Genomic DNA, 144,179 nt, shown 5'->3' on the forward strand with positions numbered 1-144,179 from the left:
AGTATGCTCTTAGAAAAAGCGCTATTCCAGTGCGAAATGCGTCACAGGTACATCCTTGTGCCCCCATAATAAATAATTTTGAAGTTCATCTGCATAGCCACGGATTATTTATTTCTGGATCGTCTGTGCTCCGCTTCCCACCTCCCTCCCCCCCCCCCCCCCCCACGTGGACTCCTGTCTGCATGGAGAATTGATAAGGACCTCTATCCTGAAGTGAGGAGTCATGCACCTCCGAGAAACGATTTAGTAACACAGAAACCAGGAGACCCAAAACCTGCCAAAATATATCAGTAAGACTACAATGAAATTGCCTTTGTGAGTATGCATTGTGGGAAATAATTGGTAGGAGCGTGGGAATTGTTCTTTGTTTTCTATAAATGTAAGGACAATCCTTTTACCAGATGCAGACTTCACAAAGGGAGGAGCGCAGGTAATATGTACAGTATTTGTCTTCCATAAATGTTAGACCTACTCTTTTCCGTGCTGGATTCTCCATAAGGGCATTTAATTACAGGGTTTGTTTTCCATATCCTCAGCTCTGGGTTTATACCTAATGTAAGGTTACCTCCTGACTGCAGAGTATCAGGGACAGACCTGGATTAGGAGCCGGCAGATACAATGACACGTTAGCCTTGTCTCCTTTCTGCGTGGCGGTTAATGCTATTAAATGGCTCCTGCTGGCGCGTTGTATAATTCCCATTGCAATGTACCAGCGGGAGTAATAATGTCTGTTACTTCTGTATGTAATGTGGTATACTGACACAAAGGAGACACAAATACTTAAACAATCTGTCTGTGTGTTTCAGGTGCACAGGATAGTACAACAGCAGGTACGTTGTATATTACCTACACCCCAGTTTCCTACCCTGTGTTTCACACGTTATCATTTTTCTTCTCTCTCTTCTCTCTCTCTCAGTATTGTACCTCTCTCTCACACTATCTCTCTCAGTATTGTACATATCTCTCTCTCTCTCTCTCTCTCAGTATTGTACCTCTCTCTCTCCCTCTCTCAGTATGCATGTCTCTCTCAGTATTGAACCTCTCTCTCTCTCTTTATATCAGTATTGTACCTCTCTCTCTCTCTCTCTATCTCAGTATTGTACTTCTCTCTCTCTCTCTCTCTCTCTCAGTATTGTACCTCTCTCTCTCTCTCTCTCAGTATTGTACCTCTCTCTTTCTCTCTCTCTCTCTCTCAATATTGTACCTCTGTCTCTCTCTCTCTATCTCAATATTGTACCTCTCTCTCTCTCTCTCTCTCTCTCTCTCTCTCTCTCTCTCTCTCTCTCAGTATTATACCTCTCTCTCTCAGTATTGTACCTGTCTCTCTCTCTTTCTCAGTATTGGACCTTTCTCTCTCTCTCTCTCTCTCTCTCTCTCAGTATTTTACCTCTCTCTCTCTCTCTCTCTCTCTCTCTCTCTCTCTCTCAGTAATGTAGCTCTCTCTCTATCTCTCTCTCTCTCTCGGTATTGTACCTCTCTCTCTCTGTCTTTCTCTCTCTCTCTCTCAGTATTGTACCTCTCTCTCTCTCTCTCTCTCTCTCTCTCAGTATTTTACTTCTCTCTCTATCTCTCTCTCAGTATTGTACCTCTCTCTCTCAGTATTGAACCTCTCTCTCAGTATTGTACCGCTCTCTCTTTCTCTCTCTCTCTCTCTCTCTCTCTCTCTCTCTCTCTCTCTCTCTGTATTGTACCTCTCTCTCTCTCTCTCTCTCTCTCTCTCTCTCTATCTCTCTCTCAGTATTGTACCTCTCTCTCTCTATCTCAGTATTGCACCTCTCTCTCTCTCTCTCTCTCTCTCTCTCTCTCTCTCTCTGTCTCTCTCTCTCTCTCTCTCTCTCTCTCTCTCAGTATTGTACCTCTCTCTCTCCCTGTCTCTCAGTATTGTACCTCTCTTTCCCTGTCTCTCAGTATTGTACCTCTCTCCCTGTCTCTCAGTATTGTACCTCTCTCCCTCTCTCCTCTCTCTCATCTCTCTTGTCTCTCTCATCTCTCTCGTCTCTCTCATCTCTTTTGTCTCTCTCTCTGTATTGTCTCTCTCTGTAATGTCTCTCTCTCTCTGTAATGTCTCTCTCTCCCCTCCAGTTAATTAATGATGTGTTGCTTCCCAATTCCAAAACTGCCCCCTCCAGATACAACAACTCCAGCCGCTCCAACCACTCCAGCTGCTACAACCACTCCGCCCCCCACAACCACTCCGCCCCCCACAACCACTCCGCCCCCCACAACCACTCCGCCCCCCACAACCACTCCGCCCCCTACAACCACTCTGCCCCCCACAACCACTCCGCCCCCTACAACCACTCCGCCCCCCACAACCACTCCGCCCCCCACAACCACTCCGCCCCCTACAACCACTCCGCCCCCTACAACCACTCCGCCCCCTACAACCACTCTGCCCCCTACAACCACTCCGCCCCCCACAACCACTCCGCCCCCCACAACCACTCCGCCCCCCACAACCACTCCGCCCCCCACAACCACTCCGCCCCCTACAACCACTCCGCCCCCTACAACCACTCTGCCCCCTACAACCACTCTGCCCCCTACAACCACTCTGCCCCCTACAACCACTCCGCCCCCCACAACCACTCCGCCCCCCACAACCACTCCGCCCCCCACAACCACTCCGCCCCCCACAACCACTCCGCCCCCTACAACCACTCCGCCCCCAACTCCAGGAAGTTCCTCTACAGAGACGATAAGTAAGTCCAAAGCTTTGTTGAAATATATTCCTTGGGGTTCTTAAATGTCAGTCTTCCCTATCACCCAAATGTACTAATGGCAGTGACATATTTAAGGGTAAGCCCCGCTTAGGACAAAGCTATATTAATGTTTGTGGCATGTTTAAGGGTACATTTACCACCCTAGGGGCAAAGTGTACTAATGGCAGTGACATGGTTAAGGGGTCAGTCCCTCCTAGGGGCAAAGTGTACTAATGGCAGTGACATGGTTAAGGGGGCAGTCTCTCCTAGGGGCAAAGTATACTAATGGCAGTGACATGGTTAAGGGATCAGTCTCTCCTAAGGGCAAAGTGTACTAATGGCAGTGACATGGTTAAGGGATCAGTCCCTCCTAGGGGCAAAGTGTACTAATGGCAGTGACATGGTTAAGGGGTCAGTCCCACCTAGGGGCAAAGTGTACTAATGGCAGTGACATGGTTAAGGGATCAGTCTCTCCTAGGGGCAAAGTGTACTAATGGCAGTGACATGGTTAAGGGGTCAGTCCCACCTAGGGGCAAAGTGTACTAATGGCAGTGACATGGTTAAGGGGTCAGTCCCTCCTAGGAGCAAAGTGTACTAATGGCAGTGACATGGTTAAGGGGTCAGTCCCACCTAGGGGCAAAGTGTACTAATGGCAGTGACATGGTTAAGGGATCAGTCTCTCCTAGGGGCAAAGTGTACTAATGGCAGTGACATGGTTAAGGGATCAGTCCCTCCTAGGGGCAAAGTGTACTAATGGCAGTGACATGGTTAAGGGATCAGTCCCTCCTAGGGGCAAAGTGTACTAATGGCAGTGACATGGTTAAGTGGCCACTTATTCAATCGACTTGCAGTTACGGAGTCAAGAACTTGAAATGGATACCCATACTATACAGCAGACCTCCCATTCTAAGCGCTGGCTTTGGCACTCACCACGCCATCTTGTGCCTGAAAATCAGATAGCACAGTTCACATGTATTTCTATTACAGCAGGCAGGGAATAGCCTGCAAACTGGGGTTAAGAAGGCTGGGACAGGGCAAATACAGCAGTGCAGTACAAATACTTTTAACCCCTTCCTTCCCAATTTGAGTTGGGGTTAATCAGCCGGGTATAATACCTTTATTTAGGCCTTATTAACCCTCTCATCGCCACACTGACTGACTGACTGGGTGACTGACTGACTGGGTGACTGACTGACTGACTGGGTGACTGACTGACTGGGTGACTGGGTGACTGGGTGAATGGGTGGGTGACTGACTGGGTGGGTGACTGACTGACTGGGTGGGTGACTGACTGACTGACTGACTGGGGGGGTGACTGACTGACTGGGTGACTTACTGGGTGACTGACTGGGTGACTGACTGGGTGACTGACTGGGTGGGGGACTGACTGACTGGGTGACTGACTGACTGGGTGACTGACTGGGTGACTGACTGGGTGACTGACTGACTGACTGGGTAGGTGACTGACTGACTGGGTGGGTGAGATTGTTTTTTTTTCGAGCAGGGGAATTGTAAGAAGCCAGCATGCAAAATCCAATCGCCCGTGGCTATATGTATGTATATATATATTATCATTTTATCTGCAGCTGCAGCAGGAGGCGGCAGCACAGTGATACAGAGTACCACAAGCACAACTCAAGCATCGTCTGACATTTCAGCAGGTAAGAGAGATACTCATCATCATTATACAGCGTGACATGTTCATTATCAGTGTATAGATACTCTGCATCATTATACAGCGCGTCATGTTCATTATCAGTGTATAAATACTCTGCATCGTTATACAGCGCGGCATGTTCATTATTAGTGTTTAGATTCTCAGTTACATAGTTTAATAGCCCTAGTATGGGGTTACACAGTTACATACCCGTAGTAGATGAGGTTGAAAAAAGACGTACGTCAATCAAGTTAAATCTTTGTTAAATTAAAACTGCAGATACTTTATCCTATATCTATACTTACTTATTGGTCCAGAGGAAGGCAAACACAAGCCCCAGTGTCATATCATCCAATGATATCTCATAAGGGGAAAAATACATTCCTTCCTGACTCCAAGAATTGGCAATCGGATTACTCCCTGGATCAACATCCTTCCCATGTATACTTATTTGGTATATCCCTGTATACCTTTTAGTTTCTTAAAAGTTGTCCAACCTTTTTATTAACATATATTTATTTGAGTTTATATACTCAGCACCATTATAGAGCCAGCACATCATGCTCATTTTCAGTGTATAAAGATATTCAACATTATTATAGAGTGATGTACTTACTCTCTTGCTCTCTTACAGTGCCAATCTGGGGTATTATTCTTCTCGCACTGGTTGCTGCACTTGTTGCTGCCCTACTCCTGGTTGTGCTCTGCGCAGTGAGTATTTGCCCTATAAACATTACTAAACACCATATACAAGAGAATGTTTAATCTTCCACGTTATATCCCAACACAGATAACCTAACCATAACACATTAACCCTAATTACCTTACTGTCCCCTAAAACTGACCATAACACCCTATTCCAAACCCAACCCTATTACACTAATACTAACCAACTAGATCCAACACATAACACCAAACCTAACACTAACCCTAACCTTAAAAAAACCCATCCACTAATCCTTATACATTAGTCTAACACTAACTTTACACACTAAACATATACTGTATTACAACGCCAATGCTAACCCTAACCTTAATAAACACTGACACTAATCCTAACATTATTATCCTAACATGAAGCCAACTAGAGAATGACTCAACACTCAACATACAGTATTACAATATAGAAGTACACACTAAGGTTTAAAGGGTTGTGAACATACACAGTACAACAAGTTAACTCAAGGTTAACAAATAGAACCCAGTTAACTGCACTCAAAGAAATTAATACAGCTGTAATAGCCAATGTAATTAATACAACTGTAATAGCCAATGTAATTAATACAGCTGTAATAGCCAATGGCTATTACAGCTGTATTAATTACTTTAAGTGCAGCTAACTGGGTTCTATTTGTTAACCTTGAGTTAGCTTGTTGTATTGTGTATTACAGTATCCTAACATGAATAATTAATAATTAACCTACTATAAACCCGAAAACTAAACCAACAAATTAAACAGGTAACACTCAAACAATAAAAAATAAACCAAACATTAACCTTAAAATATATATATATAAAAACATCTAACTATAATATAGCAAAGCTAACCCTAACCTTAACAAAACTCCTTAAACTCATAGTTGTACATTAGCTCAGGGGTGCGCAATCTTTCCCTGCTGCGCCCCATGCCTGCTTCCCTCCCCCTCCCTAACGTGTCTCCGGCTCTCGGCGTCACGCGACGTCATGTTGCCCCACGGCGTCATTTGATGCTGCGTTGTTATGGCGACGCGTCGCCAAAGACAAGATAAGTGAAGTTGCAGAGGCCTCCCGCGATCCCCCGGCATTTATTTAAATGCCTTGGGGGAAGACTGAAGGGCGGCTGCTACCGCCGCGCCCCCCCCCTGAAAAATCTTGCGCACCCCCCCCCAGTTTGCGCACCCCTGCATTAGCCTAACTTGAACCCTAATACTAATTTTAAACCAACACACTAAGCATGTAATTCCATCACTAACCCTAACCCTAATAACCCTAACCCTAATAACCCTAACCCTAATAACCCTAACCCTAATAACCCTAACCCTAATAACCCTAACCCTAATAACCCTAACCTTAACCCTAACCCTAACCCTAATAACCCTAATAACCCTAACCCTAATAACCCTAACCCTAACCTTAACCCTAACCTTAACCCTAACCTTAACCCTAACCTTAACATAAACTCTGTCAAGAATCCTTACATAATTAGCCTAACATGAACCCTACGGCCAGGTCCATAGTGCCTTCGCCCATGCGGAGGCGTGCACGACCGTGACGTCACCCGCGTGAAGCGTTTTTCGGCCATGGTAGATGCACCGTCAATATGCGTGTCTAGGGGTGTGCCAGTGACGTCACGCTGCTGGTTTGCCCTCATTGGGCGAACCGCTCACATGACCCATCTGTCACGCCATGAAATCAGTTTTAACTGATTTTCCAGCGCAACGCACGTCCCCTCTTGCTGCCGCGCGCCCCTGCTACGTATGGGCGCAATCAGTGCCTACGGCAATCTGATTGCGCGGTCTGCGGCAGCATGGCCCCAGCCTAACTCTAACCCAACACAATAAACATATTACACTCACATATTACATATTACACTCATACAATAGACACCAAACCTAAGACTAACCTTAATATATAATAAACCCCAAACTCTAAACATAAGATAGCAGCGCTAACTCTAACAAAACCACGTACACTAATATTTGTACATTAGCCTAACATTACCCCTAACACTAACCCAAACCACTAAACATGTAACACCAACCCAAAGACTGAACCTAATCTTAGCAAAAGCTATTTTACCCATTTAAGTTTTTGCTAAGATTAGGGTCAGTCTTTGTGTTGGTGTTACATGCTTAGTGGTTTGGGTTAGAATTATTTAGGGATCATGTTAGGCTAAGGGTCATGTTAGGTAATGCTACACTAACCTACTGTAATTACCACTAACCCTATCCATCATACACTAACCTAATACATGAACCCAAATACTAATCCTATGTATTACTAATGTAACCCTGAGCTCTTTCCTCTGCAGGCACTGAAGTGTGGGGGAGATGGAATGTACAACGTAACCTACTGTCCTTCGAACTCCAATAATTTGGAAGGGAACATCTCTGGAAGACCCCACGCACACCATGATCCCGAGGGGTGTTCACGGCCGAGAGAAGACTGTAACAGGAGACCCTCGTCAACAAGAGAGCACTATGAGATGCGCCCAAGACCTAACCAATCGGGACAAAATCACCAATAAACCCCTCAGATATACTGTAGATCCTATATAGGATTGTCCTGTTTATGACTCAGCTAATATCCTACTCCTACTGAGAATATATAGAAAAAGAAGCCGAGGTGCCCTCTTGTGATGTATCAGCAAATATTAGAGTGAATAATAGTGATAGATAGTGAATAATGAATAAATAATCAATATATACTGTATAGTGCTCAATTTAAGTGAAAATAAATTTATAATATAAGTGATCCGCTGCTTGACCAATGAGGATCCTTAGGGAATGTTGATATCCTACTGAGAAAACCTAGACTAGGGGTTTAGCTAAAGCCCAGGCAGCCGGAGCAAAGCCCGGGGGCCCATGCTCTTGGGGGACATTTGGCCCGCTCAGGACATTTGTCCCAGCTGTCTAGCCAACAACCATAGAAGTCAGGGCCCCCTTCCTCCTTTGGCCCCCTTAACAGCAACTTGCCGGCTCGATCGGGAGCTGGAAGGCGGGTGGGATTGCAGAGAGCAGGCAGCAGAGACAAGGGGCGGGCCTGAGGCAGATGCTGTGTGTATGTGTGTGTCAGTTTGCTGTGTGTGTGTCAGTTTGCTGTGTGTGTGTGTGTGTGTGTGTGTGTGTGTGTGTGTGTGTGTGTGTGTGTGTGTGTGTGTGTGTGTGTGTGTGTGTGTGTGTGTGTGTGTGTGTGTGTGTGTGTGTCAGTTTGTAGTGTATGTGTGTGTCACGGGAGGACAGCACTTTTACCACCAAATTACCCGGATCCTTTGATTGAACAAATCAATAGATAAAATAAATTGCGATTTTTTTACAGAATGAACATACACAGCTTGATTTACAATTACAACGAAATATACACTTACTAGTTACGATGTTAAGTCTTGTTACAGGATGAATCTTTCACTGCATGATGAATCTCATTCCTGATGGGCTGCACAGGTTCTTATAGGGTTAACATTCCTTTGCCTAACTAGCGCAGCCTATCTTTTCCGTGGGAATATTTCCTTCCCCCTATCACGGAGTTGCCAATACTTTGTAAACCTGGCAGAGGGGCTTCTCAGTCTGCTCTGGGTATGTGCAAACTTTGCACCTTAGCCGCTTAGCATATGAGGCCGTCCCCTCTACCTGGTGCCATTCAGTCTGGCCAGAGCAGCCATTTGCCAGGAGGGCTTATTAAAATTCTCTTCCTTTCCCCCTCCCTGCTAACAAATGGTTTGACACCTCCATATCCTGGATTGCCTTTGAAACTGGCCAGGATGGCGTATTGAAGTTTCCTGCCTTTCCCCCTGCTTGCTAACAAATGGTGTAACGCCTCCATATCCTGGATTGCCTTTGAAGCTTAGAGGGCGGAGCATCCCCTCTGTTTACCATGTAAATGGATTTTTATCCACACTGAATGACTTCCTCTGAACATTACTTTAATAAAAAATATAAACCTTGGGGACTGTTAAAACCACTTTCTTTTCCACTTACACAGATAAACCTTGCCATATGATACACTTTAACTTAAAAACATATAACTGTAAATCAATTCCCTGCCCGGTCTTACTGTCCTGGTCTGTGCTGAAGCAGGGATATTTGGTGGTGAGCAGCAAACTGCTTTCTAGGGAGGATTTTATCCAGTGGTCTGTGTTCCTCATGTCCTCAGGAATCTGGGGGGATTCCTGAGTACATGTTTCGGGGTAACCCGCAACATTGGCCCCCTTCCATCCAAACACACCCTGACAAAATTTTACCATAAAATAACCCCTGAAGCTCACGCCCCGCACACCTCTCCGCTGCCCAGCACTCCTGGAACAGTAAAAATACACATACATCTTTATTACCAATGCAGTTACATGCCATGATTGGGTTGAAGAACTGACAATCACAGTTCTCCAATATGGCTCAGGCACACCCAGCCGGGCCAAATACCTTTATTAATGGCCTAGGTACCCCTTCACCATCACAGTGTGTGTGTGTGTGTGTGTGTGTGTGTGTGTGTGTGTGTGTGTGTGTGTGTGTGTGTGTGTGTATGTGTGTGTGTCAGTTTGCTGTGTGTGTGTGTTTCAGTCTCTCAGTGTGCTTCAGTGTGTCAGTATGCTGTGCCATTTGTGATTCAGTGTCGGTCACAGTCTGTCAGTGTGCTGTGTGTCTGTCAGTGTGCTGTGTGTACAGAGAGAGGCCTCAGCTCATCTTACAAATTAATGTTTTACGTACTAGAGGGGTGCTTAAGGGAATATGCACTATATATGTAGACAGAGAGACAAGAATCCCTGTTGCAAGCACTCCACCTCTACTAATATGTAAATAATAATAATGGAATATTTAATGTTCTCCATGGGCAAAAGAGAGAAAGCTAGAAGTCTAATATTAAAACCTAAAAGAGGCTCAATGCTTAATTGGGACCAGAAATGGTTCCGCAAAACTGTAAGAGAACCTCTAGTATATCACAGAGAATGTCAAATAGTTGCAATAGGGTTACTCAGGATTGGGAGAGGAGAGGGTCCAAGGGAAAGAGGTATAAGACAAGAAAGGGTCATGGCAAAATGAAGAGACAGGGAGATCTGGCGGTGGAGAGGGAGAAGCAGAGGCCGGAGGTGAAATCAGTATTAACCACCACAAATGAATTGCAAGGGGTCAACTAAACAACTAACGTTTTAACGTCTAATCAAATGAACGCCCCCAAAAAAGGTTTGTCTTTCACACCGTCATGTGACATGAATTTACTCAAATGGATAAAAAAAAAATATTTTTGGACGCAAATTGGCCCGGCATAAACTATACAAACGTAGAGAAAATATGCTCTCACCTCCAAATGCAACACCCACTGCTAGTATCCTGGAACAAGGGTCACGTGTGATGTGTGAATAGCTCCAGTTAGCTTTAACTCAGCCCCCTTTCCAAAGCACACCAAGTCCTGCTATATTTTCTTCACTTTATTGGAAAAGGATCAGTATATACAGGCACTTGTGGATGGTATGTTGTGATGAGAGAGTGCATCTCTATAGGTGCTTTGTAGTTAGGGGCAGGTAAAAAGGAAATGGCCTTGCCAAGGGGAATATAGCAGCAGTACTCACTCGGCCAGTGTCAGGGAGGAAAAGGAAGTGTGTACTGCTTGTCACACAGGAGTAAGGGTCAGGCTAAACTACCTGTGAAAACAGACAATGGAAAATTGAATAGTCCATTAACTTGGAGGACTGGAGATGTTGCTTGGGCAACCAACGCCTAGCAGACTGGAGAGAGAAAGGTATCTAAATGTATCAAATCCATCTGCACTAGGAGTGAAGCTGCAGGGAAAGCTGACATCCAAATACAGCTAGCAGGCAGAGCTCAAGAAAAAGGGGGGGGTTAAACAGAGGGGGCAAAAATGGATATTCCTGTTCCAGGACAACTAGTGATCTGGATCTAGCAAACCTGCAAGGTCTCATTTCGCTGTTAGAAGACAGTAAAAGAGAACCTGGGCATGGCCCTCTTACATCTCTTAGAGCCATAAGAGCCATTGTAAACCCTACATGAGTTCAAGTGCTAATATTGACTTTTTCCTCAAATTAGTGACTAAAGATCTTGAATCACTACAGAATAGAGGGTCATGTAGCAACATGAACTACGGGGAGACACACGCTCTAAAGGAATTATCTGACCCACAGGGAGTGATAATAAAAACCCTCAGACAACGGAGGGAATATTGTCTTCCTGGAGGAAAATGTGTGTGTGTACAAGAAAATCTAAGACTCCTAGTGGATAAAGACTGCTATGAAGTCTTAACCACTGACCCCACCCCAACATATTGTACAATGTTACGATCAATACTACAACAAGGTCAACATAATAAAGCAATATCACAAAAAGAATATGAATTCATTATGGTCAAAAATCTTAAGGTGGCAACGCCCTCCCCCCCCAAAAAAAACCACCTGGTAGACCAATAGTGTCAGGTATTGTGTCAATGAGCGAGCACGCAAGTATCTACCTTGACTCAATACTTAGACCTTTTATCACCAATGTACCATCTTATACAAAGGATATAACAGATATTCTAAGAAAAACTGGATGGAATATATGTATCACCAACTACTATACTAGCATCCTTGGATGTCGAGTCTTTGTATACATTGTGTAGCATATCCTCCAACCGCTACCTTTTTCCTCAGGTCCCTAACAGTATAAGTCCTGCTAGGGACAGGCACTGGAAAGGTTAATTCCCCTGTAGGCCTAGTTGCTATTGCAGCCTTGGATGCAGTAAGTGTATCCAAGGGAGGGCCTAGCAAAAACCAGAAAGTGTCAGCCTGGGGGAGTGTACTGGCTGGGTGACATGTGCAGATTTGACACCTGACAGTATCAGACCTGCCCTGTTATGAGGCAGGGTTACAAGCCCAACCCCAAGGTATATTAATTGGTACTCTTCTAAAAGTGGGTGTGTCTCTTTCCTCCCCCTGTGGAGTGAACAACAGCTACCCCGTGTCCCATAGGGGATGCAGGAGGAGCATCACAGAATGGAAGGCCTCAAGCCTTGCAAGCGTTCTTGCAGTGAAACAGAGGAAAGAATAGGACTGCAGTATGATCTGACAAAAGCAATAAACACCATTGAACCATATGCCGTGTGAATCACTGTCTTGGGACATAGAAAGGTGTCAGCATGGACCATCCTATCAAAGGATCCTCACTGACTGAAGGCGCTGCCAAATCTCACAGAGGGTGTTTAAAGGTGGTACACAAGTATACAACATGGAATAGGTTTAACATCAGTTAGACATTTTCAAAGGGCTAGAAGTGTTGACCTCACCAACATTAATTAATTTGTTGTAGATCTGTTACAGTATGTGTTAACCCCCAACTATTTCCTTTTTTTTTTGTAACTTATTTTTTATAATTTTTTTAAACATAGGGGGGGATACAGAAATAGAGAAAGGGGAGGGGGGGTAGGTACCACCAAATTAACACCGGTATAAAAAATACAAGAGTACAAAAACGCCATACAATCCCAACTCCACATATTACAAAGAATTACAAACTCTGAAAAAGGAGACCATAGGTGAAAATACAACCCCCAGTCTGCAGTGACTTAAAAATTCACCTGTTCCCCCTAGAGTTTCAGGGCTCCCAGACTTTTTGGGATTTTCTTGAATTATGTCTCACATACTATGCTGTTAATCTTTCCATAGTTTGCACCTCTTTTACTCTTGAGATGATTTCTCTCCTGGAGCGGGGTATGGTCTTTTTCCAGGCCCCTGCAATTGCACGTCTCGCCGCGGTCAGACTATGTAACAATAATTTAGAATTTTGTTTTCGTATAAATTATATAGCGGCTTACCGAGGACCATTATAATCGGGTCTAGGGGGGTTTCTTATCTCAAATCTTTCTTGCACCGACTTCTGCACTATTCCCCAGAATCTCTGCATTTTGGGGCAGAACCACCAGATATGGGCCATACCTCCAACGTCACCACACCCCCTCCAGCAGAGATTTCGTGGTCTCTGGATAAATCTGCCTCAACCTCTGAGGCGCCAGATACCACCTGAACATAACTTAATAAATATTCTTTTTAGATATTGTGCATAATGAAGTATCCTTTGCACTGATCAGGTTAGCTGGCCAATCCTCCCATGAAATCTCTACCTGAAAATCATGGGCCCATTGATCCGTAAACCGGTGTTTACAGGGAGCCTTAACTTCCCGAGAAATAAGAAATTGGTACAAAATTGAGATGGACCACACTGATAATTTCTATTTCTGCACAGTTCTTCGAATACAGTATATTCTGAGAAAGACCCACCTGGTGACAGCTGCCTAAGATAACGAGAAACTTGCAAAAATCTGAACACCTCGGCACCGGTGAAAAAGTATCTCAGGCAAAAATCGCTAAAATGTAGTCATTTACTTTTCCAAAGCATATCCCCCGCATTGCTAACATTTTTAACCTTCCATAAATCAAAGGTACATGTGGACCCACCAGGACCAAAATCAGGGTTGTCAAAAATAGGGGTGCATCTCGAAGGAGCGGAGGCTAATTGATAATAGATTTTGACCCTATGCCAAATCTTAATAGAAAATGTTATTACTGTCGAATAAAAAAAAGTCTGGTTCAGAGCATTTTGTTGGCTGGTTATTCCATAGGAGGGCCAGGAGGGGAGGGCCCTTGAGCGATTGCATATATTTTCTAAGTCTAATCACCGGTATTGACTTACTTGGGAATGCCATAAATCTATCTGTTTCAACTGGGAGGCTAAATAATATTTCCTAATATCCAGGCCCACCAGTCCCCCCTCTTTCTCTGGGTGCGAGCATAACTGATCTCGGTACTCTTTGTCTTTTGTTAACCCATATAAATTGCATAATTTTATTTTGTAAATCCCTTAGATATTTTATCGGAATAGCGACCGGGAGTGTCTGGAAACAGTTAAGCAGTTTCTGGAGAAAATTCACCTTGACTGATATGATACGGCCTATCCGGGAAACTTGGTGACCGTTCCAGATTAAAATATCCCGTTTTAATCTAGTGACAAGCTCTGGATAATTATATTTATATACAGATTGATAGTTTTTTGTGTGAATGATCCCTAGATAATTCAATCTTACCTTATTACAGTGGTAATTGAAATTGAATTGGATTATTTTTACCTCTGTGTCTGGTAAGGTTTAATGTAGATTTGCCTCTGATTTGGCCGAATGAATTTTATAACCTGAGAACAAGCTGAACCTAGAGAGCTCTTCTTGTAGAATGGGGAGAGAAGTCAGAGGGTTAGATATTGTCAGAATAATATCTTCGGCAAACAGAGATAATTTCAAATTTTCCTGGTCAATCTTGATACCCTGAACATTAAGATGTTTCCTAATTGTAATTGCAAGTGGCTCAATTGTTAACACTAAAAGCAGGGGCGATAATGGACAACCCTGCCTTGTGCCATTGCTAATCTTAACCCCTAGCATTTTTAGGGAAGCTGAATGGGCATCATATAAAGCTTGGACCCCTTCTAAAAATTGGCCAGAGAAGCCAAACCCCTGCATACAGTAGTTCTATCTATAAAATCTCAATTAATTCTGTTGAATGCTTTTTCGGCGTCTAAACTCAGTAACTTCGCTTTGGGTTTAGGGGACTGAACATAATCAATTATGTTGATAATCTTACGTGTATTGTCTGAAGCTTGATGCTTGCTTATAAAACCTACCTGATCATTGTGGATTAGCCTAGGGAAAAGTGGGTTCAATCTATTTGCCAGAATTTTACTATAAATCTTTAAATCTGTATTAAGCAGTGAAATTGGCCTGTAACTTGCACAACTCAATGGATCTTTTCCTTCCTTGGTTATTACTACTAAATTTGCTTTTGACATTTGCAGGGGAATCTGGGAACCCGATAGAAAACTATTAAACATATCTAAAAGATATGGTGCTAAAATTCCCCAATATTTTTATAGTATAGATTTGAGAAACCATCCAGGGTCTGGGGCTTTTGAGGGTTTCACACCATTAATAACGTCTTAATTCTGTGAAATGTATTTTAGCATTGAGTCCCTCCAATGATTCCGCAGACAACTTTGGGAGCTCGTATGCCTGTAAATAGCTATCTATTTCTTCTCTTGGGAATTTATTACAATTAGGATCTGATGAATTGAGGTTATACAAGTTATTATAATATTTAGAGAATTCCTCAGCAATTTGGAAAGGGATATGTGTGATTTCGCCGTTCCCTTGTCTAATCGCTGAGACATGCGATTTAGCTTTAACACCTCTTAACTTGCTAGCGAGAAGCTTATCTGCTTTATTTCTTTTATGATAAGTCTGGCTGGTCCATTGTAATGCTTTCTCTGTGTCCTCCAGTCTCAATTTATGTAATTCCTCTCTCGTCTGGTAATGAAGCTTGCATAACTTTGCGCAAGGGCGCGATTTATGTTCCTGTTCTAATTCAATTATTTTAGCTCTAAGTTTACCTTGTTTAAATTGTTTTGCTTTTTTCATATATGAAGCTATTGAGATAAATTGGCCTCTAATGGAGCCTTAATGAGCCTCCCAGAGGGTGGACGGGCTTTCGACTGAGCCTTTATTTGGAAATAATCTACCAAATCTGTTCCTCGATCCCCGTCTGGTTCAAAAGTGACTAATTTAAGTGCCACCGGAACACCTTAGGTCTCGGGAAAGGGGGTTTCAGAACCATTTCCACTGGAGCATGGTCAGACAATGATATAGGGCCTATTTTTGTCTGGGTGACCCGGTCCAAAAGATTCGCTGAGACAAATTATTTCTGGTGTATATATATCGTGCGGGGGAGAATAACATTTATAATCTCTTTGTTTTTTTTTTCTTCATACGCCAAGCGTCTTGGAATGTAAACTGAAGTCAGTGGCGGAGACTGGAGCGCAAGTAACTTCCCACGCCGGTCCTGTCCGTCACCGGAGCGGAGGCAGAGACTGTGGCGTGACTCATCGTTTTCCAGGGTTTCAGGAGATTTATCGTTTTTCAGGGTTTCAGGAGATTTACGTGGTAGATGTGTTTACCCTTCCTGGACCCTGGTTGAGAGATCTCATAGTTCCGCTCCTCTGTGCAGCAGAGAGCTTGGAAAGGACCCTGCCACTTCACTAGGAGTTTACTCTCTGAAGTCGGTAGTAGCAGCATCCCTTGGTCCCCAGGTTGGAAGACCCTTAGGCGAGCATTTGGTTACACTGACTCTCTTGATGTTCTTGAGCAGATTTAAGATTTTCCTTAGCAAACACACCGATCATGTCCAGGCAGCTTCTATGGTCAATGACATACTGAAGGGTATTCTTGGAGGGTGAGGGCTCCTCCTCCCAGGATTCCCGCAGTAGGTCTAGAATACCCCGGGATTGGCATCCATATAGGAGCTCAAACAAGGAGAAGCCTGTGGATGATTGGGGAACTTCTCGTTGCGCAAACAATAGGAAAGGAAGAAGTTCATCCCAGGCTCGCTTTTCAGTGTCCACAAACTTTCTAAGCATGGTTTTGTGAGCAACCTGTTTTGCAGTGTCTGATCTCAGAGGGAAGGCCTCAGGATATCTGATGGCATAATCTACAACCACTAGTTTGAATTTATGTCCCCTCACAGAGGGTTCTAAAGGTCCTATCAGATCTACACCAATCCTCTCGAATGGAACTGGTACCACGGGCAGAGGAACCAAGGGAGCCGGCTTCTGTCCCTTTTGGCTAGTTAATTGGCATTCAGGACATATCTCACATAGTTTCATGATGTCACCATGTATGACTGGCCAGTAAAACCGGACTGCGGTCCGTAGTCTTATCTCTGCCCAAATGACCACCCCATGGGAGAGTATGGGCTAGGGTAAACACTGTTTTAATCAAATCTTTAGGAACTAATATTTGTCGAATGATCTCCCTGTTTGTGTAACCTTATTCACATGATATAGGATATCATTCAATAGTTCGAAATGTGGAAACACCCTTACACCTTGTTCATTCACTATGTTACGGTTGACCAGTACCACCTTCTCATATTGTCTAGCCAGAGCTGGGTCTTCCCTCTACCTCTGACAGAAGTCAGGAAGAGCCAGGTCCGGCAAAATTCCCATATCTGTCTGTTCCCCCCCCTGGTCATCTTTGCCATGACTTGCAGTCTGTTGGGCTGACTAACGTTACCAAGAGTCCCAGCCTTTCTTAACCAGTCCTCTTGTTCCGCACATCTCTGTTTACGTGTCTTCGGGACGCGGTGTCTATGGGGAAAAATCTCTGGGGAAAAAGGGAACAAGTCTCAGGGTTCTCCGGAACTAGGGAAATAGGCCCTGTAGAAGTAGGGGCCAACAATGTTCCGAAGTGGGGCCAATCTCGGCCAAGTAGAATAGGAGCAGGTAGCCAGGGAGCAAATCCTACTACTGTAGCAGTCTAGCCTCCCGATCATTGATGCAGAGGAGGATGTTCGCCGTCGGGTATTTCTTTGTATCACCATGGATAAATTCGATATTCCATGGAGCGTCTAAGGATAGTCGGTTGTTGGGAATTAGGCCCACTAGGATCAGGGTTTTTACAGATCCCGAGTCCACCAGGGCTGTTACGGTTTTCCCCTCCAGAGATGCCAGGTCCAACCATGGATTGTGGTCCCCTCGGAGAGAAGCAGTGACAGTGGTTCTGCCATAGAAACAGTCCATATCATCATCTCCTGAGTCAGCAAACTCAGTCATCAGCGGGTGCTCTCGACGGGGTTCAGCGTTTGGACCTCTCCGCTGTGGGACGAGATCCATCCTTCTGTTTGGTGGTGGAATCCTATCCACCGGATTTGTGCCGGGAGTCCAGGCTCTCGGGGGATACCGTGAGTGGCGTCCTCCCCTTGGTGATCCAATGGTCTAAGGTCCGGGACGGGCATCTCTGCGCGAGTCTGTACCAGGACAAATCCGAGATGGGAAAGGGTCTTCTGACCGGGATGACTGGACCTCCCGAGCTGGCGGGTTGTAGACCCCTCGATTGTCTGCTCTCCTGCCTCTGGCATCACCGGACGCAACTAGTGTTTGCACGGACCGATCCCAGCTATCCTGTTGACTGTTGTCGCCAAGGAAGTTTTCCACCAAGCGGACCGCTGAATCCAGGGAAAATGCAGCATGTCTTTTTTTACCCAGGAGCGGGAGGAGGGGGGCAGTATCTGTATGAACTGCTCGAGCACAAACTGTTCAAGGATCTCTTCCTTGGTATGCTTCTCAGGTTGTATTCACCTGGTACATAAGTCTACTAAGTGGTGGGCTATGACACGGGGTCTGTCTCTGTTTGTGTATTTGACCGTCCAGAACCGCTGTCGGTAGGTCTCTGGGGTGAAGCCTAAGCGATCCAGAATAGCAGCCTTTAGTTTCTGGCCTCGTCTGCTGGAAGAGCCTGGTAGGCTGCCTGAGCTTCTCCTATGAGGAGTGGAGCCAGAGTCGTTACCCAGAGATCAACTGTCCAGCCGTGGGCCGTGGCTACCCTTTCAAAAGTGAGGAGGAATGCCTCTGGGTCTTCGGTTGGCTTCATTTTAGGCAGCATCACCGGTGGGTTATTTGGAATCTCTGGTCTGACTGGGGCTGGCCCTGTAGCCATCATTTGGAGGAGCTTCTCTGTTTGCGGAGCCTGCCTCTCCACTCGCTGGGCCTGGTTTTCTGCTTGTTGCTTAATCAGCCATTCTGTTTGCTGGGCCTGTTTCTTTGCTAGCTGGACCTGTTGCTCATCTTGCCGGGCCTGCATCTCATCTCGCTGGGTCTGTTGCTCCAGGAACTGAGAAAAAAGGTTCTCCAATTTTTTTTCTTTTAATTGTGTGGCCCTTCAGATACAGGGGCCATCCGAATTCCACTTCTAACACCACCTGTGGCAGGACGGCCCGTAGCCGAGGTTAGGCAATAGTCCACATGTGTAGTTTCAGGTTAAACAAATCTTGAGTGGCTTTATTTCTCCACAGTATAACTAAACATGTGGGCACACTGTTCCTTTAAGGCATAAACAAAACATAGCAAAATAAATCCTTCTCCACATTGGGAGAACTTACTAACACTGCAAGCCTATCTATCAGGCTGGCTGGCTAATCCATTTACCAAACCGTTAACCTATACCAAACAGTCAGGAAACAACAATATGAACAGTTCTTAATCTGGTTTAGAGATATAGCTGTGAATCCATCTGCATAGCAGCTTGTCTAGGATAGCTCTGAGACAGCCACCTGATTACCAGCAATTACTTCCTTATATCACATGCTGGTTGTCAGGTGTGTTGGCTCCCTTCTGATTACTCAACCATGGCTCCTGGGTTAACCCTCTGTGTGCTGGATGTCTCCCAGGCATAACTGTTAGTGGCTGACTTCACCCTGTCCCAGTCTCCTTTTGGCTTTATTTTTAATGGTGTAAGTCTTTACTTTTGGAGAGTGGGGTGTGTTTTTGTTTTTACATTTTCTCTATGTATTTATTTATTATTTTCCACTGTGTATTTATTACAGTATAGTATTTATATTTTGAGCAGTCTTTATTATTTTTTTGTTGCAGACTTTTGATGGGTGTAGTATCTTTGACAGGGGGCATGAAATAGGTATCCCAGGTATGAGTGTAGCTCCTGGGGTGAGACCGCTAGTTGTTCTGTGTGGTGACTGCCCTCCTAGCAAAATCAGGCTAGGATTCCCAGTGTAGAAAAGAGTTTTAGTGGTATAAGCGCTCAAGCACCGGATCCATAGATTGGTAATATATAGAAAAATAGCGCATAAACAGAGGCACAGGTTATGTGGCTAGTGGTATATATATATATAGAGTAAACCAATATGACTCTCAGGTGATAAGGGGTCCTAAACAGAGACAAAGTAACCCTGGAAGAAAATAGTTAGAGGTCTGAAACCCACTCCTCAAAACCTCATTGGGATAGTCCCAGGACCACTATTATACGGTACAATTAAATATTAATATACTCACATATTTGTAGTGCCTCTGTCCTGTGCCCCTAGATAGGCGTGCTGCTGGTAGTTGAATGAGACTAGTCCACAACAAGTAAACAGACAAACCTTAAATACATATTAAAAAGTAATCTGTTTTGCGCCAAAAAACGTAGCGATGTCATGGCATCAGGGCGTCCCGTGCGCACGCGATGACATCACACGGAACTGCGCATGCGCACAAAACAATGTCCCTGAGGGCAGCTTCAGGAACTCCGGATCTGCCCTCAGTGGAGCACAAAAGGCCCAATACGCACGCACGAGCAGGACCCGCCCCCCATAGACGTGACATCACCAGTTTCCACGGAAACGGACATAAACACCACTCATTCCATGACTGGATGCAAGTTCCAGCATAGAAAAAAACTTCAATGAATAAAAGAAAACTTTATCGAACATGTACAAAAACAAACTATTTCAGAGCCACAAAACATAATAAAAACAGGTATTGTAAAATAAACTCTACCTCCTCAGACACAGACATAAAACATCAAAGGAACTGCATTCATAATGTATAATACATAGAATGTAAGGAATATATAGAATATACACCTGCAGCAGCGATCCTGAATGCAGTCCGAATATATCCCTGATTATGGACAATACGAGTAGAAAGAGAATAAGATATCCTAAAGATGCATGGGACATATATAGAGAATGAACAACATTGTTCAGAACTACATTAAATACAGATGTACAGTATATAGACTAAAACTATGGAATGTTAAACTCGGAATTCAATTGATGAATTCCCGATTGATATGGTGATCTAAAGATATCCTTAAAGGTTCTGCCAAATTATATACAGAAATATATCCATGATGTGTATCAATACAAGGATAAAGTTCATTAAGATTAGCATTGATGTGACTGACACTAGAGTGTAATCTTATAATCTTACAATCCATCTGTATTCCTGTTTTTAAAGTTAATTCAAACGTAAGACCGATTGTTTCCAAATACATCCATGCAACAATTATGCAGTAATCAAAGATGGATTAAAATCTCTACGCAACATATTCTTCAAAATATCAATAGGATGATAAATCCACAGAGTGTATGAAGATCATAACACGGGGTTGCAAATTCCATGAATTACATGAATTCACGCCACTCATACAGTATAGAGCTAGATAATCCTCATTGTTGTACATCATAGATAGATTAAAATCAATTATCCCCGGTATCGCATGTATGCAAAAGGTCACGTCACCATCTGCTAAAACATGAATAACGATCGAAAAAGATATACTTCAAAAGTGTATGAAACCCCCCCAATTTTTTTTTTTAAACCAGTGTTAAGACCTGTGAATTAAGAATTGTAATCAGTGTTAGGACCTGTGAATTATGGTCATGCCTTGGAGGAGCTCACAGGCTCGCAATGCTTTGGCCAAAGTGTCAAACTAAATTACCCTTTTATTCAAGAGATATATAGGTATTTCACTGTGTATTTTTGCCATTGGGCATAGCACTGGGCTCTGTTTGTGTTTGTTTATAGTCTATATTGCCATGCCCAGTAGCACTTCTTTTTGACATTTACAGTATATATATATATATATATATATATATATATACTTCTTTTTGACATTTACAGTATATATATATATATATATATATATATATATATATATATATATATATATATATATATATATATATATATATATATATATATATATTTAGTGGTAACTTTTGGGGCTTAAATGAGCTTACTGGGTATCTGTGTGTTTGTTAACCAATATAAAATAAGGAAAGAGGATTTGTAAGTAGTGTTTCTATTTGACATTAAGAAACTATATAACTCCCCCATAATGTAAGGCCAATCTCGTTGAGAAAGTAACAACGAGTTTCCCCTCTGTCCCTATGAATTCAAATGCAGAAAACCAAAGTTGAGAAAGATCATCTTAAAAAAAATGACTCCAATTCCATTCTGCATTTAAACCCTCAGGGCCTTTAAAAAAATGTCAATAGAAAAAAACCTCCCTACGATCTAAAAGTTTTGTAATATCCCCTCCACGTTCTTTGCTTTCATTTCACAAAAACAATTGGAAAAATGATGTAATAGATTCCCTTTCTCCCCCCCAATACATATAAAAATACAATACCCGCCTAATACATATAAATAGAACCCCACTCCCCTAAAACATATAAAAAGACCCCGACAACCCCAATACATATAAAAAGACCCCCACTCTCCCTTATACATATTAAAAAGAACCCCAATCCCACGAATACATATAAAAGACCCCTCCCCAATACATATAAAAGACCCCTCCCCAATACTTATAAAAGACCCCTCCCCAATACATATAAAAGACCCCTCCCCAATAAATATAAAAGACCCCTCCCCAATACTTATAAAAGACCCCTCCCCAATACATATAAAAAGACCCCCACTCCGCCCAATACACGAGACCCCCACTCCCCCAATACATATAAAAGACTCCCACTCCCCCAATACATATATATATATATATATATATAAAAAAAACACTCCCATCCAATGCATATTAAAAAGACCTCCACACCCCCAATATATATTAAAAAGACCCCCTTCCAATACATATTAAAAAGAACCCCACTCCCCCAAAACATATTAAAAAGACCCCTACTCCCCCCTAAAATATACATTAAAAAAGACCCCCAATCCCTCAAAAACATATAAAAAGACCCCACTCCCCACCAATGCATATTAAAAATACCCCCACTCCCCCCTAATATATACATTAAAAAGACCCCCCACTCCCCCAAAACATATCAAAATACCCCAAGTCCACCCAATACATATAAAAAGACCCCCACTCCCCCAATACATATAAAAAGACCCCACTCCCGCTATTAAATATAAATTAACCCCACTCCCCCAATACATATAAAAAGACCCCCACTCCTCACAATACATATAAAAGACCCCCACTCCCCCATACATATAAAAAAAACAACCCCCCAATACATATAATAAGACCCCACTCCCCCAAAACATACAAAAAGACCCCCACTCCCCAATACATATAAAAAGACCCCCATTCCCCCCCAATATATATTAAAAAGAACACCAATCCCCTGAATATATATTAAAATTACCTCACTCCACCCAATACATATAAAAGAAACCCACTTCCCCAATACATATTAAAAGACCCCTACTCTCTCCAATACATTTTAATAAGACACCCACTCCCTCAATACATATTAAAAAGACCCCCACTCCCCACAGTACATATAAAAATACTACAACTACCCCAATACATATAAAAAGACCCACAATCCCCCAAAAAACATTTAAAAAGACCCCCACTCTCTCCCAATACATATAAAAAGACCCCCACTCCCCCAACCGGAATCTGAGGCCCAGATTACTTCTGGCGCGCTGACATCAGAGAGGCCCAGTCGCGTGCCGCAAGCGTTGGAAGCTCAGCGTGGGACACAGAGCGAGGAAGAGGGCAACAGCTGATGGAGAGCCGGTGCCCGGCCACGCCGGCAGCCGTGCCAGAGGTTGAGGAGAACTTGCAGCGCTGGCTTCCGGGACCCCCGCTGCCACAGCGCCCCCGCCTGTCGCCGGCCCTGGTTCTATGTGGTGACTCTACCTTCATAGCAAAGCTAGGCTTTTATTGCCAGTGTGTAATTTTGGTCAGCGACTCCAGGATTGGGTGGGCGGTTCCCCAGGAATAAGGGCATGGCACTTGGGGTGGGCCCCCTAGTGGTTCTGTGTGGTGACAACCCTCCTAGCAAAATCAGGCTAGGATTCCCAGTGTGTAGTCTGGGTCAGTTAACTCTGGATTGGGTGGGCAGTATCCCTGGAATAAGAGCATGGCTCTTGGGTTTGGTCCCCTAGTGGTTCTGGGGGCTGTCGCTGCCACCCTAGCAAAGTAAGGCTAGGAATTAAGGTGTTTTTGTGACACCTTTTTGCCCTAGCTTGAGCAGGGGTCACTCAAGGTCAGTAGAACCGAGGTGCTTTCCCAACGGGCGGAGTCTGGATAGACTCAGTATATCAGTGACCTGCTCTTTTGGGTATCGGCAGTGTGGCGCTCCAGCGTTACCAGAGCTCTCCGTGCCCATCACACAGAGACAAATACATGTAGGGCATATTGTATTGTATGTCTTTATTTATATAGCGCCATAAATATACATAGCGCTTCACAGTAGTAATACATGTTGTAATCATATAAATAACAAATAATATAAATAACAGATCATGGGAATAAGTGCTTCAGACATAAGAGTAACATTAAGGAAGAGGAGTGCCTGCTCCGAGGAGCTTACAGTCTAATTGGTAGGTAGGGAGAACGTACAGAGACAGTAGGAGGGAGTTCTGGTAAGTGCGTCTGCAGGGGGCCAAGCTTTATGTATCATGTGTCCAGGATTATCCACAGTGCTATTCATATGCTTCTTTAAGCAAGTGTGTCTTAAGGTGGGTCTTAAAGGTGGCTAGATAGGGTGCTAGTCGGGTATTGAGGGGAAGGGCATTCCAGAGGTGCGGGGCAGTCCGTGAGAAAGGTTTAAGATGGGAGAGGGCTTTAGATACAAAGGGGATAGAAAGAAGAGATCCTTGAGAAGACCGCAAGAGTCGGGATGGTGCATAACGAGAAATTAGGGCTGAGATGTAAGGAGGGGCAGAGGAGTGTAAAGCTTTAAAAGTGAGGAGGAGAATTGAGTGTGAGATGCGGGATTTGATCGGAAGCCAGGAGAGGGATTTCAGGAGGGGAGATGCTTAGGCAGATTTAGGAAAGAGTAGAGTGATTCTGGCAGCAGCGTTTAGTATAGATTGGAGGGGAGACAGGTGAGAGGCAGGAAGGCCGGACAGCAGGAGGTTGCAGTAATCGAGACGGGAGAGAATGAGGGCCTGAGTCAGAGTTTTAGCAGACGAGTAACAGAGGATATATGTATATGTAGTGGATCAATATACTGTAATAGTGTATGTTTTATATATGTATATGCCTCTCTCTATATATTAATATATATAGTAGAAGGGTGTTATAGTAAATGTTTACATGAATGAAGGAAGTGAAAGTCCTTAAAAATGCAATGCTGCGATGTTTGAATTTGCCGAAAACTTCAGTAATGCTTCAAAATTGGGGATATTAGTTAACTTTGACCAACAGGGTCAACATTTTTTTAGGGCCCTAAAATATTCTAGTCTGTGCATTAAAAATGGAGTTATGGATCTTCCGTAACTCCCATCCAGATCAGTGTGTGACATCACCAGGAGGCTGTGGAATGCGTTGGGGATGACGCGGCACCTCTCCTCTGCTGCGAATGAACCGTCACACCACAAATATAGTTCTATTATTGAGAACTGAAAACGGAGTGCTTAGTTATAAGGACCTAAAATATTCTAGCGTGTGCATTGAAAAGGGTGTTGTATGGACAAGATGTCATTTTGATTAATACCAGATAGAGTGTTTGTTATCATGGGTTAGTGCATATGTACCTGTAATTAGATGATGTTAAGAATCTGATGATTCATCTCCCTTCAGGTTGACGCAGAATTAGTTATGAATTGCATGAGTGGGGAAAACTCAGACGGAGGGTTAAAATGTTTTAACACGTTTGAAAGATGTATTCAACAAAAGTTTACTTAGCCAATCTGAAAATAATTATTAACTCCTTCACTGTTAGAGGGTGCAGCAATATATGCTCTCTCTATAATATATATATATATATATATATATATATATATATATATATATATATATATATATGCAAATACAACTGTATGCTCATCTGCATGTCTTAGGCAGGTCTGCAACCCCGCCTTTCCCCATTATCACCCAGCATACAGCACTTCCACTGCAGCAAGGGATTCTGGGAAATGACATGCAAATGAGCACACAGTGTCACTTTTGCCTAAGACATGCAGATGAGCATACAGTTGTATTTGCATATTTGCTTTCCTGTGGAGGGTTTTTGTCACTTTTTTTACTCACCATAACTTAACTCAGTATTGATATATATATATACTCTACTCATCTTTCTCTGTAAGATGCACAGCTATCTCTCACTCTGCTTCTCTCTCTCTTTCTGTGTAAGATGCACATCTATCTCTCCTATCTCTCTCTATAGTATGTACTGCATCTCCCGCTCTGCTCCTCTCTCTATGAAATGCACAGCTATCTATTCCTCTTCTCCTCTCTCTCTGCAAGATGCCCACCTGTCTCTTGCTCTCTTCCACTCTCCCTACAAGATGTCCAATTATCTCTGTCTGCTGCTCTCTCCATAAAACACAGCGTACACAGTAATACACAGCTGTCTCTAACTCTGCTCCTTCTTTCACTACACACACGGCTATCTCTCAAACCCATATTCTTGACTCAGTAAGCTTAGCTATCTCCCACGCACAAAAACTCCTAGGTCACCTCGGTTGACGTGAAAACGTGAATCCTGCACCAGGTTCTCTCTGTCATTCCTTTCTGGTATTAGAGATCTTAATCATGTTTAAACTATTTAGCTCGTTATCTACATGTTCCTGGCAGAGAAAGAAAACTGATTCAGAATGTCATAGGGTGTCACTTGTGTACAATGACAAGGGTAGGCTGTCCCTTCTCGATGACACCAATATATAAAACAAAACCTGAATTGATATCCCCATCACAACCTTGCGTTTGCATCTGGATCACTAACTTGGCCACTTGAAGGACTAACATCAAAGGACTTCAAGAGAAATTACTATGAGGGACTTAAAGTGGCTTCTCCTGGCCAAAATTCTCCTGCTCTCTGCTTTGTTCTTTGATAACACAGGTAAGTTTTGAAAATATTTCTAGATCTCATAAAGATTAACTTTTATATAGTAACATGTTCTAGAAAAGTCGTTTTCTCCATTAAAGTGGAGGAAAGAGAGTAGAGTATTTTTAATTCCGAGTTCTAGATAATGAGGTTTTGGAAACTCAGAAAGTAATTTAATACCAAGGTCTACGGAAGTTTTTTTTTTCAATAATTTAAATACAAGATAGTAATGTAATACCATGTTTTGGAATATCAACTTTTCTCATGAATTTGTAGAAAAGATACATTTATATTTATAATCTATTAACGGAGGTTTGTTTTATTTACCATTATTTGAAGCTAATAGTGTCATTTAATATCATGTCTAGAAAGTAAAGGATTCTCATTAAATTGAAGCTTAAACAAAAATGTAAGGGCAAGCTCAAGAAATGAAAATGTCTCTAAAATTGAAGCTGCGAAAGTAATCTCAGATCAAGCTCTAGAAACTAAGAAAATAACGTAATATACTGTACTGCTGCGGCCGAGTTTATTCGAGCATTTGCCCGTTCTCGGCCGCAGCAGTAACCTGGCGCGCGCCGGAGGGTGCCGGGCGCGCGCCGAAGCAGCGGAAGAGCGCCCTCCGATCGGGGCGCTCTCCCTCCCGCTGCCGGGTCCGCCGGGTCCCCCGGAACCCCCTGCCGCCGTCCCCCACATCGCGGGACACCAGGGCTCCCTCGGGGAGCCCTGGACGCGCGTGCAGGGGGCGCTGGCACCCGATGACGCGTGACCGCGCATCGGTGACGCGCGGCACACCGAGGGAGTGCGGCTAGCAAGCCGGGGCATCCCCCGGCTTGCGGAACTAGCCCTGCTCGGATTAAGTGTGTCGGTAGTGTATGTGTCTTGTGGTGTTAAATTATAACAAGATGTTAAGTAAGGACTAGGGAGTACCTGAAGTAGGTAGATAATTGTGCACAAGACAAGGTGGACCCTTATCATCTATCCTAAATTCAACATTACTTTTTTAGCTAATATATTTATCTTCTCTCCTTCTATTCTTTGATAGCAAATGTATTAACCAGACAGATGTTAAAAAAATAATAACTTTGGACACTCAAAAAAATATTGTATCAAGCCCTAGAAGTGTAGTTTTTCTAATAAAAAATGCCAGTTGTGAGTACATTTGCATGTCTCAGACTTGTCCGCAACCCTTTCTTTCCCCATTATTTCTTATATACAATGCTTCCAATGCAAACAGGGATTCTATGTACTGTAATTACATGGAAAATCTGTTTAATACGGCAGGCATAAGCTTATAGGAGTACATGATAAAATGGACAAAAAGCAAAGGGTGACACAACGTGAATGCTCATTTGCATGTCATTACCCAGAATCCATGGCTGCATTGGAATGCATTGTAACATATGCTAAGATATAATGGGGAAAGACAGAGTTGAAGACATGTCTGAGACGTGCAAATGTGCCCACAAGTGGAACTATTATTTGTTGTACACATTTCGGTGGAGGATTTAGGTCACATTTTTTCTCACCATAACTTGTTTTGTGTCTAGTTTTTCTAATTGAATTAGAAACTAAGAGAGTTATTTGTTACTCAGCTCTAAGAAGGGGGTTTTCTCACTAACGTGAAGCTTAGAGAGAAATTTAACACAAATGGCTTGTGGTGTCAAATTCTAATAAGAAGTTAGGAATGATTTAACATAATAAATCATTACACACACAACAATGGAGATATTTCTCCTCGAAATGAAAATTCTTCTAACTCAATTGAAAATGAGAGTCATTTAGTATCAAATTATGGAACATTTTCTCTGGAAAATAAACTTTAGAGTTATTCATTAAATTGAACCTTAGAGTTGTTACAGTGAGTTAGGTAGATGATGTGTATGATAGAGCCTTACATGCAAGACAAGGTAATCCCTTATCTCCCATTTATAAATTCATGGTTGCTTTTCTCAGCTATCTTCAGCTCTTTCCTAGAAAAAACATGTTTTGACATTTTTTTAAATGGGATTTACCAAAATGGACTTTGTAATTCAAAGTGATCTTCTTATTCAGTATCAACTCACACAATCCTGTTTTTTTTTTAATCTAACGTAGAGTTACCTCCCAAATGTTTATTATCAGGGAAAGGCTCAGACAGTTTTGGGTTTATATCTGTGGCAGGGTGACCTCCTGAATGCAGAATATCAGGGACAGTCCTGGATTAGGAGCCAGTAGATACAGTAGAATGACACATTAGCCGTGTCTCCTTTCTGTGTGGCGGCTAATGCTATTACTGTAAATGGCTACTGCTGACATGATGTGTAATTCCCATTGCAATGTACCAGAGGGAGTAATAATGTCTGTTACTTCTGTATGTACTGTGGTATTCGGACACAAAGGAGACACAAATACTTAAACAATTTGTCTGTGTGTTTCAGGTGCACAGAGTAGTACAACAGCAGGTACGTCGTCTATTACCTACACCCAGTATCCCCCCCCCCTGTGTTTCACACGTCGTTATCAGTCTCTTCTCTTAGTTTTGGATCCCCCTCTCTTCTCTCACTATTTTCTCTCTCTTTACTGTTGCTCTCTGTCATCTCTCCCGCTCTCCCTCCCTTTCTCACCCTCCCTCCCTCTCTCACTCACTCACTCTCCTACTGCAGCACCCAGCAGGTACGTGGTATATTCACTATGCCCCAGTATCCCCCCCCCTGCGTTTCACACGTCGCTATAAGTCTCTTCTCTTAGAATTGGCTCCCTCCCTCCTCTATCTCATCTTTCTTTAAAACTCTTTTGTTTCCCCCATTTTTCTCTACCTCTGTACAGCTTTCTTCTTTATGTCTATATCTCCCTCTTTTTCCTTTCTCTCTCTCCATGTATATTTCTATATATTCTACAACTTTCTCTACTATTCTCTATGTCTCATTTTTTCTCTTTCCCTCTCTTGTTCTCTCTGTCTCTCTCTCTAGTTATACTGTACAGTATATAACTTTGGGTGTTAATTCAAATGTTTGTTTTTACAGATACATCTACTACTACAGCACCCACTACAGATACATCAACTACTACAGCACTCACTACAGATACATCTACTACTGCAGCACCCACTACAGTTACCCCTACTACTGCAGCACCCACTACAGATACATCAACTACTACAGCTCTCACTACAGATACCCCTACTACTGCAGCACCCACTACAGATACATCTACTACTGCAGCACCCACTACAGATACATCTACTACTGCAGCACTCACCACAGATACAGCTACTACTGCAGCACTCACTACAGGTACAGCTACTACAGCAGCATTGACTACAGATACATCTACTACTGCAGCACTCACTACAGATACCCCTACTACTGCAGCACCCACTACAGATACATCAACTACTACAGCACTCACTACCGATACATCTACTAGTGCAGCACTCACCACAGATACAGCTACTACAGCAGCACTGACTACAGATACCCCTACTACTGCAGCACCCACTACAGATACCCCTACTACTGCAGCAACCACTACAGATACCCCTACTACTGCAGCACCCACTACACTTCCCCCTACTACTGCAGCACCCACTACAGATACATCAACTACTACAGCACTCACTACAGATACATCTACTGCTGCAGCACTCACTACAGATACATCTAATACTGCAGCACTCACCACAGATACAGCTACTACAGCAGCACTGACTACAGATACCCCTACTACTGCAGCACTCACTACAGATACCCCTACTACTGCAGCACCCACTACAGATACCCCTACTACTGCAGAACTCACTACAGATACCCCTACTACTGCAGCACCCACTACAGATACCCCTACTACTGCAGCACCCACTATAGATATCCCTACTACTGCAGCACCCACTACACTTCCCCCTACTACTGCAGCACCCACTACAGATACCCCTACTACTGCAGCACTCAGTACAGATACCCCTACTACTGCAGCACTCACTACAGATACCCCTACTACTGCAGCACTCACTACAGATACCCCTACTACTGCAGCAGTCACTACAGATACCCCTACTACTGCAGCACTCACTACAGATACCCCTACTACTGCAGCACTCACTACAGATACCCCTACTACTGCAGCACCCACTACAGATACCCCTACTACTGCAGCACTCACTACAGATACATCTACAACTTCAGCCCTCACTACAGATACAACTAAAACTACAGCACCCACTACAGATACATCTATTACTGCAGCACTCACTACAGATACATCTACTACTGCAGCACCCACTACAGTTACCCCTACTACTGCAGCACTCACTACAGATACATCTACTACTGCAGCACCCACTACAGTTACCCCTACTATTGCAGCACCCACTACAGATACCCCTACTACTGCAGCCCTCACTACAGATGCAAATACTACTACAGCACCCACTACAGATACATCTACTACTGCAGCACCCACTACAGCTACCCCTACTACTGCAGCACCCACTACAGATACCCCTACTACTGCAGCACTCACTACAGATACCCCTACTACTGCAGCACTCACTACAGATACCCCTACTACTGCAGCTCTCACTCCAGATACCCCTACTACTGCAGCCCTCACTACTGATGCAACTACTACTACAGCACTCACTACAGACACATCAGCTACTGCAGCACTCACGACAGATACCCCTACTACTGCAGCACTCACTACAGTTACCCCTACTACTGCTGCACCCACTACTGCAGCACCCACTACAGATACCCCTACTACTGCAGCACTCACTACAGATACCCCTACTACTGCAGCACCCACTACAGATACCCCTACTACTTCAGCACTCACTACAGATACCCCTAATACTGCAGCACTCACTAAAGTTACCCCTACTAATGCAGCCCCCACTACAGATACCCCTACTACTGCAGCACTCACTACAGATACCCCTACTACTGCAGCACTCCCTACAGATACATCTACAACTGCAGCCCTCACTACAGATACAACTACTACTACAGTATCCACTGCAGATACATCTACTACTGCAGCACCCACTACAGATACATCTACTACTGTAGCACTCACTACAGATACATCTACTACTGCAGCACCCACTACAGTTACCCCTACTATTGCAGCACCCACTACAGATACCCCTACTACTGCAGCCCTCACTACAAATGCAACTACCACTGCAGCTCCTACAGATACATCTACTACTACAGCACTCACTACAGATACATCTACTACTGCAACACTCACTACAGATACATCTACTACTGCAGCACTCACTACAGATAAATCTACTACAGCAGCACTCACTACAGATACATCTACTACTGCAGCACTCACTACAGATAAATCTACTACTACAGCACTCACTACAGGTACCCCTACTACTGCAGCCCTCACTACAGATACCCCTACTACTGCAGCACTCACTACAGTTACCCCTACTACTGCTGCACCCACTACTGCAGAACCCAATACAGATACCCCTACTACTGCAGCACCCACTACAGATACCCCTACTACTGCAGCCCTCACTACAGATACAACTACTACTACAGCACTCACAACAGATACATCTACTACTGCAGCACTAGCAACAGATACATCTACTACTGCAGCACTCACTACAGATATATCTACTACTACATCACCCACTACAGATAACCCTACTACTGCAGCACTCACTACAGATATTTCTACTACTACAACACCCACTACAGATAAATCTACTACTTCAGCACTAACAACAGCTATATCTACTACTGCTGCACTCACTACAGATACACCTACCACTGCAGCTCCTACAGCTACATCTACTACTACTGCAGCACTCACAACAGATACATCTACAACTGCAACACTCACTACAGATACATCTACTACTGCAGCACCCACTACAGATACCCCTACTACTGCAGCACCCACTACAGATACCCCTACTACTGCAGCACCCACTACACTTCCCCCTACTACTGCAGCACCCACTACAGATACCCCTACTACTGCAGCACCCACTACACTTCCCCCTACTACTGCAGCACTCACTACAGATACCCCTACTACTGCAGCACCAACTACAGATATATCTACTACAGCACTCACTACAGATACATCTACTACGACAGCACTCACTAAAGATATATCTACTACAGCACTCACTACAGATACATCTACTACTGCAGCACTCACTACAGATACATCTACTACGACAGCACTCACTAAAGATATATCTACTACAGCACTCACTACAGATACATCTACTACTGCAGCACTCACTACAGCTACATCTACTACTACAGCCCTCACTACAGATACATCAACTACTACAGCACTCACTACAGATACATCTACTACTGCAGCACTCACTACAGATACATCTACTACTGCAGCACTCACTACAGATACATCTACTACTACAACACTCACTACAGATACATCTACTACTACAGCACTCACTACAGATACATCTACTACTGCAGCACTCACTAAAGATACATCTACTACAGCAGCACTCACTACAGATACATCTACTACTGCAGCACCCACTACAGATACATCTACTACTGCAGCACCCACTACAGATACCCCTACTACTGCAGCACTCACTACAGATACATCTACTACTGCAGCACTAACCACAGATACATCTACTACTGCAGCACTAACCACAGATACATCTACTACTGCAGCACTCACTACAGATACATCTACTACTGCAGCACCCACTACAGATACATCTACTACTGCAGCACCCACTACAGATACCCCTACTACTGCAGCACTCACTACAGATACATCTACTACTGCAGCACTAACCACAGATACATCTACTACTACAGCACTCACTACAGATACATCTACTACAGCAGCACTCACTACAGATACATCTAATACTGCAGCACCCACTACAGATACATCTACTACTGTAGCACCCACTACAGATACATCTACTACTGCAGCCCTCACTACAGATACATCTACTACTACAGCACTCACTACAGATACATCTACTACTGCAGCACCCACTACAGATACATCTACTACTGTAGCACCCACTACAGATACATCTACTACTGCAGCACTCACTACAGATACATCTACTACTGCAGCACTCACTACAGATACATCTACTACTGCAGCACTCACTACAGATACATCTACTACAGCAGCACCCACTACAGATACCCCTACTACAGCAGCACCCACTACAGATACCCCTACTACTGCAGCACCCACTACACTTCCCCCTACTACTGCAGCACTCACTACAGATACCCCTACTACTGCAGCACCAACTACAGATATATCTACTACAGCACTCACTACAGATACATCTACTACTGCAGCACTCACTACAGATACATCTACTACGACAGCACTCACTAAAGATATATCTACTACAGCACTCACTACAGATACATCTACTACTGCAGCACTCACTACAGCTACATCTACTACTACAGCCCTCACTACAGATACATCAACTACTACAGCACTCACTACAGATACATCTACTACTGCAGCACTCACTACAGATACATCTACTACTGCAGCACTCACTACAGATACATCTACTACTACAACACTCACTACAGATACATCTACTACTACAGCACTCACTACAGATACATCTACTACTGCAGCACTCACTAAAGATACATCTACTACAGCAGCACTCACTACAGATACATCTACTACTGCAGCACCCACTACAGATACATCTACTACAGCAGCACTCACTACAGATACATCTACTACTGCTGCACCCACTACAGATACCCCTACTACTGCAGCACCCACTACAGATACATCTACTACTGCAGCACCCACTACAGATACCCCTACTACTGCAGCACTCACTACAGATACATCTACTACTGCAGCACTAACCACAGATACATCTACTACTACAGCACTCACTACAGATACATCTACTACTGCAGCACTCACTACAGATACATCTACTACTGCAGCAGCCACTACAGATACATCTACTACTGCAGCACCCACTACAGATACCCCTACTACTGCAGCACTCACTACAGATACATCTACTACTGCAGCACTAACCACAGATACATCTACTACTGCAGCACTCACTAAAGATACATCTACTACTGCAGCACTCACTACAGATACATCTACTACTGCAGCAGCCACTACAGATACATCTACTACTGCAGCACCCACTACAGATACCCCTACTACTGCAGCACTCACTACAGATACATCTACTACTGCAGCACTAACCACAGATACATCTACTACTACAGCACTCACTACAGATACATCTACTACAGCAGCACTCACTACAGATACATCTACTACTGCAGCACCCACTACAGATACATCTACTACTGCAGCACCCACTACAGATACATCTACTACTGCAGCACCCACTACAGATACATCTACTACTGCAGCACTCACTACAGATACATCTACTACTGTAGCACCCACTACAGATACATCTACTACTGCAGCACCCACTACAGATACATCTACTACTGTAGCACCCACTACAGATACATCTACTACTGCAGCCCTCACTACAGATACATCTACTACTACAGCACTCACTACAGATACATCTACTACTGCAGCACCCACTACAGATACATCTACTACTGTAGCACCCACTACAGATACATCTACTACTGCAGCACTCACTACAGATACATCTACTACTGCAGCACTCACTACAGATACATCTACTACTGCAGCACTCACTACAGATACATCTACTACAGCAGCACCCACTACAGATACCCCTACTACAGCAGCACCCACTACAGATACCCCTACTACTGCAACACCCACTACAGATACCCCTACTACTTCAGCACTAACTACAGATACATCTACTACTGCAGCACTCACTACAGATATATCTACTACTGCAGCACTCACTACAGATATATCTACTACTGCAGCACTCACTACAGATACATCTACTACTGCAGCACTCACTACAGATACATCTACTGCTGTAGCACTCACTACAGAGACATCTACTACTACAACACTCACTACAGTTATATCTATTACTGCAGCACCCACTACAGATACATCTACTACTGTAGCACCCACTACAGATACATCTACTACTACAGCACTCACTACAGATACATCTACTACTGCAGCACCCACTACAGATACATCTACTACTGCAGCACCCACTACAGATACCCCTACTACTGCAACACCCACTACAGATACATCTACTACTGCAGCACCCACTACAGATACATCTACTACTACAGCACTCACTACAGATACATCTACTACTACAGCCCTCACTACAGATACAACTACTACTACAGCACTCACTACAGATACATCTACTACTGCAGCACTAGCAACAGATACATCTACTACTGCAGCACTCACTACAGATACATCTACTACTGCAGCACTCACTACAGATACATCTACTACTGCAGCACCCACTACAGATATTTCTACTACTACAACACCCACTACAGATAAATCTACTACTTCAGCACTAACAACAGCTATATCTACTACTGCTGCACTCACTACAGATACACCTACCACTGCAGCTCCTACAGCTACATCTACTACTACTGCAGCACTCACTACAGATACATCTACTACACCAGCACCCACTACAGATACATCTACTACTGCAGCACTGACTACAGATACATCTACTACAGCAGCACTCACTACAGTTACCCCTACTACTGCAGCACCCACTACAGATACCCCTACTACTGCAGAACCCACTACACTTCCCCCAACTACTGCAGCACCCACTACAGATACCCCTACTACTGCAGAACTCCCTACAGATACCCCTACTACTGCAGCACCAACTACAGATACCCCTACTACTGCAGCACCCACTACAGATACATCTACTACTGCAGCACTCACTACAGATATATCTACTACAGCACTCACTACAGATACATCTACTACTGCTGCACTCACTACAGATACACCTACCACTGCAGCTCCTACAGCTACATCTACTACTACTGCAGCACTCACAACAGATACATCTACTACTGCAACACTCACTACAGATACATCTACTACTGCAGCACTGACTACAGATACATCTACTACAGCAGCACTCACTACAGATACATCTACTACAACAACACTCACTACAGATACATCTACTACTGCAGCACTCACTACAGATACATCTACTATTACAGCACTCACTACAGATACATCTACTACTACAACACTCACTACAGATACATCTACTACTACAGCACTCACTACAGATACATCTACTACTGCAGCACTCACTACAGATACATCTACTACTACTGCACTCACTACAGATACATCTACTACTACAACACTCACTACAGATACATCTACTACTTCAGCACTCACTACAGATACATCTACTACTACAACACTCACTACAGATACATCTACTACTACAGCACTCACTACAGATACATCTACTACTGCAACACTCACTACAGATACATCTACTACTACAGCACTCACTACAGATACATCTACTACTACAGCACTCACAGATACCCCTACGACTGCAGCACTAACCACAGATACATCTACTACTGCAGCCCTCACTACAGATACATCTACTACTGCAGCCCTCACTACAGTTACCCCTACTACTGCAGCACTCACTACAGATACATCTACTACTACAACACTCACTACAGATACATCTATTACTGCAGCACTCACTAAAGATACATCTACTACTTCAGCACTCACTACAGATACATCTACTACTGCAGCACTCACTACAGATACATCTACTACTACGTCACTCACTACAGATACATCTACTACTACGTCACTCACTACAGATACATTGACTGCTGCAGCACTCACTAAAGATACATCTACTACTTCAGCACTCACTACAGATACATCTACTACTGCAGCACTCACTACAGATACATCTACTACTACGTCACTCACTATAGATACATTGACTACTGCAGCACTAACTTCAGATAATTCTACTACTGCAGCACTCACTACGGTAGGAAGCACTGAAAGTGATAGTATAAATACAGGTACCACCACAAGTGGAAGTACCACTATAGAGACCACCACAAGTGGAAGTACCAATACAGGGACCACCACAAGTGGAAGTACCAATACAGGGACCACCACAAGCGGAAGTACCAATACAGGGACCACCACAAGTGGAAGTACAAATACAGTGACCACCACAAGTGGAAGTACCAATACAGGGACCACCACAAGTGGAAGTACCAATACAGGGACCACCACAAGTGGAAGTACCAATACAGGAACCAGCATAATCCTAAGTACCAATACAGGGACCACCACAAGCGGAAGTACAAATACAGGGACCACCACAAGTGGAAGTACCAATACAGGGACCCCCACAAGTGGAAGTACACATACAGGGACCACCATAAGTGGAAGTACCACGACAGGGACCACCACAAGTGGAAGTACAAATACAGGGACCACCACAAGCGGCAGTACCAATACAGGGACCACCACAAGTGGAAGTACCAATACAGGGACCACCACAAGTGGAAGTACCAATACAGGGACCACCACAAGTGGAAGTACCAATACAGAGACCACCACAAGTGGGATTACAAATACAGAAACCACCACACGTGGAAGTACCAATACAGGGACCAGCACAAGTGGGATTACAAATACAAATACAGAGACCACCTCAAGTGGAAGTACCAATTCAGGGACCAGCACAAGTGGAAGTACAAATACAGTGACCACCACTAGTGGAAGTACCAATACACAGACAACCACAGGTGGAAGCACCAATACTGAAACCACCACAAGTGGAAGTACCAATACAGGGACAACCACAAGTGGAAGTACCAATACAGGGACAACCACAAGTGGAAGTACCAATACAGGGACAACCACAAGTGGAAGTACCAATACAGGAACCACCACAAGCGGAAGTACCAATACAGGGACAACCACAAGTGGAAGCACCAATACAGGGACCAGTACAAGTGGAAGTACCAATACAGGAACCACCACAAGCAGAAGTACCAATACAGAGACAACCACACGTGGAAGTACCAATACACAGACAACCACAGGTGGAAGTACCAATACAGTGAGCACCACTAGTGGAAGTACCAATACAGGAACCACCACAAGTGGAAGTACAACTACAGGGACAACAAGTAAGTCATAAGCTTTGTTGAAATATATTCCTGGGGATTCTTCTTAATTGTCAGTCTGCCCTATCACCCAAATGGGACGGGTAAGGGTGAAGATAACACTTGATTGACAAATACGGCCCCATTCAGAGACCCCTAAGTAATGCAATATGTAATATATTTCCAGGGAAACAAATGCAGCCAAATATTGGCTATTAGCATACATATATTTATATTTATATATATATATCATTATTTTATCTGCAGCTGCAGCAGGAGGCGGCAGCACAGTGATGCAGAGTACCACAAGCACAACTCAAGCATCTTCTGTCTCATCTGCAGGTAAGAGAGATACTCAGCATTATTATACTGCACAGAATGGTCATTATCTGTGTGTAGATACTCAGCATCATTATACAGTGTATAGTGATACTCAGCATCATTATACAGCACAGCGTGTTCATTATCAGTGTATAGATACTCAACATCATTATACAGAACAGTGTGTTCTTTATCAGTGTATCATTATAGATTTCAGTACTTACTCTCTTGCTTTCTTACAGTGCCAATCTGGGGTATTATTCTTCTCGCACTGGTTGCTGCACTTGCTGTTTCCCTACTCCTGGGTTTGCTCTTTGCAGTGAGTATTTGCCCTATAAACATTACTAAACACCATAAACAGGATTGTTTAATCTTCCACATTATATCCCAACACAGATATCCTAACCATAACATATTAACCCCAATTACCTGATCTTGCCCCTAAAACTGACATAAAACACCCTATGCCAAATCCAACTCTATTAAAATAATACTTACCAACAAGACTCACATCATACAGTATAATACAAAACCTAACACTAACCATAACTTTAAAAAAAACGTACACTAATCCTAATACACGTACCCCAACACAACACTAAATATATATATATATATATATATATATATACTGTCATTAAGGTTATGGTGGGTAAAAAAGTGACAAAAACCCTCCACAGTAAAGCATAAAGCAACTGTAAATATTACTGTATGTTCATTTGCATGTCTTAGACAGGTCTGATTACCTAGTCTAGTCTCAAACCTGCTCTAGCCATTAAGACCAGCCTCACACTGATGAGACCCATCAAGGTTGAAACATGTACAGTATGTGAGTGGGTCTAATGGCTTTGCATCTCATCCCAGCCTCTGTTTAAAAGCTGTGTTTAAAACAGCATGCATTGGCTTGAGGATTGGCTTGTGTAATACGAGCTTGAGACAAAAGGTGGCACTGAGTGCTCATTTGCATGTCATTTCCCAGAATCCCTTGCTGCAGTGGAAGCGCTGTATGCTGGGTGACAATGGGGAAAGACAGGGTTGCAGACCTGTCTAAGACATGCAAATGAACATACAGTAATATTTACAGTATATATATATATATATATATATATATATATATATAACATTTACTGACACTAATCCTACAGTAATATCAATAACCTAACATGACCATAATTAGCCTAACCTGAACCCTAACTCTAACCCAAAACACTCAAACAATATATATCAAACCTAACCTTAAAATAAGCAATCTCCACATAATATTTCAACCCTACAGCTCTTACACTTATCTTTGTACATTATCTGAACATAAACGCACTAACATTAACTGGAACCCAGCAAACCGAACATGTCATAACCGTCTATATGAGGCATGTGGAGAGGCTTGACCAGGGAGCCAGATTTAGGGACATTAAACAATGGCTTTATTCAGCCCGCCACATCAAACAATACAGTCTTAAGGAAATCCACAAAGAAACAAAACATCCTATCTCTGTCTGTACGGGCTAACTCACTTTCCCAGTCCCTCTCCGCAGGGCTGGGAGGATACGCCTCTTTCCAAAACCGACCACCCCCAAATCCCCAGAGGTACCTGTAAGAAAGGGACCTTTGAGGCAGTCTCTGAATCTGGTTGGTGTCTATTGAGGAACCAGCCTCTGGTGGGTTACAGGGACCTCTGTGCCCAGGAATAGAGGTCTGGTTCATGTGATGTCAGAACAGCCCCGTGCTCAAGACACTGTCTCCTTTGGAAACACAGTTGTGACTGTGCTCAGGAGTCTCTCTCCTGCAGTTTCCAGCAGGAGGCTTTTCTAGATGTCTGATTGGCCTGGTGGAAACTGGTAAATGTATTTAGCTGCAATTAACCAGCTCCCTGCTGGATTCCTCAGACCACTAGAAGCTTTCTATTGAATCCTCATTTAAACCGGGTTAAGTCCCTATTACACCATCCCTACCACTATCCCTAACCTAAGCAAAAACTCTAACTTACACTAAACGTAATACACGAACCAAATTACAATTAACCCTATCCATCATACTCCAACCTAATACATGAACCTTAAAACTAATCCTAATACATTTCCCATGCCACTAACCCTATAACTTAATGTAACCCTGAGCTCTTTCCTCTGCAGGTACTGAAGTGTGGGAGAACTGGAATGTACTCAGTAACCTATTATCCTACGTACTCCCCCCATTTTGACGGGAACATCTCTGGAAGACCCCACGCACACTACGACCCTGAGGGGGGTTCACGGCCGAGAGAAAACTTTAACAGGAGACCCTCGTCAACAAGAGAGCACCATGAGATGCACCCAAGACCTTACCAATCGGGACAAAGTCACCAATCAACCCCATAGACATAGTGTAAATCCTTTATAGGATCGTCCTGTTGATGACTCGGCTAATATCCAACTTCTACTAAGAATACCTACACTGTAAGCTCAGTGGGTCACAATTGGAAGCAGAGACGCCCGCAGAATAGCCGTGGCAGAAACAGTCTCCAGCGCCACGACACTGGAGATAGTATATACTGATGTAGGCAGACTTACTAATATATTCATAAATATTTATACAGTAGCAACAGACACATACATGTAAATGTATTGCATAAATATAATATTGTATATATATATATATATATATATATATATATATATATATATATATATATATATATATATATATATATATATAACTGTGAGCGCTCAATCCTAAATGCAATATTAACAATTTAATAATTAAAATACAGATAGTAAAATAACCATGAATACATGAAATGCGCGATTCAATAGCATAAATATCATTGGAAATTGGAGGTTGCTACAAAATTGCCATATTCATATGGAAGGAACCCCTGAGTTAATAGTTCCTGTGTCCCAATTAGAACCTGATAATATTCTCCTAGGAAGAAATGGATAGGGATCTCCAGTAAGAATGGAATGAACAAAACAGTTCCAGTGAGTAGATGGTATAACACACTGTCCTGACAATGTGCCCAGAGGTATGGTGATCAGAAAGCAACGCTACCAGCGCACCCGTCAGCTGGAAGCCTCGTGTCTACGAGTGGTTTACAACTGTCTGTTAAGGAGCAAACAAATGGAGTACCTCATCGGTCAGCGTCGGGACACGTGTATCTAGTCAGAGCACGTCCGCAGTGTTCAGCGGGTAAAGGCCAACGTGCCACTCCGATCGCCCAACCCGACCAGGTTCACTCCTCCAAGGTACATGCAGCAACAGAGATTCTGCACGTCGGGACCGCAGCCCGAGGATAAGGCGCCACTATATCTTCCCTTAGATCAGAGGCAGGAACTGACAATCCTCAGCTATATATATATATATATATATATATATATATATATATATATATATATATATATATATATATATATATATATATATATAAAAAGTAGATTTTACAAGATTGGAGTCCGGAAAAAACGAGACAGCACACAGTCCAGTAGTTCCAATGAAGTTGTATTCAAAGTAACATGGCACCACCTCCAACGTTTCGGTTCACTCAACGTGACCTTCCTCAGGGACGTGCAATAAGTGAATGCTAATCCACCACCTTATATACCCAAACTAATCAAAATAAAATTAAACTCACCCGTGTAGGGGCATCATAGCCCGCGAAACCGCGCCGCTGTGACACGCATACAAACGCTGGAACGCATCGCCATTTTGGATTCATGATTGTAAAACATCCTGTTAATCTATGGTGGCCTCAATGGTCCGCTCGTGGGTGCAATCGCGCATGCGCGAACTCCTAATGCCGTGACCCGCAGTGTACTGCTGGAACGCATCGCCATATTGAATCCAGAGATGTTACCTCCTTAGCCTAGCTACGGTGGCCCAACAGGAGCATATGTCCACCATAGTGGCGGTTCGCGCATGCGCGAAGCTCCCCTGGCAACTTAATGAGCACAATACTTTGCAATGCAGGATTTGAGCTGTCTTTGAGCTAGCCCCACTCTACGCATAACGGCACCCTCACACACAGATAGCCTCAGGGACATATAAGAGGTTATGCCATAATAAATGCCCATATAGTACAAAGAAGGGCCCATAGCCAGTGGGACCATTTGAGAAAGCACATATACATAGGCTCAATAATGCATGTTCTATTATATGTTGTTATTGCCTTAAAGAATACTCAAAAGGACCAATTCCAGCATAAGAACGCGTGGCACACACAGCAAACATACATAAACCAATTGACCACCAAACATGTGAAATACTGTGTGCATCACTGTAAGATATATTGTTATTGATGTCCCACTATAATAAATACTATAACTACACTGACTAATAAAGTCTAAAATCGAAAACAAGATAACATGTCTAGTCAAACCAAGTTCCTCTAGATTCGAGCAACTAATGGACTTATGGCATATATGACTAATGAGACAACTTGTGATGGACACGGATGTGTCCATCCGGAGACAGTATATATACTGTACTTCGTGGTCAAACTCTGTCCTATAGACAGCCCGTGGCCAACAGGGCGTATTTACAAGATATGTCAAATGTTTTACAGTCTCCAAAATAACATGTAATACCTATGGTCTCGAAGCGGGACATCATGAACACTCTCGATGCATGTACTCAAACCATAAAGTGATATAGTGAAAATGACAATACAAGGGCACATACGGAAATAACACATGAAGACATAATGCAGAAATATTACAAAAGAAACAACGACAAACAAAGACAAACAAAATTACACAACCACACTGCAGTAAACAATTGAAAAGTACCACAAAATATCATAGTCCAGATTTCTGTCATAAGAAACATCCTAGCGAAAAATCTTCGTTTAAGCCAAAAGGGGCCACTGTTTTTAATTCAAAGATGTGTCTTGCTTCGCTTTGCAACAAAAGTCTGTTTCTATCACCCCCTCGTGTAGGCGCTCGGATCTGTGAGATTGGCATACACCTAAACGTTGCCAGTGAATGTTTAAAGTCCCTGAAGTGTTTAGCAACAGGGAGACATTTGAACTCCAAATCCTTGGCGTCCGTGGATAGTGCTTTACGAATTGTTGAACGATGGATGGCTATACGTTCTTTGAGCATTCGCACTGTCTTCCCAATGTACAGTAAACCACAGGGACATTTAATCAAATATATAACAAATTTTGATTCACAATTCAGATGTTGGTGAATTTTGATTTTGGTCCCATTGTGTGGATGGCAATAGAAAGACCCCACCTGCATATATTGGCAGTTCGTGCAACCCTTACACCTGTAGGCCCCAGGTTTTTGGGTTAACCAAGTTTTGTCCTTGCCATACTTGTCAGCTGGATCTGCCTGCGTGATCATGTCCCCAATTGACGGACCACGGCGAAAACAAAACAAGGGGGGTTCACGAAAGAAATTACCTATTTTGTCATCATTAGCTAAAACATGCCAATTATCTCTAATGCCACGTTGTATGCATGGGGACGCAGTGCTGAATGTGCTTATGACATTGAATCTTGAGCTTGTTGTTTGCTCTCCTGGTTCGATGTTAGTACAATCCACGTTGTCCAACCGGATCACACGATCCATTGCATCTTTGACGTCAACTGGACTATAACCTCGCTCTAGAAACCTGTTGGCCATGTTGATAAGAGCAGGTTCCAATTCATTACGATCACTAGTGATTCGCTTCACTCGTAGTAGCTGTGAAAATGGAAGCCCCTTTTTCAACGGGGCCGGGTGGTGGCTTGTGGCATAGAGCAGTGTGTTCTTATCAGTCATTTTTTGATATAGCCTAGTGGCCAATTTGTCACCTGCTTTGTATACCATCGTATCCAGAAATGGAATTTCAAGTTCACTGTAACACAGTGTAAAACGTATCTTAGATGGAATGTCGTTAAGACGGTTCACAAAGTCTTGTAATTCCACAGTAGAACCACTCCAAACAATAAAAATATCGTCAATGTAGCGTAAGAACTTTCTGATGTAGTGTGCATTGGGCGCATCGCATAAGATGTGTGTTTGCTCATACATGTCCATGTAGAGGTTCGCATATGATGGGGCCATATTCGAGCCCATGGCTGTCCCACTGAGTTGGAGAAAATATGCATTTTCAAACCTAAAGAAATTTTTGTTTAGGATGACTTCTATCAGGAGCAGTAAGAATTCAGACGGAGGTCCAGTCTGCAACTTGCTTGTTACCAACTTTCTCCTGATAGCCTCCAACCCCTCTTTATGCGGAATGTTCGTATAAAGACTTGCTACATCGAGGGTAGCCAATATGCACCCAGATGGATCAAATGCTAGATTGTTAATATGCTCCATGAAGTTGGTAGTGTCCTTGACAAACGTAGCCATGCCTGCCACCAACGGTTGTAGATAAAAATCTACGTATTGCGAAATCGGATGGCATAGTGATGACCGAGCCGAGATGATTGGTCGACCCGGTGGGTGTGTGGTAGATTTGTGAATCTTGGGTATCGTGTACATGACAGGTATTCTAGGGTGCTGCTGGGTAAGGAAACCGCCGGTATCTTCCGAGATCCATCCATTGGATATGCCCATTTGTATTATGGCATCGATTTCCCCTTTGTACGCCACAGTGGGATCTTTGCCCAACTGTTTGTACGTTTCAGTGTCTCCCAGTTGGCGCAACACCTCTTCTCTGTAGTAAAGATAGTCCAAAATGACGATTCCACCGCCTTTGTCGGCGGCCCGGATGATGATACTCTTGTTATTTCTTAAGGACTTGACCGCCAGTCTTTCGTCATTCGTCAAATTGAAGAAGCTGGTTTTCTGCTTCTTAATCTTGCCTCTTGTTGCTTTACCTAGAAGATTCATAAATGTTGCAATACTGGGATTAGACACCTGTGGATCAAACGTACTGCGTGGCCTGAAATGGGATCTTGTATATTCAGGTGCTTGATTGGCTTCTGATTTTGAAAAGAAGTCCTTAAGTTTAAGGTGTCTATTTAATTTGAAGAGGTCCACTTCCCATTTAAATGGGTCTTGCTTATATGTTGGCACGAAGCCAAGACCTTTGTGTAAAACATTTGACTCCGCCGACGAGAGGGTGTGTTTGGAAAGATTAAAAATTACCGTTTCCTGGGTTGTTGTTTTGGACCTCTCCCCCTGTTTGGGTAGCGCTCCGGATATCGTCGTCTTTCGGCCTCCTCGCCTGATTTTCCTCCGGCATCTCCGACTCCTATAGGCGGCTTGGCTCTCCCATCCGGGCCTTGTCCTAAAAAAGAAGGTTCTGCAGACATGTTGTCACTGACAGTGTCCGCGGCATCTGAGAATACATATATATACAGTGTTCGACAAACCTATACATTTGCTCGCCCCGGGCGAGTGGATTTAACCCCCGGGCGAGTAAATATTGGCCCAAGCAGCACACGTTTGGTACTAGGTGGCGAGTAGATTTTTTTGTGTGGCGAGTAGATTTTTTGGTGATTTGTCAACCACTGTATATATATATATATATATATATATATATATATGTGTATATGTATATGTATATGTATATGTATACATACATATATACATGTACATATGTATTTTTAAAGCAGGATTTGACCCCAAGACCATATTTTTATACTGTTTGCATCCCGTGTATTGTACAATTGTATTTCATTATAACTTGCTTTGTATTTAACATTAATTTATTCATTACAGTATTATTTTAAATTATTGGCAATACAAAATGTATATTCCTGAGTTGTTTGAATTATTAGTTAAACAGTGTGTCTGAAGGGGAATCTGGCACTGCCGCTGCCTGTGCTGTACCTGTGCTGTATATACATGGTGTATTAGTGTGTGTGAGAGAGAGGCTGGCACTGCCGCTGCCCGCGCTGTACCTGTGCTGTGTATACATGGTGTATGAGTGTGTGTGAGGGGGAGGCTGGCACTGCCGCTGCCCGCACTGTACCTGTGCTGTGTATACATGGTGTAGAAGTGTGTGTGAGGGGGAGGCTGGCACTGCCGCTGCCCGCGCTGTACCTGTGCTGTGTATACATGGTGTATGAGTGTGTGTGAGGGGGAGGCTGGCACTGCCGCTGCCCGCACTGTACCTGTGCTGTGTATACATGGTGTAGAAGTGTGTGTGAGGGGGAGGCTGGCACTGCCGCTGCCCGCGCTGTACCTGTGCTGTGTATACATGGTGTATGAGTGTGTGTGAGGGGGAGGCTGGCACTGCCGCTGCCCGCGCTGTACCTGTGCTGTGTATACATGATGTAGTAGTGTGTGTGAGGGAGGCTGGCACTGCCCGCGCTGTACCTGTGCTGTGTATACATGGTATAGTAGTGTGTGTGAGGGGGAGGCTGGCACTACCGCTGCCCGCGCTGTACCTGTGCTGTGTATACATGGTGTAGTAGTGTGTGAGGGGGAGGCTGGCACTGCTGCTGCCCGTGCTGTACCTGTGCAGTGTATACATGGTGTAGTAGTGTGTGTGAGGGGGAGGCTGGCACTGCCGCTGCTGCGCTGTACCTGTGCTGTGTATACATGGTGTAGTAGTGTGTGTGAGGGGGAGGCTGGCACTGCTGCATCCCGCACTGTACCTGTGCTGTGTATACATGGTGTAGTAGTGTGTGTGAGGGGGAGGCTGGCACTACCCGCGCTGTACCTGTGCTGTGTATACATGGTGTAGTAGTGTGTGTGAGGGGGAGTCTGGCACTGCCGCTGCCTGTGCTGTACCTGTGCTGTGTATACATGGTGTAGTAGTGTGTGAGGGGGAGGCTGGCACTGCCCGCGCTGTACCTGTGCTGTGTATACATGGTGTAGTAGTGTGTGTGTGAGGGGGAGGCTGGCACTGCCGCTGCCCGCGCTGTACCTGTGCTGTGTATACATGGTGTAGTAGTGTGTGTGAGGGGGAGGCTGGCACTGCCGCTGCCTGCGCTGTACCTGTGCTGTGTATACATGGAGTAGTAGTGTGTGTGAGGGGGAGGCTGGCACTGCCGCTGCCCGCGCTGTACCTGTGCTGTGTATACATGGTGTAGTAGTGTGTGTGAGGGGGAGGCTGGCACTGCCGCTGCCCGCGCTGTACCTGTGCTGTGTATACATGGTGTAGTAGTGTGTGTGAGGGGGAGGCTGGCACTGCTGCTGCCCGCGCTGTACCTGTGCTGTGTATACATGGTGTAGTAGTGTGAGTTAGGGGGAGGCTGGCACTGCCTGCGCTGTACCTGTGCTGTGTATACATGGTGTAGTAGTGTGTGTGAGGGGAATCTTTTTTATTTTAAATACAAAATACAAATATTTACAAATACACACAATACTTACAGAATAACACCCAGAGAATGACAAACATTACACTTATCTTAGAGAGATTCACTTTTCAAAGATATCTACACGCCTCTCTCCAACCTCTCAGATTCCCCCTGCTATATACACTTTACATCTGATAGATAAACAATATACACTTTACTGATAGATAAATAACACAAAGTAATCAGGCAAGTTTCCTGCAAAAAGAAAATCTAATTCTTAATGTCCTTTAGACTAGAAAAGACTTGAGTCTGTATCTTTTCCCCTTAAAACTATTCACATTAATTAGTTGCCACTTTCAGCGGAGAGGGGCACTTTGGCACATTTAGTGAATCACCACCACCCTTTTTTTTTCTTTTTTGCACCATTTTTCTTTTTGACCATTTTCTTTCTCCCGGGGGGACTCTCTGATGGCAGATTTCTCTTATTTGATGGACCGGCCATCTCAATGTCCTGAATAGATCCAGACTGCTGCGAGGTCTGACTGTCCTAAGTGAAGGTGAAAAAACGGCGCTAACTCTATTAGTGTTTCACTAAAAACTATACAGTGAGTGGTTTTTGCAAAATCTATTTGATTTTACAATAATAAAGACGTGCTCAAATAACGTGCAAATGATATTTAAAAGGTTCAAACCCCCTGCTCAAACCCAGCTGGTAGGGACTGGTTTCGCTAGTCCCGCAAATCGTCACTTTCGTTGTATTCCAGGGGGAGCATGGAGGGAAATAGAACAAAAAAGACAAAAAACAATCTAAGTGTAGACAGTTTTTAGATAGTGTAAAATTAAGTGTCTTGTCTTGGCTCGTATGTTGTGCCTACTTACAAGATGTAAGTTGTATTCAAGCGGTTTAGACACACAATGGTCTCTGCTAAGGTAGTTGTTCTCCACTCTATGAAGCGGTCTCCAGTTGTCAGCTCAGCAACCAAGTGTATGTGAATAAAAATGATACCATAGTGCAGACCAATACAATGATAAAACTAAACTTTATAAATTTAAAAATGAACACTTACAATAAAAATGAATATATTAAGCATTGTTCACAATCTTAGTGATCAGGGAGAGAAGAGTGTGTTAACTTCAGGCTCACCCGCCTCTTCCGATGGGACTTGTTGTAATCAGCCTCTCTCTGCGACGCTGTGTCTCCGGTGGTGGACTGTGTGACCCAGGCTGTATCTTCCCGTGGGCTGTTGGACTCCCCTTCAGCTTTTGTACATCAGTACTGCGCTTGGAGCTGCCTTTCGGGTGGATGATCTCGCCTCTCTCACCGCCGGTACGTCACTTCCGCTTTGTCCCGTCACGTCACTTCCGGGCGCGGCTTGTTGAATTTCTGAATGGCGATCACGCCTCTCTCCTCTCCCCTCTCAGGACGGCTCCCACTCTACGCGTTTCGCCAGAAAAGGGTGTGTGGCTTCCTCAGGAGTGTACCGCCCCTTACACTCGGGTGTCTTTTATATCCTCCCCAATTGGTATTTGATTGTAAACACTTGTACAAATCACTTTTAAAAACACATGGTCTGCACTGGTTGTCATCTCTGCTTCTATACATATGGTGGAGCACTTTTTTTGAGAAGCAAATTCTCTGACTGGTTTTGCAATTTAACCTCTTCCTTTCTCTATGGAGATGTGGAAAATATTTGATCCTAATACTCTTATATTAAAAGGATGATCTCTATACACAGAAGGAGATCAAGGGGACTTTGGTTATGTCCTTAATATGGGACTCGTTAGGTAGAAGGAATATGTTATTTAATAGGTCAATTTAGATAGGATCTAGATTGATCCTGTTTTTCTTGCAGGGAATAGATTACAACATAAATATTGAATTGCAAAGAGCAATGAGGAGTCAAGGGAAAAAAAGGGGGGAAAAAAAGGGGGGGGAAAAAATGGGGGAAGGGAAAAAAATTCCTTTTGATGAATTCTAGGGGCCTCAGAGGAATAACAATCAAACATGAAATATTACTTACTACAAAAAGTAGAAATGTATAAAAAATGGGAGCTCCATCATATATATAAATACATATACTCTCATTACATGTTATACATAGGTTTTCAAGAGGGGTTGATGGTATAATCAATATACAAATTCACATGATTGAATAGATGGGAAATACATGACCTTTTTGATAATAATGTTCACAGTGCAAATATTAAAGTCATTAAATCGATAGGACTTGTAAGACCTTATATTCAACAGCACTTCTTCAATATACATATATACAGAGTCTTTATATAGATGTAGAAAAAACTTATCATATTCTGTGTATATCTGGGGGAACTAAGCTGGAGTGACAATAGTGACATAAACATTTTCTATTTGAATAACAGATGTTCATTGCGTGCTGTGGGAGATGAAAAAAGGAAAGAGACAACAGAGGATGGAGAAAGCAAAAGACCAGTTAGTATCATCCATTAGTTTTAAATCTCAATGAACTACAAAACTGGTGCCAGCTCTATTTCCATGTTCAGGCCCCTGGGGGAGAGGGTCCGCAACCTGTGAATCCAAAAAGTCTCCCTCTTAACGAGTTCCAGATTGCGATCTCCCCCCCGCCAGTGGCCCGCAACATGTTCTATAGGCATGTAAGTCAGACCCGTGGTGTCCCCCTGGTGCTTTTCCATGAAGTGTTTGGAAAGACTGTGTGTTAGGAGAGATCTTTTAATGCTGCTCAGATGTTCTATGATTCTAGTTCGTATTTGTCTCTCAGTCTTCCCCACATACTGCAGTTTGCATGGGCACTCCAGGAGGTACACCACATGGTCTGACCTACAGGTCAAACTAGATTGTATAGTAAATCTCTCTCCTGTAGTGTTTGATGTAAATTCCAGTTTGTCATTGGATTTAAATTGACATGCTCTACATGTCTTACATGCATGAAAGCCTTTACTAGATTGTAACCAGTTTTGAGGTTTAGATTTTTGTTTAAGGACACTCGGGGCTAGTGTATTTTTTAGGTTTCGCGCCTTCCTGAAAACAATATTGGGGTGCTCTGGTAGTTCTTTTCCCAAAACTGGGTCATTCTTTAATATGGCCTAGTGTTTGTGTATGATTTTCCTAATTAGGGAAAATTTTCCTTTTTTCATCTCCCACAGCACGCAATGAACATCTGTTATTCAAATAGAAAATGTTTATGTCACTGTTGTCACTCCAGCTTAGTTCCCCCAGATATACACAGAATATGATAAGTTTTTTCTACATCTATATAAAGACTCTGTATATATGTATATTGAAGAAGTGCTGTTGAATATAAGGTCTTACAAGTCCTATCGATTTAATGACTTTAATATTTGCACTGTGAACATTATTATCAAAAAGGTCATGTATTTCCCATCTATTCAATCATGTGAATTTGTATATTGATTATACCATCAACCCCTCTTGAAAACCTATGTATAACATGTAATGAGAGTATATGTATTTATATATATGATGGAGCTCCCATTTTTTATACATTTCTACTTTTTGTAGTAAGTAATATTTCATGTTTGATTGTTATTCCTCTGAGGCCCCTAGAATTCATCAAAAGGAATTTTTTTCCCTTCCCCCATTTTTTTCCCCCCCTTTTTTTCCCCCCTTTTTTTCCCTTGACTCCTCATTGCTCTTTGCAATTCAATATTTATGTTGTAATCTATTCCCTGCAAGAAAAACAGGATCAATCTAGATCCTATCTAAATTGACCTATTAAATAACATATTCCTTCTACCTAACGAGTCCCATATTAAGGACATAACCAAAGTCCCCTTGATCTCCTTCTGTGTATAGAGATCATCCTTTTAATATAAGAGTATTAGGATCAAATATTTTCCACATCTCCATAGAGAAAGGAAGAGGTTAAATTGCAAAACCAGTCAGAGAATTTGCTTCTCAAAAAAAGTGCTCCACCATATGTATAGAAGCAGAGATGACAACCAGTGCAGACCATGTGTTTTTAAAAGTGATTTGTACAAGTGTTTACAATCAAATACCAATTGGGGAGGATATAAAAGACACCCGAGTGTAAGGGGCGGTACACTCCTGAGGAAGCCACACACCCTTTTCTGGCGAAACGCGTAGAGTGGGAGCCGTCCTGAGAGGGGAGAGGAGAGAGGCGTGATCGCCATTCAGAAATTCAACAAGCCGCGCCCGGAAGTGACGTGACGGGACAAAGCGGAAGTGACGTACCGGCGGTGAGAGAGGCGAGATCATCCACCCGAAAGGCAGCTCCAAGCGCAGTACTGATGTACAAAAGCTGAAGGGGAGTCCAACAGCCCACGGGAAGATACAGCCTGGGTCACACAGTCCACCACCGGAGACACAGCATCGCAGAGAGAGGCTGATTACAACAAGTCCCATCGGAAGAGGCGGGTGAGCCTGAAGTTAACACACTCTTCTCTCCCTGATCACTAAGATTGTGAACAATGCTTAATATATTCATTTTTATTGTAAGTGTTCATTTTTAAATTTATAAAGTTTAGTTTTATCATTGTATTGGTCTGCACTATGGTATCATTTTTCTTCACATACACTTGGTTGCTGAGCTGACAACTGGAGACCGCTTCATAGAGTGGAGAACAACTACCTTAGCAGAGACCATTGTGTGTCTAAACCGCTTGAATACAACTTACATCTTGTAAGTAGGCACAACATACGAGCCAAGACAAGACACTTAATTTTACACTATCTAAAAACTGTCTACACTTAGATTGTTTTTTGTCTTTTTTGTTCTATTTCCCTCCATGCTCCCCCTGGAATACAACGAAAGGTCTGACTGTCCGACATATCGGGGTCTGCGTCATCCATCTTTTCACCCCAACTCTTTTCCTCCAATACCTCATATGTATTGTGCAGCGAGATCTCTTCTTGGACAGTTTCTGTAGTTTTCTTGCTAGCTGAGCTGGTTTGGGCAGTCTTGTTTTTACATGTTATTGTTTCCCATTCATTAACGCCATCTTTGCGGGGTTCGCCGCCCTCTTTGCAGGGTTCGCCGCCATCTTTGCAGGGTTCGCCGCCATCTTTGCAGGGTTCGCCGCCATCTTTGCAGGGTTCGCCGCCATCATTGCGGGGTACATCACCTTCCTGAGTAGAATTCTCTGTGTTTGATACAAAACTCAGATCGCTCCTGTGCTCTCCGTCTGACCCACTTTGGGCTGGAAGCGTATATGTCAGACCCAGAGACTTTAAAACCTCTTCTACAGGTGCAAGTTGAAGACTTTCTGATGACTCTGCGTCATTCTGCGTATAATGGTTGTGCTCGGCTTCCGGGCAATCTTTAAAGGAATGACCACATTTATAGCACAGGTTGCAGACAATGTCCTTGTCACACTCAGAGCTGTGATGACCAATAGAACCACACAAAGTGCACCTGATTTTGTCACACGCTGAGCTAAAGTGCCTGGGGGAATCACATTTAAAACATTTTTTAGGCTGTCCCCAATAAAAACATCGCCCGCGATCCCTTCCAATATATATGGCGTTTGGGAGGTGACATGCCACATTGTGTGTGTATCTAAGTTTAACTTTAAACTTGTAGCCCCCATTCCAGAAACCTTCAGCATCCATACTTTTCACTGGACCAGACAGAACATCGCACTGTCTTTGCAGCCAAAAACATATATCTTCAACCGCTACAGTCTCAATATCAAAGATAATATTCACTTCCACGGTCACAGGGCGAGAAACCTGGATAACTTTAAAGAATTCCCATTCAGGATTATCCTTCACTTCTCTGTAACGAAACCAGAATTTTTCTAGCCCTTCTGGTGTCTTAAAGCTGACTTCGTAGTTCCTGCTATTAGGAGCATGTAACAAAGCATAAACCTCACTGGGTTGGAAGCCAAGAGAAACTTTGATCAAGTCTTTTCCTACAACAAATCTGTCCGGTATAGGAACCATATCCCCCCAATAATGCAGTCTGACAACGTTCCTGCGCTTTCTGGCATCATCAAATGACAAATAAGATGTACCTGGGCGTCTTTTACTCCATGCTGACTGCTGGGGGGGAGCTGGCTCAGCCGCTCCTGTTGGTTTTGCTGCCGTTCCTGCTTCAGCTAAGGACTTTCCTTTTGCCGCTCCTGTTTCTGCTAAGGGCTTTGGTGCTGCTGCAGGCTGTATGGATTTCTCTCACACTTTAGGAATCTCCATTTCTTGCGCCTCAAAAGCCTCTACTGCTTCAGCGTTCTCCACTGCTTCAGCCATTTCTATTTCAGACACTTCTTCCTGTGCCTGGGCTGTTTGCTGCTCTGTCTCAGGTGTATTGCCAGCATCATTCAGGCTCTCAGCCTGGGCTGTTTGCTGTGTGTCTGACTTGGGTGTGGCTGCTAATTCCTGCACCTGTCTGCAACATTCAGCTGCTTGTAGTCTCTCTGTATCAGGTACAGTTGTATGCAGTTTCTCTATCTCCGGTGCAGCTATATGCAGGGTCACTGCGTCAGGTACAGTTGTTTGCGGGGTCACTGCGTCAGGTACAGTTGTTTGCGGGGTCACTGCGTCAGGTGCAGCTGCTTGCGGGGTCTCTGTCTCAGGTGTAGCTGCAGTTGTCTGTGCATTAGTGAGTATGTCCTTGCCAATTTGTGGGATAACAATTTCTGTGACTTCAAGTCTCCTTTTCTCATGCTCTGCCTGCCTTTTACTCTTGGCTTCATTAGACCTTGAGCTGGTTTTAGCCGCAGTTCTCTTACCCGTCTGGTTCTGAGCCGGACTTTCAGTATTCTCCATTTCAGCCTCTTTCTGCCCAACATTTTCATTCATCTCTTTTTCCATATTTTCTGACTCTTTCTTTTGCAAACATTTCTGCACTTTAGCTTCCAGGGAAACTTTCTTATCCGCATTCAGATTAGCTTGAGACCTGGTTCCAACTCCTCTCCCTCCTCCAGGGTCTGCCGCCATCTTGGCCCACAGCTCCTCCCCTTCCTGTGTGTGAGGGGGAGGCTGGCACTGCCGTTGTGTATACATGGTGTAGTAGTGTGTGAGGGGGAGGCTGGCACTGCCGCTGTGTATACATGGTGTAGTAGTGTGTGTGAGGGGGAGGCTGGCACTGACGCTGCCCGCGCTGTACCTGTGCTGTGTATACATGGTGTAGTAGTGTATGTGAGGGGGAGGCTGGCACTGCCGCTGCCCGCGCTGTACCTGTGCTGTGTATACATGATGTAGTAGTGTGTGTGAGGGAGAGGCTGGCACTGCCCGCGCTGTACCTGTGCTGTGTATACATGGTGTAGTAGTGTGTGTGAGGGGGAGGCTGGCACTGACGCTGCCCGCGCTGTACCTGTGCTGTGTATACATGGTGTAGTAGTGTGTGTGAGGGGGAGGCTGGCACTGCCGTTGTGTATACATGGTGTAGTAGTGTGTGAGGGGGAGGCTGGCACTGCCGCTGTGTATACATGGTGTAGTAGTGTGTGTGAGGGGGAGGCTGGCACTGACGCTGCCCGCGCTGTACCTGTGCTGTGTATACATGGTGTAGTAGTGTATGTGAGGGGGAGGCTGGCACTGCCGCTGCCCGCGCTGTACCTGTGCTGTGTATACATGATGTAGTAGTGTGTGTGAGGGAGAGGCTGGCACTGCCCGCGCTGTACCTGTGCTGTGTATACATGGTGTAGTAGTGTGTGTGAGGGGGAGGCTGGCACTGACGCTGCCCGCGCTGTACCTGTGCTGTGTATACATGGTGTAGTAGTGTGTGTGAGGGGGAGGCTGGCACTGCTGCTGCCCGCGCTGTACCTGTGCTGTGTATACATGGTGTAGTAGTGTGTGTGAGGGGGAGGCTGGCACTGCTGCTGCCCGTGCTGTACCTGTGCTGTGTATACATGGTGTAGTAGTGTGTGTGAGGGGGAGGCTGGCACTGCTGCTGCCCGCGCTGTACCTGTGCTGTGTATACATGGTGTAGTAGTGTGTGTGAGGGGGAGGCTGGCACTGCTGCTGCCCGTGCTGTACCTGTGCTGTGTATACATGGTGTAGTAGTGTGTGTGAGGGGGAGGCTGGCACTGCCGCTGCTGCGCTGTACCTGTGCTGTGTATACATGGTGTAGTAGTGTGTGTGAGGGAGAGGCTGGCACTACCCGCGCTGTACCTGTGCTGTGTATACATGGTGAAGTAGTGTGTGTGAGGGAGAGGCTGGCACTGCCGCTGCCCGCACTGTACCTGTGCTGTGTATACATGGTGTATTAGTGTGTGAGGGGAATATTTTATTTTAAATACAAAATACAAATATTTACAAATACACACAATACTTACAGAATAGCATCCAGAAAATGACATAAACAAAACATTTATCTTAGAGAAGTTCCCTTTTCTAAGATATCTAAACGCATCTCTCCAACCTCTCAGATTCCCTCTGTTATATACATTTTACTGATAGATAAATAACACAAAGTAATCAGGCAAGTTTCCTGCAAAAAGAAAATCTAATTCTTAATGTCCTTTAGAATAGAAAAGACTTGATTCTCTATCTTTTCCCCTTAACACTATTCACATTAATAGTTACCATCTTCAGCGGAGAGGGGCACTTTGCATATTTAGTGAATCACCACCACCCTTTTTTTTTCTTTTTTGCACCATTTTTTCTTTGACCATTTTCTTTCTCCCGGGGGGACTCTCTGATGGCAGATTTCTCTTATTTGATGGTCCGGCCATCTCATTGTCCTTAATAGATCCAGACCAATGCGAGGTCTGACTGTCCGACATATCGGGGTCTGCGTCATCCATCTTTTCACCCCAACTCTTTTCCTCCAATACCTCATAGGTATTATGCAGCGAGATCTCTTCTTGGACAGTTTCTGTAGTTTTCTTTCTAGCTGAGCTGGTTTGGGCAGCCTTGTTTTTACTTGTTATTGTTTCCCATTCATTATCGCCATCTTGCGAGGTTCGTCGCCATCTTTGCGAGATTCGTCGCCATCTTTGCAGGGTTCGCCGCCATCTTTGCAGGGTTCGCCGCCATCTTTGCAGGGTTCGCCGCCATCTTTGCAGGGTTCGCCGCCATCCTTGCAGGGTTCGCTGCCATCTTTGCAGGGTTCGCCGCCATCCTTGCGGGGTACATCACCTTCCTGAGTAGAATTCTCTGTGTTTGGTACAAAACTCAGATCGCTCCTGTGCTCTCCGTCTGACCCCCTTTGGGCTGGAAGCGTATATGTCAGACCCAGAGACTTTAAAACCTCTTCTGCAGGTGCAAGTTGAAGACTTTCTGATGACTCTGTGTCATTCTGCCCATAATGGTTGTGTTCGGCTTCTGGGCAATCTTTAAAGGAATGACCACATTTATAGCACAGGTTGCAGACAATGTCCTTGTCACACTCAGAGCTGTGATGGCCAATAGAACCACACAAAGTGCACCTGATTTTGTCACATGCTGAGCTTAAGTGCCTGGGGGAATCACATTTAAAACACTTTTTAGGCTGTCCCCAATAAAAACATCGCCCGCGATCCCTTCCAATATATATGGCGTTTGGGAGGTGACATGCCACATTGTGTGTGTATCTGAGCTTAACTTTAAACTTGTAGCCCCCATTCCAGAAACTTTCAGCATCCATATTTTTCACTGGACCAGACTGAACATCACACTGTCTTTGTAGCCAAAAACATATATCTTCTACCGCTACAGTCTCAATATCAAAGATAATATTCACCTCCACGGTCACAGGGCGAGATACCTGGATAACTTTAAAGAATTCCCATTCTGGATTATCCTTCACTTCTCTGTAACGAAACCAGAATTTTTCTAACCCTTCTGGTGTCTTAAAGCTGACTTCATAGTTCCTGCTATTAGGTGCATGTAACAAAGCATACACCTCACTGGGTTGGAAGCCAAGAGAAACTTTGATCAAGTCTTTCCTACAACAAATCTGTCCGGTATAGGAACCATATCCCCCCAATAATCCAGTCTTACTACGTTCCTGCGCTTTCTGGCATCATCAAATGACAAATAAGATGTACCTGGGCGTCTTGTACTCCATGCTGACTGCTGTGGGGAGCTGGCTCGGCCGCTCCTGTTGGTTTTGCTGCCATTCATGCTTCAGCTAAGGACCTTGCTTTAGCCGCTCCTGTTTCTGCCAAGTGCTATGATGCTGCTGCAGGCTGTATGGATTTATCTCCCACTTTAGGAATCTCCATTTCTTGTGCCTCAAAAGCCTCTACTGCTTCAGCGTTCTCCACTGCTTCAGCCATTTCTATTTCCGATACTTCTTCCTGTGCCTGGGCTGTTTGCTGCTCTGTCTCAGGTGTATTGCCAGCATCATTCAGGCTCTCTGCCTGGGCTGTTTGCTGTGTGTCTCCCTTGGGTTTGGCTGCTAATTCCTTCACCTGTCTGCTACCCTCAGCTGCTTGTAGTCTCTCTGTATCAGGTGCAGTTGTATGCAGTTTCTCTGTCTCCGATGCAGCTGTATGCAGGGTCACTGCGTCAGGTACAGTTGTTTGCGGGGTCACTGCGTCAGATGCAGCTGCTTGCGGGGTCTCTGTCTCAGGTGTAGCTGTATTTGCCTGTGCATTTGTGTGTATGTCCTTGCTAATTTGTGGGATAACAATTTCTGTTACCCCAAGTCTCCTTTTCTCATGTCCTGCCCGCCTTTTATTCCTGGCTTCATTAGACCTTGAGCTGGTTTTAGCCGCAGTTCTCTTACCCGTCTGGCTCTGAGTACTTTCAGTATTCTCCATTTCACTTTCTATCTGCCCAACGTTTTCATTTATCTCTTTTTCCATATTTTCTGACTCTTTCTTTTGCAAACATTTCTGCACTTTAGCTTCCAGTGAAACTTTCTTATCCGCATTCAGATTAGCTTGAGACCTGGTTCCCACTCCTCTCCTTCCTCCAGGGTCTGCTGCCATCTTGGCTCACAGCTCCTCCCCTTCCTGTGTGTGAGGGGGAGGCTGGCACTGCCGCTGCCCGCGATGTACCTGTGCTGTGTATACATGGTGTAGTAGTGTGTGTGAGGGGGAGGCTGGCACTGCCGCTGCCCGCGCTGTACCTGTGCTGTGTATACATGGTGTAGTAGTGTGTGAGGGGGAGGCTGGCACTGCCGCTGCCCGCGCTGTACCTGTGCTGTGTATACATGGTGTAGTAGTGTGTGTGAGGGGGAGGCTGGCACTGCCGCTGCCCGCGCTGTACCTGTGCTGTGTATACATGGGGTAGTAGCGTGTGTGAGGGGGAGGCTGGCACTGCTGCTGCCCGCGCTGTACCTGTGCTGTGTATACATGGTGTATTAGTGTGTGTGAGGGGAATCTTTTTTTATTTTAATACAAAATACAATTATTTACAAATACACACAATATTTACAGAACAGCATCTTGAGAATCACAAACAATACATTTTATCTTACAGAGATTCCTTTCCAAAGAGAATTCAACGCATCTCTCCAACCTCTCAGATCCCCCTCTGTTATATACTCTTTGTGTCTGATTTTAAAAATAAATACCACGAGCTGATCAAGCAAGTTTCCTGCAAAAAAGAAAATCTAATTATTAAAGTCCTTTTAGAATATAAAAGGCTTCAGTCTGGGTCTTTTTTGGTCTTAATACTATTCACATTGCCACTTTCAGCGAAGAGAGGCATCATTCGTGAATCAATCCCCACCATTTTGTTGGATTGGCCGTGTCCTTTATCTCTGATAGCTATTCAAAGATTTCTCGGGTTCGCAAATTACGACCGGAGATTTATCCAGAACTTCTCATCCGTAGTGGCGCACATTAAGGCTTTCACCCAAAAAGGAGTCGACTCGGCACACTGGCCTCCGGAGGCCACCGGGGCTTTTGAGAAATTAAAGAAAGCCTTCTCCTCGGCACCCATCCCGGTACAAGTGATGGTCACTGAGGAAGCTAAGGGCGAAACGCGTTTGACAAACTTTGGGCATCACAGGCCACCGTATTGAGGAGTTGTAGCTTCATCCGGCTTGGAGGCAGCACTGCGACTGACGCGCATGCGCGAAAGGTGAACGTGGATGCTGCGGCGAGGAGGACAGCAGAGGGAGAGACCTGGTCTGTGCACAAGCACCAGAAGACCCCCCCATTGCTGACACATCCTTGCAAAGAACCATCTTGACTGCTGGAGCAGGATCCACACCGACAATCTGGAGGACGGCTTGTGGAGCCTGGATGCATCCTTCTCAATACCATAAACTGCTGGCTGTTTGTGAGTTTTCAGTCTCTTTTTTAAGTATTTGTTAATAAAAAGGTGTTACACTATATTTGCTTTTTTCTCCAATTTTGAGGTATCATCAGGAAGTCTCCCCTATTCCTATTGAAGAAATACTGATTTATGTAAGTGTATTTCCTATCAAGTTTAACCCAAGGTATTTTATTGTATTTTAACCACTCCTGATTGTGGTTTTTTTCCTTTATAATTTCATGTGTCCTGGAGTTAAAGTGGAACCACGCGCCGGAGAATCCTTTCCTTTCAAAACCTACATATATGTTAATCTCTTAGCCATCATAGTGTCGGGCAGGATGAAGTGTCCACAGTAGTATCAGCTCACACGTCTCATCCCATTATGGGCATGCACATAATACACTGGAGAACAGATCAGTCACTGTCCCACATATAGACTCTTATGGCAAGAGTTATCTGCTAGGACACAACAGAGATATTCCCTTGGTCAGTTAAAAACATATCTGCATCCCTTGGATCCATGGCTGTTCCTTCTGAATAGACCAACGCCGGTTCTAAACAAATCAGGTAACAAATTAGTGGTTCACTTTGCAGCAGCGACGCAGTGCGAGATCGCAGCATTACGGAAACAACCCGAAATTCCACCAATTCCCAAGATCAGGAACAGAATTTGGTGTGTGTGCCAGATGGAAAAATTGACGAGTTTAGTCAATGACACTGGCGAAAATTTTCTAAAAACCTGGATGCCTTGGCTGGCCCAGACGGACATCCCGGGGATAAGGAGAGATACAATTTGGCTCCGATAGTTGCAGGTGCGCTCTCCTTTGTGCGGGGCACGAGCGGAGCAATATAGAAGATTAAGTGGAGGTTGGAGGCCTATAGGGGGTGAGAGCTGGAGACATTCCTCTAGTGAAGTCGACCGAATAAGACTATAACTATTGGGATAGATGGAGAAGGAGCTAAAGGAGCCACAGATAGACCTGTGTTGGGGGACGGACCCGCGCCACAACCCCCCCCCCCCGCCTTTCCCCCACCCTTCCCTCCTGTCTTCCCCATCCCCCCTTTCCAACATTCTTTGGTATTTGGTGTTTGGAACTTAATTGTGAACAACTTCATTGTGGAAAATATATTGGATGTCATAATTGTATCTGTATTGCTTGAAAAAAACAATAAAATCAAAGTTATAAAAAAAAACATGTCTGCAATTCATATAAACATATTTGAAATAATAAATAAACCAAATAATAAAGGAAAGGATACAAACAAATACCCATAATTAATCAGTAGTATAAATAATGGAAAAAAAATATGTGTTATAAACCGACTATATAAACCTTACATGACATGAGGAAAAAACGAATCTAATCACTGTGTAGAAACATATAAACCATAAAGAAATCACATATATATAGATATTGAATATGAGATCATACTCATATCCATATAGATATGTAACAAACTGTCAATCATATAAGGGATATATTCTAATTATTCAGGGAGGGGGAAAGGGTCTAATAACATCACAGAAGTGTGACACAGAAGACTTATTGTGTTGATATACCGGCTGAATACAGTATGTCAGCTAAATGTGACTAATATGAATCACAGGAAGGGTAAGAGATATGGGGGAACAACCACACTGTATAACCCATAAATCAGGAACCGCAGTAAACACTGGGCAGTAAACACTGGACGGTATATTGGACAGTATATATTATATTCTATTGGGAGTGTACTGAAACATAAATCTTTCCACAAGCTTTAAGTTAGAAAATGTTTCAGCTCCCAATCCGTTTTGATCCCCAGGGGGGACAGTGAGTGAGCCCAGTGTATAGATCCAGAACATTTCCCTGCGGTTGAGAATAGTTTCTCTATTACCTCCTCTGACAGGTGGATAAATCTGTTCAGTGGCACTAAATGTGAACCTATCCAACCAGCCAGATGGGCAGGCAGAGAAATGTCCGGATACTGGGTACCTGTCATTGTTGTTTTTTTGAAGATCTCAAGTGTTCTACGATTCCCTGTTTTAGGGGGCGTATTGTTGTCTGTATATACTTACTGCCCAGTGTTTACTGCGGTTCCTGATTTATGGATTATATAGTGTAGTTGTTCCCTGATATCTCTGACCCTTCGTGTGATTCATATTAGTCACATTTAGCTGACATATTCAGCCGGTATATCAACACAATAAGTCTTCTGTGTCACACTTCTGTGATGTTATTAGACCCTTTCCCCCTCCCTGAATAATTAGAATATATCCCTTATATGATTGACAGGTTGTTACATATCTATATGGATATGAGTATGATCTCATATTCAATATCTATGTATACAACAAGATTGTGATATCTTTATGGTTTATATGTTTCTACACAGTGATTAGATTAATTTTTACTCATGTAATGTAAGGTTTATATAGTCGGTTAATAACACATATTTTTTTTCCCCATTATATATATGACTGATTAATTATGGGTGTTTGTTTTTTATCTTTCCCTTTATTATTTGGTTTATTTATTACTTCAAATATGTTTATATGAATTGCATATATGTTTTTAGCTGATCAAGGGAATATCTCTCTTGTGTCCTAGCAGATAACTCTTGCCGTAAGAGTCTCTATGGGGCGCATTGACCGATCTGTTCTCCAGTTTATTATGCGCATGTCCATTTCCTCTATATTTAGGGGATGAGACATGTGAGCTGATACTACTGTGGACATCTCATCCTGCCCCACACTATGATGGCTAAGAGTTTATCATATGCTAGCTGATATACCCGGCGTTGCCCGGGATGTAAAGAAAAAGGATGTTGTTGAAAAAAAGTTTTTTTTGTAAACAAACAGTACAATGAACAGGTAGCTGAGCAAATATGAGCTAAGTGCATGTTTATTGTAATGCTTGTTTATAAACAACATTTTTAGTAGTTCCAGTTGGAGCAAAGATATAAAAACAAAACCACAACTACACTGCGTGAGTAATAAATGTAGGCCAACTACACACTGCCTGAGAAACTTCTGATTGGTCAAATGTCAATAAGGGCCGGAGCCAAAATGATAGTAGGCATGAAATGACAGTGAGGAGATTCTCACAGCAGCCATATTGTGTAAAGACAGATTAATTTCTACATACAGGTGCAACATATAATAAGACTACTGCATATTAGCACGTGAAAGCAAATAAATAACAATATTTTTAGGCATTAAATGACAGTGAGGAGATTCTCACAGCAGCCATTTTGTGTAAAGACAGATTCATTTCTACATACAGGTGCAAAACATATGTTGTTTTTATTCCCTTTTCAGTGAAGCAAATAAATAACAATATGTTTAGGCATTAAATGACAGTTAGTGAGGAGATACTCACAGCAGCCACTTAATATTGTAAAATGTAGATTCCAACTTATCTCTTTAAGAGGTGTAACATTCATCTAATATGGATCTCATGTGATATTAAATATCCCCCAAAAATATACTCTTCAAAAGAATCACTTATTTATATTAATATTGGTCATCTCTTAAGTAATATCATCTGATAATTAATTAGTTAATTAGACAGGGGTGATAGTCTGAGGTGGGTTAAATTAGACAGGGGTGATAGTCTGAGGTGGGTTAAATTAGACAGGGGTGACAGTCTGAGGTGGGTTAAATTAGACAGGGGTGATAGTCTGAGGTGGGTTAAATTAGACAGGGGTGATAGTCTGAGGTGGGTTAAATTTACAGTGTGTGACTCCGCATGGATAATAGTCTGAGATGAGTCTCAGGGGGTGTGGTATGGCAGTGTGAGTGTGTGACAGTGGAGTAGGTGTGTCAGTGATGTCAGTGTAGCTCTTGGCCAATGAGAGTCGTGGGGGAGGCGTACCATGGACGGGCGGACCGAGGGACCAATGTGTGTGTGTGTGTGTGTGTGTCACAGTGGAGCGTACCTCTTGGCCAATGAGAGTCGTGGGGGGGCGGGCGGATACTAACAATCAAACACTTTTCAGTTTTATTATATACAGATGTAGGTAGGAGGTAGGAACTGTTTTTTCTCACCTCTTGCGAGATTTGAGAGGAGGGTTTGCGGATATCATAGGAGTCTGTAGGAAGCAACAGCGCGCGCACAGACACCCTCAAGCTCTGTTGGTGAGATCTACAACCAGGACGCCAACAGCTGGCTGAGACGTGGCACACCACGGAGACAACCGGGAGGCTCTGCTACATGAGTGGGGATACTCTCGAATTATCCACCGTGCATACCCCACCTACGTGTAGACTGTCTCCTATTCCTGCTCTATTGGACGTTTTCTGCTGCTGAGCTGTACCAAGTGGTTTGCTGAGACTCTGATCTGCGGTCTTCAGTTCCAGCCCCAACCATGCCTTATTGATTGCCTGTTTTATTCATCATTGATGTACGCAGAACCTTTAATTTTTTAATATATATTATATTTTTTCATACTTCACTATTTGCGTTGTGCGCTGTGTTTTTGTTTCCTTATCAGTACATATATCTATTAAATGTTAATAAAATATACTGTGTCCTGTCTTTTGTGTGATAAAAATATATAAGTCCCTGTTCTGGTGTCAGGGATGCAGTGAGGGGATATATTGCCTACACTCACTAGCCTCATTGTTGGCACACTTTACAAATAACTTTTAAAACTTTTTCACACAAGAAATCATTCTCAGCTATATCACATAGCTGGAGCATCCCCTGAACCCCTATACCAGGTTCAGGGTACCTGGTCATGTATCTGGGCACCTCTCCTTATACTAGGGACCCCTCTTTATACTAGGGACCCCGTGTATGATTGCAGGTATACATTAACCCCTTCATGCCTGTTTGCCTTGTCTTGAAGATGCTGCAGCAGGAATCCTGGCGGTGAGTCGTAAGAACGTTTTCAGAGTCAGCGTTTGCCCGGAGCAATGTGCTTGGCTGCATCAGAGAATCTCACTCGATTCCCGGATCCATCTCGTGGGGTGTCCCAGAACCTCGGAACCCCGACACATAGACAAAGTAAAGTCTTTCTCCGGCAACAGAAAAAAAAGAAGGTGCTAAAAAGCGCTTGTATAATATATAAACAAAATTAGTGCCCGTGCGCAAAAATATATATAAAAAGCACAAAGAAACTCAATATAATGAGGTAGGCGGCCAAATAATACTGACTCAACAGAGTCAGGACACAATACAATGAGAACAAATACAGACCGGCGCCTGGCAAGATGAAGTCCAGTGAATGTCCAGATGTGCTGGTAGAGGTTAAACTCCTCTAACATGATCAAGTCCCATTCATCCGGATCGACTTAGTGGCTCCGTAGATAACGCCCGTGATATGTGGGGTTAAACACAAAGAGAAATCATAGTGTATACTTAGGGTTGCCAGGTGGCGTCTCCAAAAATACTCAATGGTGAAAGGTGCGTCAGGTCACTATGTCCAGGGAGGAAAATACCGGACACATACATGTCCAGTATTACAGCACCTCTCATTTTTTACTGGACAGAGTATCCGGCTACCACCGAGGAGTGAGCAAGCAGCCGTTCAAGTCTGTGTATTGATTCAATAAGGAGCGGATCCTTCTCCCAGCGTGTGCCTGGGTAGTGTGGGAGCAGCCACGGAGCACACAGTCAGCACTGCTGCGAGTCTGCAGAAGTCAGCACGCTGAGGGAGGATAACAGGAGAGACTCTATCTAAATGGGACGTGCATGCTTGTATTATCTGCACTGTTGTAAGCAGGATTCTGGTTTTAACCACCAGATCATCTTGAGCAGGTCACCTTCTTCTTTTATGGAACTGAGTGTCCATTGTATGTTTTAATAAATTAGTTTAATTGTCTTTTCAGCCTTGTTTGTTTGTGTTATAGGTTATGTGTTGTTAAAGTCATCTGTCTGTCAGTTAGTGTTGTTAGTCTGAGTTATACTGTATGTTTGTTTGTATATTTTAGCAGTGTACAATATGATTTCTCTTTGTGTTTAACCCCACATATCACGGGCGTTATCTACGGAGCCACTAAGTCGATCCGGATGAATGGGACTTGATCATCTAAGAGGAGATTAACCCCTACCAGCACATCTGGACATTCACTGGACTTCATCTTGCCAGGTGCAGGTCTGTATTTGTTCTCTTTCTCCGGCAAACCCAACCTGAAACTTACAGCCTATAAATCTCTCGGTCCCAGCACCCCAGGAAAGGCAAAACACAAATAAATCTTTAATGTCGCATCCTTTTCACACCGTCACAGTAATGCAGTAATGACATCTGGATCCAATAGCTGACACTCTAGGACCTCAACACACGGATCAGGGGTAACCAAGTGGGCTGAACCTTTTTTAGTGAGCCTGCTTAACCCCTTCACGTCACACGCTACACTTCTCATCTGGGTATCAATCACAGACCAATGGCCGAACGGAACGAACCAATCAGTCCCTAGAACAATTCATATGCCTCTTTATATCTGATGCTCAGAACAATTGGGCGGGTCTCCTCCCATGGGTAGAGTTTTCACACAATAACCTATGGAACGAATCCTCACAACAATCTCTGTTTTTTGTGAACTATGGGTTCCACCCTTCGGCACTTCCCACCTCAGGCCTCAGATCCGAGGTTCCCGCTACAGAGGGCAGAATCCAAAACCTCCAGAAGTCCTGGGAAAAGATTCAGCAGAATTTAAGACATGCCGGCGCTATGCAAAAGAAACAAACGGACCGTCACCATCGGGAGACTCCTAATTGCTCCCAAGACAAAGAGTCTGGTTATTAACCAAGAACATTCGTTTCAAGGTGGCTTCACCCAAACTGGCACCTCAGTTTATTGGACCATTTATAATTACGGAGAGGATCAATCCTGTCGCTTACCGGCTGAAACTGCCGACAACTGTACAGATCCATTCCATATTTCATTCTTCCCTTCTCAAGCCCTACCTACAGGATCCCCAGTCCACCATCCGTGATGCACCCCCTCGGCCTGTCCTCGTGGAAAGTCAACAGGAATTTGAGGTACAAGCCATCCTCAATTATAGGGTTTCAAGGGGAGGACAATAATATCTCGTCCATTGGAGGGGTTTTGGCCCTGAAGAACGGGAGTGGATTCCTCAAAGACAGGTACATGCCGCCAGGCTGATCCGAGCCTTCTACCACAAGTACACTTCTAAGCTATTTATGGGTCATCCGGAGGTCTCCCCTGAAGAGGGGAGTACTGTAAAGACCGCCGCTAAGCCCCGCCTCTCTGACGCGGCATGCCACAGCGTCTGCAGTGCACATGGACCCCAGTCTCCACACATGCATTAACGGAGGAACGCTACCACGGATGCGCGCCCCTGGCCCACTGATGAAATATCTGCACCGTGCGCCAACTATGCTACGACCAATACTAAGAGGATCATAAGCTGCCTCTCACCTGAACCCAATCCTTTCTCCTCCTATCGCTAACAGCTATCCGGTGATGTCACTGCGTCTGCTTCTCCCTATTGGGGCTTTACCCTTAATATACCTTCCTGCTTCTCGAACACATTGCTGAGCATAAACTAAAGTGTATGTGCTGTGTTCGCTGCTGGCTTCTTGTCTGTTCCTAGTGCCTTGCCTGACCTGTGATTTGACCCCTGCTTGTACCCAGACCCGTCTCTTCTCTACCCCTCGAGTTCGGCTAATCTTTGGATTCCCGCTCTCTCCCTGACCACGGCTTACGAATATCGACCATTCTTCTCTCTCCAATCCCGGACCATGGCAAGTATCATGACATACCAAAACTCTCCTACCCTGACCCGGCTAAACGAATCTGACTACGAACTCCAGACCCGACTCCATGGTTGTAGAGCAGCGGATATTTACATCCCCACCTCAGCCCCGCAATCCTGTTTGTGGTGAGCGCACCTGACATAAGCTAAGGGCAAAGAGAACCTGTGTTCTCCGTGCCATGTGTAATGTGTGCATGCTACCGCTTGTTTTGGGAGCTTGCAATATTCGAGTTTCCTGCTATGTTATAAGACCCCACAGGATTTTATAACATAAGTTCAATCGATCCCACCGCTGCTACCAGTTAATATAAGCCTGTCACGAGAGACCAGGTTTATCAACACCTTTAATACCGGGATCATATGATTGAACAAAGCAAGGAGGTTAAATAAATTGTAATTTATTTCAGGAAAAGACATACACACAGTTAACACACTTACTGGGAACAGGGCTAACGAATAAAATCTTTCTTTAAACGAAATTGTCAAAAATGACCTCTGTAGGAGCCCTTTCCAATGACCGGGAGGTACCATGAAAGTCCTAGAACTGATTTTGGCGTGCAATGCCAGCCATGACCGCTACGTTCTCAAGAAGCAGGACATATAAACTTTTCCGAGTCAAAATCTCTGAAGGCGACTCGCGTCTGTTCTTCACAGACACTTGGAATTTGCTGTCTTGATTGGCTGCAAGCTTTCTTATGGTTTTCACTGTCCCATTCAGAATACACTACATCCAATCAGCGCGTGGGAATCCTCCTGCCAGCCAATCACCAATTTGTCGGTATTCTAAAGCTGGGTGGGCACCTTTTCTCAGTCTGCTAAGGGGCATGTGCCAACCTGGCACCTCTGCCTCTTAGCATATTGGGCTCCACAGAGTCTGGGGTTGGGCAAATGGTGGCCGGATAGCTCTGTGTTAGCCCAGGACGGAGGTACTCAAGAATAACTGCACTACTCTGCCTGTTCTAACACCTTGGCATCTCTGAAGCTTTCAAGTCCGGACTCCGCACAGACCCATAGGCACCAAGCTTGGTCGCCATCTGGTCCCTGGGAACCAAGGACTTGGAAATCCCACAGTTCATTGACAGGTTATCAGTACATATATGTATTAAACATAACTCTTTAATAAAATATACTGGTCCCTGTATCTTGGGTGTTAGAAAGGTGTAAGTCCCCGTTCTGGTGGCAGGGATGGAATAAAGGGGTATACTGCCTACCCTTACTAGCCGCATCCTTGCCAGACACTAGGCATGACTTTAAACTTTTTACACACAAAAAACACTCACAGCTTTATCACATAGCTGGACCATCCCCTGAAACCCTATACTAGGGTCAGGGTACCTGGGCATCCCCCTTTATACTAGTGACCCCCTGTATGTTGTAGGTATACATTAACCCCTTCTTGTCCCATTTACCTTTTCTGGATCATGCTGCGCAGGACATCCTGGCGGTGAGTCGCAAGAACGTTTTCAGGGTAGTAGTTTTCCCGGAGCAATGTGCTTTGATATATCTGAGCATCTTACTTGATTCCCAGATACATCGTTGGGGTGTCACATAACTTTGGAACCCCCGATACATATCCACATTCTGTAAAGACTTTCTTCAGCAAACCCACCCTGAAATTTGCAGCCTAGAAATCTCCTGGTCCCAGAACCCCGAGAAAGGCACGAACACAGACAAATCTTTAAAGTCGCATCATTTTCACCCAGGCACAGTAATGCATTTAAGACATCTAGGTCCAAGAGCTGACACTCTAGGGCCTCCAAACACGGATCAGGGGTAACCAAGTGGGCTTAACCTTTATTAGTGAGCCTGGTTAACCCCTTCACTGTCACATGATGATACACATAGTAGAACAGAACTGCTGTGAGAGCCTATCCTGTGGCAAAAGGCAAATAAAGAAAAGCATACGTAATCCCTGTAATGAAGCAAATACCCAGGAAATGCCTGAAAAGAGCACAATATTAAGTTGCCAGGTGATGCTAAATAGCCAGAGCAAATTCTTAACCTGCTAATACTGATTGAGAACGTGTCTACTCCTACTCTAGGTAATTGAGATGAATGCATATGACTGTGGTTGAAACCACACCGTGAAACATGAAAGCCACAAGAGAAGAATAGATACATGTCAACTCCCACGATGAGGTCAATTGTTGCAGTAGTGCATCAACACGGCAGTCTGTGTAGGCAGATCTTCTAAGCACTGATTAGCATATACAGTACGGATGTCAGAAGCTATAGTCCCAAACATATCTGCAGTAATTTCTTTGACAAAGTGCAGTAGATGCACGAAACACGTGAGAGTTCCTTCTCTAGATGATTTCTTTCTTTTTAAACGATGTCTTTGCTGTTCAGTGTTGCTCATTAAATTTTTGTATTGGAAAATCGCCATCCAGCTTCCGTTTTACTTCCTGCTTCCGGAAACGCACGAGGCACTTGCCGGCACGCTGTGCACCGCCATCTTTCCCCCTATCCGGGGTGATTTTCTACTACTATATCTGTAGTAATAGTGGGTGTTGGCAAAATGCACTTCTTCCATGCCGCAATAAATTGTTTGTAATAAGAGACAGTTGAAGTTGTGGCAGTTAGTATAAAAACGGAATGCACGCAGGGTGCACAGAGGCAACCACCAGTATCCGATCACTTGCCTGGGTAAAAACTAAGGCATCTCACAGTACATGCCTCAACATTTCTGTGAGATCCTTAACGGCCCATCGGATTAACACAGCGGGGGGTCAAACTGAATGGGACTGCAGGGAACCACCGCTGTGTTAATCCGATGGGCCATAAGGAATCTCACAGAAATGTTGAGGCATGTACTGTGAGATGCCTTAGTTTTTACCCAGGCAAGTGATCGGAGACTGGTGGCTGCATCTGTATATCAGGCTACAGTGTATATGGCAGAGCAACACCTTGGAGATTGAGTGAAAGTGAGGATGAAATTGAATGAATCCATATCACCAAATTTGCTCCCTGCACCAGATACGCTCTGCTCATCTGTTCGCCAGCCCTGCGCAGTCCAGCCACCCGTCTCTCTTCAACGCCGGAAGATTGTGTTGGAAGGTAAGAGGCCCGGTCCCGGCAGTACCTCCGACGGCCGTTACGCCACAGACGGCTTCTTCCGGGAGTGATGTCGCTCTCACAGCAGTGGAAATTTCAAGTCAGGGCGCTCGATGACGTCAGCAGTCACATGTTGCGTACGGACCAATCATAATGCAAATCTGTAGAATTTAGTCGATCAGCTTACAAATGCACTGCGCATGTCTGAAATTAAATCAAGATCAATTCAGTCTGACATGAACCCTGATACAATCACATAGACAGGTATAATTTACTGGTTTAATACATCCTATGTAGATACAGTATGTTTAAAAATAGGCACAAGAAAGCAGGATAGCACATACATAAGAATGCTCAAAAAGGTTGCATCTGACATGAATATATACCCATAGGAAAAAATGAAACCCCAAATTGGGTAAAGAAAATGTTTAATCAAAAACAATGGGCTAAATACACATTGCAATCTCCTTCTATGCCTAAAGAAACATAGCATATCCCAATGTAATCATTTAATCCACAGGACAAAATAGATCCTAATTGAGTGATCCATCGACACTCCTTTTTAAGTAGAGCCTTCTCAATATCTCCACCCCTAATGCCCAATGAGACTGTCAATTGCAAAAGCTGTCAAACACAGAGGATCTGACTGATGTTTTGCCAAAAAATGTTTGGCAACAGATGTCATTTTTTGTTTCTTTGACATCAAGTCCCGTTGGGCATTCCCAATATTACGGGTGTGTTCAAGGACACGAAATCTCATTTCCCGTGTTGTCATGCCCACATATTAATTGGCAAGGACAACGCAGGTAGTATATAACCCCCTTGGATTTGCATGTGAGAAACTGTAGTATGTCATATTGCTTGGTGCCTGCACTGTTTTTGAAACATGCTTCCCGAGATACAGGCCCCGTAATGGGGTGCCGGTATCTCCTAGGCATGTAAATGTCTCGCGTCACGTGATTGGGACATTTCAATGCATGGGAGATACCGGCACCCCATAACAGGGCCTGTATCTCGGGAAGTAGGGTGGTGCCCAGACCTGAAATCAAAGCAGTTCAGCTCCGGAGACCCCCACGCGATCGCCTGTGAGAGGCGCGGAGTTAGAGTGACTGATTCAGCCTCTCTCTTGCTGCGAGTCTATTACCGACAGGCAGACCCCGATAGGTGGGACCGCTGCTGTGTTAATCCGAAGGGCCATTAAGTCTGCAACTGAATATATCGCAACTTCCATGCGACACAACGCAAAATTTACTCAGGTATTTTTTACATTTACTATTTTTGTACGCTAGTGTGCTTGCATTGGGATACTTTTTTCTCTTGGTACACACATACACACACACACACACACACGTGAACCAAGAGAAAAAAGTATCCCAATGCAAGCACTCTAGCGTACAAAAATAGTAAATGTATTAATTGCAACACATACAACATATATTGATTAAAACCTTGCCACAGTGTCACTGAGACAAAATGAACGAACTGAGAACCTCAGAAGTAAGAATGAGGAGTGACTAATAATAGCTATATATATATATATATATATATATATATAAATATATATACACTGTCTGTAGAATAGGCAGTGTAGTAGCTACAGATAACACAGTGGTTGAATACATATAATAGCTAACCCTTAGGTGTGGTGGCAAATGATTAGCCTACCAATCACCCAGACCGGCCGGTCTAATACCTAAAGACACTCTAATAAAGACAATAACAAAAGATTAACCGAGTCCACCTAAATCATGTTAACGCAGCGTACACAGATTGAAACATACAATGGTGATAGTAGTACAATATCCCTAACGCTCAATAGGAGCAGAGATGACGCCTCTGTGTGTGGCTGCTGCAATACTGATCAAGTGTCCCCATTGCATTGTCCTTAGTCTGAAAGACTTCTGAGGTTAAAGCTTCCACCGCAGGTGCTCCATCTAGAAGTGGAGGGGCGTCTCACATATCACTGCGGCAGACACATGGGGAGTTCCTTCAGGGACACCGCGGCATACAGAAGACAAGCCCCGACGCGCACGTTTCGCCAACCTGCTTCGTCCGGGGGCTTAACGTGAATGCTAAATCTGTAGTGGCAAAAGTTGTGACGCGGAGGCGCTCAGTGTTTGATTGTTGCCGGAACAGCGGAGCTTATTGGTGTGTGCCGAAATCACTCCTACGAGGGGGGCGGAGCAATCGGACCAAGCATCAGAGCTAAGCCAGAATAGAAGTAAAGGCATTGGTTAGCCATGCAGAGTCATCATATAACTATATGAACCAGAACCTAAAAATATGCACAAAGAAAGAGACAGACACCCTTCTGTGAATATTGATATTAAAAGACTGTAAATAAACCCTATTAGATGCATTAAATATGTTAGATTTTTTGGCATACAGTTAGGTCCGGAAATAATTGGACACTGATACAAGTTTTGTTATTTTGGCTGTGTACCAAAATAAATTCAAGTTACAGTTAAAAAATGAATATGGGCTTAAAGTGCAGTCTATTAGCTTTAATTTGAGGGTATTCACATCCAAATTGGAGGAAGGGTTTAGGAATTACATCTCTTTAATATGTAGCCCCCTCTTTTTCAAGGGACCAAACGTAATTGGACAATTGACTCAAAAGCTGTTTCATGGACAGGTGTGAGCTATTCCTTCGTTATTTCAGCATCACTTAAGCAGGTAAAAGGTTTGGAGTTGATTCCAGGTGTGGCATTCACATTTGGAAGCTGTTGCTGTGAACCCACAACATGCGGTCAAAGGAGCTCTCAATGCAAATGAAACAGGGCATCCTTAGGCTGCAAAAAAAAGAAAATCCATCAGTGAGATAGCAGGAACATTAGAAGTGCCCAAATCAGCAGTTTGGTACATTCTGAGAAAAAAAAGAACGCACTGGTGAGCTCTGCAACACAAAAAGGCCTGGACATCCACGGAAGACAACAGTGGTGAATGATCATAGAATCCTTTCCAGGGTAAAGAAAAACCCCTACACAACATCCAGCCAAGTGAAGAACACTCTCCAGAAGGTAGGCATATCATTATCCAAGTCTACGATAAAGAGAAGACTTCACGAGAGCAAATACAGAGGGTTTACCACAAGGTGCAAACCATTCATAAGCCTCAAGAATAGAAAGGCCAGATTAGACTTTTCCAAACAATATCTAAAAAAGCCAGCCCATTTCTGGAACAGCATTTTTGGATAGATGAAACTAAGATCAACCTGTACTAGAATGATAGGAAGAAAAAAGTATGGAGAAGGCTTGGAACGGCTCATGATCCGAAGCATACCACATTATCTGTAAAACATGGTGGAGGCAGTGTGATGGCATGGGCATGCATGGCTTACAATGGCACTGGGTCACTAGTGTTTATTGATGATTTGACAGAAGACAGAAGCTGCCAAATGAATTCTGAAGTGAATGGGGATATAGTGTCTGCACAGATTAAGACAAATTCAGCAAAGTTGATTGAACGGCGCTTCAATTTACAGATGGACAATGACTCAAAACATACTGCAAAAGCAACCCTGGAGTTTATTAAGGCAAAGAAGTGGAATATTCTGCAATGGACGAGTCAATCACCTGATCTCAACCCGATCGAGCATGCATTTCACTTGCTGAAGACACAACTTAAGGCAGAAGGACCCACGAACAAACAACGACTTAAGACAGCTGCAGTAAAGGCCTGGCAAAGCATCACGAAGGAGGAAACCCAGCGTTTGGTGCTGTCCATGCGTTCCAGACTTCACACAGTCATTGCCTGCAAAGAATTCTTGACAAATTATTAAAAATGAACATTTTATTTATGATTGTGTTAATTTGTCCAATTACATTCGAGCCCCTGAAATAAGGGGGCTGTGTATGAAAATGGTTGCAATTCCTAAAAGTTTCTTACAATATTTTTGTTCAACCCCTTGAATTAAAGCTGAAAGTCTGCACTTCTATTGCATTTCGGTTGTTTCAAGAAAAAGAGAAAGAGAAAGAGAGACAGAGACAGAGACAGAGACAGAGACAGAGACAGACAGAGACAGACAGAGACAGACAGAGACAGACAGAGACAGACAGAGACAGACAGACAGAGAGACAGAGAGACAGAGAGACAGAGACAGAGAGAGAGATAAGAAAAAGGGAAGAGATATGGTGCCACCTAAATCTATTCAAAAATAAATATGTCACACAATGATGATGATCTATGCTGTTCAAACTAAAAAATAAAAAGAATATAAAAAATACATGTGTAAAAATATAAACAAATAAGTGAATATGTCCAGATATATAAAATCCAAAACAAATCAAAATCCAGCTCCACGCGCTGTCCAAATGAGTCTTTGCAGCCTGAATGCAGGGGGTAACCCTCCTTCCAATATATCTACAGAAAAAACAAACAAAAAACAGGCGCACTCATAGCGTATTAAAGTTTACAAAATGTATATGGAGTTGGATATGTAAAAATGCTCACTCACAAACATAACGGGAATAAAAACATTCATGAGTAATACTCAATCGCCAGCCAGGATGCAGGATATCAGCCGCTCCAGTATAACCGCCCGATGTAAAGGAAATACAGCAACACTGCAATTTACTCCGTGTACCGGAACAAGTGGGAATTGTCCCTCTACTCCCAGCCCTTCGTCACTGTGGTGAGCCTCTGGTAATAGTCTCGCGAGATTTGGTGATGTCACTGGGCTCTCCGGATGCACTGCGGCGATCCCCGCAAGGATATCGATGTATATGGCTATGTTCAATATTGAGTACAAAATAGAGATAGTCCCGTAGATGGAATGGCATATAAATATAAAAACTGGACAATATAAGTCACAAAACACTCCCCACGCGTTTCGTCTTTCAAAAAATTATGTGTCAGAGAGACGTTTTATCCCTGAAGAAGTCTTTATAAGACAAAACGCGTGTTTTTATTCCCGTTATGTTTTTGAGTGTGCATTTTTACATATCCAACTCCATATACATTTTGTAAACTTTAATACGCTATGCGTGCTCCTGTTTTTTTTTGTTTTTTTTCTGTAGATAGATTATATATATATATATATATATATATATATATATATATAGGGAAAAATGGGGGGATTGTAAGTAGCGCCAAAATGACGTGTTGAAGTGACGTGAAAATTAATTATATATATATATATATATATATATATATATATATATATATATATATATATATATATATATATATATATATATATATATATATATATGTGTGTGTGAAAATCTAAAAAATGAATATAAATTATAAATATATACACTAATAATGTTAATAAAGGTATAACACATATTGTGCTCCTAATAGTGAACTACAATTTAAGACAACACATCAAATACATATAAAATACATGCGGAAAGAAAAAATTGTATAAAAAAAGCTGTGTGTGCTGAGCACGCGCATAGTAAGTGAAACTTCTTTGACTTTTGTCACAGAAATTGTATTTGTGTTGGTGTTGGTGATGTTTTAATTAAAAATCAAAATACAATTTCATTGACAAAACGCAAATAAATTTGACTTATAACGCGCGTGCTCGGCACACATCCCCTGTATTAGCTATTTGCACTAAGTGTGAATTCCTTTTGTGTATGTGTGTCAGTGTGTGTGTGTGTGTGTGTGTGTCAGACAGTGTATGTGTGTATGTCAGACAGTGTATGTGTGTATGTGTGTCAGTCAGTGTGTGTGTGTATGTGTGTCAGTCAGTGTGTGTGTATGTGTATCAGTCAGTGTGTGTATGTATGTGTGTCAGTCAGTGTGTGTGTATGTGTGTCAGTCAGTGTGTGTGTGTATGTGTGTCAGTCAGTGTGTGTGTATGTGTGTCAGTCAGTGTGTGTGTGTATGTATCCGTCTGTTGCTAGGATACGGCAGGTGCTGGGTAGACAATTACCCTCTATTGGCTATAGAGGGCAGGGTATTTGCCTACAGTGTACAGATTTCAGGGCAGCTCCCTCTTTGCACATGAACACTGACAGGAGAGGGTCCCCTGGGTGGGGACAGTGACAGGGGAGGGACTCCTGGGTGGGGACAGTGACAGATGAGGAGGGACCCCTGGGCGGGGACAGTGACAGGAGAGGGACCCCTGGGTGGGGACAGTGACAGATGAGGAGGGACCCCTGGGCGGGGACAGTGACAGGAGAGGGACCCCTGGGTGGGGACAGTGACAGGGGAGGGATCCCTGGGTGGGGACAGTGACAGGTGAGGAGGGACCCCTGGGCGGGGAGAGTGACAGGAGAGGGACCCCTGGGTGGGGACAGTGACAGGAGAGGGTCCCCTGGGTGGGGACAGTGACAGGGGAGGGACTCCTGGGTGGGGACAGTGACAGGTGAGGAGGGACCCCTGGGCGGGGAGAGTGACAGGAGAGGGACTCCTGGGTGGGGACAGTGACAGATGAGGAGGGACCCCTGGGCGGGGACAGTGACAGGAGAGGGACCCCTGGGTGGGGACAGTGACAGGGGAGGGATCCCTGGGTGGGGACAGTGACAGGTGAGGAGGGACCCCTGGACGGGGACAGTGACAGGAGAGGGACCCCTGGGTGGGGACAGTGACAGGTGAGGAGGGACCCCTGGGCGGGGACAGTGACAGGAGAGGGTCCCCTGGACCCTGTGCCTCATACATCTGTCCTTAAGCCCAGGTCACAGTTCTGAGCCAGCCCTGGCATTCTATCCCCCCATTACTCCCTGCCTGAGGTCCCGTCCCAGGGGTGGTTACACTCGTTGTCTCACATGTGAACCTGTCTCCATCCAGGAGACTGGGGACCCTGAAGTGTGTGTTCAGCAAGAATCACAAGTACCACAATGCACTGAGCGGGCTGGAACCCGGAAGTGGGGGTCTCAGCCTGACATGCGCCCATTCGCTGCACCCCGATTATGTGACCCTTTCCCCTGCCCCCCGCTCGGGCATTATTGGGGGTCTCCCTCACCATGGCTCCTACTCGCAGCTGCTGCTGCCGCCGCCGCCCTCCAGGCCTTCCTCCCGGCAGGCCTCGCTGCTGCCACTCTCCAGACCTTCCTCCCGGCAGGCCTCGCTGCTTCCGGCCTCCCCGGTACCGGAGGGGGCACAGGACAGGGATACTGTAGCCCGCGCCAGAGACATCAGAGCGTTTCCTGCTGCAGGAGGCTCCCGGCGGAGGTATGGGGCCACAAGGGGGTTATAGGAGGGTACAAAAATGTGCGTGGGGCGCTCTTCCTCACCCCCCTCTGATGGTGCTGTGGGGGACACATTCCCTTGCACAGCCAACACCAACAGCCTCTTCTGCTGCCATCACTGTTGCGCATGCACGGCATGGGAGCGGGAGCGGCAATGGTGGACGTTCACTCGCCCCCGATAGCAGCACAGTTGCGCAGCATGCAGACCCCGCAGCCATTGGTGTTGGCTTCCTCCGGCAGCCGGGTCAGTGGCCTCCAGCCCCCCGGGGAGCTGCTCTAACAATGCATCTGAGGGGAATGGCGGCACGCATGTGCTGGAGCGGCCGGGGCTGAGGGGAGGGGTTAGCCAACACAACAGCGCATGTGCGGCATGGCAGCAGGCAGCCAGCGGGGAACAGCAGCCGTTAGGAGCGGCAGCCGCCGGTGCCGCATATGTCAGCGGCCGTGTGGGGGTTGCGGCGGCCATCTGATTTTGTGAGCGGGTGTGATGTCAGTGTTGGGGTCGGGCTGAGCCAGAACACAGCCCGGCCTCAACTGCCAGCACTGACGTCACATCCGTTTCATTTCTGTCTCCACAATCCATTTTTGCCCCAGTTCGAATGAGGTGCCACTAAGGAAGTTTCACTTCAAAAACAGTCCTTTTAAATGGAAGTCCTTAATTGGAGAATAGTACTGGTATGCGGGGATCTCCGTCAGCTCTCAGATAGGATGAACCACATCCAGATATTACCTATTTGAGAAAAAGAAGAGAGAGCGCACGCCCCATAGCGTAATACAGTACATTTATTAGGAAAGGGGGGAAGGGGAGGGGGGGTAGAAAATTCACTCACAAGGGTAGGTTAAAATCAAGCAGTGTGTGATAATATCACCGCCAACTCTGGTCACTCAGCCTCCAGACCCTGCAGTCCAACTCTCACTTGAAGCTGCCGGTAGATGTTCTCTGGTGCGGGTGTCGAAAGGCTCCTTAAAATCAATAATGTAGTGTTTGAGTTCGCAAGCGCATGACGGGCCGCATCGAGCGCAGATTCACGTTGCGGCCAGCTAACATTGGAGATAGTACCCGAACTTAAAGACTGCAATCAGATACAATCACTGTCTCTGTATAGGCTGGAGTGTTGTACATAGCATGCTATCCAGCCTACAGGGAGTTAATCTCCCCTAGAGAAACTAGTTTCAGCTGCAGCTAATCAGGCTAGGCTCCTGAATGAACAAGGAAGTGAGCTGCCGTTCTGGGAGAGACTGCTTTTCCCCATAGAAAGGGGGGGGGAGAGGGAGAGAGTGCTCCCCAGCTAAGGAAGAGTCTGGCACAGTTTCTTATGTGTCACTGTTTTGGTGTCATAAACATACATACATACATACACACATACATACAGTATGTGTATGACAACAAATAATTTTCAAAGGTAGTTTTTTTTATTTTCCACAAAAATTAGAGAGAATAAATTGCAGAACATAGATAAAACAACATTTCATGGCTACCATACTACAGTTGCGCCGACGAGTATTCTAAAACTTGCCTTAAACTTGCCTTGGAAAATCTGGGGCTATCACCAACAAGACCCAGGTACATGCTGGGTACATGCTGGGTACATGCTGGGTACATGCTGGGTACATGCTGGGTACATGCTGGGTACATGCTGCAACATTTCAGTGACATTTCTGCAGAGACTAATGGCCCGTCGGATTAACACAGCAGGGGTCCCTGGCAGTCCCATTCAGTTTGAATGGGACTGCCAGGGACCCCCGCTGTTAATCCAATGGGCCATTAGTCTGTCTGCAGAAATGTTGCAGCATGTACCCAACATGAACCCAACATGTACCCAGCATGAACCCAGCATGTACCCAGCATGTACCCAGCATGTACTGTACCCAGCATGTATCTGGGTCTTGTTGGTGATTGACCCAGATTTGTTTTAGATTACTCGTCGGCGCTACAGTACATGCCTGTCACAAGGCCCTTATGCTACAAAAGAACGGGCAAAACAGTAATGTTATTTACGTAGCTGTTGCATCTTCTACAGTAAAACTGTTTTTCCAGAAACTATACTGTACAGTAGCGACATACTTTATTGAAGTAAATGCCGGCGGCATGCCGGGATCTACCCCAGCTGCCGCCAGTCACAAACGCGCGCCGCCGCGTTTCCCCCACGCACCCCCCCTCCACATCGCGCGCAATTACCCCCCCAAAGACACCCCGAACCCGGCTTCTACTCTGCCCCTCTGCTTCCCCGCACCCCCGCTTACCTAGATTTGAACTCCAGGGGTGTCGGGGAAGCCTGGGGAAGCCGGGGAAGACGGGGAAGCCGGGCGCGCATGTGACTGTGACATCACAGTGCGCCGCCACGCGCCGCGACTACCCGCTTCCCAGCCTCATACAGCCAGCGGCATTTGCTCGAATAAGAGCTGCCGCTGCTGTATATGCGGTTTACAATCTCTTCCTTGTTGCCAGGTTTCACGACCATCCTCAGGTAAGTTTCATCTGATGCCATACAAGTTCTATGGGGTTCAAATCGGGTGATCTGCATTGTCAGGGGAAAAATCAGCAATTTAAGAGCAAAGATCAAAACAATTTGAAACAACAAATAGTTCAAATACAGCATTTACTCTGGCGGGGTTCTGACCCAGTTGATTCCACGTGCCAGAATATGGGCGACAGAGGCTCTATGTTTTGAATAATCAACCTGGAAGAACCGATGACCATATGGAATTTAGCTTTAATACAGACGAGACAACGAGTATTCTAAAGCTTGCCTTAAACTAGCCCGGTTACATGCTGGGTGTAACCTGGCTAGTTTAAGTCAAGTTTAAGGCATTTCTGCATAGACTAATGACCCATCGGATTAACACAGCAGGGGTCCCTGGCAGTCCCATTCCGTTTGAATGGGACTACCAGGGACCCCAACTGTTAATCTGATGGGCCATTAGTCAATGCAGAAATGCCTTAAACTTGCCTTAAGCAGACCCAGCATGTACCTGGGTCTTTTTGGCGATTGCCACTGGTTTGTGTTAGAATAACCGTCGGCACTACAGTATATTCAACTATAGGGTCGATAATCTCCTGTTTAAATTTTTTCCCCATGATTCCTGTACAGAGATCAAAAATAAAAATGAATGTACAGAACATGCTTACTGTAAGTACAGTAGATTAAACAACTGTAAGATGGTTGTACGTACATTGCTGCTTAATTTCACTACACTACTGTAACGTTTATGCTCACCACAAACCGGGACCGGACGGCGGGACTGAGGTGGGGATAGATATTCACCGACCTTAGACCATGAAGCCGGATCCGGATTGCGTAGTCCGTAGTTATGCGAAGCCGGGTCAGGGTTGAAGAAGGCAGGGTAATCCATTGGCAAACCGGGGTCAAGGCAGGTGGCACAGGAGCGAAGGTCGAGGTCACAGGCAGAATTCTGCAATAGGAAAAACTTCAGTGAAGGTGCTTCAGCGTAGGTGCTGTAGCGCAATAAGGCTACTGTAAGGGGGGACAGGACATAGAGAAGGCCACGGGAAAACAAGGGCTGCAGACAGGCCACAGAAACACTGAGGATGTCAGTGTAGCTGCTTCAGCACAGCGAAGGTGAAGTCTGCCAGGAACAAGAATAGTAGCACCGGGGCTACAGTACAGGAAAGTCCTTAGGATGGAGGAGGCTTCAGGAAAAAGAGACAATAGCATAAGAAGGCCAAGTCAGGCAAAACAGAGGTGCTTGTAGCAAGCACAGTTATCTTGAAATAAAGTCTATGTTCAGCGACTTCCTGGGGTAAGGGCAGGCACTAAGTAGCATGGGCAGCAAATAGGGCGAGGGCTGCATTGAAGGCAGTGTCAATCAAAATGCTGTGTAATTGCAGGAGCAGGTGATTCTGACTGATAAGCGCAGGGGGGGATTTGCCTGGAAATCTATAACCCTGTAAGAGTGATCCAGCCAAACCCAGGACCGTATTCTTTGCAACTACATTACTCTACATTACAAATGGTTACAATTAGTGGTTTGTTTGTCTATCTAATGAAAGTAACAATTACCAAAAAGTTAAATCAGAGACCTACCGTCAAATATTATAATGGGCCCTCTCCCAAGTCTCGAGATAGCACCACACAGATGGACCTTGAGTGGGTGTTTGGGCCGAGGCTCCAGGGCTAGACATTTTTTTTGTAGAAGGCAAAAGTGCAAAATCTTTCTAGGGCCACTGACGACTCATCCGAAAATATGACATGCTGAAAAGTTTCCCCACTATCGATCCATGCTTGCGCTTGCTCGACCCTCTTAATCTTGTTGGGCTCCTTTATCATTGGATACGCTCTGTGAAGACACAATAGAATTGTACAGGTACAGTAAAATCGCAATTGGGCATACTGACCAACCATATTGCATTATACAATGTTACAGTAAAATACTTTACTTGACACGTCTATACTTCTAGCACAATTCGTGTCTCATTTTCTTGATGCTGGACTCAGATGTTATCAAGTAATGATCTCGCTGTAGAACTTGCTTAACCGCCGAAGCACAACTTTCATCATTTATATTGCAATAAGTGCGCATACTGATTTTTCACAGGAATCAATTAAAAGATGACTATGGATGCATCTTTTCAACTAAGTTTGTGACATTTTTCACCTTTTTTTTATTTTATTTTCCTAGTCCAAACAAGAATTATAAAGAACAGAAACAAAACATATAATTACAGTACTCAATACAAATATTACAAGCATACAGATGCAGCCACGAGTATCCGAACACTTGCCTTGGAAAATCTGGGGCAATCTCCCTGTAATGCTGCAACTTTTCTCTGACATTTCTGCAGCCAGGCTAATGGCCTATCGGATTAACACAGCGGGGGTCCCTGGCAGTCCCATTCAAGCTGAATGGGACTGCAGGGACCCCCGCTGTGATAATCCTATGGGCCATTAGTCTGGCTGCAGAATCTCACAGAAATATTGCAGCATTACTGGGAGATAGCCACAGTATTTCACCAGGCAAGTGTTCGGATACTCGTGGCTGCATCTGTAATTGTATACAGTACACTACTTACTCTGGAATTGACCTGCACGCCGCCAAGACAATCTACACCACCGGATTACCCCCGCCCACCTGAGCCGATGGCAATCCCAGAAAGAGCACAGGTAGGTCAGGAGGAAAGCAACCTCCCAGACTCTCTAAAATCACCCACTGACAGAAGCACCCCCGGTCAGCAACCCCCTGCACCCGGGAGAGTGAAGCTGCAAATGCCACCGGGGATGCGACCTGAGCCGATCACGATCCAAGACATGATGCTAAATGACCTCCCTCAGAGCATACGGGAGAAATACATCAACAGATGCGATGGAAAGGTGGCCAAATGTGCCCTTCTCATTTTGAAACACAACGTAAATTATGGGCTGTACCTCGAGTGGTTCAAATGAGTGAATTATGATGGCAAGACAGCCTTTGAATTTACGAAGAACTATTATGGAGAAAATAAATTCTCATTACGTTCTGACCCCGCTCATTGTCAAAACCCATGAAAGACAATATAAATGCCTTTTTGAGGCATAAAAGGGTACTTTCCTGGAACCCCAACGGCTATGGTTGGACTACATGTTTAAAAAATCAGGTTTTCTTGAAGTAAAATGTGATTATTAATCTTGAATTAATCTTGGTGGCGTGCAGGTCAATATTTCATATTGTCTCTATTTTTTACAGAACAAGAGGCCTAAGAACAGCCAGCCGGTTCAAAGAAGAAAAATAAATAAATAAAAGAAGATTATTCACTTGAAAGAAGAAACAACCTGTATGTTTTGTATTATTATTTTCTTTTTTTATTTGATTGGCTCAGTGAAAATAAACATTTGATTCTTTATAAATACCTTTTGGTGTGTTCAAGCTTTACTCTTTACCATTAAATTAAATAAACTTACAGTAGTAACAGTAAATAAAGTACTATTGTCATTTGTGTATAAACAGTATAATCTGCATTACATCAAAGGTGCTTTAGGATGCACAGTTAGGCAGTAAACAATGTGTAACCTACTGTACTGTATACCACCCTGTGTACAGCCGTCATTTAATGTACAGTATTGTGCACACACTGGCATCATGCCACATTGTACAGCGTCACACCCTCCTCCAGCTGCTGGCATCATGTAACATGCAGTATAGAGTGAGGGTCACACCCCCTAGCGGCTGACTGGCAACACGTCACATACTGTACACATTACACATGGGTTTCAACCAGCTTCCACAGTGACACACGTGTGTTCCAACCGTTCAATATAATACAATACAAAAAAAAGATCTGTGTGATATCGAATTGTGCACACATGAACAAGTTACAGGACTACCCTCCTATGCAAATTCAGGCTTGGATTCCTAGTTTGTAGTTAGTGTCATTGACCCCAGGATTGGGTTGGCAGTATCTCAGGAATAGGAGCATGACTCTTGGAGGCTAGTGGTTCTGGGTGGTAACAACCCTCAAAGAAAAGCAAGCATAGATTTCCCAGTGTGTAGTCTGGGTCAGTGACCCCAGTATTGGGTGGGCGGTATCTAAGGTTTAAGCATGTGGCTCTTGGGGTTGGCCTCTAGCTGTTCTTGCTGGTGACTCTACCTTCCTACCAAAGCTAGGATAAGATTCTCAGTGTGTAGTTTGGATCAGTGACCCCAGGATTGGGTGGGCAGTGTGGCTCTTAGGGTGGGACCACTAGTGGTTCTGGGTGGTGATCTCCCTCCTAGCACAATCATGCTTGGATTGCCAATGTGTAGTTTCAGTCAGCGAACCAAGGATTGGGTGAGACGTATCCTTGGTATAAGAGCTGGGCACTTTGGGTTGGCCCCCTAGTGGTTCTTGGTGGTAACTCTACACTCCTAGCAAAGCTAGGCTAAGATTCTCCGTGTGAAGTTTGGGTCGTGACCCCAGGATTGGATGGGCAGTATCCCTGGTGTAAGAGCGTTGCTCTTGGGGTTGGTCCCCTAGTGGTTCTTGGGGCTGACGCTGCCATCCTAGCAAAGTAAGGCTAGGAATAGTAGTGGGTGTTTTGGGAAACGTTTTGCCTTAGCCTGAGCGGGGATCTCTCAAGGTCAGTAGAACCCAAGTGCTTTTCTAGTGGGCGGAGTCTGGAGAGACTCAGTATACCGGTGACCCACTGTTTTGGGTACCGGTGATATGGCGCTGTGCCGTGACTAGACCTATCATTTTTTTTGGCAAATGCTTGTTTTGATTTGATTGTTATTTTTTCTATTTATGTTTATTGTTTTGACTAAATGGTTATGTTTTTGTATTGCTTGTTTTTATTACATTTTTGGATTGGTTACCGGTTTTATTTCTTTAATTGTTTTGTTGGTTAGGTGTTTATTTAATTGTATTCTATTATTTTGGAATAACACATTTTTTATTCTTTTGCTGTTTTGGTGTTAATTCATTTTATTGATGTGTAGTTGATGCTTTTTAGTTCTGCATTCTCGTGGTGTTTAGGTGCTTGTTTATTTATTTAATTGCTGTATATTTTTGTGCTTGATGATTTTTTTTATAGGTTAGCCATTGACTGCTAAAGTGGCATATAATGCCCATATTATATGGGTATGATGTACCACTGTGCCAGTCAATGAATAAAGGGTGGGTATAGTGGCCCCGGGGTGGGTGGTTAGGCCCTCCCGGGTGGGTTGCAGTGAAGGGCGATTAACCCCTTAATTACTATAGTGGTTCTTAACGATAAGGTGATTAAGAGGCAAGGGGCCATTAAATTGTATTCTATCTTTCTACTGTATATATACACATATTTATATTTATATATATATATATATATATATATATATATATATATATATATATATACACACACACACACATACATATATATACAGCTCAACCCCCTTATAACACTGTGCTTGGGGGCCAAAGAATCACATTGCGTTATAAGCGGATCACGTTAGAAATAATGTACAAGTGTATGCGTTGTACAATGAACTATTTAAGACACCAATAATCGTGTTAAGTATTCATAAATGCGAAAATTGGGAGCCACGCTTGCATCGCGTTATATGCGGATTCACGTTGTAACGGATCGCGTTAAGCGTGTACGCAAATTAAGAAACTTACATTTCTTTAAAATGCAATGTCGCGATGCTTAAATTTGCCAAAATGTTTTATAGTATATCAAAGCGAACTTCGGTAATGCTTTGAAATCGGGAATATTGGGTAAATTTGACTAACAGGGTCAACATTTTTTGCACGTTCCATCTCTGGGAAAACTAATTTACATGAAATACGGTTCTATTAGTGAACAAAAAGATTGTCTTTGTCGGGTCCTAAAAAATTCTAGTCTGTGCATTAAAAAGGGAGTTGTATGGACAAGATATCATTTAATTAATAACACATAGAGGGTTAGTAAACATGAGTTAGTACGGTATGTAGCGGTAATTAGATGATGTTAAGAATCTGATGATTCATCTCCCTTCAGTTTCAGGTTGACACAGAATTATTTATGAAAACATGAGAAGGCAAAACTCAGACCGAGGGGTGAATACTTTTGAATACGTTTGAATGATATACAAGTTTATTTAGCCAATAAAAATATAATTATTAACTCCTTCACTATGAGAGGGTGCTGCAATATAGCCTCTCTATGATATGCACTGTATCCCACGCTCTGCTCCTCTCTGCGAATGAAATGCACAGCTATATCTCACTCTACTCCTCTCTCTCTCTCTGTAAGATGCCCAGCTATCTCTCACTCAGCTCCTCTCTCTGTCTCTCTCTCTCACCTATCAACCGTCTCTGTCCCTCTCTCCCTCGTTTCTCCCCTCCCTCTCTCCTTCCCCTCTCCCTTCCCCTCTCCCTCTCCCCATCTCCCTCCCCATCTCTCTCTCTCTATCCCTCTCCCTCTCTTCCCCTCTTCCTTCCTCCCTCTCCCTATTCCTTCCTCTCCCCCTCTCCCTCTCCCCCCCTACCCCCCTCCTCTCTCTCTCCCTCCCTCTCTCCCCCTCTCTCTCCCTCCCCATTTCCTTCCTCTCTCTCCCTTCCTCTCCCTCCCTCTCTCCCTATTCCTTGCTCTCCCTATTCCTTCCTCTCTCCCTCTCTCCCTATTCCTTCCTCTCCCTATTCCTTCCTCTCCCTATTCCTACCTCTCCCTATTCCTACCTCTCCCTATTCCTTCCTCTCCCTATTCCTTTCTCTCCCTATTCCTTCCTCTCTCTCCCTCTCTATATCCCTCTCTATATCTCATTCTCTCACTCCCCCTCTTCCTTCCTCCCCCTCTCTCATATGCACTGAATCTTTCACACTGCTCTACTCTGTATGAAATGCACAGCTTTCTCTCACTTTTCCTCTCTCTCTGTAAGATACACAGCTATCTCTTGCTCTCCTCCACTCTCCCTACAAGACGTACAACTATCTCTGTCTGCTCCTCTCTCCGTACAACATAGTGTGCACAGTTGTATACAGCTGTCTCTCACTCTGCTTCTTTTTTCAACACATACACGGCGATCTCTCAAACCCATCCTCATGACTTAACAATCACAGCTCTCTCCCACCGATAACAACTCATAGGTCTCCTCGGTTCTCGTGAAAACGTGAATCCTGCACCTGCTTCTTTCTGTCATTCTTTTCTGTCATTAGAGATCTTGATCATGTGTAAACTATTTAGCCAATTATCTAAACGTTCCTGGCATAGAAATTAACCTTAATCAGAATATCATAGGGTGTCACCTCTGAACAATGACAGGGGTAGGCTGTCCCTTCCCGACGACACCACCATATAAAAAAGAAACCTGAATTGATATGTCCATCACAACCTTCCGTTTGCATCTGGATCACTAACTTGGCCACTTGAAGGACTAACATCAAAAGGACCTAAAGAGACGTCACTATGAGGGACTTAACGTGGTTTCTCCTGGCCAACATTCTCCTGCTCTCTGCCTTATTCTTTGATAACACAGGTACGTTTTGAAAATGTTTCTAGATCTCATAAAGATGAACTTTTATATAGTAACACGTTCTAGAAAACTCGTTTTCTCCATTAAATTGGAGGAAAGAGAGTAGAGTATTTTTTAATTCCGAGTTCTAGATAATGAGGTTTTGGAAACTCAGAAAGTAATTTAATACCAATGTCTACTGAAGTTTTTTGTTAATTGAAATACGAGATAGTAATGTAATACCACGTTTTGGAAAATAAACTTTTCTCATTAATTTGTAGAAAAGATACATTTATAATCTATAAACTGAGAGGTTTTTTTTACCATTATTTGAAGCTTATATTTTAATTTAATACATGGTCTAGAAAGTAAAGGATTCTCATTAAATTGAAGCTTAAACACAAATTTAAGGGCAAGCCCTAGAAACGAAAATGTCTCTAATATTGAAGCTGAAAAAGTAATTTCATATCAAGCTCTAGAAACTAAGAGAAGCATTTAATATACTGTAAGTGTTTTGTGGTGTTAAATTATAACAAGAGATTAAAGAAGGATTAGGGAGATCATGAAGTAGGTAGATAATTGTGTACAAGACAAGGTGGACCCTTATCATCTTTTCCTGAACTCGATATTACTTCTTTTTTTTAGATAATACATTTTTCTTCTTTATTCAATTCTTTGATAGCAAATGTATTATCAGGACAGGAGCAAAAAATTAACAACTTTGGAACTTTGGACACAAAAAAATGTATCAAGCTCTAGAAATGTATGTACAGTATATCTTTATTTATATAGCACAAAAAGTATACTCAGCACTTCACAAAGAATACAGTACAGGGAATTAAAATAATACAATAAGCGCAGCAAAATCAGACTATAGGAAAATAAATCCCTGCCCCAAAGAGCTTACAATCTAAGTGGTATGATGGGACACTAACAGAGACAGCAGGTGAGGGAATATGTGCTGTAGATGGCGGTGCTTGGCCACAATGGAGTGGGTGTGGGACAATAGCCATGAGTGAAGGCTATTGGGATGCTTGATTTGTGAGGCGAGTTTTAAGGTTAATCAGTGTTAAATTAGATAGGTTAACACCATTAGCAGGGGAAGAGGTGGCAAGGGTGTGTGGGTGAGAGCAGGTGTGTTTATGGCTGGGTCCAGGATTAGAGAGATAGCCACAGCAGCCGGAAGGAGTAGACAGGGAGAGGGTGTGAATAGAGGATTTGTGTGGGTGCTTTTTATTTTAGGGATAAAAAAGTTATTGGGAAAAAGGTGTATAAATAACGGTGCATTATATGGGTACAGGCATAGGTGGAGGGGATAAGAGATGAAGAAATCTGTATAGAAGGGGAGTGGGGAAGATGGAGAGAACAGAAACATGTACAAAGGAGTGAGGAAACAGTAACCAGAGAAAGCAATAGGGCATAGTGAGATGCAGAAGGAAAGCCTTCCCAGATATTTGAGGATAAGAGCACAAATTATAAAAGCATTAATAAAGTCAAGTTCTCACAGTTGCAGTGCTGTTGTTGTAGTGCAGAGTCCAGATCTAACTGTAGTCTTCACCTCCAATTCTAACTCCAGAATTAACTCCGCAGTCACTTTATATGTGACACTTAAGATGTTACACAGCCATATGGCACAGTCAAGATAGACTGACCTAAATACTCTAAACAGGATCACTTGACTAATAATTAAGGGAAGGGTTTGCCTACTATACTCAGACAGACATACCAAGGAGTTGTTAATTAGATCATGTATGTTGTAGTTTATCTAATAAAAAAAAATGCCACTTGTGGATGCATTTACATGTCTCAGACTTGTCTGCAAACCATTTTTTGCCCATTATTTGTTAGCATACAGTACAATGCTTACAATGCAGCCAGGGATTCTATGTAATGTAAGTACATGCAAAAGCTGTGTAATTCAGAAGGCATACATTTATAGGAGTCCATGTTAAAAGGGACAAGCAGCAAAAGGTGACAAAACGTGAATGCTCATTTGCATGTCATTACCCAGAATCCCTGACTGCAGTGGAATGCATTGAACCATACGCGAAGCGGTAATGGGGAAAGACAGAGTTGAAGAAGTGTCTGAGACATGCAAATGTGCCCACAAGTGGAACTTTTATTTGCTGTACACAGTGCGGTGGAGGATTTAGGTCACTTTGTTTCTCACCATAACTTGTTTTGTGTCTGGTATTTCCAATTGAATTAGAAACTGAGAGAGTTATTTGTTACTTAGCTCTGAGAAGGAGGTTTTCTCATTAACATGAAGCTTAGGGAGAAATTTAACTTTTGGTGTTAAATTCTAATAAGAAGTTAGTAACGACTTACCATGATAAATTATTATGCAGACTACAAGGGAGATATTTCTCCTCCATCCAGAAATCAAAGTGACTTTTCTTAAATTACTTGTGTCCTCTATTCTATTATTTCATACAGTGGGTAGTTTTGGAAATATTAGTGGATATTATTAATATACAGTACACTTAAAACATAAATAACTTTGACCAATCAAAAATTAGTACCTGGCTCTAGAAATGTAAATTCTTCTAACTCAATTGAAGCTGAGAGTCGTTTAGTATCTAACTATGGAAAATGATCTCTGTAAATTAAACTTTACAGTTATTCATTAAATTGAACCTTAGAGTTGTTACAGGGAGTTAAGAAGATTACGTGTATGGTAGAGCCTTACATGCAAGACAAGGTAGTCCCCTATCTCCCTTTAAAATGTCATTGTTGCTTTTCTCAGCTATCTTCAGCACTTTCCTAGAAATAAAAAGTTTGGACAGTTTTTTAATGGGATTTACCAATATGGACTTTGTAATTCAAAGTGATCTTCTGACCTATAAATTATTCAGTATCAACTCACACAATCATGTTTTTTTTTTTTAATCTAATGTAGTGACCTCCCAAATGTTGATTACCAGGGAAAGGCTCAGAGAGAACTGGGTTATATTTATGTACGGTGACCTCCTGACTGCAGAATATCAGGGACAGACCTGGATTAGGAGCCAGTAGATACAGTAAAATGACACGTTAGTCGTGACTGTTTTCTGTGTGGCGGCTAATGCTATTAAATACAGATGCAGCAGCCGTTATTCGAACAAATCACGGCGCCGTTTTCGTGTGCGCTGCTGTACTCCACGCGGCATTAACGCGGCCAATCGCCCCACACGTGTTTATTGCGGTTGCTTTGTTTGAATTTCATGGATTCTGTTTCTTTGTGTGTAATGAAATTAATGAATTGTGATGTGTACAGTACTGTGCTACTGTGTAACTTTCAGGTGTTTAAAAACCAGAACACTAAAATGCCATTTTCTGCGATCGCCTGCGCTCGCGTCTTAAGGCGGTACGGTTGGAAGAGATCCCGCGCCATGACATGGGTATTCCGAGGTATACACCGCGTGAAGTGTTCGAATAACGGCCGCTGCATCTGTAGCTCCTGCTGGCGCGTTGTGTAATTCCCATTGCAGTGTACCAGAGGGAGTAATAATGTCTGTTACTTCTGTATGTAATGTGGTATTCTGACACAAAGGAGGCACACATACTTACACAATCTGTCTGTGTGTTTCAGGTGCACAGAATATTACAACAGCAGGTACGTGGTATATTCACTATGCCCCAGTATCCCTCCTCCCCCCCCCCCCCCCTGTGTTTCACACGTTGCTATAAGTCTCTTCTCTAAGAATTGGCTCCCTCTCTCCTCTATCTCATCTTTCTTTATAACTCTATGGTTTCCCTCATTTTTCTCTACTTTCCCTCAATTCTACAACTTTCTCTACTTTTCTCTTTCTCTCTGTCTCATTTTTTCACGCTCCCTCTCTTCTTCTCTCTGTTTCTAATCTCCTCTGTCTCTGTCTGTCTCTCTCTCCCGTTATACAGTATATAACTTTGGGTGTTAATTCAAATGTTGTTGCTTTTCTACAGCATCAACACAAACGAATACAATTCCTATTACTGAACCCACTACAGATACCCCTACTACTGCAGCTCCCACTACAGATACCCCTACTACTGCAGCACCCACTACAGATACCCCTACTACTGCAGCACCCACTACAGATACCCCTACTACTGCAGCTCCCACTACAGATACCCCTACAACTGCAGCACCCACTACACTTCCCCCTACTACTGCAGCACTCACTACAGATACCCCTACTACTGCAGCACCCACTACACTTCCCCTTACTACTGCAGCACCTACTACAGATACCCCTACTACTGCAGCACCCACTACACTTCCCCTTACTACTGCAGCACCCACTACAGATACCCCTACTACTGCAGGACCCACTACACTTCCCCTTACTACTGCAGCACCCACTACACTTCCCCTTACTACTGCAGCACCTACTACAGATAACCCTACTACTGCTGCACCCACTACAGATACCCCTACTACTGCAGCACCCACTACAGATACCCCTACTACTGCAGCACCCACTACACTTCCCCTTACTACTGCAGCACCTACTACAGATACCCCTACAACTGCAGCACCCACTACACTTCCCCTTACTACTGCAGCACCCACTACAGATACCCCTACTACTGCAGCTCCCACTACAGATACCCCTACTACTGCAGCACCCACTACAGATACCCCATCTACTGCACCACCCACTACAGATACCCCTACTACTGCAGCACCCACTACAGATACCCCGACTACTGCAGCACCAAGTACAGATACCCCTACTACTGCAGCACCAACTACAGATACCCCTACTACTGCAGCTCCCACTACACTTCCCCCTACTACTGCAGCACCCACTACACTTTCCCTTACTACTGCAGCTTCCACTACAGATACCCCTACTACTGCAGCACCCACTACACTTTCCCTTACTACTGCAGCTCCCACTACAGATACCCCTACTACTGCAGCTCCCACTACAGATACCCCTACTACTGCAGCACCAACTACAGATACCCCTACTACTGCAGCACCCACTACACTTCCCCCTACTACTGCAGCACCCACTACACTTTCCTTTACTACTGCAGCTACCACTACAGATACCCCTACTACTGCAGCTCCCACTACACTTCCCCCTACTACTGCAGCTCCCACTACAGATACCCCTACTACTGCAGCACCAACTACAGATACCCCAACTACTGCAGCACCAACTACAGTTACCCCTACTACTGCAGCACCAACTACAGATACCCCTACTACTGCAGCACCAACTACAGATACCCCTACTACTGCAGCACTCACTACACTTCCCCCTACTACTGCAGCACTCACTACACTTCCACCTACTACTGCAGCACCAACTACAGATACCCCTACTAGTGCAGCACCCACTACAGATACCCCTACTACTGCAGCACCAACTACAGATACCCCTACAACTGCAGCACCCACTACAGATACCCCTACTACTGCAGCTCCCACTACAGTTACCCCTACTACTGCAGCACAAACTACAGTTACCCCATCTACTGCAGCACCAACTACAGATAACCCTACTACTGCAGCACTCACTACAGTTACCCCTACTACTGCAACACCCACTACAGATACCCCTACTACTGCAACCCTCACTACAGATACATCCACTACTGCAGCAACCACAGGAGGAAGTACCACTATAGGGCCCACCACTAGTGGAAGTACCACTACAGGGACCACCACAAGTGGAAGTACCACTACAGGGACCACCACAAGCGGAAGTACCAATACAGGGACCACGACAAGTGGAAGTACCACTACAGGGACCACCACAAGTGGAAGTACCACTACAGGGACCACCACAAGTGGAAGTACCACTACAGGTACCACCACAAGCGGAAGTACCACTACAGGGACCACCACAAGCGGAAGTACCACTACAGGGACCACCACAAGTGGAAGTACCACTACAGGGACCACCACAAGTGGAAGTACCACTTCAGGGACCACCACTAGTGGAAGTACCAATACAGGTACCACCACAAGTGGAAGTACCACTACAGGGACCACCGCAAGTGGAAGTACCACTACAGGTACCACCACAAGCGGAAGTACCACTACAGGGACCACCACAAGTGGAAGTACCACTACAGAGACCACCACAAGTGGAAGTACCACTACAGGGACCACCACAAGTGGAAGTACCACTACAGGGACCACCACAAGTGGAAGTACCACTACAGGGACCATCACAAGTGGAAGTACCACTACAGGGACCACCACAAGCGGAAGTACCAATACAGGTACCACCACAAGTGGAAGTACCACTACAGGGACCACCGCAAGTGGAAGTACCACTACAGGTACCACCACAAGCGGAAGTACCACTACAGGGACCACCACAAGTGGAAGTACCACTACAGAGACCACCACAAGTGGAAGTACCACTACAGGGACCACCACAAGTGGAAGTACCACTACAGGGACCACCACAAGTGGAAGTACCACTACAGGGACCACCGCAAGTGGAAGTACCACTACAGGTACCACCACAAGCGGAAGTACCACTACAGGGACCACCACAAGTGGAAGTACCACTACAGAGACCACCACAAGTGGAAGTACCACTACAGGGACCACCACAAGTGGAAGTACCACTACAGGGACCACCACAAGCGGAAGTACCAATACAGGTACCACCACAAGTGGAAGTACCACTACAGGGACCACCGCAAGTGGAAGTACCACTACAGGTACCACCACAAGCGGAAGTACCACTACAGGGACCACCACAAGTGGAAGTACCACTACAGAGACCACCACAAGTGGAAGTACCACTACAGGGACCACCACAAGTGGAAGTACCACTACAGGGACCACCACAAGTGGAAGTACCACTACAGGGACCACCACTAGTGGAAGTACAAATACAGGGACCACTGCAAGTGGAAGTACAAATACAGGGACCACCACAAGCGGAAGTACCACTACAGGGACCACCACAAGTGGAAGTACCACTACAGAGACCACCACAAGTGGAAGTACCAATACAGGGACCATCACAAGTGGAAGTACCATTACAGGGACCACCACAAGTGGAAGTACCACTACAGGGACCACCACAAGCGGAAGAACCACTACAGGGACCACAACGAGCGGAATTACCAATACAGGGACCACCACAAGTGGAAGTACCACTACAGGGACCACCACAAGTGGAAGTACCACTACAGGGACCACCACTAGTGGAAGTACAAATACAGGGACCACCACAAGCGGAAGTACCAATACTGTGAGCACCACAAGTGGAAGTACCAATACAGAGACTACCACAGGCGGAAGAACCACTACAGGGACCACAACGAGCGGAATTACCAATACAGGGACCACCACAAGTGGAAGTACCAATACAGGGACCACGATGAGCGGAAGTACCAATACAGGGACCACCACAAGTGGAAGTACCAATACAGGGACCACGACGAGCGGAAGTACAAATACAGTGACCACCACAAGCGGAAGTACCAATACAGGGACCACCACAAGCGGAAGTACCAATAAAGGGACCACCACAAGCGGAAGTACCAATACAGGGACCACCACAAGCGAAAGTACCAATACAGGGACCACCACAAGCGGAAGTACCAATACAGGGACCACCACTAGTGGAAGTACAAATACAGGGACCACCACAAGCGGAAGTACCACTACAGGGACCCCCACAAGTGGAAGTACCACTACAACGACCACAAGTAAGTTATAATCTATATTGACATATATATTTCGGGATTCCTCTTAAATTTCAGTTTGTCCTATCAACCAAATGCACTCATCACAGCGACATATTTAGGTAAACCCCTTAGGAGCAAACTGTACTAATGTTAGTCACATGTTTAAGGGTGACATTTCCCCTAGGGGCAAAGTGTACTAATGGCAGTGACATGGTTAAGGGGTCAGTCCCTCCTAGGGGCAAAGTGTACTAATGGCAGTGACATGGTTAAGGGGTCAGTCCCACCTAGGAGCAAAGTGTACTAATGGCAGTGACATGGTTAAGGGGTCAGTTCCTCCTAGGGGCAAAGTGTACTAATGGCAGTGACATGATTAAGGGGTCAGTCCCTCCTAGGGGCAAAGTGTACTAATGGCAGTGACATGGTTAAGGGGTCAGTGCCTCCTAGGGGCAATGTGTACTAATGGCAGTGACATGGTTAAGGGGTCAATCCCTCCTAGGAGCAAAGTGTACTAATGGCAGTGACATGGTTAAGGGGTCAGTCCCACCTAGGGGCAAAGTGTACTAATGGCAGTGACATGGTTAAGGGGTCAGTCCCTCCTAGGAGCAAAGTGTACTAATGGCAGTGACATGGTTAAGGGGTCAATCCCTCCTAGGGGCAAAGTGTACTAATGGCAGTGACAGGGTTAAGGGGTCAGTCTCTCCTAGGGGCAAAGTGTACTAATGGCAGTGACATGGTTAAGGGGTCAAATATAGGTGACCTAAGTTTCCAAAATCTGACACAATTACGTATTTTTTAAACAATCATTTATTTAATTGGGAACTGAGACTTATATTTCCAGGGAAATTTTGGCTATTAGCATATATATATATCTATCATTGTTTTATCTGCAGCTGCAGCTGCAGCAGGAGGCGGCGGCGGTGGCGGCGGCGGCGGCACAGTGATACAGAGTACCACAAGCACAACTCAAGCATTGTCTGCCTCATCTGCAGGTAAGAGAGATACTCATTAACATTATACAGCGCGGCATGCTCATTATCAGTGTATATATACTCACTATCACCATACAGTGCAGTGTGTTCATTAACAATGTTTAGAGATACTCAGCATCATTATAGAGTGATTTACTTACTCTTTTGCTTTCTTACAGTACCAATCTGGGGTATTATTCTTCTCGCACTGGTTGCTGCACTTGCTGTTTCCCTACTCCTGGGTGTGCTCTGCGCAGTGAGTATTTGCCCTATAAACATTACTAAACACCATAAACAGGAGAATGTTTAATCTTCCACATTATATCCCAACACAGATATCCTAACCATAACATATTAACCCTAATTACCTGGTCTTTCCCCTAAAACTGACATAACACCCTATTCCAAACCCAACCCTATTACACTAATATTAACCAACTAGACCCAACACACATAATACCAAACCTAACACCCCTAACCTTAACAAAACCCCATACACTAATCCTATTACACATACCCTAACCCAACACCAAACATATATTACCAGCCCCCAACACTAACCATAACCTTAATATAACCGGACATTAAACCTACAGTAATATTATTAGCCCAACATGACCATAATTAGCTTAACATGAACCCTAACTCTAACCCAACACACTAAACATATAACACTGAAACAATAAATACCAAACCTAATCTTAAGATATCAACCCTAACGTAAGATATCAACCCTAACCTCAACAACAGCTCTTACACTTATCCTTTTACATTAAATGAGCCCTAACATTTAACTTGAACCCAATAAACCAAACATGTCACGCCATCCCTGACCCTAACCGTAGCAAATACTCTTACACTTATTTGAATACACTATCCTAAATAGCACTAACCTTATCCATCATACACTAACCCAATACATAAACCCTAAAACTAATCCTAATACATTTCCCGTGCCACTAACCCTATAACTTAATGTAACCCTGAGCTCTTTCCTCTGCAGGTACTGAAGTGCGGGACAACTGGAATGTACTCAGTAACCTATTATCCTACGTACGCTCCCCATTTGGACGGGAACATCTCTGGAAGACCCCACGTACACTACGACCCTGAGGGGGGTTCACGGCCAAGAGAAAACTTTAACAGGAGACCCTCGCCAACAAGAGAGAACCATGACTTTAACAGGAGACCCCCGCCAACAAGAGAGAACCATGACTTTAACAGGAGACCCTCGTCAACAAGAGAGGACTATGAGATGCGCCCAAGACCTTACCTATCGGGACAAAGTCACCAATCAACCTCATAGACATAGTGTAAATCCTTTATAGGATTGTCTTGTTGATGACTCGGCTTATATCCTACTCCTACTGAGAATAACTAGACTGTAAGCTCTGTGGGTCACAATTGGAAGCAGGGACCACCACAGCAAAGGCGTGGCAGAAACAGTCTCCAGGTCGCCACGGCACTGGAGACGTTTAGTCTGGCTACATCGGTATATACTAATATATTCATAAATATTTATACGTACAGAACATATCCATGAATTGCATAAATATAATATTATATATATATATATATCGCTGTCTCTCTGATTTATGTTGAGTGTGTATGCAAATACAGTATATGTAATTTTAAAGTGACAATTGACCCCGAGATCATATTTATCAACTGTATTCATCCCGTGTATTTTATAATTGTATATCATTACAATTTGCTTTGTATGAAATTTATTAATTTATTCATAACTTTATTCTTATAAATTATTGGCAACACAAAATGTATTTTCCTGAGTTGTTTGAATTATTCGTCAAACATTGTGTGTGTGTGTGTGTGCAGGGCGTGGGGAGGGTGAGGCTGGCACTGCCGCTGCCCGCGCTGTACCTGTGCTGTGTATACATGGTGTAGTAGTGTGTGTGAGGGGAATCTTTTTTATTTTAAATACAAAATACAAATATTTACAAAAACACACAATACTTACAGAATAGCATCCAGAAAATGACATAAACAATACATTTATCTTACAGAGATTCCCTTTTCAAAGATATCTAAACGCATCTCTCCAACCTCTCAGATTCCCCCTGCTATATACACTTTACATCTGATAGATAAATAACACAAAGTAATCAGGCAAGTTTCCTGCAAAAAGAAAATCTAATTCTTAATGTCCTTTAGACTAGAGAAGACTTGAGTCTGTATCTTTTCCCCTTAACACTATTCACATTAATTAGTTGCCACCTTCAGCGGAGAGGGGCACTTTGCATATTTAGTGAATCACCACCACCCTTTTTTTTTCTTTTTTGCACCATTTTTCTTTTTGACCATTTTCTTTCTCCCGGGGGGGCTCTCTGGTGGCATATTTCTCTTATTTGATGGTCCGGCCATCTCAATGTCCTGAATAGATCCAGACCGCTGCGAGGTCTGACTGTCCGACATATCGGGGTCTGCGTCATCCATCTTTTCACCCCAACTCTTTTCCTCCAATACCTCATATGTATTATGCAGCGAGATCTCTTCTTGGACAGTTTCTGTAGTTTTCTTTCTAGCTGAGCTGGTTAGGGCAGTCTTGTTTTTACTTGTTATTGTTTCCCATTCATTATCGCCATCTTTGCGAGGTTCGCCGCCATCTTTGCAGGGTTCGCCGCCATCTTTGCAGGGTTCGCCGCCATCTTTGCAGGGTTCGCCGCCATCTTTGCAGGGTTCGCCGCCATCTTTGCAGGGTTCGCCGCCATCTTTGCAGGGTTCGCCGCCATCTTTGCTCAGATCGCTCCTGTGTTCTCCGTCTGACCCCCTTTGGGCTGGAAGTGTATATGTCAGACCCAGAGACTTTAAAACCTCTTCTACAGGTGTAAGTTGAAGACTTTCTGATGACTCTGTGGTATTCTCTTTATCACTAGGAGATGCTGTATTCTGTACACTAGACATTTCATTCTGCCCATAATGGTTGTGTTCAGCTTCTGGGCAATCTTTAAAGGAATGACCACATTTGTAGCACAGGTTGCAGACAATGTCCTTGTCACACTCAGAGCTGTGATGACCAATAGAACCACATAAAGTGCACCTGATTTTGTCACACGCTGAGCTTAAGTGCCTGGGGGAATCACATTTAAAACATTTTTTAGGCTGTCCCCAATAAAAACATCGCCCGCGATCTCTTCCAATATATATGGCGTTTGGGAGGTGACATGCCACATTGTGTGTGTATCGAAGTTTAACTTTAAACTTGTAGCCCCCATTCCAGAAACCTTCAGCATCCATACTTTTCACTGGACCAGACAGAACATCGCACTGTCTTTGTAGCCAAAAACATATATCTTCAACCGCTACAGTCTCAATATCAAAGATAATATTCACTTCCACGGTCACAGGGCGAGAAACCTGGATAACTTGAAAGAATTCCCATTCTGGATTATCCTTCACTTCTCTGTAACGAAACCAGAATTTTTCAAGCCCTTCTGGTGTCTTAAAGCTCACTTCGTAGTTCCTGCTATTAGGAGCATGTAACAAAGCATACACCTCACTGGGTTGGAAGCCAAGAGAAACTTTGATCAAGTCTTTTCCTACAACAAATCTGTCCGGTATAGGAACCATATCCCCCCAATAATGCAGTCTGACAACGTTCCTGCGCTTTCTGGCATCATCAAATGACAAATAAGATGTACCTGGGCGTCTTGTACTCCATGCTGACTGCTGGGGGGGAGCTGGCTCGGCCGCTCCTGTTGGTTTTGCTGCCATTCCTGCTTCAGCTAAGGACTTTGCTTTTGCCGCTCCTGTTTCTGCTAAGGGCTTTGATGCTGCTGCAGGCTGTATGGATTTCTCTCCCACTTTAGGAATCTCCATTTCTTGCGCCTCAAAAGCCTCTACTGCTTCAGCGTTCTCCACTGCTTCAGCCATTTCTATTTCAGACACTTCTTCCTGTGCCTGAGCTGTTTGCTGCCCTGTCTCAGGTGTATTGCCAGCATCATTCAGGCTCTCAACCTGGGCTGTTTGCTGCATGTCTGCCTTGGGTGTGGCTGCTAATTCCTGCACCTGGCTGTAACCCTCAGCTGCTTGTAGTCTCTCTGTATCAGGTGCAGTTGTATGCAGTTTCTCTGTCTCCGGTGCAGCTGTATGCAGGGTCACTGCGTCAGGTACAGTTGTTTGCGGGGTCACTGCGTCAGGTACAGTTGTTTGCGGGGTCACTGCGTCATGTGCAGCTGCTTGCGGGGTCTCTGTCTCAGGTGTAGCTGCAGTTGTCTGTGCATTAGTGAGTATGTCCTTGCCAATTTGTGGGATAACAATTTCTGTGACCCCAAGTCTCCTTTTCTCATGTTCTGCTTGCCTTTTACTCTTGGCTTCATTAGACCTTGAGCTGGTTTTAGCCGCAGTTCTCTTACCCGTCTGGTTCTGAGCCGGACTTTCAGTATTCTCCATCTCAGATTCATTCTGCCCAACATTTTCATTCATCTCTTTTTCCATATTTTCTGACTCTTTCTTTTGCAAACATTTCAGCACTTTAGCTTCCAGGGAAACTTTCTTATCCGCATTCAGATTAGCTTGAGACCTGGTTCCAACTCCTCTCCCTCCTCCAGGGTCTGCCGCCATCTTGGCTCACAGCTCCTCCCCTTCCTGTGTGTGAGGGGGAGGCTGGCACTGCTGCTGCCTGCGCTGTACCTGTGCTGTGTATACATGGTGTAGTAGTGTGTGTGAGAGGGAGGCTGGCACTGCCTCTGCCCGCGCTGTACCTGTGCTGTGTATACATGGTGTAGTAGTGTGTGTGAGGTGGAGGCTGGCACTGCCTGCGCTGTACCTGTGCTGTGTATACATGGTGTAGTAGTGTGTGTGAGGGGGAGGCTGGCACTGCCACTGCCCGCGCTGTACCTGTGCTGTGTATACATGGTGTAGTAGTGTGTGTGAGGGTGAGGCTGGCACTGCCGCTGCCTGCGCTGTACCTGTGCTGTGTATACATGGTGTAGTAGTGTGTGTGAGAGGGAGGCTGGCACTGCCGCTGCCCGCGCTGTACCTGTGCTGTGTATACATGGTGTAGTAGTGTGTGTGAGGGGGAGGCTGGCACTGCTGCTGCCTGCGCTGTACCTGTGCTGTGTATACATGGTGTAGTAGTGTGTGTGAGGGGGAGGCTGGCACTGCTGCTGCCTGCGCTGTACCTGTGCTGTGTATACATGGTGTAGTAGTGTGTGTGAGGGGGAGGCTGGCACTGTCGCTGCCCGCGCTGTACCTGTGCTGTGTATACATGGTGTAGTAGTGTGTGTGAGGGGGAGGCTGGCACTGCTGCTGCCTTCGCTGTACCTGTGCTGTGTATACATGGTGTAGTAGTGTGTGTGAGGGGGAGGCTGGCACTGCCTGCGCTGTACCTGTGCTGTGTATACATGGTGTAGTAGTGTGTGTGAGGGGAAGGCTGGCACTGCCGCTGCCTGCGCTGTACCTGTGCTGTGTATACATGGTGTAGTAGTGTGTGTGAGGGGGAGCCTGGCACTGCCTGCGCTGTACCTGTGCTGTGTATACATGGTGTAGTAGTGTGTGTGAGGGGAGGCTGGCACTGCCGCTGCCCGCGCTGTACCTGTGCTGTGTATACATGGTGTAGTAGTGTGTGTGAGAGGGAGGCTGGCACTGCTGCTGCCTGCGCTGTACCTGTGCTGTGTATACATGGTGTAGTAGTGTGTGTGAGGGGGAGGCTGGCACTGCCGCTGCCCGCGCTGTACCTGTGCTGTGTATACATGTCATGGTGTAGTAGTGTGTGTGAGGGGGAGGCTGGCACTGCCGCTGCCCGCGCTGTACCTGTGCTGTGTATACATGGTGTAGTAGTGTGTGTGAGGGGGGGGGAGGCTGGCACTGCCGCTGCCCGCGCTGTACCTGTGCTGTGTATACATGTCATGGTGTAGTAGTGTGTGTGAGGGGGAGGCTGGCACTGCCGCTGCCCGCGCTGTACCTGTGCTGTGTATACATGGTGTAGTAGTGTGTGTGAGGGGGAGGCTGGCACTGCCGCTGCCCGCGCTGTACCTCTGCTACCACGCATCTATAATATACACATATTTCTATACATAAAAGTCATATTGTATAAACGGGATCTATGATGTCAACAGACTCCGACCTAATAAAAGCCATATAGTATTAGTGTGATATACTATGGAGGATCTGTCCCATGAACTGAGGCACAACCAAGTCTTATAAAAGTATCAGTGACCGAGCAGGACAGCACGTGGTGAGGAGCGCCCTCTAGCAGCAGACACCGGAAGTAAGAAATACTTCTGGGTCAGACTGCTAGAACACGCTCCTCCACTGCATCCTCCTCTGCCACTGACTCTTCCACCATGCAAAGCTTCCTCCTGGTGTGGGAGGGGTGATGGCGGTGCACTGCCATATTATATACCCGGACCAGTCAAATATCTGTGTTAGAGAAAAAGACTTGATACTACTGTATGTGATGCACGTCATTAATATCTCTTAGAGCATTGGATTAGGAGATGTATCTCCGTTCTTTCTGATTCTTCTACCAGCTTGCTTATCCTTTAACACCGGGAGCCCACCCGCCCCATATCATCTCCCCGCGCCTGTCTCTACGGGCAGGGGGGGGGTGGGGGTGGGGGGAGGGGGAGAGCTGGGGCCTCCCAATAGCGTGGATTTAAGGACCGGTTCGGCGAACTTGTGAAATTCTAGGTTGACATGCAAATGAGCACAAAGTGTGTGTGTGTGTGTGTGTGTGTGTGTGTGTGTGTGTGTGTGTGTGTGTGTGTGTGTGTGTGTGTGTGTGTGTGTGTGTGTGTGTGTGTGTGTGTGTATATATACTGTATATGTATATGTGTATATATATATATATATATATATATATATATATATATATATATATATATATGTGTGTAGAGGTATCAGTACCGTGTTAGCCGAGCTTTAATAATCAAAAAATAAATAGATGATACCGTTCTGTGGCTAACGAAATGCTTTTATTTGTGCGAGCTTTCGAGATACACTGATCTCTTCTTCCGGCGATGTTACAATGAATGAAGCAAAAGGTTACTTAAAAACAGTGTCTCTTGGAATGTTATCTGTGCTGGTCCTTCCCCCGGTGTGGATGTGTTTTATGGCTAGAGGTGTCAAAGGGTTACTGAAAGCAATATATATATATAATTATCTTAGAGCCTTTTATACAAGATGATGGGAGTTTACAATTTCCCTGGAGTTTTATGAGCAGAGATTTAGGTTGTGATTAAAAATAACCCTCTGACTTACAAAATTCTATTCTACAGTTCCTCATCTTAACTCAATATGACTGCGGAATTGATACTTTCATATTGTTGGAGAATATGTATGTACTTTATTCCTTACCCATATATTCATGTCATTATATTTGTAAAACTATATTCTATATTTAATGCCACATTATGGCATTCAATTATTGAAGGGGCCACACCACACCCAGCCCCCCCCCCCCCCTATTTTCCATATATGCGAAGCAGGGCTGTGGTGTCTGCTCGGGTTCTGGGGATACATACCAAGAATGCTAGTGGTGGTACTTCAGTTTATTCACATCTCCCTTGCCACACAACAGTCTCAGTGGATGGAGAAGCACATCAGGGCTGTGAGGAGATGTTCTTATAAGGAGGTGTTCTTCTAACAGGAGCTCCTCCCATAGGAATGGGTACATTAGGGCTGTAAGGAGATCTTTCTATAAAGGGAGTGTCCTTATAATAGGGATTCCCCCCAAAAGGTAGACAAGAGAAAACTCATACAAGGACTTTTCATAGGCACATAATATTTTGTTATGATAGAACATACAGTGTATATCTTACTCTATTAAACGTAATTAACATAGCTCATAAAAGTAGAACAGGCAATAAAAGTATCATGCCAATGAATTTTCTCAATCGCAGCATTGCACAACGCTCTCCTTTCATGCGAAGCGTGTTGGTTAAGGGATTTGAAGAGGATATCACCACTTTCCAATGTTCTCCTGGAGACACCACCTGCAGATCTGGACTCTGGATGAGGTCTGACCAAAAATCTCTAAAGTCCTGTGTCCAGTCCTGGAGGACACATCTCCAGAAGGACATACAGGATGAAGATGCTGATGTTATGTTACAGATTATAGGACTCTGGGTAAAGTCTCTGACCGGTGGACAATTTTGTGGGGTCGGCCTAATATACAGATGTAGCAGGCGTTATTGCACTCGCTGGCACAAAATATGGTCGCCCTATATCATATGAGACTAATTCAAACAAAATGATGTCTGCTCTCTATGTTTTGTTTATGTGTCTACTATATCTGTAAGTATTAAGTAGGGGGGGGGGGCGTTATAATGATGAAATGTTGAGTTTGAATGAATTTTATTTATATAATAATGAATTAAATAGAAGTAGCCATGTTAGGCCAGTGTCGATAGGGCAGAGTAAATGAATACTTCAGTATTAAAGTGGAGCCATTGTTCACCTCAAACTCTGAGGTGTCAATCTCTAAAGGAGGTATCAGGCTGAAACTCGACACTGAGGCCTGGGACCTAGCTCCAACTGACTCCATTCCTATTTGTCAGTTTGAATTGCCCACTCTCTTTAATTCCACCTCAGTGGGCTGTCCTAAAGCATTGTCACCTCCTAAGGCCCTGATTGGCCCATCACAGGTGAGCCTTGCTCTGCAATTAGCCGGCACATAGCAACAATGCTCTTATTGGTCGGCACCCGGCCTCCCATGACTTTAGATTGAGTCCGGGAAACTATGTAAACCCCTGCTGTCAGCGGCGGATTTCCCATTATGCTCGTTAGGCCCAGGTCTAGGATGGCAAAATTTGGGGGTGGCAAAAATGTCTGCCTCCATATACTTCTGCTGTGCTCTCGCGCCTATCGGGCCTGATGGGAAGTCACAGCTGTGGTGGCCGCCTCCTTACCTCCTGCCCTCCTCTAGAACCGCAGCGTCATTTATCACCAACGTGATGTCACACGCTGTCGCATTGCCATGGCAACGTGTCGCCGCAGCGTCAAAAGACGCTATGATGTCTCGTTACCATGGCAACGCTACACTCTGCGATGTCACGTTGGTGACGTGTCATTTGACGCTGCGTTTCGGGAGGAGGTGGGGGCGGCAACAAGGAGGCGTCCGCAACAGCTTAGTGTACAGGGGCGGCGGAGTTTGAAATCTGCCGGTGCCTGACAATCACAGTAAGTCAGATTATATCCAGACTCACAGTCTAACAGACAGTTGGCATGTTACTCTGAGGTTTTGCAAGAGACACATGTAAGTTTAGCAAGAGAGAGGAAGTGACCCGAGTACAGCACTCAAGCTCACGCTCTGATGATGAGTGAGAAGACTAAATAATTACTTTATTAATACAACAAACTAAAATAACGGGTGTTGAAATGACAAACGGCGTGCGTGCCGGATCCACATGCCGAGTACCGTATATGCTCAGGATCCTAACAGCAGTAGTAGTGGGTAACCGTAAGTAAATTTAGGTGTCCACTGACAGGCAGTCCCTCGAATCGAGTCTGCTTCCTATGCCTTGAAGAAGCGTTCTCGATCGCGAAACGCGCGCGTCGGCTAATTATTCAGATGTGCACGCGCAGGGTTGACTTTCACCGCACTGCGAGTCGGTGCGGCTCCTTGCTACTGCACCCTATAGGTCTCTTAGTGTGCCCTGACGGACACGCGGGACCTCCATACAATAGCAGAGGATATTATCTGGTTTCTATTTGATTTCTTAGGCCTGGCAGCTTTGCATTCATCTATATATGTGAGCTGCCAGCCCGCATTGTAAATATATACCCATCCAGTGGGGGCATTTACGCATGTATTAGGAGATTACCTTCTCCCCACCGACGATACACAAGTACCCATAGCTGTACATGGGTTGTGTACATATGGGTACATATATATTACAAGTTCACTGTTGATCTATCTGCTAGAGAGAGTTCATCTGGCCCTCTGCACACAGCCTGATGCTCCACTCTATCTGTCTTCAACCCACTCAGCTATAATACAGAGAGTAATACTACAAGAGTGGTTCATGTAGCATGAACATCTGGCTGATTAGGGTTATTACAGTTCACCCACAGAGTACCCACAAGAGACTGAGCTACAGGTTATTCACCTAGGGTCACGATAGGATACGTAAACTCTTTATTTACCATATACCATCCACCCACAGGATACCTGGTGTACATGTATTGTATCAAGCATATGCACGAATATCTAGCAGTGCTTTGAATCTGATGGTGTTTCCTTGACACTAAGGGTCATTTCAGGTCAATTCACTCACGCTGCAGCGAAGTCCGCCTACGGTTCATGTTCAAACACCTGCTGGTTCGCACTATTGAGTCATACTGGTTCTTATGCTGTGTATACAACGGTACCTTGCATAATATCTAGCATGTACTCGATCAGCACATTGACTCTGATGGTAGTTCCCTGACATCAAGGGTCACTTCAGGTCAATCTACTTACAGACGAGAGAACGAGTATTCTAAAGCTTGCCTTAAAGTGGCCCGGTTACATTCTGGGTATGTGCTGGGTGTAACCTGGCAAGTTTAAGGCATTTCTGCATTGACTAATGACCCATCGGATTAACACAGCAGGGGTCCCTGGCAGTCCCATTCAGTTTGAATGGGACTGCCAGGGACCCCCGCTGTTAATCTGAGGGGCCATTAGTCTGCCTGCAGAAATGCCTTAAACTAGACCCAGCATGTACTGTACCCAGCATATTAGTGGGTCTTTTGGGCGATTGCCACTGGTTTGTGTTAGAATAACCGTCGTCACTACAGTACGCTGCCGTTGTCTGCCTATGGTTCATGTTAAAACACCTGCTGCACACGGTAATCACTGGCCCATACTATGAAGTCATACTGGTTTCATATACTGTGCAACGTCAGTATAACATCACGAGACACCGAATAGACATCAGACTCTCCTGATCATACTTTTATTGATTTATTGAAGAACAAATACATTGATTTTCAGTGAGCTGCTCTGATCTCTATATACTGCTCAATAGCAGGATTATCTCCTCTTCTATCTCGACAACAAGGAGACTCGATTTGAGGGACTGCCTGTCAGTGGACACCTACATTTACTTACGGTTACCCACTACTACTGCTAGGATCCTGAGCATATACTGTACTCAGCATGTGGATCCGACCCGCAGTCAGTTTGCCATTTTAACACCCGTTATTTTAGTTTGTTGAATTAATAAAGTATTTTTTTAGTCTTCTCACTCATCATCAGAGTGTGAGCTTGAGTGCTAGACTTGGGTCACTTTCTCTCTCTTGCTAATATTTCCGTTATATACCCAAGAGCACCGCTCACATATTCCTATCTAGCAGTAGCGGGGGGCTCCCTACTGTTTCCCGGAGACACCCGTATCCAGAACGAGGCTCGGTTACCCAGAACGAGGCTCGGTTATCCAGAACGGGGCTCGGTTATCCAGAACGAGGCTCGGTTATCCAGAACGAGGCTCGGTTATCCAGAACGAGGCTCGGTTATCCAGAACGGGGCTCGGTTATCCAGAACGGGGCTCGGTTATCCAGAACGGGGCTCGGTAATCCAGAACGGGGCTCGGTAATCCAGAACGAGGCTCGGTAATCCAGAACGAGGCTCGGTTATCCAGAACGAGGCTCAGTAATCCAGAACGGGGCTCGGTTATCCAGAACAGGGCTCGGTTATCCAGAACGGGGCTCGGTAATCCAGAACGAGGCTCAGTTATCCAGAACGAGGCTCGGTTATCCAGAACTAGGCTCGGTTGCTTCGACGAATGGGACTTCTGAACTTGCTAGTACAGTACGCCACTAGCATCCCTCTGGTACCTAGAGACCATCGGTGTGTGGAAGACCTCCTGGGAAGGCCGACCAAAGAGGTGCCCAGCACCTAGGGAGCTAGGATTCCCCATATTACCCCTGTTTTGGTGTGTATAACCATGAAACTTTGTATTGTGTTGCTTCTGTTGACTCCGGATTAAATAAAACTTGTTTTACTTAACCCCATTGTTCTGTCTGGTGTTTGCGAACCTGTGTAAAGGGTCCTGGTCTACTGTGACACATCAATCAGAAGTGTGAAGGGAGGTTCGGGGAGAAGGGGTTAAATTGTGAAATTAATCGAGGCAGGGAAACCCATTACAAAATGGTTTGCTAGTGTGTAGGAAACCCCGTATCAGCATTAAGTCCTCTTGTTTTAGTGTGAAAGAGCATTATCATTTTGAGTTTGAATGTTCTAACATCCTTGGTTACATTTGCTGAATCATATATACCACATTCCTGGATGGGCAGCAGCATGTTCCTTTAACTTTGAGTGGGTAATGCTTGTGACTGGCTGTTGGATCTTGGCATATACAGGTGCGCCAACAAGTATTCTAAAACTTGCCTTGGAAATCTGGGGCTATCACCAACAAGACCCAAGGTACATGCCGCAACATGTCAGTGACATTTCTGCAGAGACTAATGGCCCATCGGATTAATACAGCAGGGGTCCCTGGCAGTCCCATTCAGTTTGAATGGGACTGCCAGGGACCCCCGCTGTTAATCCGATGGGCCATTAGTCTGTCTGCAGAAATGTCACTGGAATGTTGCAGCATGTACCCAGCATGTACCCAGCATGTACCCAGCATGTACCTGGGTCTTGTTGGAGATTGCCCCGGGTTTGTTTTAGAATACTCGTCGGCGCTACAGTATGAGTGCAAAGTTTGCAGGGTGGGATGTGGCATGGGCTTTTGAGTTCATTATGACGTTTTCTACTGAATAACCTCTTACTGGGGTTTGGCAGTTGCTGGAATGCTAGGACGGGAGGTTTGGTTCAGATTTCTTTATATGTGTCATCTTCTGTCAGCATACATTGCAGATCTCTTGTTCACATTCCCCCTAGGGCAGGGTTGTATGTGACCACCAGTGGAATGCGTGTGCTTGTTTCTTTGTGTACGGGAGTAGGTGTTCTCTTTGGGCTTTTAGTGCAGATCTGAGAGTTTGGGTAATAGTCTTTAGCTTGTATCCTTTCTGTCTGAATGATTCAGTCAGGGTTGTGATGTGTCAATTCCTGCCTGTAGGGTCAGAGCATATGCAGTGATATTCCATGGCCTGGCTGTGAATGATGGCTCGTTTTGTATGCGTAGGATTGAATATACAATGCGTACAATAATACCACCAAAGAGGCAACATTGGGCTTTTGAGCCAGTCGAGCTTCCGTAGCTGCCATACAGTACAGAGTGTGACATCACCAGGAGACCATGGAACGCGTTGGAGATGGCACGGCCCCTCTCCTCCACGACGTATGAATGGTCACACGGGTGCTACTTGTGAGGAATATATATTTATATGCCCCAGACAAAGAAACCCAGGTTGTGAGTGAACCTTCTTCATGTTATTATTGTATAAATAAACTGTATTGCACAATTTTCGGTCTCTGTTGCACGGGGAGTGCTGACTATGTCAGACAGGAATGTTGAGTTGTGAGTAGAATCATCTACAAGAAAAGAAAGTCCTTGTGTATGGCAACCAACAAGATAAACACATGCCAATGTCTCTCATCGTTCTCTACGTGTATTTATTGAATTATAACAAATGGAAATATTACTGTATGCTCATTTGCATGTCTTAGACAGGTCTGCAACCCCCGCCTTTCACCATTATCACCCCTCACACAGCACTTCCACTGCAGCAAGGGATTCTGGGAAATGACATGCAGCCCTGCCTTTCACCCATTATCACCCCTCGCACAGCACTTCCACTGCAGAAAGGGATTCTGGGAAATGACATGCACCCCTGCCTTTCACCTATTATCACCCTTCCCACAGACCTTGCACTGCAGCAAGGGATTCTGGGAAATGACATGCAAATGAGCACACAGTGCCACCTTTTGCTTCAAAACCATTCAACATGGTTCCCTATAAGCTTAAGCTTGCTGCATGGTCACAGCTTTGAGCACCGCCAGGGTTAAGATGCATAGCCAGCAAACCCACCCACAGACACTATATTATTTCTTCCCCTCTTTCTTACTTCCATGTGCCTGTGTGCAATTAGCACTTCACGGCAGTAATATTAGGAGACGCAACAAGAATAAGAGCTACAGACATCAAATGAAACATTAGGAACAGGAGTCCATGCCCCAAAGAGCTTACAATCTAAGTGGCAAGTAGAACATTTACAGAGACAGTAAGAGGACATCAGTAAGGTACAGATATAGATACACTAGCTGTCTCCGGTGTATCAGACGCCCATCGCAAAGGAACCGCTGTGGTTACGACACCCAATCAGAAGAATGGAGTCCCTTCACCATGGACTTTCCCTTTTTTGGCCAGAGATACAGACGAGACCACGAGTATTCTAAAGCTTGCCTTAAACTAGCCCGGTTACATGCTGGGTACATGCTGGGTGTAACCTGGCTAGTTTAAGGCAAGTTTAAGGCATTTCTGCATTGACTAATGACCCATCGGATTAACACAGCAGGGGTCCCTGGCAGTGCCATTCAGTTTGAATGGGACTGCCCGGGACCCCCGCTGTTAATCTGATGGGCCATTAATCAATGCAGAAATGCTGGGTCTAGTTTAAGGCAAGTTTAAGGCATGTACAGTATGCAGCATGTACCTGGGTCTTTTTGGCGATTGCCACTGGTTTGTGTTAGAATAACCGTGGGCACTACAGTGGTAAGTCTGGCTACAGCTATATATAATAATAATAATAATAATAATAATAATATATTCATAAATATTTATAGCCAGACGCGCTTCTATACATATATGGCAGCGATATATTCTGTGTTTTCTTTTATACATATACATGTATGGCAGAAATATAATATTATATGTTTTTATATCTATGTATATATCTCTCTCTGTATAGCAGGAGAGGGGTAAGTGCGTACGCTAATTTAGAAGGTGAAAGCCATCGAAAGTGCAACGCCGCACTGCTTCAATTTACCGCCAGCTTGCGCGTCGAAGCGAGCTCCCTCGCCGCCTCGAAGTCGGGGATATCGGGCAAGTTGGACTAAACGGGTCGAACATTATGCGCGTCCCGTCTCTTGGGAGAATCCAGTAACGACGCACGTGGTTCTATTTCCACAAACATTTTGGGTGTGTTCATTTGTAAGGTCCTAAAATATTCTCACGTGTGCATTAAAGAGGAAGTTGTATGGATAAGATAGAATTGCATTAATACCAGGGGTTAGTGGTTACTCAACTGCAATTAGCCAATGGGCAGAATCCAGTGATTCAGCTCCCTTCCAGTTGACGCAGAATTAGTTGTAGATGCACGAGTGAGGACATCTCAGAGGGAGCAGTGCAGCCTCATGAATGAAATACAAAGAAGTGTAATGAGCCAATCTGAAATGTATTATTAACCCCTACACTGCCAGAGGGGCCTGAAATATATTGTTCTGCAAGTTACTATGTTGCTCTGCATGCAATTATGTATCTCTGCATGTTATTGTAACGCTTTGCATGTTATTATATCTTTCTGCGTGTTATTATACATCTCTGCATGCAATTATGTATCGCTGCATGTTATTATATCTCTCTGAATGATATTATATAGCTCTGCATGTAATTATGTATCTCTGCATATTATGATATCTCTCTGCATGATATTATATAGCTCTGCATGTTATTATATCTCTCTGCATGTTATTATATCGCTCTGCATGTTATTATATCTCTCTGCATGTAATTATGTATCTCTGCATATTATTATATCGCTCTGCATGATATTATATAGCTCTGCATGTAATTATGTATCTCTGCATATTATATCGCTCTGCATGATATTATATAGCTCTGCATGTAATTATGTATCGTTGCATATTATTATATCTCTCTGCATGATATTATATAGCTCTGCATGTTATTATATCTCTCTGCATGTTATTATATCGCTCTGCATGTTATTATATCTATCTGCATGTAATTATGTATCTCTGCATATTATTATATCGCTCTGCATGATATTAAATAGCTCTGCATGTAATTATGTATCTCTGCATATTATATCGCTCTGCATGATATTATATAGCTCTGCATGTAATTATGTATCTCTGCATATTATTATATTGCTCTGCATGATATTATGTATCTCTGCATGATATTATATAGCTCTGCATGTAATTATGTATCTCTGCATGATATTATATAGCTCTGCATGTAATTATGTATATCTGCATGTTATTATATCGCTCTGCATATTATTATATTGCTCTGCATATTATTATATTGCTCTGCATATTATTATATCGCTCTGCATATTATATAGCTCTGCATGTAATCATGTATCTCTGCATATTATTATATAGCTCTGTATGTAATTATGTATCTCTGCATACTATTATATCGCTCTGCATGATATTATATAGCTCTGCATGTAATTATGTATCTCTGCATGTTATTATATCTCTCTGCATATTATTATATCGCTCTGCATGTTATTATATCGCTCTGCATATAATTATGTATCTGCATATTATTATATCGCTCTGCATGTAATTATATAGCTCTGCGTATAATTATGTATCTCTGCATGATATTATATAGCTCTGCATGTAATTATATAGCTCTGCATGTAATTATGTATCTCTGCATGATATTATATAGCTCTGCATGTAATTATGTGTATCTGCATGATATTATATAGCTCTGCATGTAATTATGTATCTCTGCATGTTATTATATCGCTCTGCATATTATTATATTGCTCTGCATATTATTATATTGCTCTGCATATTATTATATCGCTCTTCATATTATATAGCTCTGCATGTAATTATATTGCTCTGCATGTAATTATGTATCTCTGCATATTATTATATCGCTCTGCATGATATTATATAGCTCTGCATATAATTATGTATCTGCATATTATTATATCGCTCTGCATGTAATTATATAGCTCTGCATATAATTATGTATCTCTGCATGATATTATATAGCTCTGCATGTAATTATATTGCTCTGCATGTAATTATGTATCTCTGCATGATATTATATAGCTCTGCATGTAATTATGTATCTCTGCATGTTATTATATCGCTCTGCATATTATTATATTGCTCTGCATATTATTATATTGCTCTGCATATTATATAGCTCTGCATGTAATTATATTGCTCTGCATGTAATTATGTATCTCTGCATATTATTATATCGCTCTGCATGATATTATATAGCTCTGCATATAATTATGTATCTCTGCATATTATTATATAGCTCTGCATGTAATTATGTATCTCTGCATATTATTATATCGCTCTGCATGATATTATATAGCTCTGCATGTAATTATGTATCTCTGCATGTTATTATATCTCTCTGCATGTTATTATATCGCTCTGCATATTATTATATCGCTCTGCATGATATTATATAGCTCTGCATGTAATTATGTATCTCTGCATGTTATTATATCGCTCTGCATATTATTATATCGCTCTGTATGTAATTATGTATCTCTGCATATTATTATATCGCTCTGCATGTTATTATATAGCTCTGTATGTAATTATGTATCTCTGCATGTTATTATATCGCTCTGCATATTATTATATCGCTCTGTATGTAATTATGTATCTCTGCATATTATTATGTATCTCCGCATATAATTATATAGCTCTGCATATAATTATGTATCTCTGCATATTATTATATTGCTCTGCATGATATTATATCGCTCTGCATGTAATTATGTATCTCTGCAGGTTATTATGTTTTACTGTATCTCTCTGCATGTTGATGTAGCCTGGTCCCCTACCTCCTGGTCCCCTACCTCCTGGTCCCCTACCTCCTGGTCCCCGGTGCGTAGGGGAGGCTGCAGGGAGATGCCGGGTGCCGTCGTAGTGGCAGACGGTCCCGGCATAGGCTGCAAAAGGACCCGGCTAGGTGGGGCTGCAAGGCGAGTGGGTCGCAGGAGGTCCGCGGCAGACACTGCTGCAGGTCGTCGCCATCTTAGGGTACTTGCGCATGCGCAGTACGGCCGTGCGTTGTGGCCATCTTAAGAACAGGCTCCGTGCAGGGACTCCATGTCCCAGCAGCAACCAGGGGCTGCTAGACATATGGGGGAGCACAGACAATAGGGCTGCGTTATTCCCGGCCAGAGGGAAGAAATAATTTTGGCAGGATAGGAGGACCATGCCAGTCAGAGCAGGGACAGCAAGGGGTAAGGTAGTGTCCAGGGAGCAGTGCATCCCTGGACTAGGCCAGATAGCCTCCTAGATCCCAGCTAGGTCTGACTCACCTTAGTTTGTGGCTGCTATAGGGAAGGCCCCAGACAGGGATGCTCCCCTTAGCCTTGCAGTGACAGAGCTTGAGTTAAGGGACCGGTGACGGACGCACGTGGTGTGCGTGGCCTGCGGTCCGGAACCAGACCGTAGGCCACTAGAGACACTTTACGGGGACAATCTCCAATGGGAGATCCCTCCAAAGGCGGACGCCTGGTGGATGAAGAGGATCCGGTAGACGCATCACGGGATCACGCCATACAAGGGGGTAGCGCTAATCCTCACATTTGGGTGGGCCTGCTCTTTTGGACATCGGGCCATTTCATGCATCTGATTCATGCCGGGGGTCTCCGGTGGTGATGTTAATGGGTATCAGCTCCAGAGACCCTCGGCATCAATCCAATGCAGGAAAAATGCATTTTTTTTATATGTGCCGTCTCGCCGCTTCTCGGCAGTTTCTCACCACCTTCTTGCCAACATTTTGTGGCGGGACGATTTGGAGAGGAAATCTCCATTCTAGAGCGGCGATCAGCCTCGATAAACTGATCGAGGCTACTAGAATTGAGTTAGTTTGACAAGCTGGCAATAAGTGGCAATAAGTGGCTTATCGGCAACGTTTGGCGATTTTTTTTTTCTTTGGCAAAAAAACTGAGACTTTTTGCTCTTATCGCCAGCTTATCAGAGTTTACTGAATCACTGTAGACTTTCATGGCGATAAGTTGGCGAACAGTGGCACACGGTGTGTGCGGCCTGCTGTCTGGGACCAGACCACAGGCCACTAGAGACACTTTACGGGGACACACCCCAACGGGAGATCCCTCCAAAGGCAGACAGCTGGCGGATGAAGAGGATCCAGTAGATACATCGTGGGATCACATTGCGGTCCGACGGATCACCAGCTGCAGGTTGCCCTGGACTGGACCGGAGACCAAAAAAGGTACCCAACGTGCACCAACGGCCACACACAAGGGGGTAGTGCTACTCCTCACATTTGGGTGGGCCTGCTCTTGTGGACATCGGGTTACAGGTGCCCAGGGTACCCTCAGAACTTTGGGGGACTTACTATTGTGGTGTTGGGTTATTGTATTGTGGGGACGTTGTGTTGTGGGTGTTATTATATTATTGTGTCAGTAAATATAAGTTGGGGATACCTGTGTGTGTCTTTATTTACTGCAGGTATTGCCCCTGGGAAGGGGTTATTCAGCTGCGCTAGGATCCCTCCCAGGTGGAGGCGCTGTTGCCAGATGAAACGTGACCACCCCAGGCTCCTAGTGGTGGAGGATCAGGCCTCCTGTACGCCAGACAGGTACCCAGCACACGTAGTTCCCTTAGACACGGGGAAAGAGGGCTACATTACTATATTGCGGTGCATCTTATTATATCACTATGCATGGTATTATATTACTCTGCGTGGTATTATATCTCTGTGTGGTATTATATCGCTATGCATGGTATTATATTACTCTGCATAGTATTATATCTCTGTGTGGTATTATATCGCTCTGCATGGTATTATATCTCTGCATGTTATTATATCCCTCTGCATGGTATTATATCGCTCTGCATGTTATATTGATCTGAATGTTATTATATCGCTCTGCGTGTTATTATATCTCTGCATGTTATTATATCACTCTGCATGTTATTATATCTCTCTGTGTGTTATTATAACTCTCTGCATGTTATTATATCTCTCTGCGTGTTATTATATCTCTCTGCATGTTATTATATATCTCTGCATGTTATTATATCGCTCTGCGTGTTATTATATCTCTCTACATGTTATTATATCTCTGCGTGTTATTATATCGCTCAGCGTGTTATTATATCTCTCTGCATGTTATTATATCTCTCTGCATGTTATTATATCTCTCTGCGTGTTATTATATCTCTCTGCATGTCATTATATCTCTGCATGTTATTATATCTCTCTGCATGTTATTATATCACTCTGCGTGTTATTATATCTCTCTGCGTGTTATTATATCTCTCTGCGTGTTATTATATCTCTCTGCATGTTATTATATCTCTCTGCATGTTATTATATCGCTCTGCATGTTATTATATCCCTCTGCATGTTATTATATCTCTCTGCGTGTTATTATATCACTCTGCATGTTATTATATCTCTCTGCATGTTATTATATCTCTCTGCATGTTATTATATCGCTCTGCATGTTATTATATCCCTCTGCATGTTATTATATCTCTCTGCATGTTATTATATCACTCTGCGTGTTATTATAACTCTCTGCGTGTTATAATAACTCTCTGCGTATTATTATATCGCTCTGCGTATTATTATATCGCTCTGCGTGTTATTATATCTCTATGCGTGTTATTATATCTCTCTGCATGTTATTACATCCCTCTGCATGTTATTATATCTCTATGCGTATTATTATATCTCTCTGCATGTTATTATATCACTCTGCGTGTTATTATAACTCTCTGCATGGTATTATATCACTCTGCGTGTTATTATAACTCTCTGCATGTTATTATATCTCTATGCGTGTTATTATATCTCTCTGCATGTTATTATATCTCTCTGCATGTTATTATATCTCTGCGTGTTATTATATCGCTCTGCGTGTTATTATATCGCTCTGCATGTTATTATACCGCTCTGCATGTTATTATATCTCTCTGCATGTTATTATATCTCTCTGCATGTTATTATATCTCTCTGCGTGTTATTATATCTCTCTGCATGTTATTATATCCCTCTGCATGGTATTATATCGCTCTGCATGTTATATTGATCTGAATGTTATTATATTACTCTGCATGGTATTATATCGCTCTGCATGTTATATTGATCTGAATGCTATTATATCACTCTGCATGTTATAAAATTACTCTGCATGGTATTATATCACTCTGCACGGTCTCTCCTCCTGCATCTCACCATGCCCTCCCTGTTGCTTTTTCAGTTTACTGTCTCCTCACTCCTTTGTAAACGTTTCTGTTCTCTACAACTTCCTCACTCCTCTCCAATCCACATTTCTTCATCTCTCCCCCCTCCCTCCACCTATGTCCGTACCCATTCACTGCACCATTATTTATACACCTCTCTCCCAACAACTTCTTTACCCCTCAATAAAAATCACTCACACAAATCCTCTATTCACACCCTCTATCTACTCCTTCCTGCTGCTGGAGATATCTATCCTAACCCTGGACCCTGCCATATACCCACCTGCTCTCACCCACGCATTCCTGCCACCTCTTCCCCTGCTAATGGTGTTAACCTATCCGATTTAATACTGACAAACCTTAAAACTTGACCCAAAAGTCAAGCCTCCCAACAGCCTGCACTCGTGGCTATTGTTCCACACCCAGAGTCACTCCTACCAACCATTGTGGCCAAGAACTGCCTTATACTGCACTTACTCCCTCATACGCTGTCTCTGAAAGACTCGCATCATACCACTTAAATTGTAAGCTCTCCGGGGCAGGGATTTCCTTTCCTATTGTCTGATTTTGCTCTGCTTATTGTATTACTACAATCCCTGTATTGTAGTCTTTGTGAAGCATTGAGTACACTTGTGGCGCTATATAAATAAAGGTACACATACATATATACATATCTCTCACTCTGCTCCTCTCTTTATAACGTGATATATATATATATATATACAGTGGTTGACAAATCACCAAAAAATCTACTCGCCACACAAAAAAATCTACTCGCCACATAGTACCAAACGTGTGCTGCTTGGGCCAATATTTACTCGCCCGGGGGTTAAATCCACTCGCCCGTGGCGAGTAAATGTATAGGTTTGTCGAACACTGTATATATATATATATATATCTCACTCAGTGCCTCTATCTTTATAATATTCACTATATCTCTCATTCTGCTCCTCTCTCTCGCTCTAGAATATGCTCTACGTATATCTCTCACTCTGTTCCTCTCTATAAAACATGCATTATATTCCTCACTCTGCTCCTCTCCCTATAACATGCACTTCTTCTCTCACTATGCTCCTCTCTCAGTATTAAAGTCACAGCTATCTCTCACTCTTCCTCCCTCTCTACAAGACGTACCACTATCTTTGTCTGCTTCTCTCTCCATAAAACAGTGCCTCTTGCCACCGCATACACAGTTATACAGGCATACCCCGCATTAACGTACTGTACGCAATGGGACCGGAGCATCTATGTAAAGTGAAAATGTACTTAAAGTGAAGCACTACCTTTTCCCACTTATCGATGCATGTACTGTACTGCAATCGTGATATACGTACAGAACTGATGTAAATGACGCATTTGTAACAGGCTCTATAGTCTCCCCGCTTGCGCACAGCTTCGGTACAGGTAGGGAGCCGGTATTGCTGTTCAGGACGTGCTGACAGGCGCATGCGCGAGCTGCCGTTTTCCTATTGGGACGATATGTCCTTATTCGCGAGTGTACTTAAAGTGAGTGTCCTTAAAGCGGGGTATGCCTGTACACACTTCTCTTTCTTTCACTCTCTCTCAAACGGCTCCTCTTGACACAGCAAGCACATCTATCTCCCACCCGGAAAAAAAAAAACTTGTACTTAAGTCACCTCCATTGACGTGAAAACCTGAATTCTGCACCTGCTATTCTTGGTCACTCTTTTTTGGCATTAAATACCTGTATCTTATTCATGAGTCATTCGCAGCTCTTTGTATAGTGAATATGTAAACTATTTTGAACTACGTTAGTTGTCTAAAGTTTCCTACAGTAGGAGAGAAAGAACGCAATCAGAATGTCACAGGGTGTCACCTCTGAGCAATGACAGGGGTAGACTCTCCCTTCCCCACGACACCACCATATATAACCCCAACTGGATTGATATTTCCATTATTACAACCTTGCGTATGCTCCTGGATCACCAAACGTTGACATTTCAAGGACTAAGATCATAGGACCTCAAGAGAAGATACACGATGGGATCCTTGAAGTGGCTTCTCCTGGCCAACGTTCTCCTGCTCTCTGCTCTGTTCTTTGACAGCACAGGTACGTTTTGGAAATCGTTCTTGATTTCCCCATTAACTTTCTTTAAGACGTTCTAATGAATTTTGACACACGTATCGTAACAAGTTCTGGAAAAGTTGTTTTTCCCAATAAATTGAAGGTAATAGAATATAGTCTTTGTAACACCGAGTTTGGTGTTTTTTTTAAAACAAAGATTACATGAATAGAAAGTTCTAGAAAATCAGCTTTTCTCATTAATTTAAAGCAAAGATAGTAAATTGATACCCCGGTCTATAAATCAGAGATTGGTTTTTTTTTTACTATTTTTTAAGCTAAGAGAGTAATTTAATACCATGGTCTAGAAAGTAAAGGACTCTCACTAAATTGAAGCTAAACCACACATTTAATGTGAAAGATCATGAAATGCAAAGTTCTCATAAAATTCAAGATGAGATAGCAATTTTAAATCAAGCTCTAAAAACTAAGAGCAGAATTTGATATGTGTTTTGTGGAGTCTAATTATAACAAGAGGTTTAAGAACTAATGAGAATTAGGTAGATAATTGTGCACAAGACAAGGTGGACCCTTATTATATATCCTGAATTAAACATGAACTTTTTTAGATAATATATATTTGTTCTCCATTCTATTTTTTTCATAGCAAAAATAGATTTTGGAACTAAATTTGTCTGCATATTATCAATATAGACGTAAAAAAATGAATAACTTTGGACATTCAAATAATATTGTACCAAGCAGTTGAAATTTTATTTATTTATTTAAATTAAATTGAAACTGAGAAAGCAACTTCTACATACAGCAGCTCTGGAAACTGAGGTTTTCTATTTAACTTAAAGAAATCTAACACAAGTGTCGCGTGGCATCAAATTATAACCAAAGAACTCTGTCAAATAATTGTGTCCTCTATTCTTTGCTTTCATAAGTAGAATTAAACATTAACTTTTTTAAATAATATATATTTGTTCTCCATTCTATTTTTTTCATAGCAAAAATAGATTTTTGGAAATAAATATTTCTGCATATTATCAGTATAGACGTAAAAATGAGTCACTTTGGACATTCAAATAATATTGTACTAACTTGTTGAAATTTAGTTTTTTTTAAATTAAATTGAAACAGAGAGCAATTTCTACCTACAGTAGCTCTGGAAACTGAGGTTTTCTATTTAACTTAAAGCTTGGAGAGAAATTTAACACAAGTGTCGTGTGGCATCAAATTATAACCAAAGAACTGTCAAATAATTGTGTCCTCTATTCTTTGCTTTCATAAGTAGGTTTTGTAAATATAAGTAGATATTATCAAGATAGACGTAAAAACTTTACAACTCAAAAAAAATAGTACCTGGCTCTAGAAATTTTACTTGTTTTAATTACATTGAAAAAGAGAGTGTAATTTAGTATCAAGCTCTGGAGATTTTTCTCTGTAAAAGTAAACCTTAGAGTTATTCATTTACATTGAACCTTAGAGTTGTTACAGGGAGTTAAGAAGATTCTGAGTATGGTAGAGTCTTACTGTACATACGGTACAAGACAAGGTAGTCCCTTATCTCCTGTACAGAACTCACAGTGGCTTTTCAGCTCATTTCCTTTTATTCTAGACAGAAAAAGATGTGAAAAAAATGATGTACTGTATGGTATTTACCAAGATGGATTTTGTAATTCAGAGTGATCTTCCTACTCTACATTTTTCGGATAAGACAAACATATTTCTGTATTTTTAACCGGGTGCAGAATGACCGCCGACTCTAAATTATCAGGGACAGGCTCATACAGTCCTGGGTTTATATGGAATGAAGGGTGAGCGCTGACTTCAGAATATCAGTGACAAGATCACACAGACCTAGGTTTATACAAAATGTAGGGTGACCCCCTGATTTCCAATGATAAAAGGACAGGATCAGACAATCGGGGTTTATATCTAATGTATGGTGACCTCCTGACTGCACATTATCAAGGACAGAGTCAGGCAGTCCTGGGTTTATACCTAATGTAGGGTGACCTCCTGAATGCAGAATATCAGGGACAGCCCTGGATTAGGAGCCGGCAGATACAATGGCACGTTAGCCGTGTCTCCTTTCTGCGTGGCGGTTAATGCTATTAAATGGCTCCTGCTGGCGCGTTGTGTAATTCCCATTGCAGTGTACCAGCGGGAGTAATAATGTCTCTGTGTATGTAATGTGGTATTCTGACACAAAGGAGACACAAATACTTACACAATCTGTCTGTGTGTTTCAGGTGCACAGACTACAACAGCAGGTATGTTGTATATTACCTACCCCCCATTACCCCCCTCCCCCCCCCCCTGTGTTTCACACGTCGTTATCAGTCTCTTCTCTCAGTTTTGGGTCTCCCTCTCTTCTCTCACTATTTTTTCTCTCTTTACTGTTGCTCTCTGTCATCTCTCCCTCTCTTCCTCCCTTTCTCACCCTCCCTCCCTCTCTCACTCACTCTCCTACTGCAGCTCCCACTACACTTCCCCCTACTACTGCAGCACCCACTACACTTCCCCCTACTACTGCAGCACCAACTACAGTTACCCCTACTACTGCAAGACTCACTTCAGTTGCCCCAACTACTGCAACACCCACTATAGATACCCCAACTACTGCAACACCCACTATAGATACCCCTACTACTGCAGCACTCACTACAGATACCCCTACTACTGCAAGACTCACTTCAGTTGCCCCAACTACTGCAACACCCACTATAGATACCCCTACTACTGCAACACCCACTATAGATACTCCTACTACTGCAGCTCCCACTACAGTTACCCGTACTACTGCAGCTCCCACTACAGATACCCCTACTACTGCTGCACCAACTACAGTTACCCCTACTACTGCAGCACCCACTACAGTTACTCCTACTACTGCAGCACCCACTACAGTTACCCCAACTACTGCAGCACTCACTACAGTTACCCCTACTACTGCAGAACCAACTACAGTTACCCCAACTACTGCAACACCCACTATAGATACCCCTACTACTGCAGCACCCATTACAGTTACATCTACAACTGCAGCACCCACTACAGTTACCCACTACTACTGCAGCACCCACTACAGATTCCCCTACTACTGCAGCACCCACTACAGTTACCCCTACTACTGCAGCACCCACTACAGTTACCCCCTACTACTGCAGCACCCACAGCAGTTACCCCTACTTCTGCAGTAACAACTACAGATACCCCTACTACTGCAACACCCACTACAGATACCCCTACTACTGCAGCACCCACTACAGATACCCCAACTACTGCAGCACCCACTACAGATACCCCTACTACTGCAGCACCCACTACAGATACCCCTACTGCTGCAGAACCCACTACAAATACACCTACTACTGCTGCACCCACTACACTTTCCCGTACTGCTGCAGCACCCACTACACTTTCCCCTACTACTGCAGCACCCACTATAGATACCCCTACTACTGCAGCACCCACTATAGATACCCCTACAACTGCAGCACCCACTACAGTTACCCCTACTACTGCAGCACCAACTACAGTTACCACTATTACTGCAGCACCCACCACAGATACTACTACTACTGCAGTTCCCACTATAAATGCCACTAATACAGCTTCTGAACCTACCCCTGCAGGTACAGGGAACAGCACATCAGACACCACCATGACTGGGACAATAACTGGGATTACCACAAGTGGAAGTGCCACTACAGGAACCACCGCAAGTGGAAGTGCCACTTCAGAGACCTCAGCAAGTGGAAGTGCAACTACAGGGATACCAGTGAGTGGAAGTGCCACTACAGGAACCACCGCAAGTGGAAGTGCCACTACAGGAACCACCGCAAGTGGAAGTGCCAAAACAGGAACAACCGCAAGTGGAAGTACCACTACAGGAACCACCGCAAGTGGAAGTGCCAAAACAGGAACAACCGCAAGTGGAAGTGCCACTACAGGAACTACCACAAGTTCAAGTGCCACAACAGGAACCACCTCAAGTGGAAGTGCCACTACAGGGACAACATTGAGTGGAAGTGCCACTACAGGAACAACATTGAGTGGAAGTGCCACTACAGGAACTACCACAAGTTCAAGTGCCACAACAGGGACCACCAAAAGTGGAAGTGTCACAACAGGGACCACCACAAGTGGAAGTGCCAGTACTGGGCCCACTGCAAGTGGAACTACCACTACAGAGACAACCATTAGTGTAAGCTCCACTACTGTGCCTTCTTCAAGTGGAAGTGCCACCACAGGAACTACCATTAGTGGAAGTGCCCCAACAGGTACCACTGTAGATGGAAGAGTGAGCACTGTGCCCAGTGCAAGTGGAAGTGCCACTACAGGAACCGTTACAAGTGGAAGTACCACAATTAGTGGAAGTGTCTCTACAGTGACTGCTGCAAGTGCCACTACAGGGACCACCATTAGTGGCAGTGCCACTACAGGGACCTCTGCAAGTGGAAGTACCACTACAGGGACCGCTGCTATTGGAAGTGCCAGTACAGGGACCACCATTAGTGGAAGTGCTTCTTCAGTGACTGCTGCAAGTGCAACTACAGTAACCACTGTAAGTGGAAGTGCCACGACAGGGACCACTGCAAGTGGAAGTGCCACAACAGGGACCGCTTCAAGTGGAAGTGCCACGACAGGGGTGGCTGCAAGTGGAAGTGCCACGACAAGGACCGCTTCAAGTGGAAGTGCCACGACAGGGGTGGCTGCAAGTGGAAGTGCCACGACAAGGACCGCTTCAAGTGGAAGTGCCATGACAGGGAGTGCTTCAAGTGGAAGTGCCACGACAGGGACAGCTGCAAGTGGAAGTGCCACGGCCATGACAGCTGCAAGTGGAAGTGCCACGACAGGGACCACTGCAAGTGGAAGTGCCACTACAGGGATCACCATTAGTGGAAGTGCCACAACAGGGACTGCTGCAATTGGAAGTGCCACGACAGTGACAGCTGCAAGTGGAAGTGCCACGACAGGGATTACTGCAAGTGGAAGTGCCACGACAATGACAGCTGTAAGTGGAAGTGCCACAACAGTCACAGCTGCAAGTGGAAGTGCCACGACAGGGATTACTGCAAGTGGAAGTGCCACGACAATGACAGCTGCAAGTGGAAGTGCCACGACAGGAATCACAATAAGTGGAAGTGCCACTACAGGAACCGCTGCAAGTGGAAGTGCCACGACAGTGACAGCTGCAAGTGGAGGTGCCATTCCAGTGGCAGCCGCAAGTGGAAATGCCACGACAGGGACCACTGCAAGTGGAAGTGCCACGACAATGACAGCTGCAAGTGGAAGTGCCACGACAGGAATCACAATAAGTGGAAGTACCACGACAATGACAGCTGCAAGTGGAAGTGCCACGACAGTGACAGCTGCAAGTGGAAGTGCCACGACAGTGACAGCTGCAAGTGGAAGTGCCACGACAGTGCCAGCCGCAAGTGGAAATGCCACGACGGGAACCATTGCAAGTGGAAGTGCCACGACAATGACAGCTGCAAGTGGAAGTGGCACTACAGGAACCGCTACAAGTGGAAGTGCCACGACAATGACAGCTGCAAGTGGAAGTGCCACAACAGGAACCGCTGCAAGTGGAAATGCCACGACAGTGACAGCTGCAAGTGGAAGTGCCACGACAGTGACAGCTGCAAGTGGAAGTGCCACGACAATGACAGCAGCAAGTGGAACTGTCACGACAGGAATCACAATAAGTGGAAGTGCCACTACAGGAATCACAATAAGTGGAAGTGCCACGACAATGACAGCTGCAAGTGGAGGTGCCACGACAGGGAAAGCCCGTAAGTCATAAGCTTTTGTAACATATATTCCTTGTTCTGCTGAAAAGGGTCAGTCAGAAGTGTCCTGATTAAGGGGTCAGTCTCTCCTAGGGGCAAAGTGTACTAATGGCAGTGACATGGTTAACAGGTCAGTCCCCCCTAGGGGCAAAGTGTACTAATGGCAGTGATATGGTTAAGGGGATCAGTCTCTCCTAGAAACAACGTGTACTAATGGCCGTTATATGTTTAAGGGTCAGTCCTTCCTAGGGGCAAAGTGTACTAATGGCAGTGACATGGTTAAGGGGTCAGTCCTTCCTAGGGGCAAAGTGTACTAATGGCAGTGACAGGGTTAAGGGGTCAGTCCCTCCTAGGGGCAAAGTGTACTAATGGCAGTGACATGGTTAAGGGGTCAGTCCCTCCTAGGGGCAAAGTGTACTAATGGCAGTGACATGTTTAAGGGGTCAGTCCCTACTAGGTGCAAAGTGTACTAATGGCAGTGACAGGGTTAAGGGGTCAGTGTCTCCTAGTGGCAAAGTGTACCAATGGCAGTGACAGGGTTAAGGGGTCAGTCTCTCCTAGGGGCAAAGTGTACTAATGGCAGTGACATGGTTAAGGGGGCAGTCCCTCCTAGGGGCAAAGTGTACTAATGGCAGTGACATGGTTAAGGGGTCAGTCCCCCCTAGGGGCAAACTGTACTAATGGCAGTGACATGTTTAAGGGGTCAGTCCCTACTAGGTGCAAAGTGTACTAATGGCAGTGACATGGTTAAGGGGTCAGTGTCTCCTAGTGGCAAAGTGTACTAATGGCAGTGACATGTTTAAGGGGTCAGTCCCTACTAGGTGCAAAGTGTACTAATGGCAGTGACAGGGTTAAGGGGTCAGTGTCTCCTAGTGGCAAAGTGTACCAATGGCAGTGACAGGGTTAAGGGGTCAGTCTCTCCTAGGGGCAAAGTGTACTAATGGCAGTGACATGGTTAAGGGGTCAGTCTCTCCTAGGGGCAAAGTGTACTAATGGCAGTGACATGGTTAAGGGGGCAGTCCCTCCTAGGGGCAAAGTGTACTAATGGCAGTGACATGGTTAAGGGGGCAGTCCCTCCTAGGGGCAAAGTGTACTAATGGCAGTGACATGTTTAGGGGTCAGTCCCTCCTAGGGGCAAAGTGTACTAATGGCAGTGACATGTTTAGGGGTCAGTCTCTCCTAGGGGCAAAGTGTACTAATGGCAGTGACATGGTTAAGGGGGCAGTCCCTCCTAGGGGCAAAGTGTACTAATGGCAGTGACATGTTTAGGGGTCAGTCTCTCCTAGGGGCAAAGTGTACTAATGGCAGTGACATGGTTAAGGGGTCAGTCTCTCCTAGGGGCAAAGTGTACTAATGGCAGTGACATGGTTAAGGGGGCAGTCCCTCCTAGGGGCAAAGTGTACTAATGGCAGTGACATGTTTAGGGGTCAGTCTCTCCTAGGGGCAAAGTGTACTAATGGCAGTGACATGGTTAAGGGGGCAGTCCCTCCTAGGGGCAAAGTGTACTAATGGCAGTGACATGTTTAGGGGGTCACATATGGGTGACTGTTGGCTTAGTTTCCAAAATCTGACATAATTAAGTAATTTAAAAAAAGTTTAAATTAATTTGTAAACATTGGGAGCTGAGACTTGGGGAGGGGGGGGTTGTTTTCCGCCGACCGCTCCCTGTTGTCTGATGTCACTGTGAGTTCAACAAGGGTTTGCACAGGCAAATCCCCCCCACCCCCCGCTGTCCCACTTCCCTTCCCCATATCGGTAAGGGATCCCTGATAAGATAAGGGTCGGGGAAGGATAAGGAAAACACTTGATTGACAAATACGGCCCCATTCAGAGACCCCTAAGTAATGCAATATCACATATATATATATATATATATTTTTTTTTTTTGTCATTTGGATGTAGCACTGGGCACCCCCTGTCGTTTGCTATATATATATATATTTATATATATATTTATATATATATATATATATATATAATACAGTATATCATGGTGTTATCTGCAGCAGGAGGCGGCAGCACAGTGATCCAGAGTACTACAATCACAACTCAAGCATTGTCTGCCTCACCTGCAGGTTAATAGTGATACCCTGACCATTATACACTGTGAAATGTCCATTATCATTGTATAGATACTCAACACTATTATAGACTGCAGTCCATACTCTCTTGCTTTTTTTACAGTACCATTCTGGGGTATTATTCTTATCGCACTGGCATCGATACTTGCTGCAGGCCTACTCCTGGGTGTGCTCTGTGCAGTGAGTATTTGCCCTATAAACATTACTAATCACCATATATAGGATTGCTTAATCTTCCACGTTATATCCCAAAACAGACACATTAACCCTAATTACCTGATCTTGCCCCTATAACTGGCCATAACACCCTATTCCAAACACAACCCTATTACAGTAATACTAACCAACTAGACCCAACAAAATAATACCAAACCTAACACTAACCCTAACCTTACCAAAACCCCATGCACTAATCCCAACACATTATCTTAACATGAACCCTAAATCTAACCCAACACACAAAATATATAATATCAACCATTACCCTAACCCTAACTTTAACCTTAACAAAACCAAATACACTAATCCTAAAAAAAATACCCTTTTCCTAACCCAACACATATTTATTACCAACCCTAATACTAACCATTACCTTAGAATAAACGCTATTAGCTCGACATGAACATACAGTAATTAGCCTAATATCAACCTAACTAAGACAACACACTAAACATATAACACTTAATCTATAAATACCAAACTCTAACCTTCACAAAAACTGAAACTAATCCTAATAATTTAGCCTAAGACTTACTCTAACCCAACACACTAAACATATGTTACCAAGCCTAACCCTAATTTATAAAAAAGACACAGTCACTAATCATAATTCATTAGACTAACATGAGCCCTAAAATGAACTCTTACCCAATAAACAAAGCATATATAACCAATGCCAACATTAACACTAGCCTTAACAAAACCCCTTACACTAATCCTTGTACATTAGCCTAAAATGACCCCTAACAATAACTCTAACCCACCACACCAAACATACAGTATATCAACCCTAACCCAACACACCAAACATACAGTATAATAGCAACCCTAACACTAACTCTAACCCAACACACCAAACATACAGTATAATATCAACCCTAACACTAACTGTAACCCAACACACCACACATACAGTATAATGTCAACCCTAACACTAACTCTAACCCAACACACAGTATAATATCAACCCTAACACTAACTCCAAATCCAACACACCAAACATACAGTATAATATCAACCCTAACACTAACTGTAACCCAACACACCAAACATACAGTATAATATCAACCCTAACACTAACTCTAACCCAACACACCAAACATACAGTATTATATCAACCCTAACACTAACTCCAAATCCAACACACCAAACATAAGTATAATATCAACCCTAACACTAACTGTAACCCAACACACCAAACATACAGTATAATGTCAACCCTAAAACTAACTGTAAGACAACAAACCAAACATACAGAATAATATCAACCCTAATACTAACCCTAACCCAACACACCAAACATACTGTACAGTATAATATCAACCCTGACACTAACTGTAAGACAACACACCAAACATATATCACCAACACTAATACAAACCCTAACCTCAACAAAAACACTTATACTAATAAACTATCCTAATTAGCTTTAACCCTAACCATTATGCACCAACCTAATCCATGAACACCAACACTAATCCTAATACATTTACTGTGACCCTAAACCTATACATAAATGTAATCCTGAGCCTCTTTCTTCTGCAGGTATGTAAGTTTTGTAGAACTGGAATGTATACAGCAGCCAAATATCCTATGTATACCACCCATTTGGACTGGAACACCTCTGGAAAACCCTACGCACACCATGACCCTGAAGGGGGTTCACGGCCGAGAGAAGACATTAACAGGAGACCCTCGTCAATAAGAGAGCAACATGAGATGCACCCAAGACCTTACCAATCGGGACAAAAGCACCAATGAACCTCAGGGTCCTACTGTAAATCCTTTATAGAACCGTCCTGTTGATAACTCAACCAATATTCTACTTCAACTAAAAATACCTAGATTGTAAGCTCTGTGGGTCTCAGTCAGAAGCAGGGATCCCACAGCGTAGCCGTGGAAGACACTGTCTCCGGTGCCACGGATTTTCACTATTTCAGCCACGGCACTGAAGACAGTAAATCTGAATGCATCCGTATATCCGAATATATTCATAAATATTTATAGCCACAGACACATCCACTCTCTCTAGAAATATATATATATATATATGTGTATGTGTATATATATATATATATATATATATATATATTGTATGTGTATAAATATATATTTTTTTTTAAGTGGCATTTGACACAAAGACCATATTTAAATACTGTATACATCCCATGTATTGTACAATTGTATATTAGAATTTGCTTTTTTATTAAACATATTAATTTATTCATAACTTTATTCTTATAAATTATTGCCAACACAAAAATGTATAATCCTGAGTTGTTTCAATTATTAGTTAAACAGTGTGAGGGGGAGGCTGGCACTGCTGCTGCCCGCGCTGTACCTGTGCTGTGTATAATTGGTGTAGTAGTGTGTGTGAGGGGAATCTTTTTTTTTATTTTAAATACAAAATACAAATATTTACAAATACACACAATACTTACAGAATAACAGCCAGAGAATCACATAAACAATACATTTATCTTAGAGAGATTTCCTTTTCAAAGATATCTACAGTAAACGCCTCTCTCCAACCTCTCAGATTCCCCCTGCTATATACACTTTACTGATAGATAAATAACACAAAGTAATCAAGCAAGTTTCCTGCAAAAAGAAAATCTAATTCTTAATGTCCTTTAGACTAGAAAAGTCTTGAGTCTGTATCTTTTCCCCTTAACACTATTCACATTAATAGTTACCGCCTTCAGCGGAGAGGGGCACTTTGGCACATTTAGTGAATCACCACCACCCTTTTTTTTCTTTTTAGCACCATTTTTCTTTTTGACCATTCCATCTCAATGTCCTGAATAGATCCAGACTGCTGCGAGGTCTGACTGTCTGACATATCGGGGTTTGCGTGATCCATCTTTTCACCCCAACTCTTTTCCTCCAATACCTCATAGTTATTGTGCAGTGAAATCTCTTCTTGGACAGTTTCTGTAGTTTTCTTTCAAGCTGAGCTGGTTTGGGCAGTCTTGTTTTTATTTGTTATTCTTTCCCATTAATTACCGCCATCTTTGCGAGGTTCGCCGCCATCTTTGCAGGGTTCGCCGCCATCTTTGCAGGGTTCGCCGCCATCTTTGCAGGGTTCGCCGCAATCTTTGCAGGGTTCGCCGCCATCCTTGCGGGGTACATCACCTTCCTGAGTAGAATTCTCTGTGTTTGGTACAAAACTCAGATCGCTCCTGTGCTCTCCGTCTGACCCCCTTTGGGCTGGAAGCGTATATGTCAGACCCAGAGACTTTAAAACCTCTTCTGCAGGTGCAAGTTGAAGACTTTCTGATGACTCTGTGTCATTCTGCCCATAATGGTTGTGTTCGGCTTCTGGGCAATCTTTAAATTTACAAAAAAAGGGTGCAGACGTTACACAGTACACTGATAAGGGAATGTCAAATGTGATGAAAGTCACCGAATCAGGACGAAATGTAGACTGATGCCTGCTAAGGTTAGAATATTTGATAGGTGACAATAAAGGATCCCCTCTATTGTTTAGGATTCCCTTCAAGATATTGTAACTTCGAAAATGTAAACAACGCTCTGTGATGAGATGTATCTGTTGTCACCCAAATAGAAATATGTTTAAAAGAAAAAAAAAGAATAGAAAAGGTTTCAGTCCGGGTCTTTTTTAGTCTTCATACTATTCACATTAATAGTTGCCGCATTCAGCGGAGAGGGGCACTTTGGTATATTTACAGTAGTGAATCAATCACCACCATTTTTCTTTTTATTAATACTTTTCTTCTTGGCCATACACTTTCTCCCGGGGGGATCCTCTGATGGCAGATTTCTCTTATTTGATGGTCCGGCCATCTCAATGTCTTGTATAGATCCAGACTGCTGCGGGGTCAGACTGCCCGACATATCGGGGTCTGCGTCATCCATCTTTTCGCCCCAACATTTTTTCCTCTAATACTGTTCCTCATATGTATTGTGCAGCGAGATTCCTTCTGGGATAGTTTCATTATCTTCCGTTGCTGTAGTTTTTGTTCAAGATGAGCTGGTTTGAGCAGTCTTATTTTTCCTTTTAGTTGTTTCCCATTCATCATCGCCATCTTTGCTAGGTTCTCCGGCATCTTTGCTAGGTTCACCGGCATCTTTGCGAGGTTCACCGCCATCTTTGCGAGGTTCACCGCCATCTTTGTGAGGTTCACCGCCATCTTTGCGAGGTTCTCCGCCATCTTTGCGAGATATATCACCTTCCTGAGTAGGATTCTCTGTGGTGCCACGCTCTGATCACCTCTTTCTTCTCCGTATGACTCTCTTTGGGCTGCAGGTGTATATTTCAGACCCATAGACCCTAAAATGTCTTCTACAGGTGTAAGTTTGAGACTTTCTGATGACGGCTTCATTCTCTTTATCATTATGAGATGTTGTACTCTGTATATTAGACATTTCCCTCTGCCTATAAGGGTTGTGCTCGGCTTCTGGGCAATCTTTAAAGGAATGGCCACATTTATAGCACAGGTTGCAGACTATGTCCTTGTCACACTCAGAGCTGTGATGACCAATAGAACCACACAAAGTGCACCTGATTTTGTCACACGCTGAGCTTAAGTGCCTGGGGAATCACATTTAAAACACTTTTTAGGCTGTCCCCAATAAAAACATCGCCCGCGATCTCTTCCAATATATATGGCGTTTGGGAGGTGACATGCCACATTGTGTGTGTACCTGAGTTTAACTTTAAACTTGTAGTCCCCATTCCAGAAACCTTCAGTGTCCATATTTTTGACTGGATCAGTCTGAACATCACACTGTCTTTGTAGCCAAAAATATATATCCTCTACAGTCTCTATACAAAAAAATAACATTCACTTCCACGGTCACAGGGCGATATACCTGGATAACTTTAAAAAAAATTCCCATTCTGGATTATCCTTCACTTCTCTGTAACAAAGCCAGAATTTTTCTAGCCCTTCTGGTGTCTTAAAGCTAACTTCATAATTCTGCTATTAGGAGCATGTAACAAAGCATAAACCTCACTGGGTTGGAAGCCAAGAGAAACTTTGATCAAGTCTTTTCCTACAACAAATCTGTCCGGTATAGGAGCCATATCCCCCCAATAATGCAGTCTGACAACGTTCCTGCGCTTTCTGGCATCATCAAATGACAAATAAGATGTACCTGGGCATCTTGTACTCCATGCTGACTGCTGGGTGGGGGAGCTGGCTCAGCCGCTCCTGTTTGTTTTGCTGCCGTTCCTGCTTCACCTAAGAACTTTGCTTTTGCCGTTCCTGTTTCTGCTAAGGGCTTTGATGCTGCTGCAGGCTGTATGGATTTCTCTTCCATTTAAGGAATCTCCATTTATTGTGCCTCAAAAGCCTCTACTGCTTCAGCGTTTTCCACTGCTTCAGCATTTTCCACTTCCTCAGCCATTTCCACTTCAGACACTTCTTCCTGTGCTTGGGCTGTTTGCTGGTCTGTCTCAGGTGTATTTCCAGCATTATTCAGCCTCTCACCTTGGGCTGTTCGCAGTGTGTCTGCCTTGGGTGTGGCTGCTAATTCCTGCACCTTTCCTCTCCACCCAGCTGTTTGCAGGGTCTGTCTCAGGTGCTGCTGCATGCAGGGTATTTGTCTCAGGTGCAGCTGTTTGCAGGGTCTCTGTCTCAGGTACAGGTATATGCAGGGTCTCTGTGTCAGGTGCAGCTGTTTGCGGGGTCTCTGTCTCAGGTGCAGCTGTTTGCGGGGTCTCTGTCTCAGGTGCAGCTGTTTGCGGGGTCTCTGTCTCAGGTGCAGCTGTTTGCGGGGTCTCTGTCTCAGGTGCAGTTGTTTGCAGGGTCTCTGTGTCAGGTGTAGCTGCAGTTGCCTGTGCATTATTGTGTATCTCCTTCCTGACTTGTGGGATAACAATTTCTGTCACTCCCAGTCTCCTTTTCTCATGCTCTGCGTGCCTTTCACTCTTGGCTTCGTTAGACCTTGAGCTGGTTTTAGCCGCAATTCTCGTATCCATCTGGTTCTGAGCTGAGCTTTCAGTATCCTCTACTTCAGCTTCATTCTGTCCAACGTTCTCATTCATCTCTTTTTCTACATTTTTGGACTCTTTCTTATGCAGAAGTTTGTGCACTTTAGTTTCAAGGAAAACGTCCTTATCAGCACGTTCCTAGAGATGGGGGAGGGGGGAAAAGGGATAGAACTCTCGCTTCAGCATAAGTTAGCGTAGACACGGTGCAGTAGGGATGTGAGGATAGACAACATAAAGTAGAAAAGATTCCCTTTAGAATGCACTCAGGGTGTCCTCGTTTAGTGAGTGAAGATTAAAATCCTTTTAATTCTTAATTATTCAAAAAGTATATCAGACTGGTAAAGTAAAGTCTATGGCCAATCAATGATCTATCTACAAAAAGCAACAAGAAAATAACTGCTGTTAATTATATTCCCTATTGGGTCCACTTGGTATAGTATTGTAGTGGTGTCTATTTTTTTTACCACTTCGTATACTTAACGAGTGAAAAATCCTTAGATCTAGTAATAATCAATAAACTCCAGATCTATAAATGAGAGCTGGAGCACTAGAGACCCCCCTATTCGTGTTATGGGGTCAAAAAGTGGACTGGGTTACAGTTACACTTGTATAATAAAGCAGTGCGCATGCATAATTAATCGAAATCATGCGCGGTCAGGACGCTCAATGATTACCCTGCTGATAGATTATACTGGGCGCCTTATAATGAATCAGAAAAGGGGGGGGGAAACACAAAATGAGTGTGTCTCCTAAAGAATTCACTATACTGCACTCCTACTTAATATAAAATTTAACTTTTAATATAATTACATAAAACATAAATTACCAAATCGTTGTGTATTGTGCATTAAAAATAAATTAAATTATCAAAACAAGCGTATGTGTCAGTGATTGTACGTTGGAATAATCTCAAACAACAATTATATTAGAGATAGCAGGGCACAAAACGCTAATAGTCAGGGTGAAAAACCCCCTCTGGGACACCTATGAGAACAAATACATATGTGTATATGTATAGATGTACTGTAACTAATAAACTCAGTGAATGATAGTATCACAAGACAGCTACCTGCTTAAACTAAAAAATCACAGAGCACTGAGGGATGATAATATAAGGATGTATAACCATCCACTCAATATAGAAGTGCTGCTAATAGTGTGATAATGGAGGATGAATGATTCATAGCGTAGTGAAGCAATTGTTCACAGCATCATAGTCAATGAATCATTATATAGCTCACTCCAAATGAACATGTCACATATAAAGCAGGAGGTATGTACACTGAGTGTTAGTAAAATGACACAAATTTGTCCCTGAGGAAGCTCCTTTGCTGGAGGGAAACGCGCGTTGGACGCGCAAAGTTGTCAGTCTCCTACTTGGAGCTGCTTTTATGTAGTGCTTTGTAGTCTTCTGGCTCTATCTATGTAGATCTAAATTGGTCATTTTACTAACACTCAGTGTACATACCTCCTGCTTTATATGTGACATGTTCATTTGGAGTGAGCTATATAATGATTCATTGACTATGATGCTGTGAACAATTGCTTCACTACGCTATGAATCATTCATCCTCCATTATCACACTATTAGCAGCACTTCTATATTGAGTGGATGGTTATACATCCTTATATTATCATCCCTCAGTGCTCTGTGATTTTTTAGTTTAAGCAGGTAGCTGTCTTGTGATACTATCATTCACTGAGTTTATTAGTTACAGTACATCTATACATATACACATATGTATTTGTTCTCATAGGTGTCCCAGAGGGGGTTTTTCACCCTGACTATTAGCGTTTTGTGCCCTGCTATCTCTAATATAATTGTTGTTTGAGATTATTCCAACGTACAATCACTGACACATACGCTTGTTTTGATAATTTAATTTATTTTTAATGCACAATACACAACGATTTGGTAATTTATGTTTTATGTAATTATATTAAAAGTTAAATTTTATATTAAGTAGGAGTGCAGTATAGTGAATTCTTTAGGAGACACACTCATTTTGTGTTTTCCCCCCCCTTTTCTGATTCACTTTTCAGTTCACAGTTTGCACCCACTTCTTCAATTACCACATATTTATTCATTACTTTGCTTCAATTGGTGTGGTCTTGTGATCACTCCCTAACCCTAGTGTTTTCCCTTATAATGAAGGCTTAAAGAGCGAGGGGAGCCAACACAACATAATAATGTTCTTTAGTATATTAGCGAAAATAGATTGCACCTAGCAGTAGCCCCTACTGGCGTTTAGCCCACCATTGAAAAATGCGTTCTCTTTTGAAGTAGGGGTAAGAATATGAGCAGTGTTCAAAAAATCACCCAAAAATCTACTCGCCCAACCAAAAAATCTACTCGCCACCTAGTCCCGCTCCCAACTTCGCCCCTAGTCCCGCCCCAACTCCGCCCATAGTCCCGCCCCCAACTCCGCCCATAGTCCCACCCCCAGCTCCGCCCATAGTCCCGCCCCCAACCCCGCTTTAAAATAAAATATATAAATAAAATACATTTAATAAAATTCCTAGTCAGAACAACACAGGGAGAGGGGAGGGTGACACAGGGAGAGGGGAGGGTGACACAGGGAGAGGGGAGGGTGACACAGGGAGAGGGGGAGGGTGACACAGGGAGAGGGGGAGGGTGACAGGGAGAGGGGGAGGGTGACAGGGAGAGGGTGGGTGACACAGGGAGAGGGAGAGGGAGGGTGACAGGGAGAGGGTGACACAGGGAGAGGGAGAGGGTGACACAGGGAGGGAGAGGGTGACACAGGGAGAGGGAGGGTGACACAGGGAGAGGGTGGGTGACACAGGGAGAGGGTTGGTGACACAGGGAGAGGGTGGGTGACACAGGGAGAGGGTGGGTGACACAGGGAGAGGGTGGGTGACACAGCGAGAGGGAGGGTGTCACAGGGAGAGGGAGGGTGTCACAGGGAGAGGGAGGGTGACACAGGGAGAGGGAGGGTGACACAGGGAGAGGGAGGGTGGCACAGGGAGAGGGAGGGTGACACAGGGAGAGGGAGGGTGACACAGGGAGAGGGAGGGTGACACAGGGAGAGGGAGGGTGACACAGGGAGAGGGTGACACAGGGAGAGGGAGGGTGACACAGGGAGAGGGTGACACAGGGAGAGGGAGAGAGGGTGACACACTCACAGACACACAGACACTCACACTCACTCAGACAAACTCACAATCACAGTCTGTCACTCACACACACAAACACTCACCCGTAAGGCAGGGGGTCGCACATGGCAGCGGGGGCCTCCGCACGGCAGCATGGCCTCTGCAAGGGGCCTCGCCCCCTCCAGAGTGGGACGCCGACGCCGCAGTATTCACTTATGGATGTAGAAGGGCCGGTAGGGGATTTCCCCTGCTTAGAGCAGGGAGAGGCTCCGGTTAGGGGATTTCCCCTGCTTAGAGCAGGGAGAGGCTCCGGTGAGGGGATTTCCCCTGCTTAGAGCAGGGAGAGGCTCCGGTTAGGGGATTTCCCCTGCTTAGAGCAGGGAGAAGAGCCAGTTATAGGATTTCCCCTGCTTAGAGCAGGGAGAAGAGCCAGTTAGGGGATTTCCCCTGCTTACAGCAGGGAGAAGAGCCAGTTAGGGGATTTCCCCTGCTAACAACTGAGCTGGCCATCAGGGGTTTCCTTAACAGCTGACAGATCGGCAGACTGTCCGTAGAGGCGGCACACCGACGCCGCGTGGGGTGAGGGGTCACGGAGGCCGGGAGAGATTGGTGTGAGGTGGGGGGTGGCGGATGGCCAGATGCGAGGGGGGGGGGGGCGGATGGCCCGGTACGAGGGGGGGGCGGATGGCTCGGTGCGAGGGGGGGGCGGGTGGCCCGGTGCGAGGGGGGGGCGGATGGCCCGGTACGAGGGGAGGGCGGATGGCCCGGTACGAGGGGGGGGCGGATGGCTCGGTGCGAGGGAGTGGCGGGTGGCCCGGTGCGAGGGGGGGGCGGGTGGCCCGATGCGAGGGGCGACAGATGGCCCTGCAGGGGCCTGAGGCAGACAGGCATGGAAGCGGCTGGCTGCCGGAAGGGGGAGGAGTGGAAGCGCTGAGGAGGGAGGCCACTGCTCAGAGAGCCGGAGGCGAGGTAATCTCCCCCAACAACATGAACCCGCCTCCGGCTTATTTTTATTTTTCTCCAGCGCGAGCGCGGTAAAAACAGCAGCGCGAGCGCAAGAAATTTAAAAAACACACGTGTGCTGCTTGGGCCAATATTTACTCGCCCGGAGGTTAAATCTACCCGCCCCGGGCGTGTAAATGTATATAATTGTCGAACACTGAATATGAGTAAGAATGAGCTATAGGTCACCTTTTAATAAGACTAACCAGAAATATAAGAAATAATAGAAAAATAATAAGAACGTTAGTCATCTATACAAGAATTGATGAAGTTCCCATAAAAGTAATAGTAAAATAACAGAAGCAGAGATCTCATACCTGTTATCCCTCTTTTTTTTTATTTTTTATTGTCTTGTTTTTTTTGCTTGTTTACAAACAGATAACGTGTTACAATTTTGATAAGAATATTTTTTTATTCCATGTTTGAAAGTTCTAAATATGCAATGTTTTATTTGATACGAAAAAAAAATTCAATAAAAATTTGAAGTTGAAAAAAAATAAAAAAAATAAAAATAAATAAATAAAAGCGCGTGACGCGAAACGTACGTCGGGTGGATGCGTGCGTGCTGATGTCGCGACGCTCACAGTCTGAGAGAGAGGGTTTCACGAGCAGGCTGATACAAGTCAGCTAATGTTCTGCAACTCTGTTACTGATCGCTAAGCAGACACTAGAATAGCTTCAAGAGGCTGTAACTTGATATGGACACTGATCTGCGCCTATTTTCACTCATTAGTATACGAAGTGCTAAGAAAAATAGCTGTGTATACATGGTATAGTAGTGTGTGTGAGGGGGAGGATGGCACTGCCGCTGCCCGCGCTGTAGCTGTGCTGTGTATACATGGTGTAGTAGTGTGTGAGGGGGAGGCTGGCACTGACGCTGCCTGTGCTGTACCTGTGCTGTGTATACATGGGGTAGTAGTGTGTGTTTGGGGAAAGCTGGCACTGCCGCTGCCCGCGCTGTACCTGTGCATACATGTCATGGTATAGTAGTGTGTGTGAGGGGGAGGCTGGCACTGCTGCTGCCCACGCTGTACCTGTGCTGTGTATGCATGGTGTAGTAGTGTGTGAGGGGGAGGCTGGCACTGCTGCTGCCCGCGCTGTACCTGAGCTGTTTGTACATGGTGTAGTATTGTGTGTGAGGGGGAGGCTGGCACTGCCGCTGCCTGCGCTGTACCTGTGCTGTGTATACATGGGGTAGTAGTGTGTGTGAGGGGGAGGCTGGCACTGCCGCTGCCCGCGCTGTACAAACATGGGGTAGTAGTGTGTGTGAGGGGGAGGCTGGCACTGCCGCTGCCCCCTCTGTACCTGTGCTGTGTATACATGGTGCAGTAGTGTGTGTGTGAGGGGGAGTCTGGCACTGCCACTGCCCGCGCTGTACCTGTGCTGTGTATACATGGGGTAGTAGTGTGTGTGAGGGGGAGGCTGGCACTGCCGCTGCCCGCGCTGTACAAACATGGGGTAGTAGTGTGTGTGAGGGGGAGGCTGGCACTGCCGCTGCCCACGCTGTACCTGTGCTGTGTATACATGGGGTAGTAGTGTGTGTGAGAGGGAGGCTGGCACTGCCGCTGCCCGCGCTGTACCTGTGCTGTGTATACATGTCATGGTGTAGAAGTGTGTGTGAGGGGGAGGCTGGCACTGCCGCTGCATGCACTGTACCTATGCTGTGTATACATGGTGTAGTAGTGTGTGTGAGGGGGAGGCTGGCACTGCCACTGCCCCCTCTGTACCTGTGCTGTGTATACATGGTGCAGTAGTGTGTGTGTGAGGGGGAGTCTGGCACTGCCACTGCCTGCGCTGTACCTGTGCTGTGTATACATGGGGTAGTAGTGTGTGTGAGGGGGAGGCTGGCACTGCCGCTGCCCGCGCTGTACAAACATGGGGTAGTAGTGTGTGTGAGGGGGAGGCTGGCACTGCCGCTGCCCACGCTGTACCTGTGCTGTGTATACATGGGGTAGTAGTGTGTGTGAGAGGGAGGCTGGCACTGCCGCTGCCCGCGCTGTACCTGTGCTGTGTATACATGTCATGGTGTAGAAGTGTGTGTGAGGGGGAGGCTGGCACTGCCGCTGCATGCACTGTACCTATGCTGTGTATACATGGTGTAGTAGTGTGTGTGAGGGGGAGGCTGGCACTGCCACTGCCCCCTCTGTACCTGTGCTGTGTATACATGATGCAGTAGTGTGTGTGTGAGGGGGAGTCTGGCACTGCCACTGCCCGCGCTGTACCTGTGCTGTGTATACATGGTGTAGTAGTGTGTGTGAGGGGAAGGCAGGCACTGCCGCTGCCCGCGCTGTACCTGTGCTGTGTATACATGGTGTAGTAGTGTGTGAGGGGGAGGTTGGCACTGCCGCTGCCTGCACTGTACCTGTGCTGTGTATACATGGTGTAGTAGTGTGTGTGAGGGGGAGGCTGGCACTGCCGCTGCCCGCGCTGTACCTGTGCTGTGTATACATGGTGTAGTAGTGTGTGTGAGGGGGAGGCTGGCACTGCCGCTGCCCGCGCTGTACCTGTGCTGTGTATACATGGTGTAGTAGTGTGTGTGAGGGGAGGCTGGCACTGCCGCTGTAACTGTTGGGAAAGAACAGAACTGTGCAAAAAAATTAACTTATACCAAGATGAACACAAGCTACCTATAATAACTAAATGAATAGTGAAGTAGATAGATGTATCTATTTATCTCTCCCTGCTGCAACTTCTCACCCAGAGAGAATGTCTATAGTGTGTAAAAAAAAGGAGTGTATTTATTTTAGAGTTGCTGAACTTTGGCTGAATAAAAGCCCACTTTTACTTTTCCAAACCACAGGTCTCTTGTCATTACCTGTCCATGCATCATTGTATCCCTTTCTAATTGTCAAGGCCTTTTCTCGCCTCCCTCTCTGAAGGACGCAGAGTCGTTGGCAGAATCGGTGCCTGCCAAATTGTACCCCTTTCTAATTTTCATGTCCTTAACCCGCCTCACTCACTACATTAAAGAGTAACGTCTGCAGGTAACTTCTGGTAAGTCAGTCTGCCAGTCGGGATCATCTCTGATCTAGTTTATCAACGTGCCAAATTCAGAACAGGATTCTGCAAAATGGCACAAGTGGGGGGGGGGCAAGTTTGGGGGAAGGAAAGGACACTTCCAAATGTCAGTGCTTGTTCTACAAATGTTGCAGGACACCTCTCACCCCAGGCGTACTCCACTCTTGCCCTATGTGACGCTGCATTACATGGCACACAGTGGATCCCATCAGAGAAGGTAACCGAGCCATGGCTGGATAACTGTAAGTAAGCCCACACAATGCTCCTCTGGGAAGACCACTGCGCCCCTGTGATGCCTGCGAGTTAGGGGAGGTGTCTGGAAGGCAAGACCGTGGACTCACATTGGTGTGCGACGAGAGGCACATTTGTGTCCACCTGTCTCACCTTTTCCTAGTGACTAAGCTCATTGGAAGAGTCACCATAATGTCATCCTCAGTTTCCTCAAATTCCACTAGGGCACTCCCTGGACCAGACGAGTTTATAGCCGTAACCTGTGGTGAAGCTTCCTGTATCCAAGAAAGAGTAGCAGGAAAAGCCACAGAATTTTAATCAGTTAGTGTTAGGACCTGCGAACTGGTCATGCCTTGAAGTGGCTCGCAGGCTTATACACTTTGGCCAAAGGGTTAACTAAATGACCCTTTTGCAAGAGATATATAGGTCTTTTACTATGTATTTTTGTCACATTGGATGTTGGTCTGGACTTCTTTATTTCTTGTTGTATACATTTAGCCACGCTCAGTGGCATGCTTTTTGACACACACACACACACACATATATATATTTATATATTTTGTGGTAATTTTGGGGTGTTTCTGAGAACTTCCTAGGTATCAGTGTGTTTGGTAACTAAGTGCACCCAACACCTGCAAGTGCTGTCACACCTGTTCATATAACAGGAGGTGGTCCTGTGGGCTGGAAGCCTCAACAGTCTCTCAGTAACACAGAGATAATTAGGTGGGGTCAACAACAACGAGGAAATATATGGGGACAAAGATGACACTGAGGATAACAAAGCATCAAACAAACAGTCAAAAGACCCCACATACATGCTACTACCTGCTTTCTCTAAAACAGGGTGACTTTTAATCAACCTGTTCCCCCTTACTTGAATTGTAATTGAATTGGCGCAGGAGCAGATCGTTCCTGAGACTCGCATACAACCAGGGTTGAAGTTAGCCCAGTACTATGCCTATTCTGGTACTTATTACCAGAACCACACTCAGGCTCCTCTCTCCTCTTTATTTTTAACAAGGGATTAATACAAAAAAGGTATTACAAGTTCCGAAAGTTTATCTGCTGTGATTGAATGGACTTTCAGTGAAGTGAGCTCTGGCCCTCAAGCTGCACATGTTTCTGTAATAGTATATTATCTTGATACATATACTGTATATCAGCAGTTATTATTACTGCTATTACTGGGGAAAATAATCAACGATAAGTCTTAAGCTTCCAGAACAGTTTAATTGTAATTTTGAATTTTTTTGGCAAGGACAGCCAGGGATAATATATCAAGCTTTATTTCCTATCCTAATTCTCTACTTGTGCACTATTGGCGACAAAGGGCTCTGCTTTAAAGATGCTTAGCTACACTAATAATAAATCACTGCAGTATAAAAAAAAAAAAGTATACCTTATTTACATAAGAAAAAAACCTAGCTGAACCATTAACCAACAACAACCAGGCATTTAACTTGCTGTGAATGAATGGACTTTCAGTGACGTGGGCATGCTGCACGTTTCTGTGATTGTAGTATTGTGATTTCTAACGATGGATTAATCCGCTGGTCGCTTTTAGAAAGTTCCTACAATGGATTCATCTGCCTTGCTATTTTTCTTACAATACGATGACGGATTAGAAATTAAAACAATCCGCAGAATGGATTGACATCAAACCCATCGGGGGGGGGGGGGTTATTTTTAAGATGCATTAACCAAGCCACATTGGGGGATTTTACGTAACCCGCATGAATTTAAGTGGGAAGAATCCATCTGCGGATTTCACAACGTGGAACGGATATTAAAGGTGAAGCCCGGGAAAATCCAGGGGAACAGATTTGGACGGTTCTGCCCATCTCTGGTTGTGAGTGAATCTCTTTGACCTTATTATTGTATAAACAAACTATTTTAAGCTATTCTTGGTGCACGGGGAGTGCTGACCCCATCACACAGGGCTGTCAAGTCGTAAGTAGAATTGTCTACAACAAAAGAAAGTCCTTGTGTAAAGCAACCAACAAGATAAAGCAATGTGAACCTCTCACCGTTCTCTACATGTATTCATAGAACTATAACAGTATATCACTATATTATTTCCCCCCCTTTTTTCTTTCCATGTGCCTCTATATAAATAGCACGTCACAGCAGTAATACAAAATATTAGGAGACAGAGGTTGTGTCCATATGGAAAAAAAAAAGTCAGTAAGTCAGACAGAGAACAGGACAGGTTGATTTCTTTCACAGTTGGTACTTGAGATCCAGATCACACATAGGGGGGGGGGGGGGACAGCAAACTGAAAAACCTGGTCTAAAGTACAAGTACCAGTGCAGGGTTTCTTTAAGCTCACCAGATAGATTTCCATGTAACTGCTCTTCAAGGAGGCAGAGGGCTGGAGAGAATGGCGCCTTGCAGTGGCATCTGTAGTGAAGTGCAACCTTCACCTTCTGTCTGATCTTCCAGCTGATCCCACCTTAAATAGTATCAGCCACCTGGACTAAACCAAGTCTAGTCAATGTCACGGGGGGGGGGGGGGGGGCATTTGCAACCAAAACAAATTTGAACACATAAACTTGGCATTTAATATTCAATTTCCTACAGCCAAACATACATTAATATCATACATACTAACTGCACGTTTTTACTCTGGCAGAGTAAGAAGTTCCTCAATTTCAGTATCACCCGCCTTACTTTAAACCCCTACAATTGTATAATCCACCATGTATGGTATTGCAGGAAGGAAACACTGTTTCCCTTTTATACAGATTCTGCCCAAGCTAACATCACACACCTAGCCACCTTAACAAATACTCCTATATTTCATACTAGCTGATATACCAGGCGTTGCCCGTGATGTAATGTTCTGGCTCCCCCATCCTCCCTCTCAACTCCCTTCCCCCCCC

At 44.3% G+C, this 144,179-nt stretch overlaps 2 protein-coding genes and 1 long non-coding RNA gene across 4 annotated transcripts in view; 2 read left to right on the forward strand and 1 right to left on the reverse strand.

Annotated features, from left to right (window-relative positions):
- LOC142470648 (uncharacterized) overlaps positions 1-7,812 on the forward strand; it is an 11,660-nt gene extending 3,848 nt beyond the window's left edge. Inside the window, exons 2-6 of one of the 2 annotated variants that reach the window (XM_075577244.1) lie at positions 807-830; positions 2,130-2,702; positions 4,289-4,363; positions 4,994-5,070; positions 7,370-7,812. In XM_075577244.1, the coding sequence (XP_075433359.1) occupies positions 807-830; positions 2,130-2,702; positions 4,289-4,363; positions 4,994-5,070; positions 7,370-7,585 (965 nt within the window). In that variant the 3' untranslated portion in view covers positions 7,586-7,812. Of the gene's footprint in view, positions 1-806; positions 831-2,082; positions 2,703-4,288; positions 4,364-4,993; positions 5,071-7,369 lie in introns of those variants that run through there. The other variant, XM_075577245.1, reaches the window with a different exon arrangement.
- Positions 7,813-29,335: 21,523 nt separating this feature from the next.
- On the forward strand, positions 29,336-98,447 carry LOC142471444 (uncharacterized). The gene is made up of 5 exons (XM_075578247.1): positions 29,336-29,343; positions 37,970-38,811; positions 39,055-39,129; positions 39,351-39,427; positions 97,770-98,447. Exons 1-5 carry the CDS (start codon positions 29,336-29,338, stop codon positions 98,070-98,072), a joined length of 1,305 nt encoding a protein of 434 aa, XP_075434362.1. The 3' UTR covers positions 98,073-98,447.
- On the reverse strand, positions 74,169-82,011 carry LOC142470649 (uncharacterized). Its single transcript, XR_012789292.1, has 4 exons — positions 81,552-82,011; positions 80,526-80,800; positions 79,112-79,244; positions 74,169-74,892 (listed from the first exon to the last, which is right to left on the reverse strand). It is a non-coding gene; the product is annotated as an uncharacterized LOC142470649 (long non-coding RNA).
- Positions 98,448-144,179: the final 45,732 nt, after the last annotated feature.

Source organism: Ascaphus truei, chromosome 20 (genome assembly GCF_040206685.1).
Source record: "Ascaphus truei isolate aAscTru1 chromosome 20, aAscTru1.hap1, whole genome shotgun sequence".
NCBI lineage: Eukaryota > Metazoa > Chordata > Amphibia > Anura > Ascaphidae > Ascaphus > Ascaphus truei.

Excerpts from the sequence above, each read along its gene's own strand:
- LOC142471444 (XM_075578247.1), top strand. Across the intron at positions 38,812-39,054 it reads TACAACTACAGGGACAACAA|CTGCAGCAGGAGGCGGCAGC; the intron begins GTAAGTCATAAG and ends TTTTATCTGCAG. Across the intron at positions 39,428-97,769 it reads TCCTGGGTTTGCTCTTTGCA|GTACTGAAGTGCGGGACAAC; the intron begins GTGAGTATTTGC and ends TTTCCTCTGCAG.